Source organism: Paramormyrops kingsleyae, chromosome 4 (assembly GCF_048594095.1).
Source record: "Paramormyrops kingsleyae isolate MSU_618 chromosome 4, PKINGS_0.4, whole genome shotgun sequence".
Classification (NCBI taxonomy): domain Eukaryota; kingdom Metazoa; phylum Chordata; class Actinopteri; order Osteoglossiformes; family Mormyridae; genus Paramormyrops; species Paramormyrops kingsleyae.
This window is the reverse complement of record NC_132800.1, coordinates 8,164,422-8,308,600: the sequence shown is the minus strand read 5'-3', so window position 1 is coordinate 8,308,600 and position 144,179 is coordinate 8,164,422. Positions and strand designations below refer to the sequence as shown.

The following is a 144,179-nucleotide window of genomic DNA, read 5'->3' as shown; positions in this document are numbered from 1 at the left end:
CACGTTTCCATGCAGCTTCCCAGGGTGATGTTGGATCTCAAAGTCAAACTCTGCCATTACCTCCAACCAGTGGACCAGCTGTCCTTCTGAGTGCCAGAAACTTAGAAGCCACCCAAGCGATTTGTGGTCCATCCACAACCCGAACCACTGGCTACAGAGGTATGGATGGAAGTTCTTGCCAGCCTGCTCCACAGATAGCAGCTCCTGTCAAGTTACGTGGTACTTGCACTCCTGCCTGTTTAGCATTTAGCTGAAATATACTACTATCATTCCCAGTAATATGTGAAACAGCGCCCCCTGGAGTCACTCATCATGACAGTCACAAAATATGGTGTTACACTGGCAATGATAAAGGAATTGATAAACTCAGAGGCATATAATTCTGATGCTTTGGAAAATTTGGAACCGGTTTTCAATTCCCATCCGAAGTACCAGGTCCATTAAGCCCCTCCTATAGCAACAGCAATGTTAGCCATAATAAAATACATTCACAGCCTGTGACCCGAAACACTCTGAGGGTACAAGCTGCATGTCAGCACATGCAATGAAAAATAAATTTGGTCCATTCAAAACACTGAAAAGGAGACACTGTCATGGTAATACCCAGAACATTCCCCCATCTCCTTATAAGAACAAGAAATAACATTTAACCCCAAAAGCTGTTTTTTCTTCCCCAACTGACATAAATCGTAATCATTACATAATGAAAAACTTGTATGATTCCTCACGCAAGTAAAACTTCAATGAATACCAATCAAATTGAAGACGACTCCCTTCCTTGAAATTTCTGTGTTCATCTGTTCCACCTTTAGGGTATTTCCAGGCCAAAGATAACAAAGGTCAAGCAAACCATTAAAAACTATGCCAGCTCACTTCATGCTCAACCTGGAAGTTCCCAATAAAGTTTTAAAATATTGAAATGGAATATTTTCTAAAATATTTTCTCCTTTGTCCTTCCTTTCTACCTGAATGTCATGTTACATACTGTGCATCTCATTGGCTACAGTCTGCAGTACAGACATCTTACCCTGAGTGACTGACAGGTAAACCCGTGTTCCCACAGCTGAACCTCTGCTGATCTCCACACCACACCAGTAGTAACCAGAGTCCCAACTTGTCAGATTGTTGATGGTCACAGTGAAAACTTGCTTTGTGTGATCATCCCTGATTGACATTTCACCGCTTATCATTGGTTGATCAGTGCGTACTTTGGGAGAACATGAACTCCAGTCACTCCCTTTGCACCAGTATTTCTCCTGATGTTGATATATGTTGTCATAGGAACATTGGATGGTGACAGATCCTCTGATCGGTACAGTCACTCTGCTCACTGTGGACATACCTGCAGGGACAGTATGAAAATTACCCAGCTGATTAACTCTCACTCCCTCTTACGCCATTTATACACATATTCATAAAGTCAGTGCCAGTCTACTGTAGGTTGCAGTACTTTACTCTGCAGAATATTAAAATTTGTTTTGAATAAATGATGTATTTACTAGCATCGTATTTGCAAAAACAAAACAGTGTAATGAATGAACTACTGATTATTCAGAGTAAAATTAGCTACAAAAACCTGCTTTGTGGGATTATTGTTATTTAATTTTTCAGTTCATATCAGGCTCCTAGAAGCATATTTTTCAACTGTAGGTTACAGTGCTTCATTCAGCAGAATATTACAATTTTCTGGCACAGATACCAGACATGGTGATCGCAGCGATAAGAGTCACAGACGGGTACTGATTTATGCCAGTAATACTCACAACACACAGACACTGCCCACTGTGCAGAGCGTCCCAACTACACATGGTGGCCCACACAACGATAATTACAACAATTAACATTAACACTACACATGACATTAACATACGGCACAATAACAACACAATGATAAATACACAGAGCTATTTACATTATTCACACTATTTACACAGCTGGCACCGGTCCAGCAGGCCACTGCACTGCCTGACAGGAATCCCCAGTGCTACACTGCCCCCCTTCTGGGAGGGTGACCCAACCTCGTACCCCCACAAAGTCCTGGTAGCGCTCCAGATAGCGCTGAGCCCTCTGTTGCCACAGGATCCCAGTTTTCCCACCGTCCTCCTCAGTTCCAGCGGCTGGGAACCTCATCCCAGGTCCTGCTGATGGTCTCTCCAAGTGGGCCAAGGGTTGGTATGGAGCCAGCTGGTCTCGATGTAACACATTTTCTTGGAGCTGGAGTAGATAATCCAGTCCTGGTGTCGCCGGCAGCTCCGGCCCAGGGGGTGAGCCAAACACCAGCTCTACCGGGGTCCACAGCCTTCAGCTCTACATGAGGGAAGCAGGGGTGCAGCCAGTGGCCTCCTGCACGGCTGCATGATAAGTCCACAGAACCAGGAGAAGGTGGGTGTCCCAATCATGCTGGTGCTCACCAATGAGGGTTGCCTGCTGGGGAGCTGGGATGCGATTCAGCCTCTTCACTCCTGCTGATGGGGGGGGGGGTCGTCACAATCCCTAGCAGCCAGCTGACCCCACAGAACACCAACGTCTCGACGTTTCTCCCCCGGACGCTGTACAGCTCCTCTGAAGCCCTGATGCTGCTAGAGCTGTTATTCTGCCATGGTGGTCGCACTCTGCTCTGGAACCATGTAAGGCTCAGCCCACTTTGTGAAGTAGTCCATGACCACAAGTATGTAGTGATTCCTGGCCTCATTGTGGGGAAAGAGGCCCAGGACATCTACCCCCACGTGCTCCACTAGGTACAGCTGGAGGGCAGACTGGGACTGCCAGCTAGGAGTCGAGCATCACTGCAATGCAGGAACATCTCAGTGTCCTGCTGGCAGCCCGGCCAGGTGAAGCGCTGCCACAGCTTCTTCAGCATCTTCTCTACCCCGTACTGCCCGACCCGACGGCTCCGTGCACCGACCTCAGCATGAGAGAGCACAGGTGCAGCGCCCCCTTCAGGCCTTTGCTGGGCCCAAGTTAACGAACACTAGACGGGGGCCCTGAGTTCACCATGGCGTCTGTCTGTAGGCTATATGCTCCCTTCAAAACTAACCCTGGGCAAAAATACATTTGCTGCGGTATTTAACAACTACGCAATATATAATGACGCAGTTAAATTTAAGAACTTTATTGTCACGGCGAGGCACCGGAAAATAAGGAGGACGCGATAGCGGATCAGTCTAAGGGAAAAAATAAGCTTTATTATCTTCCTCGTCGAACCAGGGAGAGAGAGAGCAGTAGGACAGAAATGACAACCCAAAAAGGAAAACGAGGAGATTGAACAGGCAGGGGTCGGTTGATCAGCTCCGGTATCCAGGGACATAGGCAAGACTTGTAATCCGGGGACAGGCAGGGTTCAGGCCATCGGCGTAGGCAGTAAGAGGGCTAGGCTAAGTATCGGAGGTCGAAAAAAAACAGAGGTCAGGGGAATAGGCAGGCAGAGGTGCAGACAGGCAGGAAATAAACGCCCGAAATTCGCACTGAAGGCTGAAGATAAAGGCTCTCCAATCACTCCAACAGGCAGTAGCTGGTAGAGGAGGGAATACGGTAACCAGTCCTGCCGGTTCTCAGGACCGGTGTAGAGAAACCGCTCCGACCGCTGCTCGACTACCGTATAGGGAAACCCCGGGGGCGTGGCAGGGGAGCCCCGCGTGATGTCATAGGGGCTTCCCCTGAGCGATTCATGACATTTATTGCATATATGTTAATATGTACAAGACAAAATATATACAATGTAAACAGTATTTACATTATTTCCCACTCAGAAACCTAAGCCGGCAAATAATTAAAGAACAAATGTATCAAGCCTGACCCGCTGCTCCCTCACTTGTCCTGGAGTCGGGGCAAATGACTCGTCAGACACTCTGTGCTTCACCGCCGTGAATCGAATAGCTCTCTCTCTCTGCTAGCAGATGGACTCTGAAATTTAGTAGCTTCAGCAATAAGCTTGCTGAGAGTGTGGAAGGAAGACCTGCAGTCTTATTTCTTCTCCCGCGTCTCCCACGTTTCCTGTATCTCCTTCTGTCGATCCCACCCCTTTGCGCGGATTTGTGGGATTACTCCCATTGGCAGGTATTAAATGAATAACTCATTAAATTATATTTAACAAGCAAAGAAAAGAACATAAACACAAATGACACAGAGCATGTGTCAGCTCAGTACATCCTCCTCAAAATTATACAAATCAGATTTGTATAATTACATTTAACCAAAACAAAAGAACCAAACATTGGGTCATACAGGCTCCTGGGCACCAGTAGATGCAGCAGCTCCCCAGTTCCATCCAGTGATCACCTGCGGCTTAACAGCAGACCCTCGTGTTCCTCCAGGGTGCCCCACTGGCTGTGGTAGGTCTTGGTCTCTGGGATGGAGGCTGAGATCGCCTCCCAACCCAGTCACCCTCCTTCATCCAGCTACTCCCTCACCCTGGCCAGCAGGGGGTTGCTGTGATGCTCTGTGATGATCTGCTGGCAAATGAAGTCTTGGTGGTGGCCTGGTTGTCCTGCACTGTGAGCTGCTGCAGGGTCGGTGAGACAGAGTGTCCACGTTTCCATGCAGCTTCCCAGGGTGATGTTGGACCTCAAAGTCAAACTCTGCCATTATCTCCAACCAGTGGACCAGCTGTCCTTCTGAGTGCCAGAAACTCAGGAGCTGCCAAAGCGATTTGTGGTCCATCCACAACCCAAACCACTGGCTACAGGGGTATGGATGGAAGTTCTTGCCAGCCTGCTTCACAGATAGCAGCTCCTGTCAAGTTATGTGGTACTTGCACTCCTGCCTGTTTAGCATTTAGCTGAAATAGCACAGCTCCCAGCCCCTTGCTGCTGGCTTCTGCATCCAGAATGAAAAGGAGGGTCTAGGAGGGCTCTAGCATGGGAACATCGGTGAGGGCCACACGGAGCTGGTTAAAAGCCATGGCTCAGGCATCCATCCACACAAAACCACCTCCCTTCTCTGTAAGATGGTGCATTGTGTTTGTCATGCTGGCAAAGTCCTTAACAGAGTGTTGGTAATATGACACTATCCCCAGGAAGCTGTGCAGCTCTGCTACAGTCTGTGCAGGGGGCCAGTCTCACACAGCTGCCGTCTTCTGCGGGTCGGTGGCCACACCCTCCCCCTGATGACGTGGCCCTGGAAGTGCATCATGCATTGGAGGAGGGAGGACTTCCAGGGGTTCAGCCACAACCCTGCACAGAGGATCCCTGCAAACACTGTCTTTAAGATCCACAATGTCCCGGGAAAATCAGTGGTGTAGAGCAGCAGATCATCGATACTGATGATGCACTAGGTCCAGGTGAGCTGGGACATGCTCCCTTAGCCTCTCGAAGGTGGCCAGGCTGTTACACAGGCTGAATGAAATTGACCAGAAGTGTCATAGCCTGTGACCGATGGTGGTCTTGGGGTGGGTTTCTGGGGACAGTTCGACCTGCCAGGAGCCACTCCAGAGGTCTAAGGAGCAGAATCATGTTGACCCAGCATGGAAGCAGATTGGAGTCCTTCCTTGTCACTGCATTCAATTGTTGATAGTTGAAGCAAAAACAACATGACAGTCACTGACACCAGCTGGATGCCCATGGGTTCCTAACCGGCTGGTGCAGCCCCATTGGTGCCTGGCAGTTTGCCCAGACAGATCAGAGTGATGGTGGATCCCGTGTCCACCAGGGCTTGGCAAGGAGTTCCATCCAACAGGCAGTCGACATAGAGGTGTCTAGCCTTGCGTAGGGGTTAGACTGGTGTGCATTGCAGGTGACGCCCCCCTTAAGATGCAACCCACCCAACATTTCCTGGATGTTCAGGGCGACAGCAAGGCGCTGATGCAGGCCAGCTGCGGGCAATGTGTCCCAGCTTTCCACAGCGGAAAAAAACCATGCGGCCGTGGGGCTTCTGGTGAGGCGCAGGAGCAGCACCAGCAGCAGCATGCAGATCTCCAACCAGCTCTGTTCCCTCTGCACTCTCCGCAATGCAGGCTTCACTATGTGGTGGGCGGGGCACTGTGCCCAGAGGACCAACGCTCATCCTGCGCTACCCAGGGGAAGTGAGGGTAGCCCCACCGGGTACAGCTCTCGAGCTCAGCTGCGAATGGCCCCAACCTTTCACTGGTGTACCATCACTAGCTGTCCAGCTGCTCCCTCATCTTCCCCTCTGACTGTTACTGGCCAAACCAGTGTGGTAATTAGTGTCCCACAGTCCTCCTGCTCTTCTGGAGAGAGGCTTAGATGAGCCTTCAGCGCCTCCCCCTCCAGTGACATTGCCAGTTGACCCGCAGTTTTGCTGGGTCACTGGCCACTGAGCCGCGCCGCCAGACGGACCTGGGTCAGGTAGGGCTCCAAGGGGCCTTTTCTGTCATAGCGGGGCAGCTTGAGGAGGGTCTTGATTGCGACCGGCTGTATCCCCGTGCTGCACCACTGTCGCCTGGGCAGGTGGGGGGCGCTGGGGCCATCAGGTTGGTCCAGGAAGGCAAAGCACTCGGTTCCTGGAGGTCTGCTCAAGCTGGCTGCTCCCCTTATGGTGTCAGCTTCTTGGAGCTCCTCTTGCTCCCTCTCAAGCTCCTCATTTATCATCCCCAGCTCTGACACCAATGTAGCGTATCGTATAGCCATGGTGTGGAAACCGTAATAAGCAACTGGAAGCAATGGGATTCAACCGCTAGGTGGCGTTTATTTCACCTGTGCCAGTCACTCTAACAACGCACCCACACTGCCCACCATGCCCATCACCCACTTACTCCCAACCCACATGGTGGGCGCGTATACACATACACATGCACACATACACACACACACACACAGTACTATGTACCACTATTAACATTTAACATTACACATGACACTACAGTACAGCACAAGACATTACGATGCCTGGAAATAACTAAGAACTATGTACAAGGTTGGCGCCAGTCAAATATTCCGCTCTGCCCCACGGTACCTCCAGCGCTACAATATACAGTCTTTTGCAAAAGTTTGGGCACCCCTCGATAAATAACATATTTTGGTCATTTTTTAATTGAAAAGATGTAAACACAGTCTCTGTAGGAAATGGAAAAAATGCACAATATTTTTGCCAAAAATTGATGCATAGTTACTTTTTATTTCATAAATTGAACAAAGATAAAAGAAAAACATTATTGTGGCACTCTGCAAAAGTTTGGACACCCTACATAATCAGTACTTAGTAACACCTCCTCTGGCAGATATAACAGCTTGCAAACGCTTTTTATAGCCAGCTAAAAGTCTTTCAGTTCTTGTACTTGGGATTTTCTCCCATTCTTCCTAGCAAAAGGCTTCTAGTTCTGTAATATTCTTTGGTCGTCTTGCATGCACAGCTCTTTAAAGATCTACCCACAAATTTTCAATGATGTTTAAATCAAGGGACTGTGATGGCCATTCCAAAACCTTCAGCTTGCGTCTCTTGAGGTAGTCCATGGTGGATTTCGAGGCATGTTTAGGGTCATTGTCCTGTTGTAGAAGCCATCCTCTTTTCAGCTTCAGCTTTTTTACAGATGGTGTGATGTTTGCTTCCAGAATTTGCTGGTATTTAGTAGAATCCGTTCTTCCCTCCACCCGTGCAATGTTTCCTGTGCCACAGGCTGCAACACAACCCCAAAGCATGATAGATCCACCCCCATATGCTTAATAGTTGGCAAGGTGTTCTTTTCATGAAATGCTGCTCCTTTTTTTCTCCAAACATGCCTTTGCTGATTGTGGCTAAAGAGTTCTATTTTAACTTCATCAGTCCACAGCACTTGTTTCCAAAATGCATCAGGCTTCTGTAGATGTTCTGTTGCATACTTCCGAAGTTGGATTTTATGATGGGGATGCAGGTAAGGTTTTCTTCTGCTGACTCTTTCATGAAGGTCTTGTGGAACGGTGCACCACCACTCCTGAGTCTGCTAAATGTTCCTGCAGATTTTGTGCAGTCAAATTGGGGTTTTGATTTGTCTTTCTGACCAGCATACGAGAGTTTTCTTGGTCTTCCAGATCTCATCTTGACCTCTACAGTTCCCCTGAACTGCCATCTCTTAATTACATTTCTTACTGTGGAAACTGCAAGCTGACAACGCTTTGCTATCTTCTTGTAGCCTTCTCCTCCATTTTGGGCATCAATAACTTTCATTTTCAAAGTCTTAGACCGCTGCTTAAAGGAACCCATGGTTGTTGAGTGTCCACAAGTGTGTGCACAAGGATTGAAGAGTCAGGGTATTTGTAAAGCTTTGAAATTGGCACCAGCTGACATTTACTAATGACAGCTGTTGCCATGCATCAGATCTAACGAGCTGATTAAGGTCTGAAACCTTGTAAAAATAATCTGAGGCTTTGGAACTCTTAGGGTGTCCAAACTTTTGTAGAGTGCCACAAAAATGTTTTTATTTTTGAATTTATGACATAAAAATGTTTGGTGAAAATATTGTGCATTTTTTCCATTTCCTATAGAGACTGTGTCTCACATCTTTTCCATGAAAAAATGACCAAAATATGTTATTTATTGAGGGGTGCCCAAAGTTTTGCATAAGACTGTATTCATGTATGTAAATGCATATTTCAAATAAATTAATGTGTTTAAACGACATGATAGTTATTCTTTTCAATTTTCTTGTCTTATTTCTGATTTTTTATTTGACGTGTGAATTTATTTTGCAGAAAGGGCTCGTGCACATGAACAGGAACTTTACGTTCATTCCTAGTAATATGTGAAACAGCGCCCCCTGGAGTCACTCATCATGACAGTCACAAAATATGGTGTAACACTGGCATTGATGAAGGAATTGATAAACTCAGAGGCATATAATTCTGATGCTTTGGAAAATTCGGAACTGGTTCTCAATTCCCATCCCTAGTACCAGGTCCATTAAGCCCCTTTACTTTCCAAGATATAAACCTCACAGGATGGCCTCCTATAGCAACAGCCATGTGGCCATAATAAAATACATTCACAGCCTGTGACCCGAAACACTGTGAGGGTACAAGCTGCATGTCAGCACATGCAATGAAAAATAAGTTTGGTCCATTCAAAACACTGAAAAGGAGACACTGTCATGGTAATACCCAGAACATTCCCCCATCTCCTTATAAGAACAAGAAATAACATTTAACCCCAAAAGCTGCATCTTCTTCCCCAACTGACATAAATCGTAATCATTACATAATGAAAAACTTATATGATTCCTCATACAAGTAAAACTTCAATGAACACAAATCATATTGAGGACGACTCCCTTCCTTGAAATATCTGTGTTCATCTGTTCCACCTTTAGGGTATTTCCAGGTCAAAGATAACAAAGGTCAAGCAAACCATTAAAAACTATGCCAGCTCACTTCATGCTCAACCTGGAAGTTCCCAATGAAGTTTTAAAATATTGAAATGGAATATTTTCTAAAATATTTTCTCCTTTGTCCTTCCTTTCTACCTGAATGTCATGTTACATACTGTGCATCTCATTGGCTACAGTCTGCAGTACAGACATCTTACCCTGAGTGACTGACAGGTACACCGGTGTTCCCACAGCTGAACCTCCGCTGATCTCCACACCACACCAGTAGGAACCAGAGTCCTCACTTTTCAGATTGTTGATGGTCACAGTGAAGACTGCCTTTGTTGGATTATCACTGATTGACACATCACCACTTATCTTTGGGTGATCAGTGTGTACTATAGGAGTACATGAACTCCAGTCCCACCCTTTGCACCAGTATTTCTCCTGATGTTGATACGTCTTGTCATAGGAACACAGGATGGTGACAGATCCTCCACTCTGTACAGTCACCCTGCTCACTGTGGACACACCTGCAGGGACAGTATGAAAATTACCCAGCTGATTAACTCTCACTCCCTCTTACACCATTTATACACATATTCATAAAAATGGTAAATGGACTACATTTATATAGCGCTTTTTACTACTCTTACGAGTACCAAAGCGCTTTACAGTTATGCCTCACATTCACCCGTCCACACTCACATTCACACACCGGTGGCGGAGGCTGCCATGCAAGGCGCCAACCAGCTCACCGGGAGCAATTTGGGGTTCAGTGTCTTGCTCAAGGACACTTCGATGGAGTCAGGAGGACCCGGGGCTCGAACCTGCAACCCTCCGGTTGCCGAACGGCAAAGTCAGTGCCAGTCTACTGTAGGCTGCAGTACTTTACTCTGCAGAATATTAAAATTTGTTTTGAATAAATGTTGTATTTACTAGCATCGTATTTGCAAAAACAAAACAGTATAATGAATGAACTGCTTATTATTCAGAGTAAAATTAGCTGCAAAAACCTGCTTTGTGGGATTATTGTTATTTAATTTTTCAGTTCATATCAGGCTCCTAGAAGCATATTTTTCAACTGTAGGTTACAGTGCTTCATTCAGCAGAATATTACAATTTTCTGCACGGACACCAGACATGGTGATCGCAGCGATAAGAGTCACAGACGGGTACTGATTTATGCCAGTAATACTCACAACACACAGACACTGCCCACTGTGCAGAGCGTCCCAACTACACATGGTGGCCCACACAACGATAATTACAACAATTACCATTAACGCTACACATGACATTAACATACGGCACAATAACAACACAATGATAAATACACAGAGCTATTTACATTATTCACACTATTTACACAGCTGGCACCGGTCCAGCAGGCCACTGCGCTGCCTGACAGGAATCCCCAGTGCTACACTGCCCCCCTTCTGGGAGGGTGACCCAACCTGGTACCCCCACAAAGTCCTGGTAGCGCTCCAAATAGCGCTGAGCCCCCTGTGGCCACAGAGCCCCAGGTTCCCCACCGTCCTCCTCAGTTCCAGCTGCTGGGAAACTCATCCCAGGTCCTGCTGATGGTCTCTCCAAGTGGGCCAAGGGTTGGTATGGAGCCAGCTGGTCTCGATGTAACATGACAGCCCTGCTTCGGAGATTCACTTCAGGACCTCCTGGGGATCTCTCCAGTGGCTCTCCAGCTTGGGCAACCCCCCCTTTTTCCTGATGAGGCAGGACATCCAGAGTCCCCAGGCTGGAAGACCTGTCCCCAGCAGCGGACGTCATAGGCTCACCTCTGTCTGGCTCTGACCACGTCCTGATGTTACCTGGCCAGCTCATGCATTGTCTGCACATGGTCTTGGAGATAATCCAGTCCAGGTGTGGCCGGCAGCTCAGGCCCAGGGGGTGAGCCAAACACCAGCTCTACCGGGGTCCACAGCCTACAGCTATACATGAGGGAAGCAGGGGTGCAGCCAGTGCTCTCCTGCACGGCTGCATGATAAGTCCACAGAACCAGGAAAAGGTGGGTGTCCCAATCATGCTGGTGCTCACCAATGAGGGTTGCCTGCTGGGGAGCTGGGATGCGATTCAGCCTCTTCACCAGCCTGTCACTCTGCTGATGGGGGGGGTCTTCACAATCCCTAGCAGCCAGCTGACCTCACAGACCACCAACGTCTCGACGTTTCTCCCCTGGACGCTGTACACCTTCTCTGAAGCCCCGAAGCTCCTAGAGCTGTTATTCTGCCGTGGTGGTCGCACTCTGCTCTGGAACCATGTGAGGCTCAGCCCACTTTGTGAAGTAGTCCATGACCACAAGTATGTAGTGATTCCTGGCCTCAGTGTGGGGAAAGAGGCCCAGGACATCTACCCCCACGTGCTCCACTAGGTACAGCTGGAGGGCAGACTGGGACTGCCAGCTAGGAGCCCTCTGAGTCGAGCATCACTGCAATGCAGGAACATCTCGGTGTCCTGCTGGCAGCCTGGCCAGGTGAAGCGCTGCCACAGCTTCCTCAGCATCTTCTCTACCCCGTACTGCCCGACCCAACGGCTCCATGCACCGACCTCAGCATGAGAGAGCACAGGTGTAGCGCCCCCTTCAGGCCTTTGCTGGGCCCAAGTTAACAAACACTAGACGGGGGCCCTGAGTTCACCATGGCGTCTGTCTGTAGGCTATATGCTCCCTTCAAAACTAACCCAGGCTTACATGCCCACCCTAAATACTTTCACCACCTTATTTAACAACTATGCAATATAAAATGACGCAGTTAAATTTAAGAACTTTACTACATAAATGCTAATATGTACAAAACACAATATATACAGTGTAAACAGTATTTACAATAGCTCCCACTCTGTTATTTCCCACTCAAAAACCTAAGCCAGCAAATAATTAAACCAAAGAAAAATCATAGCAGGCCTGATCTGCCGCTTTCTCTCTCATCCTGGAGTCGGGGCACTCTGTCCTTTGCCACCGTGAATCGAATAGCTCTCTCTCTACTAGCAGATGTACTCTGAAATTTAGTAGCTTTGCTAGTAAGCTTGCCGAGGGTGTGGAAGGAAGACGTTTGGTCATCTTTCTTCTCCCATGTCCAACTCTCTTTTGTCTCTTCTCCTACGTTTCTTTCCCCCGTTACGGGAATTCATGGGATTGCTCTCATTGGCAGATATCAAATGAATAACTCATTAAATTATATTTCACAAACAAAGAAAAGAACATAAAACATAAATTATACGGAACATGTGTCAGCTCAGCACATCCTCCCCAACATTATACAAATCAGATTAATTACATACATTTTACCAAAACAAAAGAACCAGACACTGGGTTATACAGGCTCCTGGGCACCAGCAGCTGCAGTAGCTCCCCAGCGCCATCCAGTGATCACCTGCGGCTTAACAGCAGACCCTCGTGTTCCTCCAGGGTGCCCCACTGGGTGTGGTAGGTCTTGGTCTCTGGGCCAGAGGCTGAGATCGCCTCCCAACCCAGTCACCCTCCTTCATCCAGCTACTCCCTCACCCTGGCCAGCAGGGGGCTGCTGTGCTGCTCTGTGACGATCTGCTGGCAAATGAAGTCTTGGTGGTGGCCTGGTTGTCCTGCACTGTGAGCTGCTGCAGGGTCGGTGAGACAGAGTGTCCACGTTTCCATGCAGCTTCCCAGGGTGATGTTGGATCTCAAAGTCAAACTCTGCCATTACCTCCAACCAGTGGACCAGCTGTCCTTCTGAGTTCTTGCAGGCCTACATCACAGATAGCAGCTCCTGTCAGGTTATCTGAAACTTGCACTCCTACCTATTTAGCATTTTGCTGAAATATGCAACTACGTGCTCCCCTTCAGGTCCTGCCTGTGATAGCACCGCACCCAGCCCCACATTGCTAGCGTCCCGGTTCAGAATGAAAAGGAGATTAGGGTCCAGGTCCCAGAGTGTTGGTAATATGACAGTAGCCCCAGGAAGCTGTGCAGCTCTGCTACAGTCTGTCCAGGGGGCCAGTCTCACACAGCTGCCTCTTCTGTGGGTCGGTGGCCACACCCTCCCCCTGATGACGTGGCCCTGGAAGTGCATCATGCATTGGAGGAGGGAGGACTTCCAGGGGTTCAGCCACAACCCTGCACAGAGGATCCCTGCAAACACTGTCTTTAAGTTCCACAATGTCCTGGGGAAATCAGCGGTGTAGAGCAGCAGATCATCCATACTGATGACGCACTAGGTCCAGGTGAGCTGGGACATGCTCCCTTAGCCTCTCGAAGGTGGCCAGGCTGTTACACAGGCTGAATGAAATTGACCAGAAGTGTCATAGCCTGAGACCGATGGTGGTCTTGGGGTGGGTCTCTGGGGACAGTTCGACCTGCCAGTAGCCACTCCAGAGGTCTAAGGAGCTGAACCTTGTTGACCCAGCATGGAAGCAAAAGGGAGTCATTCCTTGTTACCGCATTCAATCGTGGAGAGTTGAAGTAAAAGCAACATGACCCGTCCTTGTTAGATAACTCCTGTCTCTGCCATTTCTTGGATCTGCTGCTCTGCCACTTGTTGCTTCACCAGAAGTAGTTGGTGCAGATGCAGATGTATGGACAGGGCTGATTGCTGTACAGTCACAGTTGCTGGACAGCCTGCATTGTCTAGGGAGACGGTCCTGCTGCAGTGCTGCTGTTCAGCGGAGTCCAGCTGGAGTTGCAGTCGTGTCCCTGGTGGAGACTTTCCCTCAAGAGCTTCCCCCACTGGGTAGATGACTCACCTCCTCTTTTCCCCCATCGCTAGCGCTGGCCACCACTGGTCGTCGCTCTCATGCTGGAGGACCAGATGCACCACATCTGTACCCAAAGCAGAGGGCTGCCCCCAGCAGATCAATGGCGGCCCCTAGCTGCTGTACTAGTAAGTCCAGTCTGATGACACAGGGGTCAGCAATGCTGGCTAGTCAGACCTCTTCTACCACCGATTGTCCTGTCAGCATGGCTTTTAACTGTCACCCCCCCCCCCCCCCATGGCCATGCACAGGATGGGTGCAGCTGAGCTGTAGGAGTTGGACTGGCATACGCTGGGGTTGGCAGCACCCATCTGGTGTTTCCTGGTTGTTCTTCAGGGTGAGGGTGCGGCGCTGGAGTGTGGCAGTTTTAGGTGATTTGCGCAGGTTTCAGGTAGCAGGGAGTGAGATTGCTGCTGAGGTGTGAAAACAGCGATGTGCAGATCTTAGCTCCACTCTTTCTTGATGCTCTCTGCAGTACAGGCCCAGCTCTGAGTTGGACACGATGTTGTGCCCAGGACTTCATCAGCCTGCTCTGCCTGTTCCCAGTATGGCTGGCTTCAGCAGGCACACACTGGTGCAGCCACTCTGGGGAGAGCACCTACAGGAAAGCATGGAGGACCAGCTCGTCCTGCACAACCCTGGGGAACTTCCAGGTCGGCTGCGAATCCCCCAGATTGTCGGCAGTGTGCTGCTGTCGGTCCCCAAGCTGCTCCCTCATCTTCCCCTCAGACTGTTCCGGGCTGAAGCGCCGCTCCAGCGCGGTGATTAGGGCTCTGCTTCAGAGAGCTGGCAGTACCTCCCCTTCCAGCAACATCACCAGGTGCCCCCCCCCCCCACCGTCTTGGGGACCAGTGATTGAGCCGCACCACCAGCCGGACCTGTATGAGGGAGGGTTCCAGGGGCCATTTCCCATTGTACTGGGGCAGCTATAGGGGGGTCTTCACCGCGGTCGGCCGTGTCCCCACGTCATGCCGCTCCCTGCTGAGCTCTGTCACCTTTATCCTCAGGTCTGACACCAGTGTGGCACAGGTACCAGAGTCACAGATAAGCGCAGGAAGGGAACAAAGATGGGGTTTCCTGAAGTATGCCAGTCATACTCACAACAGACACACAACACAATACATGGTAAATACACAGAGCTATTTACACTATTTACACTGCTGGCACCAGCCCAACATGCTGTCTCGCTGTCCGATGGGCCCCCAGTGCAACAATTTGTTTTGATTAAATGTTGTACTTACTATCACTGTATTTGCAAAAATAAAACAGTGTAATGAATGATTAACTGATTATTTAGTATAGAATTAGCCTGTAATAACCTGTTTTGCTGGCTTACAGCTATTTCTATTTACATACGACAGCCCAACTGAGGCTCTATTACATTATGTTTATTTATATATTTATGCTTTTATGAAGTTATTTAACATTCACTGAAAAGTAAACCAAAGGATGTTACTTCTCATATCTAACCCCCTGAAGTAGCACATTAACTGTTATTTCTCCCAGGTCTCATTTATGGTCCCTCTTATATATTAAAATATTTTCTCCTGTGTTTGTGTTAATGTCCTTCCTTTCTGTCTGAATTACATGTTTCATACTGTGCATCTCATTGGCTACAGTCTGCAGTACAGACATCTTACCCTCAGTGACTGACAGGTAAACCTGTGTTCCCACAGCTGGACCTCCGCTGATCTCCACACCACAGCAGTAGTAACCAGAGTCCCCAGCTGTCAGATTGTTGATGGTCACAGTGAAGACTGACTGGTCAGGATCATCTCTGATTGATACTTCATCCTTCTTCTGTGGATAGTCACTGCGTACTATGGGAGTACATGGATCCGAAGAATAATTTTCTCTGCACCAGTATTTCACATGTGATTTAAAACTGTCTTCATAGGAACATGGGATGGTGACAGATCCTCCTCTCTGTACAGACACCCGTCCCACTGAGGACACACTGTCAGCACCTGTGGGGAAAACAACCAACTGAATTCACATTTTCAGCATCACAGTATCTCTGGTTAATATTATATATTATCAGATTGTGTAACACTTGTACCAGGTGTCATGGCACAGAGAGATGGGTTTAAGAGGACAGTGAGGAGGTAAAACAGCAAGACTGTCATTTTGCCATAAGAACAAGGGAAAGACACAGAAAAACAAAGCAGGTGTGTTGTAGGGGAGGGGCACTCAGCTATCATTCCCATCAGGGGCGCAGAGCCAAGGTCCACATCATTTACTGACCAGGGATGGGGGGGACTGGATTTAATTGGGTTTCAGTCCAGAGTTTGCCATTTGGGCAGCCGTGTTTTAGGGTCTGAGAGGAAACCAGGTCTTTTCTTCCACATGCTTATCTAGTACAGAGTCAGTACAGTACAGGGAGCATGGAGCTGATCTAAGGCACATGGGCACAAGGCAGGGGAACAGCCAGGACAGGATGCCAGTCTGTCACAGGGCACAAGGCAGGGGAACAGCCAGGACAGGATGCCAGTCTGTCACAGGGCACAAGGCAGGGGAACAGCCAGGACAGGATGCCAGTCTGTCACAGGGCACAAGGCAGGGGAACAACCAGGACAGGATGCCAGTCTATCACAGGGCACAAGGCAGGGGAACAACCAGGACAGGATGCCAGTCTGTCACAGGGAACAAGGCAGGGGAACAGCCAGGACAGGATGCCAGTCTGCCACAGGGCACAAGGCAGGGGAACAACCAGGACAGGATGCCAGTTTGTAACAGGGCACAAGGCAGGGGAACAGCCAGGACAGGATGCCAGTCTGCCACAGGGCACAAGGCAGGGGAACAACCAGGACAGGATGCCAGTTTGTAACAGGGCACAAGGCAGGGGAACAGCCAGGACAGGATGCCAGTCTGTAACAGGGCACAAGGCAGGGGAACAACCAGGACAGGATGCCAGTCTGTAACAGGGCACAAGGCAGGGGAACAACCAGGACAGGATGCCAGTCTGTAACAGGGCACAAGGCAGGGGAACAACCAGGACAGGATGTCAGTCTGTAACAGGGCACAAGGCAGGGGAACAACCAGGACAGGATGCCAGTCTGTCACAGGGCACAAGGCAGGGGAAAAACCAGGACAGGATGCCAGTCTGTCACAGGGCACAAGGCAGGGGAAAAACCAGGACAGGATGCCAGTCTGTCACAGGGCACAAGGCAGGGGAACAACCAGGACAGGATGCCAGTCTGTCACAGGGCACAAGGCAGGGGAACAACCAGGACAGGATGCCAGTCTGTCACAGGGCACAAGGCAGGGGAACAACCAGGACAGGATGCCAGTCTGTCACAGGGCACAAGGCAGGGGAACAACCAGGACAGGATGCCAGTCTGTCACAGGGCACAAGGCAGGGGAAAAACCAGGACAGGATGCCAGTCTGTCACAGGGCACAAGGCAGGGGAAAAACCAGGACAGGATGCCAGTCTGTCACAGGGCACAAGGCAGGGGAACAACCAGGACAGGATGCCAGTCTGTCACAGGGCACAAGGCAGGGGAACAACCAGGACAGGATGCCAGTCTGTCACAGGGCACAAGGCAGGGGAAAAACTAGGACAGGATGCCAGTCTGTCACAGGGCACAAGGCAGGGGAACAACCAGGACAGGATGCCAGTCTGTCACAGGGCACAAGGCAGGGGAACAACCAGGACAGGATGCCAGTCTGTCACAGGGCACAAGGCAGGGGAACAACCAGGACAGGATGCCAGTCTGTCACAGGGCACAAGGCAGGGGAACAACCAGGACAGGATGCCAGTCTGTCACAGGGCACAAGGCAGGGGAAAAACCAGGACAGGATGCCAGTCTGTCACAGGGCACAAGGCAGGGGAAAAACCAGGACAGGATGCCAGTCTGTCACAGGGCACAAGGCAGGGGAACAACCAGGACAGGATGCCAGTCTGTCACAGGGCACAAGGCAGGGGAACAACCAGGGCAGGATGCCAGTCTGTCACAGGGCACAAGGCAGGGGAACAACCAGGACAGGATGCCAGTCTGTAACAGGGCACAAGGCAGGGGAACAACCAGGACAGGATGCCAGTCTGTCACAGGGCACAAGGCAGGGGAAAAACCAGGACAGGATGCCAGTCTGTCACAGGGCACAAGGCAGGGGAACAACCAGGACAGGATGCCAGTCTGTCACAGGGCACAAGGCAGGGGAACAACCAGGACAGGATGCCAGTCTGTCACAGGGCACAAGGCAGGGGAACAACCAGGGCATGCCAGTCTGTCACAGGGCACAAGGCAGGGGAACAACCAGGACAGGATGCCAGTCTGTAACAGGGCACAAGGCAGGGGAACAACCAGGACAGGATGCCAGTCTGTCACAGGGCACAAGGCAGGGGAACAACCAGGACAGGCTGCCAGTCTGTAACAGGGCACAAGGCAGGGGATCAACCAGGACAGGATGTCAGTCTGTCACAGGGCACAAGGCAGGGGAACAACCAGGACAGGATGCCAGTCTGTAACAGGGCACAAGGCAGGGGAACAACCAGGACAGGATGCCAGTCTGTCACAGGGCACAAGGCAGGGGAACAACCAGGACAGGCTGCCAGTCTGTAACAGGGCACAAGGCAGGGGATCAACCAGGACAGGATGTCAGTCTGTCACAGGGCACAAGGCAGGGGAACAACCAGGACAGGATGCCAGTCTGTAACACGGCACAAGGCAGGGGACAACCAGGACAGGATGCCAGTCTGTCACAGGCCACAAGGCAGGGGAACAGCCAGGACAGGATGCCATTCTGTCACAGGGCACAAGGCAGGGGATCAGCCAGGACAGGATGCCAGTCTGCCACAGGGCACAAGGCAGGGGAACAACCAGGACAGGATGCCAGTCTGTCACAGGGCACAAGGCAGGGGAACAACCAGGGCATGCCAGTCTGTCACAGCGCACAAGGCAGGGGAACACCCAGGACAGGATGCCAGTCTGTCACAGGGCACAAGGCAGGGGAACAACCAGGACAGGCTGCCAGTCTGTAACAGGGCACAAGGCAGGGGATCAACCAGGACAGGATGTCAGTCTGTCACAGGGCACAAGGCAGGGGAACAACCAGGACAGGATGCCAGTCTGTAACACGGCACAAGGCAGGGGACAACCAGGACAGGATGCCAGTCTGTCACAGGCCACAAGGCAGGGGAACAGCCAGGACAGGATGCCATTCTGTCACAGGGCACAAGGCAGGGGATCAGCCAGGACAGGATGCCAGTCTGCCACAGGGCACAAGGCAGGGGATCAGCCAGGACAGGATACCAGTGTGTCACAGGGCACAAGGCAGGGGAACAGCCAGGACAGGATGCCAGTCTGTCACAGAGCAAACACTCACACACAGTCACTATGGGCACTTTTAGAGGCAGCAATTCACCTGGACCATGTATCTTTAGATGTAAAACCAGAGAGCTCATAGTAAACCAGTATAGGTACAGGAAGAACATGCAAACTCCCCACAGAGAGCTGGGCCAGATACTGAAACCACAAGCCTGGAGGTGTGAGGCCCCCACGCTGCCCCCAGTCTCTACCAGCTAGAGGGTAACTACAGTAGCTCTCCAAACCTGCTTCAGAGTGAAAGACAACCAGGTCTAATCTCAGTCCCTGAAGCCTAATCCATACTTTCCGTTTCTGCATGTGCTTTCGGTCATGCACAGGGTGAGGTGACATAAATTTCATCATCAGGCGCGTGTAGCCCAGATTGACTAGGTGTTTCCAATAGGTGGCAGCACTGACTTTCACAGAGCAGAGATCAACCAAGAAAGAGCAGAGGAAGAAAAATTGTTGCAGGAGGTGTGGAGATATCTGCATATTTAGTTTTTACATTTTTAATGTTTAGATCATTTATACTGTCGAAACATTATACCACGGTATATGGTATTTTCAAAAACAACACTACTCTGCACAAGCCTCAACTAAGAACTTTAAAATTGTTTGCAAAATTCATTTCAAAAGCAGCCTCACTAAAATAACTATTTATGCATGTATTTAGTATTTTTATGTAGGCAGGCATGTGACATTAAGGTTAGTTAAAGTGCAACTTAAAGTGCAAGTGCCTTCGTCAAGGTTCACTGACCATCTCTTACTGTTACTGTTCACCAGTCTGATGGCTTCTGGAACAAACCCAAACTTCCTCCTATTTGTTTTACATACATGGCGTCTGAATCACATTCCTGATGGCAACATCTGACAGTCATCACAGAGGACATGTGTGGGTCATTGATAACCTTATATGCCTTTTAAGGACTTGTTCAGAATTAAACTGCACTAGAGATCTTTGTGTTTGTCCAATAATTTCCAAGCTGAGGTTAACAGCACTTTGCAGTCGATTCTTGTCCTTTTGACAAAGCGATTTAAACCATAAAATAAATGAAAAGTTTAAAGTACTTTCAATGAAAGAATAAAACATTGTCTGTAGTCTTTGATCTACTACAGTACAAAGGAGTTTAATTTACGTAAGCAATATAGTTGCCGCAGGGACTTTTTCACAATTACCTCTGTATTTACGTAAAATCTCAGTCAGTTTTCAAACACAGTATGCAAGCATTTGTAGGTCTGGATGATTTCAACATTAGTTCAATGAATTGCTGTTGCAGCGATGGCAATTTGTTTTACAGAGGTGGAAATTTCAGGTCCAGAGAGTACAAATCCAGACCAGGATTTTGTTTCAACCAACCACAGCCCAAAACCGCACACGGAAAAGTGAAGTATAAACTGGGCTTGAGGCTGATCTTGACCCCTGATAAACAGAAACCTGCTCCAGTAGCACATGAAGCTGGGTGTTTAGACCCCTCTGACTGTACACACAGAAATGACTGATGGCATCCCGGCTGTCTGCTCACAGAACCACCTGTGCTGCTGAAATGACCCCAGGAAGATAATCCTACACCTCACAGAAAATCAAAGCATGCAAAAGACAAGGGCATTTTATCTGCACTAACAGTTCATAGCTTCTGCATTATTCTCTTCTGCACAAGCGTAAAGCACCTAAATCATTATCATGATGCAGAAAATATTCTCAGACAGGCACTTATTCTGAAAAGCAATAATGTCGTCATGCAGTATATGAGGGTGAGACTCTGCAGAAACACTGTGTGCTGTATACAGAGGGTCTGTCCTCAGGCCTTTGGTTCAGCCTTTATTATGTTGTATACAGTTTAAGTACCACTGCAGTAGGTCCTTTTAATCTCTGTGGATCAGTAGGAAACAAGAGGCCTATTAGGAAGGTGTCTCTGTAAGACAGGGGTGGGGGCCGTCCCAGGGGGGGGCAAAGTCAGGTGATGAGCACATTGATTCACTTCACCTGGATCTTATCAGCAGTCCTATCAGACTGAGTGCTGTTTGTGTGTCTCTCAGCCCCCGACAGACACACGCAGACACAGACGCCCAAGTTCACAGCCTGTTTCATTACAGAGATTCTTACAGATAAAATAAACTTATTTGTGTCTCACTGACCTCAGGTCTGTGGAGACTGACACTCACTTCCTGATTCTCCATATAGTCTCTGTTTCTCTGTCTCTGTCTGTGACCCAGGACTCCTGGAGTCCAATGAAAAACCCAGCAGAGGTCATTCATTCATCCATCCATCCATCCTCCAGCTGCTTATCCTGCTCAGGACACCAGTCATCAAGGAGCAATTAGAATTTAAACAAATAAATGTATGAAGAATATTATTCATATTAAATTTTAATTTTCTGTATATTCTGTCTGTTCACCTTAAATATGTAATTGTGATCAAGAGCGGGTACTAGTCTCTAGTCACTATTTTACCCAGCGCCCACATACAATGATCTACTGTACTTTTCATTTTCATAGACTGAACTGCAAAAGTATTTACACTGTTTCACCGCCAGAGGGCTCACATTTTCATTTACTACGTTTACATACAGTGTCCATAGCTTTGCTACCCTCATGTGGCTGTGAACTGTAATTTCAGCCTGTGTTTTTCTTAAAAGTACTCAAGGTAGTAAAAGCTATTTGTCCATTAGACGGACAATATTTTCATTAGCCATGAAATATCAAATATCAACTTAGATAAATCCAAAAGATTTCCCTGATAAACTGTAAGTTATGCATGAAAATCAGCTGACGGACCAAAAAAATGTATATAAAGTCAGTTTCGCATTCAGGATGGCTTTTTATGCACTGATAGTGATAACATGCATTGATGCCAAGAGCTATAGAACTGATAATATATTCATTATTTTGCTGATACTGGAACAATAAAATTTATATAGAAAATAATTAAAAAGATATTTTATTTCCCATATTCTACAACTGCATTGGACAGCTTACTTGTTCAGACATAGTACAAAGAATGACTAACAGTACCCAAATAAATATTAACAGACAATTGATAGACATGCAGCACTACAGAGAAATACCTTTGTGAAACTTCTGACATTACAATTCACAAACTGCACAGGTGCAAATAGTATTATAGCTGGATTTAGCTATTGATGATGAGGATTGTTTGGGGGAAGAAACTGTTCTTGAATCTAAAGCCAAAATTGTGACGCTGTGAAATATCCTATGAGACTCCAGGGTTGAGACCAGTTTGTGGTCGCTGTGGTTTGGGTCCTGTGATGCACTTTGCTGCAGCAGTGGTCAATGTATATCCATGCAATGGATGGAAGTTGTTAGGGGTGATGCTAGATCCCTCAATTTTAAGCAGATTTTGCAGAAAATATGCAAAAATCAAATCTGTGGATTAATGAAAGTTATATTATAAAAGTTAGTTCTGTCTAAATCTGACACAGTCCATATTGCACAGACCCGCATGTTGCACCTGATACTACATGATAGTTTCAAATCCCGTGACCCTTTTGCTGTAAATCTACATCATCTGGGGAATCATATAATCAGATAATCAGATAAGATGAACTTAATTGATCTTGGGGGGAAATTTTTCATGCAGCAGCAAGATACATAAACTGCAAACGCGATCAGAAGGTTGCCAGGTCGAGCCCCAGCCTCAGCAGAATAGTCACATGTCTGTGGGTCCTTGAGAAAAGCCCATAACCCTCAGCTCCAGGGGGCCACACATTGACTGCCCCTGTGCCATCAGCCCAGAGCTATGGAGAGCAAGATGGGGGGAGGCAAGAAGAAGATTCCAATGTACCTGAACTCATACTGTGCAAATGGCAATTAATAAAGGATTAAACATATTCAGTTAATTCATTTTCTATATGCTTATCTAGTACACGGCTGGTACAGTACAGGGAGCTTGGAGCTGATCTGAGGCAGCACAGGGTACAAGGCAGGGGAACAACAAGGACAGGATGCCAGTCTGTCACAGGGCACAAGGCAGGGGAACAACCAGGACAGGATGCCAGTCTGTCACAGGGCACAAGGCAGGGGAACAACCAGGACAGGATGCCAGTCTGTCACAGGGCACAAGGCAGGGGAACAACCAGGACAGGATGCCAGTCTGTCACAGGGCAAACACAAACAGTCACTATGGGCACTTTTAGAGGCACTAATTCACCTGGAACATGTTTCACTAGATGTGAAACCAGAGAGCTCATAGGAAACCAGTATAGATACAGGAAGAACATGCAAACTCTACACAGAGAGCTGGGCCAGATACTGAAACCACAAGCCAGGAGGTGTGAGGCCCCCACGCTGCCCCCAGTCTCTACCAGCTAGAGGGTAACTAGCTCTCCAAACCTGCTGCAGAGTGAAAGACAACCAGGTCTAATCTCAACCCCTGAAAGCAAATTGATACTTTCAATAACAAACAGGGTGAGGTGACATAAATTTCGTCATCAAGGGTTTACGCCAGATGGCTGTGGATGATGCATGTTTAGCCCAGATTTTTTGTTCGGTGGAGATCATGCACATTGGTGCACGTCGACTGCGCTTGTGCAAGATAACTGACTAGGTCTCTCCAGTAGGTGGCAGCACTGACTTTCACAGGGCAAACAAAAAATAGCAGAGGAAGAAGAATTGTTGTAAGAGGTGAGGAGGTATCCGCAAATGTATTTTTATATTTTTATTGTGCAGATAATTTACACTGTCCAGACATTATACAGCTATATATGGTCTTTTCAAAAGCATTCTATTCTGCCCAAGTCTCTACTAAATACTTTAAAACTATTCGTAAAAAGTTTACCCATTTCACTGCACTGCTTTTGTGTTTGTTGCAACATATCTGCTCTCTCTGGGTCTGGTGGGATATCACTGCTGTATGCAGGCACTGACCATGACAATCTGCATCCAGCAATAAATGCAGCATGAACACAAGCTGCTGTGCGCATGACCGTCTGCAGGCTGAAAGTGCAAATGGAAAAGGGAAGAATGAACTGGGCTTGAGGCTGATCTTGACCCCTGATAAACAGAGACCTGCCCCAGTAGCACATGAAGCTGGGTGTTTAGACCCCTCTGTCTGTACACACAGAAATGACTGATGGCATCCCCGCTGTCTGCTCACATAACCACCTGTGCTGCTGAAATGACCCCAGTAAGATAATCCTACACCTCACAGAACATCAAAGCATGCAATGGACAAGGGCATTTTATCTGCACTAACAGTCTTTGTACTGTTCGATTACTAAAGAAAGACATGACAGTATTACACTGAGTATTTAGATATTAAATCTATATTATAAATAACCTGTTACATGCAACATTTTTTTAAATATTATCATAGCAATTACAAATGTTTTGATACAAACACCCAGGGGAGTTTATAGAAATTGAAAAGATCAGGGACTAATTCAAGTTACCAGGGACTTGACTTTTTTCTTTTTTGAAGGAAGATTGGCATCAGAGGTAAAATACTTGGGGCTACAGCCCCAACTGATCTGGCCTAACGACGCCCATGCAAACACTCATAAGAATCCAAAAAATTTTCAAGACAACGTTACACAAAGCAGCTGAATCTTTTCACAACTGACATTTTGCGATTTCTCCTGACCAGATCTCCATCCTGATCTCCAAACTATACCTGACAGAGTGTGGAGGAGCAGGAGAGAGATCTCTACTCAGTTCCACTGTAATGAGTGACACTCACCTGTGAGCCCAGCAATGAGAAGAAACAGGAGCATCAGAGGATCCATACGTGTGTGTGTCACTGAGCCCAGATCTGTGGAGAGTGACAATCACTTCCTCATCCTCTGTACCTTCACTGTCTCTGTCGTTTCTATTCTTACACACAGCAGGCAGAGTGAAGGGGGAGTGGACACCTTAAACAGGAAGTGACAAAACCTCAAAGCTGAATGTTTAGCCCCTCAGGCAGTCAGACCATTATTATTAGTCTGTAGAGAATAAAATAAACTATCAATGCATAGACTCCATTCACAAAATAAAAAATCTGCATGTATAAAGAAGACTTCATGAATTAGAGTTACTGTGTATACATAGATTGTTCTAATAAGACATCAAATATAGTTGGATCTCCCTGTTGTCTCAAAGATTTATCTCTGTTTTATCATAGTTATTTATCATTATCTAGGTCCTAATGCTGGAAACACACAGAGTAAAGTGAGGTAAACCTTCAACAGAACGTCAGTCCATTGCAGGGCACTGGAACCTGGAGAAATGCCATGTGATCAGCGGAAGCCTGCAAAATGCACACAGTCATGGTCACATTCAAAGCCAAGTCAGGAGTGCTGAGATAGCAGGTGTATCAGTCAGATATCTAATATCATGATGAGCTAAAGACACAGAGGGACTTTGAGGAACCACAGCAAGACCAACAGAGGACATGGGCTCCTGACAGTAAGGCCTCAAAATCCACCAGTTCACTGCTGCAGTCCAGTTGCTCTTAGCTGCAATTGCAGCCAAAGAAAAAAAAACTTATATCTTCAACTTCCCTACTTTCCTGTGTTAAACATGTGACTCAAAGCCATTTTCTGCAGCTTCACAAGTAAACAGAAATAAACTGTGAGGTATTAAACAATGATGTCATGGCATGTCAGAGACAAAAAGTACCTGTTTGTCTCATCATTGCTTGTCTGGTGATTAATATCACTTCTCCTGTCAGTCCGTGTCCCTTTTTGTCCAAGCCTTCTCATTCTGATTCCTCTGGTCCTGTTAATTTCCAGTCCCTGTGTGTGTAGTTCAATCAAACCCCCTTTCTGTTTTGCCAGACACCTGCCCTTGAGTCCAGCATGTTGTGACAGAGTGATTGAACTCTGCAATTCAATTCAATTCAATTCAATTCACTTGTATAGTGCATTTTCCCATTACAGTGTCTCTAGGCACTTTAAATTATCCCTGTCCAAAGCCCCCAGTGAACAAGCCAGAGTCGCCTCGCCCATGTCGAGGTCATACAGGCTCACCTCCACTACGAAGAAGACACGCCCACATTGACCCTCCATAGCCCCGCGTCTCCAGGTTGGCTGGTTTGCCACTCTATCCTCTATCCCAGGGTTATTCACTGCTGGTTTTCCAGCCTTCCTTTACCTGTCAGTCAGGTGTGAAGCCTCTGACCAATCAGAATCAGTAATTATTAAACTAACTACCTGGGAGAACTGAAAACAAGGCCTGGATTTGGAATTGAGGTCCAGATTTGAAGAACCCTGCTGTATCCTAAGTCCCGGTGTAGTCAGCGGTATCGCCTGGGGCCCAGAAGAGGGGCTGGCTGAGTCTCCGTCTCCATCAGAGGGAGACAGGGACACACTATCCGGATCCGTCACCCAGACTCTTGTCTGCTGGACGTTATCCCGCCTGATGACACTCCTGCTGCGGCTGAGAAGAGAGGAGCCACAGTGTCCTCCTGCTCCTGCCCTGAGGTTCTCTCAGCAGCCTCCGGCCTCACTGGCCCTCCGAGGCTCTCCGGTCCTCTCAAGAATCATTGTAGCTCAGAGAATAAAAATACATGCAAGAGATTTATTTCTGAACGGTTTGATTTCCTTGTTCTTCACTCATGCATGAGCAGAAAGCAGCTAAATCATGAGCATGATGCAGAAATTATTTTTAGACAGGCACTTATTCTGAAAAGCAGAAATGTCGTCATGCAGTATATGAGGGTGAGACTCTGCAGAAACACTGTGTGCTGCATATGCATACAGAGGGTCTGTCCTCAGGCCTTTGGTTCAGCCTTTATTATGTTGTATACAGTTTAAGTACCACTGCAGTAGGTCCTTTTAATCTCTGTAGCTGCCTCTGTATCAGTAGGAAACAAGAGGCCTATCAGGAAGGTGTCTTTGTAAGACAGGGGTGGGGGGACGTCCGGTGTGGGGGGGGGGGGGTTAAGGCAGGTGATGAAAACAAGCAGGGCAGTGGGGCCTGAGAACCGAATTTGAGAACCACTGGCTTAGTTTATACGGGTTCTGCAGTCTCCTGTTCGGTTTGCATGGGGTGTCGGCCCCTTCTCACCAACTGACCACAAACTTTATCGTCATGCTGCCTTTGCACAGCCCACCTGACCCACATCATCACTTACAGTAATGGCTGACTGTGGCCTGTGTGACCGGGGCTCTACATCAACAGGAAACTGTCTGCAAGACAATAAACTTGCCTTGCAACAGTGACAAAGTATAGCAGCACTGAGATACAGTGACTGATAATTAAGTGAGCTGTCCTCACCCTCCACTTCTACTTCCTGGGGGGGGACTTCCTCCTTTGTTGTGAACATGCTGTCTCTCCTCCCCCCCCCCCCCAGATCACCCAGTGCTGGCTAGTTGGACCAGTGCTGGTGGTGGATCACTGTCATTCTTACAGTCATGCTGCAGCTTTTGGCAAAGTTCTCTTAGGATCCCATTCCTGTTGGATATTCTGTTACTTTAACTATGCAAACCTACATCTGGAAATCTGAATATCTTTTGATTAATTTCCTGGTCAAAACATTGTTTATAATGCTGTCATTGTTGTTTTATGTATGAAATGCACTCCTGCCTAAATCCCTGACACAATTTGGAAGCAGAATTTCATGCTATCAGGGTATATGGATTTATACCAATGCCAGCCTGTACACTGCTGCCCCTAAGTGGACATAAAGAAAACTGCAGTCAACTGTAAAATCACTGTCAGTCTACAATTTAACCTCTGTGCACTACAAACAGGAAGTGACAAAACCACAATAAGTATAATTGTTTTGCATGTAGTGAAAAAAATCATTCAATAAATGTTTAGCTTATTTGTGATTACAGAATACTGAGAGTAATTGATTTTTACAAACATCCATCCTCCAGCTGCTTATTCTGGTCAGGGCACCAGTTTTAATGTTTAGATGGTTGGAACGGAGGATGCAGGAGCAGGAGTCAGGGCAAATCAAGGAAGTTTATTTAAACAAACCAAACAGGAAACAAAACAGGATCACACAGGAACAAAAAGGAAGGCTAAGGCATGGACAACAGGAATGCAGAACATCAGTGATAGAACTGGGGACCAACATAATGTAATGAAATGTTTCTGCTGTCTGTCTCTTCATTTTAACTATGCTATTGTGAACGAGAGTGGCTACAAGTCTCTTTTAATGATTTACGTTCCCCAGTGCACAAATACAATGATCTACAGCAGCGTTTCTCAAACTATGGGCCTGCAGGAACCCTCTCACAGATCGGCACCGGTCCGTGGAGCCTCGCTTCTGCACCAATCAAAATTCAGTCTGATCAGGTCTGATCTCAGCTCTGCTGTCACTGCATGTCCCTCGCCCACTTCACGGCCCGCCCCTTGTTTCAGCATTCTAGAATGTTCAGCGTTCCCGCCTTGTCTTATTCACTCCAAACTTTTCACAGACACATACACGGTATGAGAGCTGTCAATAAATCATGGCGTGTTCAAAGCAAGCGAGTCTGGATTCTTTCTTTCGGAAGCGTCCATCAAATGATGCCGACTTACAGGATGAGCCAGAGGCAAAAAAGCATCGCCCATTTACTAAAAATTACGACATTTCATACATTAAATTCGGTTTAATTTCTAGCGATAGTTCCCCCCCCGAAACCATCCTGTGTCATCTGCCGAGCTATGCTAAGTAACAAGGCTATGAAACCATCAAAATTACGCCGCCATTTGGAAACAAAACATGCACCTCTAAAAGATAAATCAGATGACTTCTTCAAAAGAAAACGCGATGAATTGGCCACGCAAACCAAAGTGCTGAAAGGTAATTTAACAGACAATGAAAAACTTACAAAGGCGTCATACAGTACATTCTGTTCCATCACATAGCCAAATGTCAGGAGCCATTCACGATTGAGGAGAAGCTAGTATTGCTCTCCATTGTCAGTGCTTGCTTGGAGGTGTTGGGTCCGGCTGCTGCAGCAAAGGTAAAGGAGATCTTGCTGTCAAACGACACCGTCTGTCGCCAAATTGATGACATGGCAGCAGACATTGAAATGCAAATCATAGAGAGGGCAAAAACATCTGATTGGTTTGCCATTCAGTTAGACGAGACAAACCTAGCCACGCTTCTGGTGTATATCAGATATGTTCATGAGGGCCGGTTTCATGAGGATTTGTTGTTCTGTAAGGAGCTGCCAGGGACCACAACCGCTGGAGAAATATTTTGTGTGCTGGATGGGTGTATCACTGGGCATGGGTTGCTGTGGGGTCGTTGTGTTGGTGTCTGTATAGATGGGGCAGTGGCTATGACCGGTAGGCACAACGGAGTTGTAGCTTCATTAAAGCCAACCTGACAAATTCACGTCTATTCACTGCTCTGTGTGAGGAGATGGGTGCAGATAATGTTCATCTGCTTTTGCACTCAGAGGTTCGTTGGCTGTCACGGGGTAAAGTGGTGAGCAGAGTATATGAGTTAAGACGTGAGATTGAGGTCTTTTTCACAAATAAACAATCCAGTCTTGCCGATCACCTGCAAGATCAGTCATGGATTATTAAAGTAGCCTATCTCTCTGACATCCGTACCTGCTACATCACCCACCTTGGTGTCGTTTGCAAATTTAACCAGTTGAGCTTTTGTGTCAATATCATTAATGTAAATTAGGAACAATAGTGGTCTAAAAATTTAGCCCTACGGTACCCCTTTATGAACGCAGGCCCACTGTGACATTGTGCCTCTAATAACTACCTGCTGCTTCCTGTCTGTTAACCAATTTTGGTTCCAAGCTGCTACAGCTCCTAAAATCCCTGCAGCTTTGAGCTTAAGCAGGAGCCGTTTGTGGGGGACAACATCAAAGGCCTTCTGGAAATCTAAGTAGATCACGTCGTAGGCCTTTTTGTGATCAATTTCTCTTGTAGCTTCCTCAAAGAACTCAAATAGATTCGGTAAACAGGATCTACCTCTCCTAAATCCATGTTGGCTATCCCTCTGAATGTTATTTGAATCCAGGTAATCTACCATTTTCACTTGGATTATAGCTTCCATTACTTTTCCAGTTATGCAAGTTTAACTGATTAGCCTATAGTTTGATTTATTACTTCTATCCCCTTTTTTGAATATGGACGTTATATTAGCATGATTCCAATCAGAAGGTACCACACCAGTGTGGTAGAAAAATTATAAACCAAGCACTTAGAATAAAAGTCTGGACCTCTTAGTTTGGTGAGTAAAGAAAATCTCTTTTATTCCAGCAAGTTCAGCAAAGCACTCCCATCACACTCTGGCACTTGGTACCAAGTCACCCCCAGCCCACAGAGCAACCAGTAGATAAACCATAACTCCCAGGACTTCTAAGTCCTGATTGGTCACAAAACATCAACAAACTAAGCTGAAATGTATAACAAACACAATTCTCCTGCTCCATTAGTTCACCTTGGTAGCAAGGTAAAGTCCACCCATTATACCGGAATCTGTCTCGGCGTCTAGACTCTACTTGAGATATGTATATAGATATTAATTATATGACATTGAATCACTGTTAATGTTTGGGTGTTCCATTGATTAATGATTAACACATTGACATATTGTCACTGAATCACTGAAAATACATGGTTAACATATGATTAGTATGATTAACATGATGCGATCAATTGCGTAACATATTATATATTGACTACTACAACTACTTTATTAAGCTATAACTCTTTGTGCACCAGTTGGGGCGGCTTCGAGTCTCTTCCTGCAAGTGGTTTCTCCCCCCCTTTGCTCCACTGTCTGCCTCTCCAAGGTCCGAGCTTCTGGGGAGCCAACTGCAGGCAGCTATCAGAAAGCGAGGTCACACAGTATTCAAAACAATCTCTTCTTGCCTAAGGCCTAAAACATAACAGACCCAATATGCCTCCCCTCCCGGGCCTACTAATGTCCAATTTTACTTCCACACCAGCAGATAAGGATTTCGAAAATAGTAAAGTAAAAGATTGGCTAATAAACTGTCTTGTATATATTATAGTGTATGTTTAAAATGAACATGAAAATGTTTTGTTTCAGCATTAGTGTGTCAGCTTTGAAGACAAAGAAATTAAGTCTGGCTATATAAACTGAAAGGAAAATATACTGAAAATGAGTTACTGAAAATATCCTATTGTCATGTTTTACAAACGTAAACGTTCACGGCCGGGGACTGCAGGGCTGGAGTAGGAGGGAGACACGAGAACTGCATCAGGGTGGTTGGCCTGACTGGTGTGTCCTCATCTCCCCCATAGGGAAACAAAGAAATGGCCGGCCCTTTTTATGGATGATTGCTAACTCTGTTGTCCACTCCAGAATTTACGACTGGAGTGAACCAAGCCATGGACAGAGGCAGGAGCCTATACTGTGGGGCTCAGGGCCAGGGGGTCCCATTCCAAGTCCTCAGGAGGGGTATCCCCCAGGTCCTACCCCTCAAGGCTGGGGGTGACTAGGGATGCTGAGGTGAGGCCCAGGGCTACAATGGAAGACGAGGGGGAAGTCTAGGTGATGACAGGAGATGAGGATGGACTTTATCACCAAATAGATGAGTGGGACCTTACGGGCCAGGCTTGGGAAGCTAAGGCAGAGCAGGAGCAGGACCAGGTGGGCCGGACTCAGGAACCTTGGTATGGGTGGCGGCCCCTTCTGGGTCAGGCTCAGGAAATTCAGAAAATCTACACCCAAGTGTACTGTTTCTCTTTCAGGAACTGCTCTCTCCAAACATCCACTAAAACATGGTAAGCAGGTAGATCTTTCAAAACCTTAGCAGACTTTGGGTGAAGCTCATCATAAAGCAATTAACATCTCCAACTAAAATGATCACTCTATCCTTTGAACAGTCAGATACGGCAGTGCTTAGCTTACGGAAAAACTGAACATGTTCTGCACCAACAATAGGGGCATAGATATTAAAAATGGAAAAATAAAAACCATTAGTCTACATCAATGCGCTGCATTTTCCCTGGTACGAGCTCAACAACACCTGCACGGAAGTTAGACCCATGGTTGGCCCTTCCATTCTATCTGCCAATCTGCCTGATTGTGGGGATCTGTGTGTGTTTCCTGCAAAAACAAAACACTACATTGTTTCATTGACGCAAAATCAAAGAGAAGATCATTTATTCTTATCACGCAATGGTGGAATGTAACAAAATATTTGTACTTCGTTACTGTACTTAAGTACATTTTTACGTATCTGTACTTTACTTAAGCAAAAATAATAATGCATACTTTCTATTTTACTCCATTACATTTTGGGGCAATTATCTGTGCTTTCTACTCCACTACATTTCTACAATTTATGCTGTTAGTCGTTACATTTAATGAACACAATCAATCAATGATTTCCTCAAAATCTTGCATGAAAAAATACAGTTAGCCTATTGCGTTCTGGCGTTGTTTGCCATTTCCTACCAATCAGGTGGCTTTATTAGCTCCAATGATGGCAGATGTGTTGAATAGTTTTGTAAGTACATAAATGATTTAAAGATATATCATGTCCTGATTGGTTTATCTTAATGGTACACTCACCTAAAGGATTATTAGGAACACCTGTTCAATTTCTCATTAATGCAATTATCTAATCAAAAATGCCTTGTTGATGCTAGAGGTCAGAGGAGAATGGGCCGACTGATTCAAGCTGATAGAAGAGCAACTTTGACTGAAATAACCACTCGTTACAACCGAGGTATGCAGCAAAGCATTTGTGAAGCCACAACACGCACAACCTTGAGGCGGATGGGCTACAACAGCAGAAGACCCCACCGGGTACCACTCATCTCCACTACAAATAGGAAAAAGAGGCTACAATTTGCACGAGCTCACCAAAATTGGACAGTTGAAGACTAGAAAAATGTTGCCTGGTCTGATGAGTCTCGATTTCTGTTGAGACATTCAAATGGTAGAGTCAGAATTTGACGTAAACAGAATGAGAACATGGATCCATCATGCCTTGTTACCACTGTGCAGGCTGGTGGTGGTGGTGTAATGGTGTGGGGGATGTTTTCTTGGCACACTTTAGGCCCCTTAGTGCCAATTGGGCATCGTTTAAATGCCACGGCCTACTTGAGCATTGTTTCTGACCATGTCCATCCCTTTATGACCACCATGTACCAATCCTCTGATGGCTAATTCCAGCAGGATAATGCACTATGTCACAAAGCTCGAATCATTTCAAATTGGTTTCTTGAACATGACAATGAGTTCACTGTATTAAAATGGCCCCCACAGTCACCAGATCTCAACCCAATAGAGCATCTTTGGGATGTGGTGGAACGGGAGCTTCATGCCCTGGATGTGCATCCCACAAATCTCCATCAACTGCAAGATGCTATCCTATCAATATGGGCCAACATTTCTAAAGAATGCTTTCAGCACCTTGTTAAATCAATGCCACGTAGAATTAAGGCAGTTCTGAAGGCGAAAGGGGGTCAAACACCGTATTAGTATGGTGTTCCTAATAATCCTTTAGGTGAGTGTATATTAGAGGGTAATACCTAAGTTAGGCTACACACAGTATTGCAGAGTGCACGCACAATAAGCACACCAAACTTTCCAATAAACATATACAGTGGCACCTCGGTTCTTGAACTCACTAGAACTCGAATTTCTTGAAAGTCGAACAAACCAGTTTTACCTAGAACTCGATCTGAATATCAGAAGTCGAACCGTGAACGCTGACCTAATATAAATTGTACACGCCAGGAAATGAGTCATACTACAATGCAATTCTTACTTGAATGCCTTCTTCACAGACTGGATGATTAACCAAATAAAGCAGTGCAACATTACAGTAACTAACAATAAATAAACCACTAACTTACGTGAGCATTTATGTCATTTATTTAAACTTTATTTTACCAGGTAAATTAACTGAAAACCAGTTCTCACTGCTTTACGTGATATTCGGGAGAAATAGCAGATTACACATCGGAACTAAACACTTCAGCCAATAAGGACAAAGGTGTGTTGTCACGGAGGCCGTTCCAGTTTGTGCAGCCGGGTGAGAGGTCGTAATGCATCTAACCGTAATGCATTGCGTCAGGATCAGATCATCAGAATGCGTTGCTTTAAGTCAGCGCTGTAAGCAAGTCGAACGCACCCAATGACCGCACTGGGGAAACAAACTGAAATGCGGACAAATGGTGCGTTCGTTTTTCTCTCGGAACTCGGAAATTCCGAGTTGAGTGATATCACGTCTGACAATCTCCCGTTCGAGCTACCCACATCTCAGAACAAACATGGCTGCCTCCATGAACACGTTGCTGTGTGTTGTTGCTTTATATTTTAGCAGATTTTGAGTTTTCCAAATGGAGAAAATGGAGAAATGGAGATTTTACCGAGAGACAAACAAGAAACACGGACCAGTCAAACCACATTAAAAGTTTTATAAAATATTTTAGTACATTCATGGCGATATTCTTTTTTCGATCGGTAAACAAACTGCAAACAAACCAAGTTGCCATGTTGAAATTACGTCACAGGGGCAACTTGGGCAACAAAATCTGGTCCGACTTCAACGTCATAAAAGGGGCGTGTTTCCGACGGGAAGTGACGTTTTTCGTGACGTTTCATGACGTTTTCATCCGAGTTCCGACTTGGAGAGAAATAATCGAATGCACCATTAATACAGAGGACTAATGACAACAACCAGAAACAGCTGATCATATGGGGATCCCACACGAGGTTAACGAGGGGGCGTGGCACACGGAAGGAGCGGACGATCGGGGCAGGACAGGGGTAATGTTGGGATAAGATCTTTATGTATGGAGTGAGATCACTGCCAAATATACAAGAGCGCAGACGCGTAGATAAACCGAGCCTCGCGCTCGATTCACCGTTTTCTGCTCACTTCTGAAATCTCTGCGCACTTCACAATTCTCTGCTCGTTTTGTAATTAAAACAGGAAATGACGTCAGAGATTCAAGGCGTGGTAGCTGATTTCCGAGACTGTCGATTGAAAGCGCACAAAAGGGTATGGCTGCAGAATGATTTTTTTCATTGTTTAGGCAACTACTAGCCAGTTTGCATATGTTGTCTTATCGTAAAGTAAACACATTTCTAGTTTTACAGAGCCTTTCATGGAGTTATCTTGTGAGTGTCTTAGTTTCTAGCATATAGCTTTTAGTTGTTCGTGTGGTCTTGAGGAGAACGTTTCTCGGTCTTATGGCAAGGCAAGAAAAGTTTATTATAATACACAGGGGTTATTTAAAGTGCTTTAAAAAAACAAGATTTAAAAAAGTTAAACAAAGACAAAAAAGGCAAAATGGAAATGAAAAAAGCTTTTTAAAATTGCTTAGAAAACCTAAAAAATCTGATTAAAAGTGCAGTGTCATGCCGCACTCATATGCTCCTCCCGTGTGCCACGCCCCCTCGTTAAACTCCTTTGGAATCCCCATGTTTATCAGCTGTTTCCAGTTTTCATTAGTCCAATGTATTTAAGACCGCGCCAAAGTATGTTTCCCCAGTCCTGTCTTTGATGTGCGTCTTGCGTTTCTTCGATGTTCCTGTTTTGTCTCCCTTCTAATAAACCCTCGTTCACCCGATCTCATGGTGTCTGTGCTGCTTCTCCGCAGGAAGAATTTTAGTAAATGTACAGCTAAAAATCAGGCACAGTTAGAGGTCTTATATTATATCACAATGATTTATTGGTTTGTTTTGTTTAGTTTTTTTATCTCATTTGCAAAAAATAAACATTTGATTCCTGATGTTGTGTCCAGTGTTCTTTTTTTTCCCCTCATCCAGCATTTATTAACAATCACAGTTCTGATATAAGATTATCCATCCATCCATCCATCCATCCATTTACTTCCGCTTATCTGAGGTCTGGTCGTGGGGGCAGCAGTCTCAGCAGGGAAACCCAGACTTCCCTCTCCCCGGCCACTTCCTCTAGCTCCTCTGGGGGAATCCCGAGGCGTTCCCAGGCCAGCCGAGAGACATAGTTCCTCCAGTGTGTCCTGGGTCTTCCCCGGGGCCTCCTCCCAGTGGGACATGCCCGGAATACCTCACCAGGCAGGTGTCCAGGAGGCATCCTAAGCAGATGCCCAAGCCACCTCATCTGACTCCTCTCAATGTGGAGGAGCAGCGGCTCAACTCTGTCCCTCCCGAATGACCGAGCTCCTCACCCTATCTCTAAGGGAGAGCCCAGCCACTCTGTGGAGAAAACTCATTTCGTCTGCTTGAACTCGCAATCTCGTTCTTTCGGGCACTACCCACAACTCGTGACCATAGGTGAGGGTAGGAACGTAGATCGACTGGTAAATCGAGAGCTTTGCCTTTTGGCTCAGCTCCTTCTTTACTATGACAGACCGATGCAGCGCCCGCATCACTGCTGAAGCCGCACCGATCCGCCTGTCGATCTCCCGCTCGTGAACAAGACCCCGAGATACTTAAACTCCTCCACTTGGGGAAGGACCTCCTCCCTAACCCAGAGAGAGCACTCCACCTTTTTCCGGCTGAGGACCATGGTCTCGGATTTGGAGGTGCTGATTTTCATCCCAGCCGCTTCACACTCAGCTGCGAAATGCTCCAGTGAGAGCCGAAGGTCATGGTCTGATGAGGCCAACAGAACCACATCATCTGCAAAAAGCAGAGACCTAATTCTGAGGTCACCAAACCGGACACCCTCAACGCCCTGGCTGCGCCTAGAAATTCTGTCCATAAAGGTTATGAACAGAATCAGTGATAGAGGGCAGCCCTGGCGGTGTCTAACCCTCACGGGGAACGAGTCCGACTTACTGCCGGCAATGCGGACCAAGCTCTCACACTGGTTGTACAGGGACCGAACAGCCCTTATAAGGCAGCCCGGCACCCCATACTACCGGAGCACTCCCCACAGGACTCCCCGAGGGACGCAGTCGAATGCCTTCTCCAAATTCACAAAGCACATGTAGACTGGTTAGGCAAACTCCCACGCACCTTCCAGGACCCTGCTGAGAGTATAGAGCTGGTCCACTGCTCCTCCTGAATCCAAGGTTTGACTATACGACGGACCCTCCTCTCCAGCACCCCTGAATAGATCTTACCAGGGAGGCTGAGGAGTGTAATGCCCCTAGAGTTAGAACACACCCTCCGGTCCCTCTTCTTGAAAAGGGGGACCACCACCCTGGTCTGCCAATCCAGAGGCACTGCCCCCGATGTCCACACGATGCCACAGGTGCGTGTCACCCAAGACAGCCCTGCAACATCCAGAGGCTTGAGGAACTCCGGGCGGATCTCATCCACCTCAGGGGCTCAGCCACCAAGGAGCTTTTTAACCACCTCAGCGACCTCCGCCCCAGAGATAGGGGAGTCCACCCCCACGTCCCCAGACTCTGCTTCCTCATTGGAAGGCGTGTCGGTGGGATTGAGGAGGTCTTTGAATTATTCCTTCCACCGACCCACAACGTACCAAGCTGAGGTCAGCAGCGCTCCATCTCCACCATAAACAGTGTTGATGCTGCACCACTTTCCCACCCTGAGCTGCCAGATGGTGGACCAGAATCTCCTCGAAGCCATCCGGAAGTCGTTCTCCATAGCCTCGCAAACTTCTCCCATACCCAAGTTTTTGCTTCAGCAACCGCCAAAGCCACGTTCTGCTTGGCCCGCCGGTACTCATCAGCTGCCTCCAGAGTCCCACAGCTCCGCCCCTATCCTCACCCGAGTGTCGAATACACGACCACAAAGTCGATCATCAAACTGGGGCCTAGGGTGTCCTGGTGCCAGTTGCCCATATGGACACCCTTATGCTTGAACATGGACAATCCGTGACGAGCACAGAAGTCCAATAACAAAACACCACTCGGGTTCAGAACACGGGGGCCCTTCTTCCCAATCATGCCCATCTAGGTCTCACTGTCATTGCCCACGTGAGCATTGAAGTCCCCCAGCAGAACAAGAGAGTCCCTGGTCGGGCACAGCCCGAAGGAGGCACGTGGGTCCCCCCTCCAATGGGCTCACCACCTGTAGGAGGGGCCAAAGGAGTCGGGGCAAGTGTGAGTTGGGCAGTGGCCGAAGGCGGGGACCTTGGTGGTCCAATCCTCGGCTGCAGAAGCTAGCTCTAGGGACATGGAATGTTTAAACCTACGTTAAGTCTATTGGTGTTTATTATTTTGTTTGATGTGAATCCCTCTTTCTCGACCATCTTATGGGAGTGTTCTTTTTCGCTTGTGTGAGTGGTAGCCAGACCGCTCCGCAGTCCCGGCCACACTGCGTTGTGTTCGGGTACAAGACTCGTCATAAAGTGTCAGAAAGTGGACGCTGACGACGACTTTCTCTTTGGGCCTTTTATTCACAACCTTTGTGAAATGAAGAGAGCACATTCGGAGATTCAATCATCACCATAAGACCAAGCCTCTCCCAGTCAGGTAGAATGCAGACTGGCCTACTTCACGTTAATTCACAAATCATAAAATAAAATACAATGAAATTACACCGTGAAATAAAACTCGCATTAGGATTTTATATTCACCATGTTACATATCATTTCTAAATTATCCGCTTTCCAAATGCTCGACATTAACAAAGTACATCTTAATGGTCAGAAATCCACACACTGGCATTAAGGTGCACTAACTAAAACGCATCTGCATTTCCCAGCGCCAAAAGTTTTCCTCCTTTTTCACATCGTAACTTCATCCAACATAATGAACTTTCGATCTACATATTATTTTTCCAATCGTGGTAATGAGAATATATACCTGTGAAATGAACACAGAGCACATTCGGAGATTCAATCGTCACCGTAAGACCAAGCCTGACATAAGAGAAATCAATTGAGATAATATAGGCTACAAAACAATGTGGCTAGCTATCTTCTGCTCTCAAAGTTCACTTTAGCAATAAAATGTTACACAGAACAACCCTCTTCTCAAGCCCTCATGTCACCCATGTAATAATCAATGTGTACAACTTAAATTACATTTAAGTGTGTGGATGGAAAGCGCAGGATGGGAACTGGAGTATGATGAGGGAAGTATAGGACAGGAACTGGAGAGCGATGAGGAGACTATGGGATGGGAGCTGGAGGACGACGAGGGAACTGCAGGACTGAAGAGTGACGGGGACTGCAGGACAGGAATAGGCGGGAGAGTAGGGAACTGGTTCTGGATGGCTGGCATGAGTGGTCTGTCTCCAGCCTGGACCTGTACTGCTCCTTTGCCTACACCATAGACGGCACAAGAGATTGGGATCTAACCGGCCCAAGCCTCAGGTGGAGGCTGGAGCCTGAGAGTACAGGGGGTCCCATTTCAAGTCCTCTGGAGAGATGTCCTCCAGGTCCATCCCCACTAGGCCGGGGGTGCACTCAGGCCAAGCTGCATGGGCCAGAGTGACCTCAAGCGAGGCTATACAGCCCAGGGCGACCTTGGGTGGAGCTACAGGGGCAAAGTCAGGGTGAGTGGGTGCCTGTGGGCTGGACTTAGGAGGGTCGAATGGAGCAGGAGCAAGACCTCCGGATACTGAGTGAGTGGCGGCCCCTTTGGGGCCAGATTCTGGAATCACAGCAGCGGAAGCTGCAACTTCCCCTGTTCAGGGCTCTGGATTCGCGGCAAGATAACAATGGGGAAAAAACAAAAACTCAAAATGTCCAACAAAGTTGAAGCTGGCCTCTGGAGAGCCTCAAACCCATGATAGGGAAAATGCTTGGTTTTCTGCCAAACATTCAACCCATTCAGCCACACAGCAGCCCAGGTAGCAGTGGAACACACTAGGAGCTGTGAAGCATGAAAGACTAGGGCAGCATAAAGTGGAACGGCCAGTGACACCAGCTGGACAAAGAGGGAAACAGGGACAGATTTTGACAGTTTAGTGTGACATCACTCTCTGACAGGGTTACTGATTGGTGGCTCTGGCATGGAAATGTTACCACAAAAACATTCACTTTAAGTTTGAAAAATTCTTTTTCTTTTAAATCATTTTAATAACCCCAGAAAATACAAAATTCACACTAAACCAAATCTATATCAATCATTTATTAAATCAGAACAAATAATTTAACTTTCACTAATGAGTAAATTATTATGAACCACTTATACAACATTTAAACCAATAGGTGGCAGCAAAGCACTTGTGAAGCAGAGGCCATCAAACATACAATGCACTGGTTCTACTGGTTTCCATCAGATAATACAACTGCAGACCAACCTCTCTGTGTTTAACTGACTCTCATGGTGTGACTGGACAGACTAAGCTGAGCTGTGTGAGAGAGACCTCACTGCAGTTAGCATAACCATTTATTTTCCTGCTCTTCTGATTCATTTTGCTCCACAAAGGTCACCCCCCCCCCCCAACCCCTCCAGAGTCCTCTGTCACAGGAAGATTCATGCATAAAAAATTACTGCAACATAAACAGAACTATATGAAGACAGATTTCATACAAGCACAGCATGACCCTTGTGATGGAGCCTTAAGGTTTGTTTATTTATATGCACTAATAGAGGCTGTATGATGATCATTTTAACACGATAAACAAGCTTGTATATTTAATCAGAATTTCTTAAGACCCGTTTTCGCCCCTCCCTCATCATCTCCTTCTCTCTGATTGGATCCCCTCTTTCTACAGGAGCTCCAGTGCAGCTGAATGGCGATGATGGTGCAAATCAGATACAACACACCAGTCCCAGCTTTCAGTGCAGCATCCAGAACCTGCTCCCACCTGTCAGACATATAATACATCAGTGTGTCTGTCAGTCACACGTATCACATTTAAACCTGAAGAACAATGCAGTGAATCTACTCTGACAGAATTATAACCATCAACAGCAGCACCAATAAGCCCAGTCCTACATACAGAGCCAGCTGGACCAAGGAGCTGAATAAGAGGGTGGATCTGAACAGTAAAGTCTTACATGCTTTATAGTAACATGGTTCAGCCACATCTGTACTATTACACAGGCTGCATGTGAGGAACAGGAGACATTAACAAAGAATATAAAAATAGTTGGAGAATTTTAACTGCCAGATTTACTATGGTAATTTAAAAACGTTATATTATTTTGTAAAATCAATCCATCAATCCATCCATCCATCTTCCAAACTGGCCTGCAGCCTTTGACCAGCAGCATAGGGCACAAAGCAGGGGCTCACCCTGGATGTGATGTCATCACAGGCAAATTATAATTAATGAAAAAAACAATGTTCCCATAAATTAACAGAAATTTCCCATCACTGTGTGATCAGGTAGACGCTCATAGCTGGACACCACACTGCTGTAAGTGCTGCTGAATGCTTACCTCTGTTTTTCATTATTCCCTCCTTCTTCATCATCTGCCAAAAATGGAAACAAGAGAAAGGATTGTTAAATAAAAAATAAACAACCCTGTTCCTGGGGGCCACTAGAGATTTTGGGCCCCATGAAAGCAAAGATTGGGCCCCCAGCTTCCCCCCACAGCATCCCCACCCTGATCTGTCAGCCAGTACGGACTGTCAAAGGTCATTTCTAAAACTGAAAAAAGAAATAAACAAAAATATTCAATAAAATAGCTGTTTGGATGCAGAATAATAAATTAGGGTTGTGACCAAAGTGTCCACATCCCAGGGCACCAATAGTGGGCAGGTGAGATAAATAATGTTATTAATATATCATAATGTATTTATTTCAGAACTGGATCAGTTATTACAGAGTGCAACTGTAACACTGGCCTTTGCTGCAGTTAGAAACTACCTGCAGACAATAACCCAGCCTGTACACCTTTAGTAGCAATTAATCCCTATAACTGTCTGAAACTGAAATCTAAAGAAGAAAAAAGTTTTTGATGTATGACGGTAAAAACCTACATTTTACTTTTTCCAAACTGGATTTGTACACATAATAAATGGCTGTAAGATGAATATGGCTGTATGTCTGTTTCCAGTAATCTGATGCCTGTGATGTTTTATGAAAGACATCTGACTGGGTGTCTGGTTGAGAAAATAGTCAGATCTGTAATATTTATCATATTATACAAATGTATCATAAACTAGAAATATGTGAATCCTGAGGCCTCTGTACAGCTCCCAGGTGTAACATACAAATCAGACACTCATGTATTTGATAAAGAGCAGGACCTGTATCTGATGAGGTCATCAGGCCTGAATTATGGGATGTCTCCTTTAGAGGTAATACTGATATGTATAAGTTAATCGTTCTGTCCATCATACATACACTTGAAATTATAGCCATCAAACATCAAAAACTTGCAGTAAATTACATTTTAAAATGTTGATATTGAAACGTATTTTCTCCTGTGTTTGTGTTAATGTCCTTCCTTTCTGACTGAATGACATGTTACATACTGAGCATCTCATTGGCTACAGTTTGCAGTACAGACATCTTACCCCCAGGGACTGACAGGTAAACCCGTGTTCCCACAGTTGAACCTCTGCTGATCTCCACACCACACCAGTAGTAACCAGAGTCCCCAGATGTCAAATTATTCATGGTTACATTGATGACTTGCTGGTCAGGATCATCTCTGATTGACACATCACCAGTTATATATGGAGCGTCAGTGTGTACTATGGGAGTACATGAACTCCAGTCACTCCCTCTGCACCAATATTTCTCATGTTTTTGATATATGTTGTCATAGAAACATGGGATGGTGACAGATCCTCCTCTCTGTACAGACACCGTGTTCACTGTGGACACACCTGCAAGGACAGTATGAAAATTATCCAGCTGATTAACTCTCACTCCCTCTTACACCATTTATACGCATATTCATAAAGAGTCAGTACCAGTTTACTGTCCGTTAGACTACTTCAATTTGCAGAATATAATTTTTTTTTTTAATTGTTCCATTTACTATCACTGTATTGGTAAAAAACAAAACAGTATAATGAATGATTAACTGAACTAATCATTTAGTATAAAATTAGCCTGCAAAAACCTCATTTGTCGACTTACACATTTAAGTTCACATTTTTAGGTCAAAAATCAGTAACTGAGAGCAATTCCTGGGCATCTTTCAATAGAGTAGGGGTGGTACCTGATGCTCTGGCTAAATTGCCCACTGTGGCCCTTTCAAATCTGGCCTAATAATCATCCCCTATATCTAATTAGTGAATTCTCTCCTGCCCCTTCACCACCTTAGCTACTGTGTGGTGAGTGTACTGGTGTTGCATCTTTCAGGTGGGGGCTACACAGTGGTGGTGGTTGAAGTGGCCCCCCATTGCTTCTGGAAAGTGCTTTGGGTGTCTTGAAAAGTGCTATATAAATGCAACATTCATTGTCATACACTATAGTTATACGATACATGTAAAATAATGCATTGCATTCCCCTTTCAGCATTTATAAGAAGAGTCCCCTCACCCTACGCAAATGGATCTAGGCAGCAGGGGAGGTTCTGGGAGGGGGTGGGGAGTGGTGTACAGCATTCATGGCCACCCCTGTGCCCCCCCTAAATGCAAATGTTACTTGGGTATGAAATAAATGTACTATTATTGGTAAAAAGTGTAAAATGTAACTGCAAAGCATCACATAAATAGCTGATCGGCTTTCAAAAGTGTCTTATGCTCCTTAATGCTGAGAATCTACTGTACGTGATACTTGGTGGACATGAAGGTCAAATGCATCTGTCCCCCCCATCAGAACAACTGCCCGCTGTTAAAATGGTCTAGAACCACCGCTGGTGTTTAACACTGATGTGTTGAAAAATACAAATGTACATTTTCACAGCCAAACCCCAACACGCTTCCAAGGCTCAGATACACATATACCCAACATGTCAGATGGTCCAGAATACACTCACTCACAATGTACTGACCATCCGGTGAGGTAATTAAATTAATGTCCAAAAATGGGGGGGTGGGGGGGCTCCTCCAGTTACAGTCAGAGACCCTCACCCAGTGGGTTGTTCCCTAAGAATCTCAAAGTACGACAGGAAAGGTTCCCATCTGGATTGGAGCTTTTTCACAGACCCCTCAGCCTACATTTAATCTTTTCTAGCTTTAGGAAGTGAGTTATGTCTTCCAGGCAAGCAGCAGCAGATGGAGGAGTGGGAGATTCCCAGGGCAGCCAGATTCTCCTACAGGCCAAAAGCGACGTGAATGCAATGATGGCAGATTGATTTATATTTAAATCAAAGTTGTCATCTGCTACCCTGTTATGGCAGAGCATGGTGAATGAGAGACGATCCACATAGCGGCTCCAACCAACCAGAAAGCAGGAGCAGAAAGCATGTGCTAGACCAGCTGGAGAAAGGGAGCCCCTGTCACAGCCAGCATCCCTCCCAGGATATATGTCAGTAAGCCTGGCTTTGCTAAACTGAACCCTGTGCAAAACTTTAAACTGTGTGAGCCCCAATCTCAGCATGCTACAGTGTTTTAGAGCAGTATTCCGCAGTCAGATCCATACCGAGTTCATCCTCCCACCTAGTTTTAATATTACCTAGGTTTTAACATCAGTTGAGAGTATAATGCAGAGATCAGTCCGACATCCTCAAAGTAAAGAGTGTTTTTCCAGCACCATAGCAGGTGGGAGATCAGAAAAAGAGAGAAATTTTGTGACAAATCTGTAGGTATTTAAAGAAATGATTATGTGGGAGGCCATATTTTCTACACAGGTTATCAATACTATCAAAAGATGTAGTCGGTGTATAAATCCTTAACCCCCTGCGGTCTGAGGCTTCTTTTCCACTTTCGAGATAGTCTGACATGCCTTGACATTTCAAAATATTTCACCTATCTAAAAAACATTTATCCCAAAGTGTTACATTTGCTTTTATTCAGCACAAACTCAGCACCAATAATCTGAGACCTCTTAGAACGTTATTATTCTATTTTTTGTTAAAATCAACTTTAAACATATTCTTTTCAAAAACCTATTTTCAGACATGCTGAGAAATTGTAAAAAAAACACATTATAGACATTTCTAGGTAAGACTTTTGAGCTCTGAAGCTTATAGACACAGGGGTTGGCTACACATAGGTGAAAGTGACATTCTGAAATTTTATGTAGTTTGATTACTAAAGTGTTAGCACTTTAGAGTGACACTCTTTTTCTCAAAGTCAGTGGTCTTCACAATGAATATTGATGAGATAGGTGTCCTCACACCTGTAGTAGTTTGCATACTGTCAATGGCCCATCAGTCTGGAATGTCACTGCACCCCACACCCATCACTTTGGAAAGGCAGTTTGAAACGCAAGAAAAGTAGCAACAATAAAATTCATTTCACAGTTTATTGGTAGATGGAATGAAAAATGAAAAACTGTGACTATTTAAATATAGAAAGCGATAAATATGATTCAGTGACTATTATTGACGCTCTGGTGACGAGGGCATCGTCGACCGCGTATCTTTCTCGTGTATTTCAGTTTATATCTCGCTGAAATCATTATGTAGAATCATGAAAAAAACACTGACTAAATCCGTTATCTGTCTTCTTTTCAAAACTTCCATTGTAGGAAGTATTAAAGTTTTTAAAATTAGGTTAAATAGGCAAAAAAGCAAATCGTGACCTTTCTTTGTTTTACTTGTATCGGGAGCGTGAAGGACCGCTCTCAGCGGAAGATCGCTATTCACGTTCTAAATACGCTGCGTTTGAATCGGCGACCACGTGATTGCAGGCACACAGGCTTAACCCACTGAGCCATGAACACAGGTATGAGCTTCGCTGCTGAAAGTGGCAACACTGGCGCAAAGCTTCAGCGGCAGAGACGTATCCGTGTGCTATATTGTAGCCGATCAGTGTAAACACTACCCAGACATGTGCTCTTGTTTATTTCGGTCACAATGGGCGTATTCACATATTTCTTCACCCAATACTAACTGTCGGATTATCATGTTATTATCATGCGAATAGCGCGATTTGCAAGTGGGTGGGTGATCAGAGCCGCTTCGAGACGCAGACGCTTAAGTCAGTCACTCTTGTTCTTTCTATTCGTATCACGAAGCTGTAAAAATATATTTAGTGTCTACCTATATATATTTGAAAAGTAGACCGTCCAAGGTTTCTGAGGGTATTTTTAAAATGTGTATATGACAAAAACTCGCGGAGTTATTTAAACGGTTTTGCGAAATTTCTGTCAGATCCCGCCGGCGGGACCGCCGACCCCAAGAAATGATTATGTGGGAGGCCATATTTTCTACTGAAGGGTTAATTATTTAAGAAATACAACTAATAATTTTATGACTGTATGGCCTCTAACCCAATGAAGAAAATAGACAAGGGAACTGAGACTAGGATGAGGTGATCTTACCCGTAAATGGGAAAAAGCAGGAACTTACAGCAAGGGAACGGGTCAAGATGACCTTGTTCTAGACACTAAGTGAACAGGAACCCATCTTATTGCTGACACTCATTTTTTACCCTTGTTTGGGAACATGCACACATACTAACTAGAGCAAAAGCTAAAGTATGATGTAGACACGTAGATGGAAAAGTACAGACGAGGGGGGCCACACCCCAAAAGGCCTATAAAGACCTAGAGCCGACCCCTAGAGTTCGAGCGTCTTCTTGTACATGCTGAATGTATGTCGGATGTTTGCTCCCTGATTATAATCAGAATAGCTCCCTGGTTATAATCAGAATAAACTGGTGACTTGCAACCACTCCTCGACTGTGCAGTGAATCTCTTCTCATCAACGGACCCGGCGGAGTTCTGACTCCAACAATTTGGGGGCTCGTCCGGGATGAGCAGGAGATCTGCAAGATTCGGCTAAGTGTTGACGAAGCCCACTTGGACACAGAGAACTGCGGGGCCCGATTAGAAGAGGTAAGCAGAGCCTGTTATATCAAAATCTGCATATTGGTCATGTCAAATTGAGCAGTTTGAAGTGTCCAGTGGCCCGTCTGTAAATTAGCACAGAGAGGGGGTTGCGGGTACCAGGTATATGTGGGGTTGATGTACTGTGTCTTGTGTGGTTTATGCCTTGTGTATAAGGAGTGAGTATGGTAAGTCTGTGAGTGTAGAAAAACCGGAGTTTAAAAAAAAAAAAAAAAAAATATAAGAGATTTAAAAAATAGAAAAAAAGTAATAAGAAGAGATATAAAAAATAAAAAAAAATAATAAGAGATAGCAAAAAAAAAAAAAAAAAAAGAAGAAGGGAATAGAGGGCACGGGACCCTCTCCGGCCGAAAAGTAGGTAAAATGAAAAAAGGTATAGGGACACCTTTTAAGGAAAAGACGGCCCGGACAAATTTTAAGGAACAGAGGGATTAGGACCCCGCATAGTCTTGGGTGTGGCGACCTCCCTATTGGTTGACGAGCTGGTAGGCGAGCTGGGTATTGGGACCCGGGGAATTCAAGACCCCCAAAAGTAAGGTGGGGAGAGGAACTAAGGTCCCTCTCCAAAAGGGCTGGAAGTCCCGAGGCGAGGTGTCTCAAAAATGCTAGGAGGTGTATGAATGTGATGATTTGACTGGGATTAAGAGTATGAGGTATGCCCTACTCCGGGGAATATGAATGAAGAATTATTGTTTGTAAGGCTGTTTTATGTATTGGTGGTGTTTAATAGTAGGACATTACACTACAATAAAAGGTGTAGGAAGTGTAGCTGGGTGAACCCCCACCCAGAGGTAAAAGCGCTGCTAGAAGAAAATAAAGATAAATAAATAAATAATAATAATAGATGATATAATAATTAGAAGAAAAAAAAAGGGATTAAAGCAGAATAGAGGAGTAATATATAATAATAAAAATTAATACTAAATAATAGGAATAAAATAAAGCTAACATAGCTGGCCCAATTACAATGGATCGCGAGTTTGATAGAGAGCCAGATGACGGAGGATGGGCACCTCCTAAAAATACAGTGTGGAAGCCCCTGTTAAGGCAGATTCAGGTGGTGAAGGAAGCAGTGGCAGGGGCAAGTAGGGAGAATAATAAGGAGAAAGAGGTAACAGATGCAGCGCAGCGTATGTGTGAGGCGATTCGGAGCGCTGGGTGTCGAGTGGAGGACAGGTGCTCATTGGGAGAAATATTGTGGGAAGAAGAGAGAGAGCAGGCTAGTCTCAGGGACGAGGCAGCTCAGAAGAGAGTGAGCGTTAATCGGATCAAAAAGGGAAAGCTGAAGAAGGAGATAGAAAAGTATGAGAAGGAAAGGAGAGAGTGGTCGAGGTTGGCTCTGTTCTGGCAGGGGACGAGTCACCTCCATACGGAGGGGAGAGAGGAGTGTGAGTCACCCTCTCCTGCAGAAGGCACACGGACAGGCAGTGAGGATCCTCCTCCGGCATATACAGGCCAGAGAATGTTTCCAACAGCGCCCCCAGCCCACATGTGCCCAATGATTAATGTTACAGGGGGAACCCTCCATATTCGCACACAGGGGACTCGGGAAGTCTCAGTCGGTGCGCGGTCTGAGGAAGTGGAGGAGGAATCAGACGGGGGCTCAGACGTCGAGGCTGAGTCCTCATCTCATGGGACAGAAGACAGGTTAGATTTACAGCACTGTGCACGGGCACCAGACCAGCCAGCGTTCCGTAACAGAATAGCGCGGGAGCAAGTAGAGGAGTTCGGGGAGAATGGCATATTTCAACCCGCCACCCCAGGAAGAGGGCTAAAGTTAAGTGGCAGGAAGCAAAGGCAAGTAGAGGTGGTGGGACAGTTACCAGGGACGTGTGAGGAGACTGAGGAGGACGCACGGTTTGAGGACTGTGAGGAAGAGCCTTTCGGGGAAAACCAGACAGACGCACTTGGTGCACAATACATAGGGGGAGCGCAAGGGTCGTCCGGAAATGGATACGGCTTGCGCTCCACAGGGACAAAGCTAGTCGCACCTTTATTGCGAGGAACAGGCGGAAGAGAAAGATATAAACCTTTCTCAATAGGGGAAGTGCAGGCTTTGGCAGACAAGCTGCCTCCCCCGGCAGAGGGGGGAGGACAGTGGCTGGATGAGTTGGATCAACTCACTCAGGGTCTGACGTTGGCCCTGGGGGATTTCCGGGCAGTGGCAGCCCGATGTATGACTAAGCACGCTCTACAGGATTTAGAGGCCAGAGCAAGGGTTGCAACAGTTGCAAATAGTGTGATTCTGACAGCGGTGATAGTGGACCTGGGTGACGCTATGCGAGAGATATTCCCCGCCCCAAGCGGAGCAGTGATCCCAAAGTTTACATGGGATCCTAAACTCCACCCCAGAGAATATTGGCGACTCCGGTGGGACTCAAACCCACAACCTTTGAAGTAGATAAATAAAATAAGTAAAGAGGATAGGACCCGTTGCACTGGCTGCCATCCAGGGTAGGATGGGGCGCAGCAGGAATGGTTCAGGCGGGCAGTAATGGAGGGAGTCCCAGCGGAAGTGAAGGGGGCTATATTAAACAACCCAGATCTCCAAGAAGCAGAATCTCAGATGTGGGACAGGCATGTCGTCCATCATTTGCAGAGGGCAAAAGAGGAAACACAGAAGGAGGAAGGCGACCTTAAGGAACTGCAGTCGCAGCTGCTGAAGCTGCAGGTGGGTGAAGCCAGAAAAAAGGCGATCCAAGACAAAAAGGCAGGGCAGGGGAAGCAGATGGTGGCGGGGGTTTCCCCAGAGGGACCACCGTCTCAACCACCGGGTCCCTGGAATGGGACACCCACCCACCAACAGGGAGGGTGGGGCCAACAGTGGGGAAGGGCCCGAGGCGGTTGGGGTCGGGGATACAGGGGCCGGGGCTGGAGAAGGGGCGGCCCGCAAAGGGGACCGCCGTCAGGTGTCTGTTTCAGGTGTGGGGCAGAAGACCACTGGGCAAGGGATTGTCCAGTACCCGCTCCTAGCAGTGCACGCGGCAGGGGAGGACCTCCTACAGGCCAGGTGCAGGCACCCAACCCACAGGTGATGGCACCACACCCACAGGCAGTTCCCCCAGCAGGACTCTACCCGGTGATGGAAGGGGGGGAGTGGGACTGGTTTCCCCCTCCCCAGTGACGGTGCCCACGAGTGGCCCGGGAGGCAGGGGAGGCAGACCCTATGCTCTCCCTCCTGGTCATGGATAAGGTACTGCCGTTCTTGGTGGACACGGGAGCCACGTATTCCACTCTTAACGTGGTCCCAGAGAAACATCATTTGTCTGCCTCAACAGTGACCGTGGTGGGCTTCTCGGGAGAAGAACAGAGACTGCCAATAACGAAGCCTGTGAAAGTTGCGGTGGGGAAACAGACCTTCCTCCACCCTTTTGTTGTGTCTTCTTCAGTTCCAGTGAATCTCCTGGGCAGGGACATGCTGGTGAAGTTGGGCGCCTCAATTTTGTGCAGTGCGGATGGACTGGTGGTTACCCTGCCGGAAGGCACTCGCCTGCGTTGTGACGCGCGGAACACGGGGGCGAGACAGTGGTTGGTCCAGCCCATCCAGAATCAGGCCCTGGCAGACATCTATTGGGGCCTGCTGGAGCCCGGCCTGGCTGGCATCCTGGCGGCCTACTCAGCGTGGCGGCCCTGGATCTCGCTCCTAGAGCCCTATGTGCCCCCCTGACCCGCCTCATATGACCCTTTTCTATGATAGGGAAAATACTGAGTGGTATGAGGAACTGTTTACTGAGGGCCTGGAAGGCCGCCAATGGCAAGTTGCCTCTAGGAATATATACGTGGGTCCCGAAGGAGTAGCCTCAGCCACGGTGCTTACCCCAGAACAAGTGACCTGGTACATGATGGGACAGGAGGCTGTCCCACATGTCTCTCTGGCCCTCCATCCTAAAACACCAGGCCAAAGAGTTGGGCCCGATGGTTAAACGGGCCAGAGAATCAAAGGACTGGGTGCAGACCCAGATCCCACAGATCTCCTTTTCACCCTCCTGCAGCACTTATTGCATACAGGTCGCAGCACAGGACACAGCCCTCTTGCAACATGAGCAGATAGCTAGGGATCATGGGCGTGACCAGTTCCAAACCCATATGTTGCCCTGACTAATTTGACCCCACAACAGAAGTGGTTCACTTGTATTGACTTGGCAAATGCTTTTTTCTGTCTCCCTCTAGCAGAGGAGTGCAGAGACATATTCTCCTTCACGTACAAGGGTTGTCAGCTAAGGTACACACGCCTGCCTCAAGGGTTCGCCCTTTCTCCAGGCATTTTTAATCAGGCCTTAAAGCAGGCTTTGCAGGGATGTTCTCTCCCGGAGGGTGTCACCCTCATCCAATACGTTGACGATCTCCTGATTGCTGCCCCAACATCGGAGGAGGCCCTACAAGCCACCCAGTCCGTGCTGCTCAGACTGTCGGAAAAAGGGTTTAAGGTCAGTAAGGATAAATTGCAGATTGCGCGGACAGTTGTGTCCTTTTTAGGTCGCGTGTTGTCCAGCGCAGGGACAGGTCTCTCCCCGGCTCATCGTTCAGCTATCCTGCATCATCCAAAACCCACTACGGTAAAAGACATGTTGTCCTTTTTAGGTCTCACAGGCTACAGTCGCACGTACATTCCAGATTACACGGGGCTCACACAGCCCCTGAGGGCTTTGGTCCGGGAGCACGGCCTACGTCGCCTCAGTGCAGCCCTCAATTGGGACCAGGCGTCGGAGGCGGCTTTCATCATCTTAAAGCAGAAACTAGCCCAGGCCGCAGACCTAGCCCTCCCAGATTACTCTCTCCCGTTCCACTTGGATGTTTCTGAAGCAGGTGACGTTGTTAACGCCATCCTGTTTCAGAAAAAAGGGGGAGAGCGGAGAGTGTTGATGTACGTGAGCGTAAAACTTGATACTACAGAAAAAAGACATCCGGCATGCACAAGACATGCAGCGGGAGTGGCTAAAATTATTCAGAAAACTGCACACATAGTGATGGGACACGTGTTGCATCTCCTGACCTCACACAGCGTGGTGGCCTATGTAAACTCACACACCTTTACCATGACGTCGCTTAGGCAGCAGAGACTTTGCAAAATACTAGAGGCACCCAATTTGAATTTTTCCCACGAAGGGATTAACATGGCCGATCGGATGAGCATGGGAGAACCACATATGTGTGAGTCCAGAGTTCAGAAAGAGGAGAAGGTTAGATTAGATCTAGAAGCCGAAAAAATAGAGGGAACAGAGGATTGGTTCACAGATGGTTGTTGTTTCAGGACGGACACAGGAGGTTTGCAGGCAGGATACGCAGTGGTTGCTAGACAAGAACAGGACTATGTGACCTTGATTGCAGAAAAGCTGGAAGGAGCCAAGTCGGCTCAAAGGGCCGAAGTGATAGCTGTAATTGAAGCGCTAAAACTAGCGGAAGGAAAAGAAGTCACCATATATTCAGATTCAGCCTACGCTGTAGGCGCAGTGCATGTGGAACTCAGCCAATGGCTCAGAGCAGGATTTTTGACTGCGGGAAACAAGCCAATAAAGCATGAAGCAGAGAAGAAACAGCTGGCAGAAGCCCTAATGCTCCCCAAAAAAAGTGGCCGTAGTAAAATGCAGGGGCCCCGAAGGGTCAGGAACCGTGGTAGCAAAGGGAAATCAGGTAGCAGACGAAGAAGCAAAAAGAGCAGCAGGATACCATGTGACCAAACAGATGGTCACGGTGGAAGAGGAACTTAGGCTGAGTGATAGGCTAACCCTGGAAAAGGTCCAGCAAGAACAGGACAAAGCCTCTCCAGAGGAGAAAACTATGTGGATGAGAAAAGGGGGATGCAAGGAGGGGGGCCTGTGGCAGAATAAGGAAGGGAAACCAGCCCTGCCTCCCGGTATTCGCCAGGCAGTTCTAGCAGAGGCTCACGGGGTTGGACATGCAGGGGTGAAACAGATGTTAGAAACCTTGACTGTGTGGTGACATCCGTTTATGAAAGACATGGTGCAGGGACACGTTCGAGATTGTGCGACCTGTACCGTTCATAACTCACGACCCACAGTCAAGCCGGAAAAAGGACAGTTCCCAACATGTACAAGGTCAAGGGAGGAAATCATCATAGATTACACAGACATGATTATTCCAGTGAAGGGGTTCAGATATGTGTTGATGTGTGTGGATGCATTTTCGGGGTGGCCGGAAGCATGGCCCACAAAAAAGGAGGATGGCGCGTCTGTAATAAAGTTTCTGATCAATCAGTACATACCGAGACACGGGTTTCCTAATAGGATCCGGTCCGATAATGGGACTCATTTTAAGAACGAAGACCTCCAGAAAGTGGAAAAAGCGTTGGGGTTAAGACATGCGTTCGGGACTGTCTATCATCCGCAGTCCCAGGGAAAGGTGGAGCGAATGAACCAAACAATAAAACAAAAATTGGCAAAAATCTGTGCACAGACTAAAATGAATTGGGTTGATGCTTTACCGCTGGCACTGATGTCAGTACGGTGTTCTATAAATAGGGGGACTGGGTTCACTCCCTTTGAGCTCCAGACAGGCAGGCAGTTTCCAGGACCCCAGAGAGGGCTATCCTGGACCCCCGATGAAAAGGGGGAGCGAAATCCGAGGTCGTATTATGATGGTTTGCAAGTTCTCGTTGCAGATTTCTCCAAACAGATCCAGGAAACGAGACCTGGGAACCAGCCATCTGAGCCACACACGGCAGAGTGGGTCCTCCTGAAAGTCATCAAACGAAAGTGGTCAGAGCCCCGGTGGACCGGCCCCTTCCGAGTTACCGAGAGGACGTCTCACGCAGTTCGTCTAAAAGGCAAAGGTGACACGTGGTTCCATTGGAGCCAGTGTGCAGCTGCAGAGGAGCCAGGCAGGACCACCACAGACATACAGAGGGACCTCGGAGAAGACACCCAGAGCGTCAGTTCGGCTGAACCAGACGCCACTCAGGTCTCAACAGAAGGGCAGAATAATCCCTTGACCTGAGCAGATCAGCAGGGCAGTCTACCCCTGACTGATTGAAGAAATCAACACATCATCCGTCGCAGATCATCAGGACCAAGATGCAGAGATTCAAGATAAAAAGGGGGCTTGTGGGGGAAACCAATGTATTGTGTGTAATGCTTAAATTGCTGATGATTATATTGCTTTCCATTGTCCAGACGGGAGAAGCCGCTTCGTTCGAGTGCGTGGGGTCAGGGGGAGAGGCCCCTCTGAAGCTTCAGTACCTGAGAGGCACCCCCACCACTTTCGTGTTCGATTTATGTGACGTGATAAATTGCCAGGAGCAGAATGCGTCGTACCGGAGTTATGCGGTGTGGCTTTGTTGGGATTATTATTATCATAATGGGTGCACCACTGGTCGACATTGGGTGAGGCATATGCATGTGGGGTGCGGTAACATGATTGCCTATAATCAGGTTCATTTCCTTATTACTGCCCATAATCACATGCTGCCTATAATCTTAATCAACAGGATCACATATACTACTTAAAATCAGGGTGATCTCCTAGCGGAGATCAAAAGGGGGAATTGAAGGGTTAATTATTTAAGAAATACAACTAATAATTTTATGACTGTATGGCCTCTAACCCAATGAAGAAAATAGACAAGGGAACTGAGACTAGGATGAGGTGATCTTACCCGTAAATGGGAAAAAGCAGGAACTTACAGCAAGGGAACGGGTCAAGATGACCTTGTTCTAGACACTAAGTGAACAGGAACCCATCTTATTGCTGACACTCATTTTTTACCCTTGTTTGGGAACATGCACACATACTAACTAGAGCAAAAGCTAAAGTATGATGTAGACACGTAGATGGAAAAGTACAGACGAGGGGGGCCACACCCCAAAAGGCCTATAAAGACCTAGAGCCGACCCCTAGAGTTCGAGCGTCTTCTTGTACATGCTGAATGTATGTCGGATGTTTGCTCCCTGATTATAATCAGAATAGCTCCCTGGTTATAATCAGAATAAACTGGTGACTTGCAACCACTCCTCGACTGTGCAGTGAATCTCTTCTCATCAACGGACCCGGCGGAGTTCTGACTCCAACACTACACAGGTTATCAATACAATAAAAAGATGTAGTCGGTGTATAAATCCTTAATACACATAAGGCCATTCAAACCTCATTGTCTAAAGGTTGAGGTGAATACAGATGGGGAGACCTGGCTTATGGAGAGTGTGGCAGACTCAGCTCTCCTGCTCCATACTCACTCCATCCACCGCGGAGAACATCAGGGGACACGGTGTCTGCGTGTGTGTAAGCAGATGGTGTGGGGATATGCAGGGTGTGGAAAAGCTGTTCAGCAGACACTGAACTGTTAATGGTAAACTGCAGACACATTTACCTACCAAGGGAGTTTACCGCTGTTTCTGATGGCTGTTTATATTCTGCCACAGGTGGATCACATGACCACACTCGGGATATTACATAACGTCATTAGCATAGGGGAGACTGCACATCCAGATGCTGTGTTCATTGTGGCAGGTGATTTTAACCACTGCAACCTCAGGAATGTCCTCCTCATGTACCAACAACTCGTCTGCTTTCCAGCAGGGGAGAGTAACATTCTTGGCTGATTGTACAGCAACGTGAAGGACGCCTATAAGGCTGTGCCCCAGCCACACTTCAGTCAGTCAGACCACATCTCAGTGCTCCTCTACCCAACCTACAGACAACTCCCCAAGCCAGCTCCCCCAGTAAGTAAAACTATTAAAGTGTGGACTGAAGGATCAGAACTGGTACTTCAAGACTGCTTTGACAGTACAAACTGGGGTGTGTTTAGAACTGCTGCTATGAGGAGGGACTCTACGGTTGACTTAGAGGAGTACACTGCAGCTCTAACTGGCTATATTAGTACATGCACTGAGAACATTATTCCCACAAAACGCTGTAAGACCTCCAATCCCAGTGATAAACCCTGGAGTAACTGGGGAGTGTGGTCTATGCTACATGCTGCATTGCATTTGTATCCGGTGAGGCTGAGGACTGTAAAACAGCCAGACACAACCTGCACAAATCAATCAGGCCAAGAAGCGTTACAGCCTGAAGGTGGAGGGATATTACACCACTGCTGATTCCCGGTTTAACATACAGGGTGTGTGGTTGGCATTAAGGGGACAGCTCTCTCTTGGTTTCACTCTTATTTAATTGATCAATGAACAATGAATCTTCCAAGCCGACCAAAGTCAAATATGGTGTTGCACAGGGATCAGTGCTGAGCCCACTACTGTTCCCTTTATATATGCTACCTCTTGGTAACATAACTAGAAATCACAGTGTTAGGTTCCATTGTCATGCTGATGATACACAGTTTTATATATCTGTTTAACCAGAAGATGCATTGTGGTTGCCCATCAGGATCCTCCCCCAAACTTCAGCAAGTACAAAATGCAGCAACTACAGTTCTCACAAAAACCAAAAAATGTGATCATATTAGTTCTGTTCTGTGCTCTCTTCACTGACTTCCAGTTAAGTCTCAAATTGACTACAAAATATTGCTATTAACTTATAAAGCACTAAATGGTCTTGCACCAGAATACCTTCGAGATCTACTAGCCTCCTACAGCCCTCCCTGCTTGCTTCAGTTTTGATGAGCAGGACGTCTGTTAGTATCTATGGTAGGAAGAACTACGACAGGCAATAGAACATACTCTTATAGAGATCCGCAGCTGTGGAAAGGTCTTCCAGCAGATGTGCGGGATTCAGGCTCACTCTCAATATTCAAGTCTAGATTAAAAACACCCTTGTTTAATCTAATTTATAGGGACTCTAGTTCTAGCTCTAGCTAACTGCTCACTCCCAGATAGACCTATAGTGTGGGATGTAGAGCTGAGTGGGGATCGGTGCCATTGGCTTTGGATGAACTGAACTGCCAGTGCTGTCACTCTAGCTTCACACCCCCTTGTGGAATTGGAGTGCTGACATTTCAGTGACTCCCCATGCCTGTATTCCCACTTGCCTCTCCCTCTCCCTTATGCTGCCATAACCACATCTGCCGGAGGTAACATACTGCACCCACCTAACTGTCTGCACTGCCTCTAATCTCCCCTACTTTGGCCAATTGCACTTTTTATTTCCTCTACCCTTCCTGGAGTGTGCTGGCTAGACACCCCATAATATCAAGATAGTCTGCCTACCCTGTTGCCTGAGACGCCTCTACTACCTGTGGTGTCTCTCCTGCATGCCATGCTGCTGTCCCTCCTGCCATCAGAAGCAGCACCAGCACCTACTCATATCTTATAATATGGACAGTGTGAATTGGGACTTTGCCATCCTGCTCGTTTGACTTCCTCTGGTGCCCCCTGGAGGATGGTCTCCCCCTTTGAGTCTGGTCCCTCCCAAAGCTTCTTCCTTCTAGGGAGTTTTTCCTTGCTACTGTTACTGTTACCTCTGGTGCGACCGTGTAGAGACAAAAATGACAAGCTGTTGAGTAACTAAGATAAATAACATAAGGCTATTTAGTTTGTTTAAGAAAAGGACAACGTATAGGAAAGGTAACCTTAAATGACTTCTGTTGTAATCTGGCGCTATATAGAAAATAAAATTAAAATTAACTTGACCTTCAAGGGGGGGAGGGAGGTGCCGTTGGGGGGGCAGGGCACCCCCCCTTATACAATGGTAGGGGAAACACAGCCTTATGCTTTGCCAGGCCTTTATTGCAGCTGTCTTCAGTTGTTGCTTGTTTGTGGTTGTAGTTTTGTCTTAAGCAAGTGAAATTCATGCTCGGTCAGGCCGAGATCTGGTGATTGACTCGGCCATTGCAGAATATTCCACTTTTTTGCCTTAAATGTAAATTTTGCTTTTGCGGTATGTTTTAGGTCATTGTCCATCTCTGCTGTGAAGCACCATCCAATGAACTTTGCTGCATTTGGCTGAATCTGAGCAGAAAGTATATCCCTATACACTGCAGAATTCATCCAGCTGCTTCTGTCTTCTGTCACATCATCAATAAACACTAGTGACCCAGTGCCACTGGAAGCCATGCATGCCCAAGCCATCACACTGCCTCCACCATGTTTTACAGAAGATGTGCTGTGCTTTGGATCATGAGCCATTCCAAGCCTTCTCCATACTTTCTTCTTCACATAATTCTGGTACAGGTTGATCTTAGTTTCATCTGTCCACAGAATGCTGTTCCGGATCTGGGCTGGCTTCTTTAGATGTGTTTTGCTTGTCCCAGTATGCCCCGTGTGTAAATAGCCCTTGTTTTGAGTTTGTTATGGTTTTTCTGCATTCCCTATTGTCCCCGTGTTTTATGTGCAGCCTGTATGATTCCCGAATATCTCTAGTGTTCTGTAAATTTATTATTTAATAATAATTGATCCCTGTGGAGAAATTCTCTTCATGTCTCATTATGTCTTAATTGAATTAACACTTTTTTGATCCCAGTGGAGAAAATTTACCCGTCTCTGTCTTGCTCACTGAGGGCTTTGGCCAGGGATAATGTAAATTTTATTAACCTTAATTTTACCACAAAGTCCCATTGAGATTAAAATCTGTTTTACAAGAGAGAACTGGTGACGGTAGCAGAAATATGGATGGAAAAACCGCCGCTCCAGTGTGTTAATTAGGGCCCCACTGTCCTCTTGCTCTTCTGGAGAGAGGCTTAGATGAGTCTTCAGTGCCTCCCCCTCCAGTGACATTGCCAGTTGACCCGCAGTTTTGCTGGGTCACTGGCCACTGAGCCGCACCGCCAGCCGGACCTGGGTCAGGTAGGGCTCCAAGGGGCCTTTTCTGTCATAGCGGGGCAGCTTGAGGAGGGTCTTGATTGCGACCAGCTGTATCCCCGTGCTGCACCACTGTCGCCTGGGCAGGTGGGGGGTGCTGGGGCCATCAGGTTGGTCCAGGAAGGCAAAGCACTCGGTTCCTGGAGGTCTGCTCAAGCTGGCTGCTCCCCTTATGGTGTCAGCTTCTTGGAGCTTCTCTTTCTCCCTCTCAAGCTCCTCAATTATCACCCCCAGCTCTGACACCAATGTAGCGTATCGTATATTCCATGGTGTGGAAACCGTAATAAGCAACAGGAGGCGATGGGATTCAACCGCTAGGTGGCGTTTATTTCACCTGTGCCAGTCACTCTAATAACACACCCACACTGCCCACCATGCCCGTCACCCGCTTACTCCTAACCCACACGGTGGGCGCACACACACACACACACACACACACACACACACGCTATGTACCACAGTTAACATTTAATATTACACATGACACTACAGTACAGCACAAGACGATGCCTGGTAATCACTGAGAACTATGTACAAGGTTGGCACCAGCAATATGCCGCTCTGCCCCATGGTACCTACTGCGCTATAATATATTCATGTATGTAAATGCATATTTCAAATAAATTAATGTGTTTAAACGACATGATAGTTATTCTTTTCAATTTTCTTGTCTTATTTCTGATTTTTTATTTGACGTGTGAATTTATTTTGCAGAAAGGGCTCGTGCACATGAACAGGAACTTTACGTTCATTCCCAGTAATATGTGAAACAGCGCCCCCTGGAGTCACTCATCATGACAGTCACAAAATATGGTGTAACACTGGCATTGATAAAGGAATTGATAAGCTCAGAGGCATTTAATTCTGATGGTTTGGAAAATTTGGAACCGGTTCTCAATTCCCATCTCTAGTACCAGGTCCATTAAGCCCCTCTGCTTTCCAAGATATAAACCTCACAGGATGGCCTCCTATAGCAACAGCCATGTGGCCATAATAAAATACATTCACAGCCTGTGACCCGAAACACTCTGAGGGTACAAGCTGCATGTCAGCACATGCAATGAAAAATAAATTTGGTCCATTCATAACACTGAAAAGGAGACGCTGTCATGGTAATACCCAGAACATTCCCCCATCCCCTTATAAGAACAAGAAATAACATTTAACCCCAAAAGCTGTATCTTCTTCCCCAAATGACGTAAATCGTAGTTATTACATAATGAAAAACTTATATGATTCCTCATACAAGTAAAACTTCAATGAATACCAATCAAATTCAGGACGACTCCGTTCCTTGAAATTTCTGTGTTCATCTGTTCCACCTTTAGGGTATTTCCAGGCCAAAGATAACAAAGGTCAAGCAAACCATTAAAAACTATGCCAGCTCACTTCATGCTCAACCTGGAAGTTCCCAATGAAGTTTTTAAATATTGAAATGGAATATTTTCTAAAATATTTTCTCCTTTGTCCTTCCTTTCTACCTGAATGTCATGTTACATACTGTGCATCTCATTGGCTACAGTCTGCAGTACAGACATCTTACCCTGAGTGACTGACAGGTAAACCCGTGTTCCCACAGCTGAACCTCCGCTGATCTCCACACCACACCAGTAGTAACCTGAGTCTCGACTTCTCAGATTGTTGATGGTCACAGTGAAGACTGGCTTTGTGGGATCATCGTTGATTGACATTTCATCGCTTATCTTTGGAGAATTAGTGCGTACTTTGGGAGAACATGAACTCCAGTCCCACCCTTTGCACCAGTATTTCACCTGCTCTTGATACATGTTGTCATAGGAACACAAGATGGTGACAGATCCTCCAATCTGTACTGTCACCCACCTCACTGTGGACACACCTGCAGGGACAGTATGAAAATTACCCAGCTGATTAACTCTCACTCCCTCTTACACCATTTATACACATATTCATAAAGTCAGTACCAGTCTACTGTAGGCTGCAGTACTTTACTCTGCAGAATATTAAAATTTGTTTTTAATACATGTTGTTTTTACTAGCATCATATTTGCAAAAATAGTTGCTTCTTTATGTCAGCAGCCAAAGCACCTGCAGGTCAGACCAGCTAATCCACCTGTAGCCAAGCAGGTTAAGCCCTGGCTAGTACTTGGATAGGAGACCAAGCATAAAAACTAGGTAACTGCTGGATGGTGCCGTCTTTCAGATGTGATGTAACACCCAGGTCCTGTGACTCAGATCTCATAAGCGATTCCTGGGCATCTTTTGAGAGAGTAGGGGTGGTACCCGATGCCCTGGCTAAATTGCCCACTGTGGCCCTTTCAAATCTGGCCTCCTAATCACCTCCTATATCTAATTAGTGAATCCTCTCCTGCTCCTTCACCACCTTAGCTACTGTGTGGTGAGTGTACTGGTGCAGAATGGCTGCCATTGCATCATCCAGGTGGGGGCTACACAGTGGTGGTGTTTGAAGTGGCTCCACATTGCTTACATCAAATGCTTTGGGTGTCTTGAAAAGTGCTAAATAAATGCAACATTCATTTGCATATATTATAGTTATTTAAATTTACATATATAGGTCAAATATCAGTAACTGACAGCAAAACTGACTGTGACAGAATGTTTATTTATAAATTTCATTTTCTACAGGTATATGATTTCTACTTAAAATTCAAACCAGCTGACATTTTTAACATATTTCTTGTCATATTTAACCCCCTACAGTAGCCTATTTACTGTTACTTCTCCCTGGTCTCATTTACGGTGTTGATCAAAACGAAGACTTTGTCCCTGTTATTCATTAAAATATTTTCTCCTGTGTTTGTGGTAATGTCCTTCCTTTCTGACTGAACGGCATGTTACATACTGTGCATCTCATTGCCAACAGTCTGCAGTACAGACATCTTACCCTCAGTGACTGACAGGGAAACCCGTGTTCCCACAGCTGAACCTCTGCTGATCTCCACACCACACCAGTAGTAACCAGAGTCCCCAGCTGTCAGATTGTTGATGGTCACAGTGAAGACTTGCTTTTTGGGATCATCGCTGATTGACATTTCACCACTTTTCTTTGGAGAATTAGTGCGTACTATGGGAGTACATGAACTCCAGTCACTCCCTCTGCACCAGTATTTCACATGTTGTTGATATATGTTGTCATAGAAACATGGGATGGTGACAGATCCTCCACTCTGTACAGTCACCCACCTCACTGTGGACACACCTGCAGGGACAGTATGAAAATTACCCAGCTGATTAACTCTCACTCCCTCTTACACCATTTATACACATATTCATACAGAGTCAGTACCAGTCTACTGTAGGCTGCAGTACTTTACTCTGCAGAATATTAAAATTTGTTTTGAGTAAATGTTGTATTTAATATCACTATATTTGCAAAAATATGAAAACTGATCAGATAAAATAAAATTAGCCTGCAAAAAACCTCCTTTTTCAGCTTATAGTTGCTTCTTTATGTCAGCAGCCAAAGCACCTGCAGGTCAGACCAGCTAATCCACCTGGAGCCAAGCAGGTTAAGCCCTGGCCAGTACTTGGATAGGAGACCAAGTATAAAAACTAGGTAACTGCTGGATGGTGCCGTCTTTCAGATGTGATGTAATACTCAGGTCCTGGAACTCCGATGTCATAAGCGATTCCTGGGCATCTTTCGAGAGAGTAGCGGTGGTACCCGATGCCCTGGCTAAATTGCCCACTGTGGCCCTTTCAATTCTGGCCTCCTAATCATCCCCTATATCTAATTAGTGAATTCTCTCCTGTTCCTTCACCACCTTAGCTACTGTGTGGTGAGCAGAATGGCTGCCATTACATCATCCAGGTGGGGGCGACACAGTGGTGGTGTTTGAAGCGGCTCCCCATTGCTTACATAAAATGCTTTGGGTGTCTTGAAAAGTGCTAAATAAATGCAACATTCATTTGTATATATTATAGTTATTTAAATTTACATATATAGGTCAAATATCAGTAACTGACAGCCAAACTGACTTTTACAGAATGTTTATTTATACATTTCCTTTTCTATAACATTTCTACTTAAAATTCAAACCAGCTGACATTTTTAACATATTTCTTGTCATATTTAACCCCCTAAAGTAGCACATTTACTGTTACTTCTCCCTGGTCTCATTTATGCTGTTGATCAAAACTAAAATTTGGTCCCTGTTATGCATTAAAGTATTTTAAACCATTAAAAACTATGCCAGCTCACTTCATGCTCAACCTGGAAGTTCCCAATGAAGTTTTAAAATATTGAAATGGAAAATTTTCTAAAATATTTTGTCCTTTGTCCTTCCTTTCTACCTGAATGACATGTTACATACTGTGCATCTCATTGCCAACAGTCTGCAGTACAGACATCTTACCCTCAGTGACTGACAGGGAAACCCGTGTTCCCACAGCTGAACCTCTGCTGATCTCCACACCACACCAGTAGTAACCAGAGTCCCCAGATGTCAGATTGTTGATGGTCACAGTGAAGACTGGCTTTGTGGGATCATCTCTGATTGACACTTCACCGCTTTTCTTTGGAGAATCAGTGCGTACTATAGGAGAACATGAACTCCAGTCACTCCCATTGCACCAGTATTTCACCTGCTGTTTATATATGTTGTCATAGGAACACAGGATGGTGACAGATCCTCCACTCTGTACAGTCACCCTGCTCACTGTGGACACACCTGCAGGAACAGTTTGAAAATTACCCAGCTGATTAACTCTCACTCCCTCTTACACCATTTATACACATATTCATAAAGTCAGTGCCAGTCTACTGTAGGCTGCAATACTTTACTCTGCAGAATATTAAAATTTGTTTTGAGTAAATGTTGTATTTAATATCACTATATTTGCAAAAATATGAAAACTGATCAGATAAAATAAAATTAGCCTGCAAAAAAAACTCCTTTTTCAGCTTATAGTTGCTTCTTTACAGCAGCAGCCAAAGCACCTGCAGGTCAGACCAGCTAATCCACCTGGAGCCAAGCAGGTTAAGCCCTGGCCAGTACTTGGATGGGAGACCAAGTAGGAAAACTAGGTAACTGCTGGTAGAGGTGTAGGTGTGGTCAACAGGTTAGTCTGTCCTGTGGTCTGTGTGGGTCCCAATGGCCCAGTGCAGTGATGGGGACACTGTGCTGTAAGAATGATGCCGTCTTTCAGATGTGATGTAACACCCAGGTCCCGTAACTCGGATGTCATAGGCGATTCCTGGGCATCTTTCAATAGAGTAGGGGTGGTACCTGATGCCCTGGCTAAATTGCCCACTGTGGCCCTTTCAATTCTGGCCTCCTTTTCATCCTCTATATCTAATTAGTGAATTCTCTCCTGCCCCTTCACCACCTTAGCTACTGTGTGGTGAGTGTACTGGTGCAGAATGGCTGCCATTACATCATCCAGGTGGGGGTGACACAGTGGTGGTTGAAGCGGCTCCCCATTGCTTCTGGAAAGTGCTTTGTGTGTCTTGAAAAGCGCTATATAAATGCAACATTCATTCTCATACATTATAGTTATTTAAATTTACATATATAGCACAAATATCAGTAAATGACAGCCAAACTGCTATTCTTTTACAGTTTGTTTATTTGTAATTTTCCTTTTATATAAGATATCTACGTAAAATTCAAACCAACTGACATTTTGTAACTTATTTCTTCTCATATTTAACCCCCTGAAGTAGCACATTTACTGTTACTTCTCCCTGGTCTCAGATGCTTGTCAAAACTAAAATTTTGTCCCTGTTATACATTAAAATATTTTCCTCCTATGTTTGTGTTAATGTCCTTCCTTTCTGACTGAATGACATGTTACATACTGAGCATCTCATTGGCTACAGTCTGCAGTACAGACATCTTACCCTGAGTGACTGACAGGTAAACCCGTGTTCCCACAGCTGAACCTCTGCTGATCTCCACACCACACCAGTAGAAACCAGAGTCCCCAGCTGTCAGATTGTTGATGGTCACAGTGAAGACTGGCTTTGTGGGATTATCACTGATTGACACTTCACCACTTATCTTTGGGTGATCAGTGTGTACTATGGGAGTACATGAACTCCAGTCACTCCCTTTGCACCAGTATTTCACACGTTGTTGATATATGTTGTCATAGGAACATATGATGGTGACAGATCCTCCTCTCTGTACAGTCACCCTGCTCACTGTGGACACACCTGCAGGGACAGTATGAAAATTACCCAGCTGATTAACTCTCACTCCCTCTTATACCATTTATACACATTAATAAAAAGACAGTCAAATGTAGGTCACAGTACTTGATTTAGCAGAATATTACAATTTTCTGGCACGGACACCAGACATGGTGATCGCGGCGATAATAAAGAGTCACATGCAGGTCCAGACAGCGCTGAGCCCCTTATGGCCACAGGGCCCCAGGTTCCCCACCGTCCTCCTCAGTTCCAGCTGCTGGGAACCACATCCCAGGTCCTGCTGATGGTTTCTCCAAGTGGGCCAAGGGTTGGTATGGAGCTTAAAACTAAACCAAAGGTTGTTACTTCTCATATCTAACCCCCTGAAGTAGCCCATTAACTGTTATTTCTCCCAGGTGTCATTTATGGTGTTGATCAAAACTAAAATTTAGTCCCTCTAATACATTAAAATATTTTCTCCTGTGTTTGTGTTAATGTCCTTCCTTTCTGACTGAATGACATGTTACATACTGTGCATCTCATTGGCTACAGTCTGCAGTACAGACATCTTACCATCAGTGACTGACAGCTGAATCCATGTTCCAACAGCTGAACCTCCACTGATCTCCACACCACACCAGTAGTAACCAGAGTCCCCATCTGCCAGATTGTTGATGGTCACAGTGAAGACTGACTGATTAGGATCATCTCTGATTGACACTTCATTGTTCGTCTGTGGAAAGTCACTGCGTACTATGGGAGTACATGGACCCGAAGAAAATTTTTCTCTGCACCAATATTTCACATGTGTTTTATAACTGTCTTCATAGGAACATGGGATGGTGACAGATCCTCCTCTCTGTACAGACACCCGTCCCACTGAGGACACACTGTTAGCACAGTGTGGAAAACAACCAACTGAATTCACATTTTCAGCATCATAGTATCTCTGGTTAATATTATATATTATCAGATTGTGTAACACTTGTACCAGGAGTCATGGCACAGAGAGATGGGTTTAAGAGGACAGTGAGGAAGTAAAGCAGCAAGACTGTCATTTTGCCATAAGAACAAGGGAAAGACACAGGAAAACAAAGCAGGTGTGTTCTAGGGGAGGGGCACTCAGCTATCATTCCCATCAGGGGCACAGAGCCAAGGTCCACATCATTTACTGACCAGGGATGGGGAGGACTGGATTTAGTCCAGAGTTTGTCATTTGGGCAGCACTGTTTTAGGGTTGGAGAGGAAAACCAGGACCTTAAGTCACTGGTAATAAATAACAGTGAGGAGAATCATCACTTTGTGGTGATCACACCCCTTTAACACTAGGGCTATATTTGTAAACACATTCAATTCAGTCATTTTTGTATTTTGAATGGCATACAGTAAGTAATGAAATGTATTTTTCGTCCATCTTCTACATGCTTATCCAGTACAGGGTCAGTACAGTACAGGGAGCGTGGAGCTGATCTGAGGCAGTACTGTTGTTAGCATGTAATTCACTCCTACCTAAATCTCTAAGACAAAGTTGGATGCAGAATTCCGTGGTATCAGGGTTAATGAATTTATGCACACAACAACCACAAGAAAGAATAAGACCATTCCTTTATAATACTGCCACATAGTGAACAAAAAGAAGACTGCAGTTAGTTCTGAAATCATCCAGTCAGTCTACATTTAACCTCTGCAGTGCAAACAGGAAGTGACAAAACCATAATAGGTGATCCAGTGTTCTGCATGTAATGAAACCAGAGAGAGTGCTAAGGAGTGTGTGCTAATACAGTGCATTACCTCAGCACCACACTGGCTTGGATGGAGTGGAACAGTGTTCATTTTTTTTTTCCAGTGGCTGGAGGGCCAATCCTGCCACCAACCTACAAATATTCTCTGAATGTTGGAAGATCTGCTTGCAGGGCTGGATGTAGGTTAATGTCATAACCAGGACAAAGCAATTGCAGGTTAAGGGTCTTGCTCAACAGCCCAATGGAGCAGGATCACTCCTGGCATTCAAAGGATTCGAACCAGCAACTTTCGATTTACTGGCAGAGAACCCCATCCTCAGAGCCACCTCTCTGCCCCATAGCCCACCTGACCAACATTATTATTGTTTTTTAAATCATTCAATAAACATCTCTCTGTTCAGCTTATTCATGATTACTGAATAAAAAGAAGATTTGATTTTACAGTAGGGGTAACTGCCCATGACATCATAGCTCCTAGGAACACAGACGCACACAAACCCCTCCACCACGATGAGGAGGCGATTCATGGAGGGGAGGATTCATCCAAGGGTTTGACCTTGGATCTCGGATGAATGATGCAGATTTTGTCTTGCTAATGGAACAGTGAAGCAGCTCTTTACCCTCACAAAAATACTGGAGCGAACATGGGAGTTTGCCAAATATGAAGTAGCTGTGATGAGCATCAGCACCTCTAAGTCGGAGGTCATGGTTCTCAGCCGGATAAAGGTGGACTGCTCCCTCAGGGTGGTGGATGAGTTACTGCTTCAAGTGGAGGAGTTCAAGTATCTTAGGGTCTTGTTTACATGTGAGGGAAGAATGGAGCAGGAGATTGGCAGTCGGATCAGCGTGGCATCAGCAGTAAGGCGTTGTTCTGATTTGTCGTGGTGAAAAGATAGCTGAGCCGCACTCATCCCACATTACTCTCATGCCAAATTATAACTCGAGACAAACCACAGCACAAAGCCAAGACTGCACACCACTGCAGCTCACCCACTGACCGCTCCAACCGGGAGCCTGCACGCCACTGCAGCTCACCCACTGACTGCTCCAACTGGGAGCCTGCACGCCACTGCAGCTCACCCACTGACCGCTCCAACAGGGAGCCTGCACACAACTGCAGCTCACCCACTGATCGCTCCAACCGGGAACCTGCAAGCCACTGCAGCTCACCCACTGACCGCTCCACCCGGGTGTCTGCATGCCACTGCAGCTCACCCACTGACCGCTCCAACCGGGAGCCTACACGCCACTGCAACTCACCCACTGACTGCTCCAAGCGGGAGCCCGCACGCCACTGCAGCTCAGCCACCGACTGCTCCAACCGGGAGTCTGCATGGCACTGCAGCTCAGCCACCGACCGCTCCAGCTGGGAGCCTGCACGCCACTGCAGCTCACCCACTGACCAGGAGCCTGCACGCCACTGCAGCTCACCCACCGACCGCTCCAGCTGGGAGCCTGCATTCCAGGAGACCTGGATCAGTCATCCAGATATTCAGTGTCCCTTGAAGGCTAAGTGCAAGAGGTGTGGGAGAAAGCACCTTGACGTCCTGCATGAGGTTAACACTCGTGGTGAAGGCAAGGCAAGTAGTAACAGCTCCACCATGCCAGAGTAGACGTGTCCCAGTACCTCCATAGCTGAGACATTTTATGTAGACAGGCCTACAGTACATAGGAATTTAATACTATAGGTAAGCCAGGTTGTGCTACACCATGGAGAGAATACCCTAGACTAGTATGCTCTCCTGGTTATGGCTGGATGATCTTGCTGCTTGAAGCCGCTCAGAAACTAGGCCTCCAGGGAAGACCAGATGACTTGACACTTCACACAGTTAGGCATGACCTATGACCTATCAAGGGGGCCATGGTGTCTTTCTCGGTGTCGCCTGGGAGCCATGCTGGTTAGACCTTCGATATACACAATACTTTCACTGCTAAGGAGCTGTTGTATGTCTTGCCCCACATACTTACCCGGTGGTAGCTCTTCAGAGGAAGCATAAACACCAGAAACACCTCCCTCTCGCTCCAATTAAGGATCCGTATCCACTCCTGCTATCTGGGTTGGACTGTCTCCATCTGATAACCCCGATAAAGCCAGTGAGACTAGGAGCCCCTGGTGTACCAGCAGCTATAAAGACCCACCTAGGCTGGACCCTACAGGATCCATCACACTTGCTGGCCACCAGTCTCAAGACTATTCATCGTCTCCTGACACATGCTGCCCCTCCAGCCTCTGATCTGTAGAGAGGCTTTGGCAGTTTGACACCTTACCGTATCACAGTGAGAGGCTCATCACACAGTACAGACAGGATACTGAGGCAGTTAAGAGACTCAAGGACTGTACAGTTTACAAAGTTTCAGTCAAAGACGTTGACTGATATGTGACTCCACTTCTTGGAAAACCAGTCGTCCTCCTTTAGCTGCCCCTATGGAAGCTACTCTTGCTCATCTTAGAGGAACTGAGAAGCATCTAGCTAGAGCCCCTGATACAGCTGCAGTTTATTGTAGGAAATTCACTAAATTATTTGAAGCTGACTACTGTATGTGTGTAAGGTTCCACCAGACACCACTGAGGGCAGTCCTGGGTGGTACATCCCACCCCACTTAGTTCAGCATAATGGCAAGAACGGACATGTCTTTAATTGCTCTTTCACCTACAGGGGTATGAGCCTAAATTAATATCTTCCCAGGCCATCACCAGGCGTGAATGATTAAGGAGGACCAGACCTTTCTCAGCTTCCTGTGGCACAATCTGAACAGGAAAACTCCTACCTGATGCTTATCAGTGGCAGGTTCTATGCTTTGGGTCCGCCTGCAGTACCTGCTGCGCCACTTTCACATTTCAGAAGCATGTGATGGACCAGAGTGAGCCAGGAGAAGATAAACGTTCCTCAGTTGAATATTGTTTTTATGTAGACAACTGCCTTCAGAGCCTAGCTACTCCGGGGGAGGCTAAGGAACTCTACAGTAAGTTGCGACACCTTCTAGCTGTAGGAGGATTTAGCTAATGTCAATGGGCCTGCAACTACCCAGAGGTCACCCAAAATCTCCATCTAGAGTCCAAAGCAGAGAGCTAAGGTCTGGCTCATGCAGCCAAGCTCTGACCCACAGGAGCACATCCTCAGGTTACGCTGGCAGTGCTTATCTTGGGATGCAAATACAGCCAGGTAGAGAGAGCTGAACCTAGAACGTGGGGGATTTACCAAGTCCTCGCCAGCCAGTATGACCCACTCGCGTTCATAGTCCCATATACCACCTGAAACAAGGTCCTGGTTTAGAAACTCTAGACCAAGTAAAGGGAGTGGGATGACCCCAACTTACCTAGTGAGCTTATCCAAGAATGGTTTAATTGGGAGAGAGAATTTACCCAGTGACCCAAAATTAATTTACTCAGATGTTTGAATAGTGATGGTTTGTGTCCACTGGCTACCAGGAGCAGAGCAGGCCTATGGTGCTGAAGCATACCTGCGTAGCAAAGGTGTGGATGGAACAGTAGAGACTGGCTTATTAGCTCCGAGGTCCAGAGTTGCATCAAAGCCAAGCAGTCAATCTGTAGACTAGACTCTGTGCAGCTCTGACTGGAGTCCAGTTAGTGGCAGTACTACAGAAGGAGCGTACTGTAGAGATCCATGACGTCAGCTACTGGATGGACTCTATGACTGTTCTAACTTGGCATCAGTCCGAATCTTGTCATTTTAAAGTATTTGTAGGGACTAGGATTGTAGAGATACAGTAGCTGACAGATTGTCAGTCATGGCGATATGTCGCTGATGACAAGCCAGCTGATGACATCACCAGGGGACTGACACTATCTCAGATAGCTGGAATCAGCAGGTGGAGCCGAGGTCCTGAGTTTCTACAGAGGCCTCAGACACACTGGCCCCCAGGACCCACGGTGTGTCAGGTGTAGGCCTGGACGATATGGCAAAAATTTATATCACGATATATTTTTTAATTTTGGTCGATACGATATAATTCCGATATCGATATGGACAATATTAAAAAGCCTCAGGAAAAAACTGCCGAGGACACACACAATGGTTGTCTGCAAACTGAATTTGCAAAGTCTATAATACCTCCAGGCTCCTCCTATTAAAATTATATAATTTTTTTTTTAAATAAAAACAGTACAAAAAAAAAGGTTCACTTTTTATTTGTATTTAGCCTTTACAAAAAAGAAATGTGAAATAAACTAATAAATAAAACTCTCAGACTCAGCTTATTAACAATAATATATTTCCATTTAAACTAGAACAGGCTGATTATTCATATACAGTCGAACCCGGTTATGCCGCCGGCCTAGGGGGTTGCCAAAAAGCGTCGAGATAACCGAAAACCAATATGGCAGCAATATATTAGCATGTGCTTGAAATGTATTTATGTGCGTTAATAACTGAGAATGTACATGCACGGGTTTTTGGCATTGCCGCGATTTGTTTGACGCGATCGGCATGCTATAAATATGTACATACATCGGGGCCGGTTCTAGACATGCATATATGAGGGGGCAGACAGAAATGTGAAGGGGGCACATGGTGGCGACAAAGGTGGGAAAGGGGTGGGGTGGTGCTCTGGATAACTGTTTTTGTCATGTAATTGGATTGCACTTTGTCAGGCCTCTGCCCTAAGACCTGTCCAACTTGGGTGTCCCACCTGAAGGCTAAGCTTCTGCTGGTGTAGCTCTTAGGGTCACTGAGGCACGCAAAGCCCCTGACCACAGTAAGGTGGCAATCCCTCAGGGGGAAAACTGAAAAGTAAAACAAAAAATAAAATAAAATATTCCTCATCAGATTAAAAACAAGACATTTACCTTAATTGGATGGCCTATATCAAACATATCTGAACCCAACAAAACACTTTTCACTATTGCCAATATTACCAAAACTAAAAAGGGTAGGCTAAGTTATGAAAAAGAAAAAATCAATTCACCGAGTCTTGAAATATAAAACTGAAAAATAGGATCGGTCAGGGTTCATTTCACTACATGTTGTACTTGTTATAACTATGTATGTGACGAATAAAGAATCTTGAAATCACAACGAACAAGTCGCTCAATGAGAATGAATGACGTAACCGACTGGCTAAGCTGCTTCTAGCGCCAAGGTGGTTCAAATGGTACGATCCACACTAGGGGTGTCTAAAATCGTTTTACATAAAATTTTCCTACAAGGTGAGGTTCTTTCTTAAAAAAAAAAAAAACAACAAGAAAAATGTTAATACCCCCCCTCCCCAAACTGCTATTTTTGTCTATTTGGGGGGGGTCTTGATCGGGGGGTACTGTACCCCCCAGTACCCCCCGATCAAGACCCCCCCCAAATAGACAAAAATAATTCGAACCATGATCTCACTAGTCACTATGATTTTGACGAGAGAGATTGCTGTTTCCTCCAAACCTTCCGCAATCACGCAGCTCATTTCGCTTTGCCCTGCCTACTGAGAAACTGGCTCATTTGCATACTAACAGTGATTGGATGTTTAGCTGGGGGGAGGGTGAGTGGGGGATCTGCCGAGTGCTGCGTGAGCCCGCGCACAAACAGAACGCGGAGGGAAAGAGCGAACAAGAAGTGAAACTTATCATCTCGTTTGTGCCTTTTTCAGTGGATTTTTCAGCTACTGTAGTAAATCTTGTCCATATTCAGTTTGTGGGTAATTATTATTTTCTTCCTCAACTTCTAAAAATTTGATTTAAGGGGGCAGGACGTTTGCTTAAGGGGGCGTTGCCCCAGCGTAGAGCCGGCCCCGACATACATGTTGGCTAACAAAAGGCATACCACCAACTAACAGCAGAGATTTACCAGTATACAATAAAAAACACCGTCGTTTCTTGATACAAACCTTTAATTATATTCTCCAACATTGAAAACACAAAGATCGCTCACAAAATCACAAAAAACCTGCGGGGTGTACTGTAGTTCGTTTTCACAAAAAGCTAACCAGTGTCAAAATTAAATTCAAGAGTCATTTCCCTCTGACGCAGCTCTGAAAAGTATCATACACGTGGTTACTATGGTTTCTTTACAAAGTCTAAAATGCTTTGTTGCTTTTGCTTTTAACAGTCTGCTTGAAAACAAATGCTTCAATATTATTTATGCTGTCTAAAAAAGTTTTACCTGGATCACGTTTCACAGCTGCGTTGTTGAGCAAATTACCATGCGAATGCGATTTGAATACGCGCTGTTTAGCACTTGTGATACATTTTTAAAAGCCGGTGAATATATATAATATTCAAATGTATATCGAAATATCGGAAATATGTTTAAAAATCGTATCACCGTTATCGAAAAAAATTATATCGCGATATATATTGATATCGAATTATTGTCCAGCCCTAGTCAGGTGGATGACTGAGGAGCATAAAGGGTCACCTTCTGCGGTTTAGCGTCAGCAGGGTTGAACAGCGAGGTTCCAGATATCAGTCTTTAACAATCCTTCACTGACCCGGTGAAATCAGTTGCTCAGCAGTCTGACAGGGCAGCCAGCGTGGGCTGCAACCCCATGGCTGATGATTTTAGAGCAGCTGAACTGAAACTCCTCTGACGTGCAGAGATTGAGAGTTTCCCTGAAGATTACGCATGTCTTGAAGCTGTGCCTGTCAACAGTAGGTTGGTGTAGCTCGCACCCGAGTTTGACACAAGCCTAATCAGGGTAGGAAGCCACCTACGCACTTGCTATGGCATAGCCCAGGACGCAGCATAACCTGGTGCTAGATCCGATCCATAGTATCACCTCCTTGCTGATTAAGTGTTATGATGAGCAGCTGCATCTTCGAGAACCAGAGTATGAGACACAGAGTAGGTGCTGTTGGGTTCTCTGGGGAAGAGCAACAGTCTGGAGAAACAGTTTGCATGTATGTTGTGTCACAGATAACGTGGTAAATCCCTCAGATGGATTTGCCCCCCTCTACTTTTACAATGCAGTGTCCAGCATTTTACTCCACAGGTGTGAACTGATTTGGTCCTTTCTTAGTGAAGATCGGTAGGAGACAGGAGAAACACTGAGGTATCATTTATAACTGTGCCGCTACAATAGCATTGTACCTAGAGCTCATGCTTAGCCTTGACACAGACTCATTCCTCATCATTACGTAACTGTACTGCATGGAGAGGGAAGCCAGGGCACCAATTTTAAGGGAGCTGGTACTGAGCTGAGAGGCCCTTAATGCTTCAGGATCCTCTATAAAGGAGCAACTGGCAGCCCAGCCAATCACCTCCCGCTTTAATCCGCATAGTGCTCTGCAGGCTAAGTGAAGGCAGCCTTGTACACCACCCTAGGCCCACATACTGTGGACTGTGCTGGTTGAGGTAGAAGGGATTTTAAATTGGAAGCCCCTGGGTTAAGTGTCCTTGGATGTAGCTGATCCTGATCCCATGACACCCAATACTCTCCTGATGGGGCGGCCAGATTCAGCCCTTCCTCAGGTGATCTACCCCACATCAGAGGGACTCAGCCAAAGGAGATGGAGGCATAGCCAGGAGCTGGCTGACCAGCTTTGGAGGAGCTTCATCAGGGATTATCCACTAACCCTCCAGACCAGGCAGAAGTGGCAGATGGACGCAGCTAAACTGGATGTTGGGACTGAGGTTATGATTGTGGACCCTCAAACACCAAGGTCAGTGTGGTTAACATGGTTAACATCCACCTGTGTGCTCTAATCAGGGCTCTGCTGAGATCATCTCTGAGAATAAATCAGCATCTCCAGTATCTAAATCTTTCTCCTCTCTTTACATTTGGTTTGACTTATTTCTCAGTTCATGGGAATGTGTCTGTGTATAATATACATTTTTTTTGCAAATTCCAGCCTGGCTCTTCCCTGTTTCTCATTAATGAAAGGCCTCTTACTTGCTTTATTCCTTGCTTCAGTCCTGCTTCTAGCAGCCTGTTATGAACTGTCCTAGCAGAACTTCACACCATTTCATGTTCTTTAAGGTCAGATGAGGTCATCCTCTGATTTATGAGGCACAGCCGTATAAGTTGACAGTCATCTCTGGCATTAAAATGTTGCTTCTGCCCTCTACATGGCTGGTTTCTGGATATTCCCAGTGTCTCCTGCTTTATTATGTTCTTGTATACTGCTGTCTTAGAAACTTTGAGCCTGGAAGCAGCCTGAACTGCAGTGTAGCCTCTGCTAGCAGAACCAGGATTAAACCAGGATTTAAAAAAGCTGATTGGTTTAAAAATATAGAGTGATATCTTAATTTTTTTCCAGAGCTGTATAATATAGAGCCTTGTGCTGACTGGGTGCCAGACAGCGGTTGGATCATCCCTGGTAATACCCTGGAAAACACCCCCCCCCCCCCAAATATCCCACAAAACACACAGACTGCCTTCATGAGTAAAACTGTTGGGCTCATTTAATTTTTATCTAAGCAGATAGATAAGTAGAATTTAGGTCAATACTTACGTTCAGCGCTGGTTGTGGTTGCAGTTCTCAGATTGACAGTAATATGAACTGGGATCTGCTGGTATCCATTATCATCACACCAATACCAGCCTGTGTCCTTCCTCTCCAGTCCCCTCATTGTCACAATGAAGACTTTCTTTACTGTGTCAACCCTGATCAGGACAGGCCTCCCATCGAAACCCGAAGACCTTGTTATACAGGAGCCCCCCATCCTACACCATGACAATTCCCTGTAATAGAATTTATACCGACACTGAACACTGACGCTGTCTCCTTCCACACCTGTCATCTCCTGTTTGTCCACAGACAGCTCTGGGGAACCTGAACACACAAATTAGGAAAAAACACTGTGATATTTACATAACAATAAAATAGTCATGAATATGAGCCAGTTATATTAATATTATACATATATATTTCATACCACTATGAAGCGAAACCAAAGGACATTTATTAACATATTATCATATTTAACCCCCTGCAGTGGCCTATTAAAACTCACACTGTTACTTCTCCCAGGTCTCATTTATGGTGTTGATCATTATATTTATGCTTTTATGAATTTATTTAAATTCTCTTAAAACTAAACCAAAGAATGTTACTTCTCAAATCTAACCCCCTGAAGTAGCCCATTAACTGTTTTTCCTCCCAGGTCTCATTTATGGGTGTTGATCAAAACTGAAATTTGGTCCCTCTTATACAGTTGAAACCAGAAGTTTACATACACTTCAGAAAAAAACACAAAAACTTTTTTTCTCACTGCTGAACATTAAATCAGAGTAAACTTTTTCTGTTTCAGTTAGTTAGGATCACCATTTTTTTTTGTATTTGTTAAATGTCAGAATATATAGAGAGAGAATTTTATTTTTAATTTTTATTGCTTTCATCAAAGGCAGAAGTTTACATATACTTCCATACTATTTGGTAGCATTGCCTTGAAACTCTTTCACTTGGGCCAAACGTTTTGGGTTTCCTCCTCAAACTTCTCACAATAGTTTGCTGGAATTTTGGCCCATTCCTCTTGACAGAACTGGTGTAACTGGATCAGGTTTGTAGGCCTTCTTGCTCACACTCCCCTTTTCAGTACCGCCCACAAATTTTCTATAGCATTGAGGTCAGGGCTGTGTGACGGCCACTCCAATACATTGACTTAGTAACTAATTTGTAGGGACGCTTGGGGTCATTGACCCTTTGGAAGACCCATTTGCACCCAAGCTTCAACTTCCTGGCTGATGCCTTCAGATGTTGCTTCAATACATCCACATAAGTTTCTTTTCTCATGACGCCATCTATTTTGTGAAGTGCACCAGCCCCCCCTGCAGCAAAGCAGTCCCACATGATGCTGCCACCCCCATACCTCACAGGTGGGATGCTGTTCTGAGGCCTGCAAGCTTCCCCCTATTTCCTCCAAATATACTGTTGATCATTATGGCCAAACAGCTCAATTTTAGTTTCATCAGAGCACAGGACATGTCTCCAAAAATTAAGATCTTTCTGCAGTGTGGCAGAGTGTAGTATAGCCATCTGTAAATGGAAGAAAGGGTAGGTAGGTTGGTTCTTATTGTACTCCGTCCCTGTAGAGGGAGCTGGTTCACCTGGAGGTGAGCTGAATTACTTCCGTTGGGGTATAGGTGGGATGGATGGCAGGGGCGGGGACTGAAACGGAAATAAAAGCGGGAAGGACAAATTGTTTGGCGAGTCCAGTTGGTAAGGGAGAAAGCTAGTCTGAACGCTGAGTCAATTGTGTGACGAGTTGGATAAAAAAATTTAATACGACTGGTGAAACTTTTACTCTCCATAGCTAGCCCAGGACGTGACAGGCGTGGTGAGTGCCGTTTAATTATGCTAACTGATGGAGGGTATTTGGGTGTATATTGGTGGATGGATGGTAGGTAGTTGTGGTTTGCGGGTTGAACGACAGGCTATCTGCGGGGGGGAGGGGGTTACTAGCGTAATAAGAACATAAGAACATAAGAACATAAGAACTATACAAACGAGAGGAGGCCATTCGGCCCATCGAGCTCGCTTGGGGAGAACTTAACTAATAGCTCAGAGTTGTTAAAATCTTATCTAGCTCTGATTTAAAGGAACCCAAGGATTCAGCTTGCACTACGTTATCAGGAAGACTATTCCATACTCTGACTACACGCTGTGTAAAGAAGTGCTTCCTTAAATCCAGTTTGAAATGTTCTCCCGCTAATTTCCACCTATGGCCACGAGTTCTTGTATTTGAACTAATGCTGAAGTAACTATTCGGTTGAACAGCATCCAAACCTGTTAGAATCTTATAGACCTGGATCATGTCCCCCCTCAGTCTCCTTTGCTTGAGGCTGAACAGATTTAGCTCAAATAACCTTTCCTCGTATGACATTCCTCTAAGACCAGGAATCATTCTTGTGGCCCTACGCTGCACCTTTTCTAAGGCCGCTATGTCCTTTTTAAGATATGGTGACCAAACCTGTACACAATATTCTAGGTGAGGTCTCACCAAGGAATTGTATAATCTTAGCATTACCTCCCTTGACTTAAACTCCACACACCTGGAGATGTACCCCAACATCCTATTGGCCTTTTTTATTGCTTCCCCACACTGGCGAGAATGAGACATGGAAGCATCAACATACACACCAAGGTCTTTCTCATAATCAGCTACCTTTATTTCAGTAGGTCCCATAAAATACCTGTACTTTATATTTCTGCTCCCTACATGGAGTACCTTACATTTGTCTATGTTAAATTTCATCTGCCAGGTGTCAGCCCAGTCACTAATTAAATTAAGATCCCGCTGTAGCTGCTGAGCCGCTAGTTCAGTATCTGCTACACCACCCACCTTGGTGTCATCTGCAAATTTCACCAGTTTACTGTATATATTGGTGTCTATATCATTTATGTAAATTAGGAACAAAAGTGGTCCTAAAATTGAACCCTGCGGTACCCCACTATGAACGCAGGCCCACTGTGACATCGAGCCTCTTATAACTACTCGCTGCTTCCTATCCGTTAACCAGTTATCAATCCAAGTCGCTACAGTTCCTAAAATACCTGTCGCTTTGAGTTTAAGTGAGAGCCTCTTGTGGGGAACAACATCAAAAGCCTTTTGGAAATCTAAATAGATGACATCATAGGCCTTCTTATCATCAACTTCCTGAGTAGCTTCCTCAAAAAACTCCAACAGATTTGTTAAACAGGATCTACCTCTCCTAAATCCATGCTGGCTATCCCTCAAAATGTTATTTGAGTCCAGGTAATCTACCATTTTCTCTTTGATTATAGCCTCCATAACTTTACCAGTTATACAAGTTAGACTGATTGGCCTATAGTTTGACAAATTACTTCTATCCCCTTTTTTGAAAATGGGCGTTATGTTGGCATGCTTCCAATCAGAAGGTACCACACCTTCAGATAAGGATTTTTGAAACAGTAATGTTAAGGGTCGGCAAATAATATCCCTCATCTCTTTTAACACTATAGGTAAGATGCCATCAGGGCCCTGTGATTTATTTATTTTGAGCTTAGCTAGGCTTTGCAAAACATCAGCTTCAGTTATATATATATTAGTTATAGACGATGTTGAATTAGTAATAAGAACTGGTAAGTTACTAGTGTCCTCGACAGTGAATACCCGTGCAAAACTATCATTGAACTCATTTACTATGTCAATGTCGTTTTCAATTATAAGACCCTTACTATCCTGCAGATTAGTAATTTCAGCTTTTAGAGCTCTTTTAGAGTTAAAATACTGGAAGAAACTTTTAACGTCATCCTTAGCCTCCAATGCGATCTTCCTTTCGACATTCCTTTTAGCTCGTCTAATGTCATTTTTTAATTCAGCCTGTAGATTTAGATACTCTTGCTTTATTATGTCATCATCAGTTATTTTCCATCTCTGGAACAAAGCCCTTTTCCTCCTTACTTTATACTTTATGTCCCTATTAAACCACCTAGGTTGCAATTTCCTAGATTTATTCTTGCTAGAAACAGGTATGAAGTCCTCTTGTACTTGCAATAATGTGCTTTTAAAAAATTCCCATGCCTCTTCAACAGTTTTGTTATTTAACTCCATCCAGTTCACGGTTTCTAGTTTTAATCTCATACAATTGAAGTTAGCCTTCCTAACATTATATATTTTTGATTTGGACTTTGCTCTTCGGGCACTAAACTTAACCTCAAATTTAACCATGTTATGATCGCTACTGTCAAGTGGTTCTAAAACATCTAATTTACCAATCCTGTCCTGGTTATTAGACAAAACAAGATCAAGAATGGCATCTCCCCTGGTAGGGGTGTTAACAAACTGAGTAAAAAAACAATCCTGTACTAATTCCACCATCTCAAGTTCATTTTCAGAAGAGCCAGCAACAATGTCCCACTGTATCCCCGGTAGATTAAAATCACCCATAACTACCACATCATTTTTATTGCTCATAATCCTAATATCACTGTATAACAATCTGCTTTCCTCAGCAGCTACATTGGGTGCTCTGTAACAAACACCGACAATTAGGCTATTTGAGTTTGTAGCATCTAATTTTACCCATATAGCTTCCGTACTTTTACTTATATCAGTAAGCTCCCTTGCCTGCAAGATTTCCTTTACATATACTGCAACACCACCTCCCTTCTTACCTATACGGTCTTTACGGAACAATGTGTAACCATCCATATTATATTCTTGTCCATCCTTATCACTCAACCACGTTTCAGTTATTGCTATAATATCATAAGAGTCCGATGAGATAAGAGCCTCTAAATCATGAATTTTATTCCTAATACTCCTGGCGTTTAAATACAGACAACAAAGGGTAGGCTTATTACAGTGCCTACTTATAATATGATTTTTTTGGGCTTTCCGTTTCCCCCCAGTTACATACTTAACTAACCTCCCTGCCCCCCCAGTCCCTAGTTTAAACATTCCTCAACTACTCTACAAATACGCCTTCCCAGTACACTGGTTCCCCTCCGGTTCAGATGCAACCCATCCGGCTTGAACAGGTCCCACCTGTTCCAGAAGGTCCTCCAGTGCCCCATAAACCTAAACCCCTCTTTCCTACACCATCCTTTTAGCCACGCATTTAATCTCCTTATCTCAGCTAACTTAGCCTCACTTGCGCGTGGCACGGGGAGTATTTCGGAAAATACCACCATGGACGTTCTGCTTCTAAGCTTATTGGCGACTTCTATAAATTTATCCTGCAGAACAGCCCTTCTACCCTTGCCTATGTCGTTGGTGCCAACATGCACCACAACAACTGGATCCACCCCAGCTGGGGCCAAAAGCTTGTCCACACGATCTGGAAGGTCTCCTACCTGGGCACCAGGCAGGCAAGACACCGTACGGGACCCTCTATCACGCGTGCACACATAACTGTCTACTCCCCTAATAATTGAATCCCCCACTACCACAACCTCCCTCTTTCTGGGGGGAGGGGGCTCCTCAGTGCCCAAGGGCCCACCTGCTTCCCCAGTCCCTTCCGGCTCTAAAGCTGGAAGCACCTGAAACCTGTTAGACACAGACACCTCAGGTGATGCCGCCTCTGTAACGTGTGTACGCCTTTTCCTGCGTCTACGACCTACGGTCACCCAGCTCTCTCGACCTCTCTGCTCTTCATTCTCCCTCCCCCCCGTTAGTGGCGTACACACCGTCTCCCTAAACGGCGTATCAACTAGCTCATCTAACTCACTGTTGCATTGGATGCGAGCCAGTTGCTCCTCAAGGTCGCGAACCTTGACCATGAGTGAGTCCACTAGCTTACATCGCTCGCAGATGAAGTCCGACTGGACACTAACGTCCAGAAGGGCAAACATCTTGCAAACGCAACACTGAGCTGGCCCCATAATTAACTAACTCACTATGACCCCGTACTCCCAGCCCAGTAAATTTATATAGTGTATTTAACTATAAAGATTAATTTGCGTAACAATAAATGCAGTAACGTGCGGAGTACACTAAAATAAGTTATTACTTGTGTTAAAACGGAACTTTATTATTATTTTATTAAAAATTTTAAACCTGATAAACTTACTACTACTTACCAGAAGAACTTCTGCCTGAACCAAGTATGAACTAAAAACAAGGCGAAATCGAAGTTGCTCTTGGGAGGTCGAAAAACCACAAAAACCCCCTCACAGCAGGCTACTGCCGGAGCGGGAAAAAAGTGGAAAATGTCCTCCCGGCCCCGACTGGCGACCGAGCAAAGCTCAGGAGCAACTGTCCTTTTCCGACGCTTGGTAGCGATACCGACGTTAGATGTTATTAGTTATAATCGCCCCGCGGGTGTTTGTTACGGAGTTTAAACGCGGACAGAAAAACGCCGCGCACGCGACACCCGCAGCTCTTCTGTCGGTAATAATCGCGCTGTTGATTAACAGACAGGACAGACAAGCACTCACGCTGACCGAAATAAGAACAATAAATAGAAATAAACAGCCACCCACGTAAACAGGTAAAGCACACAAACACTCAAAACACTCCAAAAAAACAATCCCAAACAATCGCTGCAGCTCAACACCACTCTCTCGCAGCAATCGCAGCAATCCCAGCAATCCTCGCAGCAATCCCAGCAATCCCTGCGCCTCTATCGAGGTGGGATAGAAATGCCGGAGCGGGAAAAAAGTGGAAAATTTGTAACCGATTTGTAATCGGTTGAGCTGTAGTGTAACTGGGGGATATCGCTTTGTCTTAGCCATGTTCTGGAGCGGCAGTAATTGGAGCTATTACAGCGTTCTATGGGAGTTCGTAGTGTAAGGTAGCCATGTTTAAAGTTATGTCTACTTGGTTACATTATGAAGTGATGTCGGTAAAAAGAAAGAGATGGAATGTCTGTGCTGATATATGGTTGTGATTTATTGCAGAAGACTTCAGAGTGGTTGTGCCGCTTTTTCCCTGTTCTTTTTACTTTGTTAACCTATCCCCTACTGTATGTTATTGGGAATTGTTGGTTTGTATTTTGTTTATTGTTTCGTTTCTTTTTGTTGGGGGAGGGGGATAGTCTTTGTAAGGGCATAGATAATTAGATGTTGTCCATTAACATTGTCTAATCTAACCGAATGCTGTGGATTTGTGTGTGGTATTTTTTTTGGGATTATATTGTGCTGTGTTGTGGATGTTTGTATTTGTGTATTGACTAATAGAAGTTGTTTTGATGTAAACTAACTGTGTGTGATACTGAGGCCTGGCTGTGGGATAATGGTGGGTCAGCAGGCAGTGTATCTTCTGTCAATGCTCTTTTAGTGGGGGTTTATGTTTGAATAAATTCTTATTTTTATTTGTTTGTACCAGCCTTCTTTGGGTGTCCGTTAAGAATCCTGTTGTTGGGCATTAGTGGGGTGGGAGTACTCCATAATGTTACAGCACAAACTGTTGTCTCTCTTTTTTATGGTGGTTTTGAAGCAATGGCTTCTCCTCGCTGAGTGGCCTTTCAGCTCATGTCGGTACAGGACTCGTTTTACTGTGGATAATGATACTATCTTACCAGTTTCAGGCAGCATTTTCACAAGGTCTTTTGCTGTTGTCCTGGGTTTGATTTGCACATTTTGCCCCAAAAACGTTCATCTCTGCGACTCAGAATCCGTCTCCTTCCTGAGCAGTACAATGGCTGTATACTCCCATGGCTTTTATACTTGTGCATTATTGTGTGAACGGATGAACATGGGACCTTCAGGCATCTGGAAATTGTACCTAAGGATGAGCCAGACTTGTGGAGGTCCATGATTCTTTTCCTGATGTGTTGGTTGATTTCTCTTGATTTTCCCATGATGTCACAGAATGAGGCTCTGTGTTTGAGGTGATCCTTAAAATACATCCACAGCTATGTCACCAGTTAACTCACATGGTGTCAATTAACCTATCAGAAGCTTCTGGAGCTCAGACTGGAATCATCTGGAATTTTCTAGGTTGTTTAAAGACATAATAAACTTAGTTTATGTAAACTTCTGACTTTGATGAAAGTAATTAAAATAAAAAATAAAATTCTCTCTCTTTATTCTGACATTTAACAAAAAAAATTTAAAAATTGGTGATCCTAAATGACCTAAAACAGAAAAAGTTTACTCTGATTTAATGTTTGACAGTGAGAAAAAAAAATGTTTTTTGTGTCTTTCTCTGAAGTGTATGTAAACTTCAGGTTTCAACTGTATCGGTGTCCTGCTGGCAGCCCGGCCAGGTGAAACGCTGCCACAGCTTCCTCAGCATCTTCTCTACCCCGTACTGCCCGACCCGACGGCTCCGTGCACCAACCTCAGCATGAGAGAGCACAGGTGTAGCGCCCCCTTCAGGCCTTTGCTGGGCCCAAGTTAACGAGCACTAGACGGGGGCCCTGAGTTCACCATGGCGTCTGTCTGCAGGCCTTCAAAACTAACCCAGGGCTAACATGCCCACCCTAAATACTTTCACCACCTTATTTAACAACTACACAATATAAAATGACGCAGATAAATTTAAGAACTTTACTACATAAATGCTAATATGTACAAGACACAATATATACAATGTAAATAGTATTTACAATAGCTCCCACTCTGTTATTTCCCACTCAAAAACCTAAGCCAGCAAATAATTAAACCAAAGAAAAATCATAGCAGGCCTTATCTGCCACTTTCTCACTCATCCTGGAGTCGGGGCACTCTGTCCTTTGCCACCGTGAATCGAATAGCTCTCTCTCTACTAGCAGATGTACTCTGAAATTTAGTAGCTTTGCTAGTAAGTTTGCCGAGGGTGTGGAAGGAAGACGTTTGGTCATCTTTCTTCTCCCATGTCCAACTCTCTTTTGTCTCTTCTCCTACGTTTCTTTCCCCCGTTAAGGGAATTCATGGAATTGCTCTCGTTGGCCGATATCAAATGCTGCCAATTAAATTATATTTAACAAACAAAGAAAAGAACATTAAACCTGCGGCTTTACAGCAGACCCTCTTGTTCTTCCCGGGTGCCCCACTGGGTGTGGTAGGCCTTGGTCTCTGGGCTGGAGGCTGAGATCGCCTCCCAACCCAGTCACCCTCCTTCATCCAGCTACTCCCTCACCCTGGCCAGCAGGGGGCTGCTGTGCTGCTCTGTGACGATCTGCTGGCAAATGAAGTCTTGGTGGTGGCCTGGTTGTCCTGCACTGTGAGCTGCTGCAGGGTCGGTGAGACAGAGTGTCCACGTTTCCATTCATCTTCCCAGGGTGATGTTGGACCACAAAGTCAAACTCTGTCATTACCTCCAACCAGTGGACCAACTGTCCTTCTGAGTTCTTGCAGGCCTGCATCACAGATAACAGCTCCTGTCAGGTTATCTGAAACTTGCACTCCTACCAATTTAGCATTTTGCTGAAATATGCAACTACATGCTCCCCTTCGGGTCCTGCCTGTGCTAGCACAGCACCCAGCCCCTCATTTCTAGCGTCCCGGTTCAGAATGAAAAGGAGATTAGGGTCCAGGTCCTTAACAGAGTGTTGTAATATGACGGTAGCCCCAGGAAGCTGTGCAGCTCTGCTACAGTCTGTCCAGGGGTCCAGTCTCACACAGCTGCCTCTTCTGCGGGTCGGTGGCCACACCCTCCCCCTGATGACGTGGCCCTGGAAGTGCATCATGCATTGGAGGAGGGAGAACTTCCAGGGGTTCAGCCAAAACCCTGCACAGAGGATCCCTGCAAACACTGTCTTTAAGTTCCACAATGTCCCGGGAAAATCAGCGGTGTAGAGCAGCAGATCATCAATACTGATGATGCACTAAGTCCAGGTGAGCTGGGACATGCTCCCTTAGCCTCTCGAAGGTGGCCAGGCTGTTACACAGGCTGAATGAAATTGATCAGAAGTGTCATAGCCTGTAACCGATGGTGGTCTTGGGGTGGGTTTCTGGGGACAGTTCGACCTGCCAGTAGCCACTCCAGAGGTCTAAGGGGCTGAACCTTGTTGACCCAGTGATGCATGGAAGCAATAGGGAGTCATTCCTTGTTACTGCATTCAATCGTGGAGAGTTGAAGTAAAAGCAACGTGACCTGTCCTTGTTAGATGACTCCTGTCTCTGCCTCTTCTTGGATCTGCTGCTCTGCCACTTGTTGCTTCACCAGAAGCAGTTGGAGCAGATGCAGATGGGTGGACAGGGCTGATTGCCTGCACTGTCTAGGGCAGCGGTCACTAACAGGCGGACCACGGTCCGGGTCCGGACCCAGAAGCTGTCCCATACGGACCCGGACCGACAGCCAAAACATTTAGTTATTATTTAAAACCTTTTATTTTAACCGGCGCAGCGTTTGTAGTTTTTTCGGTAGTGGTTTAGCAGTAGATCCGCCGTTTCCCACGCCAATGAACGTCAAACGCCTTTGACCGCCAAGCAAGACGTATAGTTAGGCGTATGCAGCCTTTGTCTGCGCTAATGTGCCTTTCATGTTAATAGCAGCAGCGAAGCTAACACAAGCAAACAAAAAGCGTAATGTTCCTAACAGAGTGGCTGCGCTCTCCTGAAATTGTAAATCTGAAAAGTTTTCAAATACAATATGTATTATATAACACGTTGGATAAACAGACGTAGTTTATTGTTGATTTCATGTTCGTTGAAGATTCTGCATTTTAACATATGTATAAAGTAATGTTATCTGTTTTATAAATTAGCTCATGTGAAACAAAAAATGTATGTTTTCAGGGTTGCCAAATCTCAAGCATCTGGAATGACACTTATGTTTTCAGACTCATGCTGGAAATCTTACGGCAAATCTATATTATTCCATTATAAAACCTAAAATTAGCTACGTCAAAAGTGTATTTACACAGTTAAATACAAAAGCAGATTATTTACAAGGTAAGAACTTACATGTGTGCAGACTTCTCGAATTGAAAATCTCACTCCAGCCAGCTGGCATAAGTTCTATGTCACGTGACAATAAAAAATGTCAAAACGTTTTTGAATTGTACTGAATTAATTTGATTGACAGTCAGGTACTGATTACATACAATGTTGATGCAACTAATAGGCTACTTAAATATATATCACACTATTAAATAGTTAGACATTATGATCTTCCGGACCTTTGCTTCAAGAATTTTTCTCTAACTGGACCTCTTTAAATTTTAGTTGAATACCCCTGGTCTAGGGAGACGGTCCTGCTGCGGTGCTGCTGTTCAGCGGAGTCCAGCTGGAGTTGCAGTCGTGTCCCTGGCGGAGACTTTCCCTCAAGAGCTTCCCCCACTGGGTAGATGACTCACCTCCTCTTTTCCCCCATCGTTAGCGCTGGCCACCACTGGTCGCCGCTCTCATGCTGGAGGACCAGATGCACCACATCTGTACCCAAAGCAGAGGGCTGCCCCCAGCAGATCAATGGCGGCCCCTAGCTGCTGTACTAGTAAGTCCAGTCTGATGACACAGGGGTCAGCAATGCTGACTAGTCAGACCTCTTCTACCACCGATTGTCCTGTCAGCATGACTTTTAGCTGCCCCCCCCTCCATGGCCATGCATTACGATGGGTGCAGCTGAGCTGTAGGGGTTGGACTGGCAAACCCATCTGGCATTTCCTGGTTGTTCTTCAGGGTGAGGGTGCGGCGCTGGAGTGTGGCAGTTTCAGGCGATTTGCGTGGGCTTCAGGTAGCAGGGAGAGAGAGTGCGGCACCGGGGGCGAGATTGCTGGTGAGGTTCGGAAACAGCGATGTGCAGATCTTAGCTCCACTCTTTCTTGATGCTCTCTGCAGTACAGGCCCAGCTCTGAGTTGGACACGGTGTTGTGCCCAGGACTTCATCAGCCTGCTCTGCCTGTTCCCAGTATGGCTGGCTTCAGCAGGCACACATGCTCTCTGGGGAGAGCACCTACAGGAAAGCATGGAGGACCAGCTCGTCCTGCACCACCCTGGGGAACTGAGGGTAGCCCCAGTGCACAGTCTTCCAGGTCGGCTGCGAATCCCCCAGATTGTCGGCAGTGTGCTGCTGTCGGTCCCCAAGCTGCTCCCTCATCTTCCCCTCAGACTGTTCCGGGCCGAAGTGCCGCTCCAGCGCGGTGATTAGGGCTCTGCTTCAGAGAGCTGGCTGTACCTCCCCTTCCAGAAACATCACCAAGTGCCCCCCCATCTTGGGGACCAGTGATTGAGCCGCACCACCAGCCGGACCAGTATGAGGGAGGGTTCCAGGGGCCATTTCCCATTGTACTGGGGCAACTATAGGGGGGTCTTCACCGCGGTCGGCCGTGTCCCCACGTCATGCCGCTCCCTGCTGAGCTCTCACCTTTATCCTCAGGTCTGACACCAGTGTGGCACAGGTACCAGAGTCACAGATAAGCGCAGGAAGGGTACAAAGATGGGGTTTCCTGAAGTATGCCAGTCATACTCACAACAGACACACAACACAATACATGGTAAATACACAGAGCTATTTACACTATTTACACTGCTGGCACCAGCCCAACATGCTGCCTCGCTGTCCGATGGGCCCCCAGTGCAACAATTTGTTTTGATTAAATGTTGTCTTACTATCACTGTATTTGCAAAAATAAAACAGTGTAATGAATGATTAACTGATTATTTAGTATAGAATTAGCCTGTAATAACCTGCTTTGCTGGCTTACAGTTATTTCTATTTATATACGACAGCCCAACTGAGGCTCTATTACATTATGTTTATTTATATATTTATGCTTTTATGAAGTTATTTAACATTCAATTAAAAGTAAACCAAAGGATGTTACTTCTCATATCTAACCCCCAGAAGTAGCACATTAACTGTTATTTCTCCCAGGTGTCATTTATGCTGTTGATCAAAACTAAAATTTGGTCCCTCTAATACATTAAAATATTTTCTCCTTTGTTTGTGTTAATGTCCTTCCTTTCTGACTGAATGTCATGTTACATACTGTGCATCTCATTGGCTACAGTCTGCAGTACAGACATCTTACCCTCAGTGACTGACAGGTAAATCCATGTTCCCACAGCTGAACCTCTGCTGATCTCCACACCACACCAGTAGCAACCAGAGTCCCCAGTTTTCAGATTGTTCATGGTCACAGTGAAGACTGACTGGTCAGGATCATCTCTGATTGATACTTCATCCTTCTTCTGTGGATAGTCACTGCGTACTATGGGAGTACATGGATCCAAAGAATAATTTTCTCTGCACCAGTATTTCACATGTGTTTTATAACTGTCTTCATAGGAACATGGGATGGTGACAGATCCTCCTCTCTGTACAGACACCCGTCCCACTGAGGACACACTGTCAGCACCTGTGGGGAAAACAACCAACTGAATTCACATTTTCAGCATCACAGTATCTCTGGTTAATATTATATATTATCAGTTTGTGTAACACTTGTACCAGGTGTCATGGCACAGAGAGATGGGTTTAAGAGGACAGTGAGGAACTAAAACAGCAAGACTGTCATTTTGCCATAAGAACAAGGGAAAGACACAGGAGAACAAAGCAGGTGTGTTGTAGGGGAGGGGCACTCAGCTATCATTCCCATCAGGGGCACAGAGCCAAGGTCCACATCATTTACTGACCAGGGATGGGGGGGGCTGGATTTAATTGTGTTTCAGTCCAGAGTTTGCCATTTGGGCAGCCGTGTTTTAGGGACTGAGAGGAAAACCAGAACCTTAAGTCACTGGTAATAAGGCACAGTGAGGAGAATGAATGGGCTCATCACTTTAACACTCAGGCTGTGTTTGTAAACATATTAAATTCAGTCATTTTTGTCTTTTGAATGGCATACAGTAAGTACTGAACTGTATTTTAGCTCAGTTATCCATCTGCCACATGCTTATTCAGTTCAGAGTTCACAAAGGCAGGGGGACACCCAGGACAGGATGCCAGTCCGTCACAAAGGCAGGGGGACACCCAGGACAGGATGCCAGTCCGTCACAAAGGCAGGGGGACACCCAGGACAGGATGCCAGTCCCTCACAAAGTACTCTTAGGAACCCATTCCTGTCAGATTTCCTTTTCCTTTAACTACGCATCGCTATATCTGCAAATCTGAATATTTTTAACATTCTGGTCAAAGTATTGTATATAATATAATTCTGACATACTGTTGTTAATATGTAATTCACTCCTACCTAAATCCCTAAGAGAAAGTTGGATGCAGAATTCCATGCTATGAATTTATACACACAAGCCACAAGACAGAATATGACCATTCCTTTATACTACTGCCACATAGTGGACAAAAAGAAGACTGCAGTCAGTTCTGAAATCATGTCAGTCTACATTTAACCTCTGCAGTGCAAGCAATAAGTGACACAACCATAGTAAGTGATCCAGTGTTCTGCATGTAATGAAACCAGAGAGAGTGGTAAGGAGTGTGTGCTAATACAGTGCATTACCTCAGCACCACACTGGCTTGGATGGAGTGGAACAGTGTTAAGCTTTTTTTCCCAGTGGCTGGAGGGCCAATCCTGCGACCAACCTACAAATATTCGCCGAATGTTGGATGACCTGCTTGCAGGACTGGATGTAGGTTAATGTCATAACCAGGACAAAGCAATTGCAGGTTAAGGGTCTTGCTCAACTGCCCAATGGAGCAGGATCACTCCTGGCATTCAAAGGATTCGAACCAGCAACTTTCTATTTACTGGCAGAGAACCCCAGCCTCAGAGCCACCTCTCTGCCTCACAGCCCCCCCTGAACAACATTATGATTACGGAATATAAAGAATATAAAGAAGATTTGATATTACAGTAGAGTCATTCATTTATCCATCCATCCATCCTTCCTCCAGCTGCTTATTCTGGTCAGGGCACCAGTCATCAAGAATAGTCTCTTGTCACAATTTTATTTTACATTTCGTAACTGATGTAGGATCACACATGCACATATCACAGGGCCTAAATTCCAGGTGGCCTGAGACAAGGCCGAGCCTGGTACGAGAGGCACCAAAGGGGGGTTACACACATAAACACACACACACAGATATCAAGGGAGGCCAGCACTCCAACTTTTATTGCCCTTGACTTGGCACACAACCCCCCTCCACATACACTCTGCCTTACATCTCATTCACCCAACAGACAAACACCCTAAAGGAAATTTCATTTAAGTTTGGCTTTTGTATACCCTGTATATTGATTTACTCACGACTACTAGTCTCAATATACAGATAGGTTATGTTTGTATGTGTCCTTAGACAATCTTAGTGTTTTGTGTGCCACCCTTATAACCATGTTCACGGAGTATCACCTATTTTACCCCTTTACACTTGAACACTTATATAAATTTGAATAAATAAATAGGTATAGCTACCACTGCATATATATTTTCATGGTTATAACAGAAGAATCTGGAAATTAGTGTAACCAGTGTGTCCCAACTTTTAGAGAGTCTTCCTTGTTTACAGTAACAACCCCCCTTCTCTTCCAACATTCCTTTGTGGTCCTTATCTGATCTTGGTGGACCGTTGCCAAGTTTCTTTGTTCTACCATGCTGTATTAAAAAGAACTGAATTAAGGTGTACATTATCCATTTTAGAGAAGATCAATTAGAATAAGCCACACCAACCAAGATATGTTGTGTCCAGATGTGTAACTTATATTGATATTACCACAAACTAAGGGTCACGCCTATCTATGGATAAGATGTGCTGTTTGTAATATGAATATTTGATGTAATGTCTGCACAAAGTGTAACATCTGTTGAGGTGCAACCCAAAACACCTGTATCCCATACTGATGTGAATCAGTCACATAGATAAAATAATTAAGTGTTTAATCAATTAATGCAGATGGTATGAGGTATGTACCTGTGAAGCTGGTATGGCATGTTTGGTATCAAACCGATTGTTAATCACCCCTGATTCCAAATCTGGTCAGGGATTACCATAAAAGTGGATGTATCAAAAGTTATAGCAGCTTAATGAAAATCATCAGTAAAGGGAGAATCAGTCGGGCCGTAAATCTCAAAAGGACTGATACAGACCCCCTTCCGAAAGCCCGCCAAATGGATGGCCAGCCATTGGGCCAGGAGTCGAATTCCTGGTCATCCCTATTCATGAACTTTAGACCATAAAAACCTGGACCTCAGAACAAAGGAGCGTAGAGAACAACCAGCAGCAGTGCAAGAAAGACCATCAGCCCGGGAAAAGAGAAGCCCACAAGAAGCCCTCCGGTGAAGGCCCAGCTGAACAGAGAACAGCACCCAAGACAAAGCTTCACCAGGAGAGAGAATCCAAAGGGGCTCCACTCCACTGCTCCAAACGCCGCGCCTTCCTGAGTGCCATCAGCTCAGCAGCTCTGCCATCAACTGCCAAGACCCCCCCCCCCCCACCCCCACTCTTCAACCAAGTAAACCAACTTCCTTTCATTCTAACCACTTAAGCTGTTCTGTTAACCTGCTATAAGACTTTAGGGTAGTGTTTCCACAAACTGTGCTTGCTTTGCAGAACAGTATTTCCCATTTAAGGTTACTCATTTAAATCTGGTCGTTGCATTTTCATAATTACATCGTTTGTTTTATTCCGTTATTTCGTGTTTGTTGTTTGTGTTAAGTGTAATGTCTGTCTTATGTTAGTTGTAGTGTTAGCTAGGAATAAATGCATGTCTTTTACATAACTTTAGCCTCCGTCATTGAGTGTTCCACAATAAGTTCCTGCCTTTGTGCGATCTTGCTACACGCTCTGAACCTCAAACTCGCCTGAAACATCGCGAGACTCTCTCTCATCGGCCGTGAGGGGAGCTTCGCTACCAATCTTTTACATTACCTGGTGACGCAGCTCGGTGGACGAGCCTTCTAACCCAGGTTACTAAGTGATATTGGTAATTAGTGAATCCCATTTAAGTCTCACATTAACAGACTCACGGGGATACCGCAATCAAGTTTGGAGGAGCCGACCATTCGGCATAACAGTTGGTTAATAATCAGCATTAAACAATAATTAATTAAACCTTAATTAATTTCAAACATATTGGTGGAGAATATTAAAATTTATTTGAGCTAATAATTCCTACACTGACATATACAATGATCTTCTATTTTCATTTTACAAAGATACATCATAAACTAGAGGCTTCTGTACAGGTCCCAGGTGTAACATGTAGATCAGACACTCATGTATCTGATAATGAGCAGGACCTGTATCTGATGAGGTCATCAGGCCTATTATGGGATGTCTCCCTTAGAGATAATGTTGATATGTAACTTAACCTTTCAGTACATTCATACAGATACATAAAACTACAGCCATCCACCCATCTATCTTCTAATCACTCATCCTGATCAGGGATTTGGGGCCTGGAGCTGATCCCAGGCAGGACAGGGCACAGGGATGGAGTACATCCTGGACGGGATGCCAGTCAGTCACAGGGCACATAGACACACTCTCTCTATTAGAGACACCAATTAGCCTGACTGCATGTCTTTGGACTGTGGGAGGAAACCCATACAGCACATGGAGAACATGCAAACTCCATAAAGGCAGAGAATTAGTGAGATTCAAACCCATAAACATGGAGGTGTGTAGCAGCAGCACCATCTACTGGGCAACTGGGCCACCCACATAGAAACTATTGTCTCAATGAATTACCCTACTCAACAACAGCTGAAAAATTGGGGAGTTTAAAGAATTTCCAAGAGATTTATTGAGATATTTAAAAAGGCTCATAATAATATTTAAATTCAGAGTCTTTGTCTTTGCTGTGGCATCACTTTATTCAGCCTGGTGCTTGTTGGTAATACCCAGGGCCAGATTAAGTCATCAAATAACACTAAGGAGACAATATTTTTTGCCCCCATCCCCCCATTATCTGTCTGCATATAAACATTTAAATGTGCTGAATACGTTTATATTTTTATATTATATTTAGTTTTGTATATTAAGTATAAGTTACACATATGAATATTCAGTAACTGGGGATTGGTCTGCCGAGGCCCCTGCCTTCGACTGCTGCCTGACTCATACAGCACTGGACCCCCACAGCCCCCCCTGCAGGTAAAGGGCCCACAGGCTGGCAGACCCATGTAACTCTTTTGGGCTGTGCCTGGCCAGGCCCCATGGATAGAGACCCGACCACCACCAGCTCATTTGCCTGCTCCCCCCAGGCCTGGGTCTGGGGAGAGGACCCAGTCTCCCTAATCTAGGTGAGGTAACATGATCCTTGTTATTTAACATCACGCCCTGTCTGGCTGCTCACTTAGGACCAATTTGCCTTAGGGAGACCTGGCCAGGGGTAACTGCCCATGACATCATAGCTCCTAGGACCACAGAGGGACACAAACTCCTCCACCATGATGAGGAGGCGATTCATGGAGGGGAGGATTCACCCAAGGGTTTGACCTTGGATCTCGGATGAATGATGCAGATTTTGTCTTGCTAATGGAACAGTGAAGCAGCTCTTTACCCTCACAAGGATTCTGGAGGGAACATGGGAGTTTGCCAAATGTGAAGTAGCTGTGATGAGGATCAGCACCTCTAAGTCGGAGGTCATGGTTCTCAGCCAGATAAAGGTGGACTGCTCCCTCAGGGTGGTGGATGAGTTACTGCTTCAAGTGGAGGAGTTCAAGTATCTTAGGGTCTTGTTTACATGTGAGGGAAGAATGGAGCAGGAGATTGGCAGTCGGATCAGTGTGGCATCAGCAGTTAGGCGTTGTTCTGATTTGTCGTGGTGAAAAGATAGCTGAGCTGCACTCATCCCACATTAATCTCATGCCACATTATAACTTGAGACAAACCACAGCACAAAGCCAAGACTGCACGCCACTGCAGCTCACCCACTGACCACTCCAACCGGGAGCCTGCACGCCACTGCAGCTCACCCACTGACTGCTCCAACCGGGAGCCCGCATGCCACTGCAGCTCACCCACTGACCGCTCCAACTGGAAGCATGCATGCCACTGCAGCTCACCCACTGACCGCTCCAACTGGGAGCATACATGCCACTGCAGCTCACCCACTGACCGCTCCAACTGGAAGCATGCATGCCACTGCAGCTCACCCACTGACCGCTCCAACTGGGAGCATGCATGCCTCCGCAGCTCACTAACCGACTGCTCCAAGCGGGAGCCCACACGCCACTGCAGCTCACCCACTGACCAGGAGTCTGCACGCCACTGCAGCTTGTCTACTGACCGCTCCAACCGGGAGCCTGCACGCCACTGCAGCTCACCCACCGACCGCTCCAGCTGGGAGCCTGCACGCCAGGAGACCTGGATCAGTCATCCAGATATTCAGTGTCCCTTGAAGGCTAAGTGCAAGAGGTGTGGGAGAAAGCACCTTGACGTCCTGCATGAGGTTAACACTCGTGGTGAAGGCAAGGCAAGTAGTAACAGCTCCGCCATGCCAGAGTAGACGTGTCCCAGTACCTCCATAGCTGAGACATTTTATGTAGACAGGCCTACAGTACATAGGAATTTAATACTGTAGGTAAGCCAGGTTGTGCTACACCATGGAGAGAATACCCTAGACTGGTATGCTCTCCTGTTTATGGCTGGATGATCTTGCTGCTTGAAGCCGCTCAGAAACTAGGCCTCCAGGGAAGACCAGAAGACTTGACACTTCACACAATTAGGCATGACCTATGACCTATCAAGGGGGCCATGGTGTCTTTCTCAGTGTCGCCTAGGAGCCATGCTGGTTAGACCTTCCATATACGCAATACTTTCACTGCTAAGGAGCTGTTGTATGTCTTGCCCCACATACTTACCCAGTGGTAGCTCTTCAGAGGAAGCATAAACACCTGAAACACCTCCCTCTTACTCCAATTAAGGATCCGTATCCACTCCTGCTATCTGGGTTGGACTGTCTCCATCTGATAACCCCGATAAAAGCAGTGAGACTAGGAGCCCCTGGTGGACCAGCAGCTATAAAGACCCACCTAGGCTGGACCCTACAGGATCCATCACACTTGCTGGCCACCAGTCTCAAGACTATTCATCGTCTCCTGACACATGCTGCCCCTCCAGCCTCTGATCTGTAGAGAGGCTTTGGCAGTTTGACACCTTACCGTATCACAATGAGAGGCTCATCACACAGTACAGACAGGATACTGAGGCATTTAAGAGACTCGAGGACTTTACAGTTAACATTTCAGTCAAAGGCGTTGACTGATATGCGGCTCCACTTCTTGGAAAACCAGTCGTCCTCCTTTAGCTGCCCCTATGGAAGCTACTCTTGCTCATCTTAGAGGAACTGAGAAGCATCTAGCTAGAGACCCTGATACAGCTGCAGTTTATTGTAGTAAATTCACTAAATTATTTGAAGCTGACTATGTGTTTTAGGTTCCACCAGACACCACTGAGGGCAGTCCTGGGTGGTACATCCCACCCCACTTAGTTCAGCAAAATGGCAAGAACGGACATGTCTTTAATTGCTCTTTCACCTACAGGGGTATGAGCCTAAATTAATATCTTCCCAGGCCATCACCAGGCGTGAATGCTTAAGGAGTGTTAGGCTGGAGGCCTTGCAGGCCCCGTCAGTCTGAGCTCTGGCAAGCCTGTAATGCTCCACCCAGTGTCCTGAAGCAAAGGTCCACCGGCTCCGACAAGACTGGACCCAAATCACCTGATCACCACATCAAAAGGGACATCTCACCCCCACTGGGCGGCCAAAACCCCGCAGCCAAATTCCAGCGACAAGGCCTGGCTGCGTCAAGACACAGATGCATCCTACACTCGCTAACTCACACCAATACAGGAGGTATTACCCCAGACTAACATTAGGGACACATACACCCATGTTTGGTCTCGTTTGAATGGTCACAGTACCACGAGCACAATACTCTCAACCTTAAAGCGGCATGTTTTCACATAAGAGAAATATAGAAAATAAGACTAAACCCACCAAAGTGGAGGATCTTATCATCTGGTAGAACAAAGGAATTGTCACATTCCTCCTAAAGCAATTTGATTGGCTGAGGGTCTGAGAATTGATAAGATCAACAGTTCTCCAGGACACACACACAAGATCAGAGCAGGCCCTAAAATAATCAATCACAACCTTTGATACAGTCTGTCACTTGGTTTGGAATACTTAAGGAAGAGCTCCAGAGTAGCACGGGGAGTCACTCTGTAATCAGAGCTCACACATAGTGCTGTATGAATCTTCATCTGTAAACAGATATTTTCTGCAGTTACTATGTGTCCACTCAGATGAGGTATGGAATTGTTGTTTACTTTCAATTGGATTATATAGTTTAGGAATTGTGGCCACATGTTAGAATTACTATTATGTTATATTTGATTAAATTGATGTGATATATATTAATTGTGAATAAACTGTGTTTTGATTACTTCTTGGCTGTCTGACTTTGCTAAACCTCTGCATGTTCCTCAGAGACTGGGGTTATTCTAACACTCTCTTGCAGCCTCTGACTCGACCCCGTTTCTCCGAGACCCAATGCGGCTGCCCAAGTTGAGTTACAGTGAATGCCGGCCCAGCCTCTGAGGTGCGCACACGCTGGGTTACGGTAAAAGACCAGCTCAGCCTCTGAGGCGCGCACACGCTGGGTTACGGCAGGTCCAGCCCAGCCTCTGAGGCGCGCACACGCTGAGTTACGGCACAAAGTCCGGCTCAGCCTCTGAGGTACACACACGCTGAGTTACGGTAATAGACCGGCCCAGCCTCTGAGGCGTGCACACGCTGAGTTACAGCACCAAATCCGGCCCAGCCTCTGAGGCGTGCACATGCTGAGTTACGGCAGACATCGGCTTAACCTCTGTGGCCCTCACTAGCTCAGATTCGACGATTGTCAGCTGAGCCTCTGTGGCGTTATGGGCCGCCGGGTCATGACGGGTATCTAGGCTGGCACTGTATTACATTGTAGTGGTTGCCTAACTTCTAAACCTACATAGCAGATCTACGGATCGCCTTATCGGCCGAGGCGAATCCGATGCGCCCCATCGTCCGGGATTAGTGGGAGTTCAGCAATAGAAGGCACAGCCCAGAAGTAATCTAAATAACAGAAATGTCATGACTAAAATTGCCATAAAGATCTTTAATTAAATTGGAGTCAGATATAATTTGGTCTTTACCTAAAACGGGTAAATAACTTTACAGAAGCGCTCGGAAGGATCCACACGCATTTCAAGCCTTCGGCTGTCAAATTAGATTCCGCCATTGGACCAGTGGACGGTTCCCCTACAGGAGGACCAGACCTTTCTCAGGTTCCTGTTGCACAATCTGAACAGGAAAACTACTACCTGATGTTTATCAGTGGCAGGTTCAACGCTTTGGGTCCACCTGCAGTACCTGTTGCGCCACTTTCACATTTCAGAAGCATGTGATGGACCAGAGTGAGCCAGGAGAAGATAAACGTTCCTCAGTTGAATATTGTTTTTATGTGGACAACTGCCTTCAGAGCCTAGCTACTCCGGGGGAGGCTAAGGAACTCTACAGTAAGTTGCGACACCTTCTAGCTGTGGGAGGATTTAGCTAATGCCAATGGGCATGCAACTACCCAGAGGTCACCCAAAATCTCCATCTAGAGTCCAAAGCAGAGAGCTAAGGTCTGGCTCATGCAGCCAAGCTCTGACCCACAGGAGCACATCCTCAGGTTACGCTGGCAGTGCTTATCTTGGGATGCAAATACAGCCAGGTAGAGAGAGCTGAACCTAGAACGTGGGGGATTTACCAAGTCCTCGCCAGCCAGTATGACCCACTCGCGTTCATAGTCCCATATACCACCTGAAACAAGGTCCTGGTATAGAATCTCTAGACCAAGAAAAGGGAGTGGGATGACCCCAACTTACCTAGTGAGCTTATACAAGAATGGTTTAATTGGGAGAGAGAATTTACCCAGTGACCCCAAATTAATTTACTCAGATGTTTGAATAGTGATGGTTTGTGTCCACTGGCTACCAGGAGCAGAGCAGGCCTATGGTGCTGTAGCATAGCTGCGTAGGAAAGGTGTGGATGGAACAATAGAGACTGGCTTCTTAGCTCCGAGGTCCAGAGTTGCATCAAAGCCAAGCAGGCAATCTGTAGACTGGAGCTCTGTGCAGCTCTGACTGGAGTCCAGTTAGTGGCAGTACTACAGAAGGAGCGTACTGTAGAGATCCATGACGTCAGCTACTGGATGGACTCTATGACTGTTCTTACTAGGCATCAGTCCGAATCCTGTCATTTTAAAGTATTTGTAGGGACTAGGATTGTGGAGATACAGTAGCTGACAGATTGTCAGTCATGGCGATATGTCGCTGATGACAAGCCAGCTGATGACATCACAGGGGACTGACACTATCTCAGATAGCTGGAATCAGCAGGTGGAGCCGAGGTCCTGAGTTTCTACAGAGGCCTCAGACACACTGGCCCCCAGGACCCACGGTGTTTCAGGTGGAGGACTGAGGAGCATAAAGGGTCACCTTCTGCGGTTTAGCGTCAGCAGGGTTGAACAGCGAGGTTCCTGATATCAGTCTTTAACAATCCTTCACTGACCCGGTGAAATCAGTTGCTCAACTGTCTGACAGGGCTGTCCCTGAAGACTACGCTTGTCTTGAAGCTGTGCCTGTCAACAGTAGGTTGGTGTAGCTCGCACCCAAGTTTGACACAAGCCTAATAAGGGTAGGAAGCCACCTACGCACATGCTATGGCATAGCCCAGGATGCAGCATAACCTGGTGCTAGATCCGATCCATAGTATCACCTCCTTGCTGATTAAGTGTTATGATGAGCAGCTGCATCTTCGAGGACCAGAGTATGAGACACAGAGTAGGTGCTGTTGGGTTCTCTGGGGACGGGCAACAGTCTGGAGAAACAGTTTGCATGTATGTTGTGTCACAGATAACGTGGTAAATCCCTCAGATGGATTTGCCCCCCTCTACTTTTACAATGCATTGTCCAGCATTTTACTCCACAGGTGTGAACTGATTTGGTCCTTTCTTAGTGAAGATCGGTAGAAGACAGGAGAAACACTGAGGTATCATTTATAACTGTGCCGCTACAATAGCATTGTAGCTAGAGCTCATGCTTAGCCTTGACACAGACTCATTCCTCATCATTACGTAACTGTACTGCATGGAGAGGGAAGCCAGGGCACCAATTTTAAGGGAGCTGGTACTGAGCTGAGAGGCCCTTAATGCTTCAGGATCCTCTATAAAGGAACAACTGGCAGCCCAGCCAATCACCTCCCGCTTTAATCCGCATAGTGCTCTGCAGGCTAAGTGAAGGCAGCCTTGTACACCACCCTAGGCCCACATACTGTGAACTGTGCTGGTTGAGGTAGAAGGGATTTTAAATTGGAAGCCCCTGGGTTAAGTGTCCTTGGATGTAGCTGATCCTGATCCCATCACACCCAATACCTGATGGGGCGGCCAGATTCAGCCCTTCCTCAGGTGATCTACCCCACATCAGAGGGACTCAGCCAAAGGAGATGGAGGCATAGCCAGGAGCTGGCTGACCATCTTTGGAGGAGCTTCATCAGGGATTATCCACTAACCCTCCAGACCAGGCAGAAGTGGCAGATGGACGCAGCTAAACTGGCGAATGGGACTGAGGTTATGATTATGGACCCTCAAACACCAAGGTCAGTGTGGTTAACATGGTTAACATCCACCTGTGTTCTCTAATCAGGGCTCTGCTGAGATCATCTCTGAGAATAAATCAGCATCTCCAGTATCTAAATCCTTCTCCTCTCTTTACATTTGGTTTGACTTATTTCTCAGTTTATGGGAATGTGTCTGTGTATTATTTACATTTTTTTGCAAACTCCAGCCTGGCTCTTCCCTGTTTCTCATTGATGAAAGGCCTCTTACTTGCTTTATTCCTTGCTTCAGTCCTGCTTCTAGGAGCCTGTTATGAACTGTCCTAGCAAAACTTCACACCATTTCATGTTCTTTAAGGTCAGATGAGGTCATCCTCTGATTTATGAGGCACAGCCGTATAAGTTTACAGTCATCTCTGGCATTAAAATGTTGCTTCTGCCCTCTATATGGCTGATTTCTGGATATTCCCAGTGTCTCCTGCTTTATTTTGTTCTTGTATACTGCTGTCTTAGAAACTTTGCGCCTGGAAGCAGCCTGAACTGCAGTGTAGCCTCTGCTAGCAGAACCAGGATTAAACCAGGATTTAAAAAAGCTGATTGGTTTAAAAATATAGAGTGATATCTTAATTTTTTCTTGTGCTGATTGGGTGCCAGTCAGCGGTTGGATCATCCCTGGTAATACCCTGGAAACTCCCCCCCCTCCCCCAATTATCCCACAAAACACACAGACTGCCTTCATGAGTAAAACTGTTGGGCTCATTTAGTATTTATCTAAGCAGATAGATAAGTAGAGTTTAGGTCAATACTTACGTTCAGCGCTGGTTGTGGTTGCAGTTCTCAGATTGACAGTAATATGAACTGGGATCTGCTGGTATCCATTATCACACCAATACCAGCCTGTGTCCTTCCTCTTCAGTCCCCTCATTGTCACACTGAAGACATTCTTTTCTGTGTCATCCGTGATCAGGACAGGCCTCCCATCCAAACCCGAAGACCTTGTTATACAGGAGCCCCCCATCCTACACCATGACAGACTGTATTCAGAGTGACACTGAACACTAACACTGTCTCCTTCCACACCTGTCATCTCCTGTTTGTCCACAGACAGCTCTGGGGAACCTGAACACACAGATTAGAAAAAAACACTGTGATATTTACATAACAATAAAATAGTCATGAATATGAGCCAGTTATGTTAATATTATACACATATATTTCATACCCCTATGAAGCGAAACCAAAGGACATTTATTAACATATTATCATATTTAACCCTCTGCAGTGGCCTATTAAAACTCACACTGTTACTTCTCCAAGGTCTCATTTATGGTGTTGATCATTATATTTATGCTTTTATGAATTTATTTAAATTCTCTTAAAACTAAACCAAAGAATGTTACTTCTCATATCTAACCCCCTGAAGTAGCCCATTAACTGCTTTTTCTCCCAGGTGTCATTTATGGTGTTGATCAAAAGTAAAATTTGGTCCCTCTTATACAGTTGAAACCAGAAGTTTACATACACTTCAGAAAAAAACACAAAAACTTTTTTTTCTCACTGCTGAACATTAAATCAGAGTAGACTTTTTCTGTTTCAGTTAGTTAGTGTCACGATCGGGCTCGGGCGATGCAGGTAAGCAGGCGATCCGAGCCAGGTAGTCAGGGAAACGGGGTTTATTTGAATACAGACGGACAGGTACGGACATCGACGGACACTACAATGACAAGTCTGGGGAAGACTGACTCAGACAAGGACTAAATACAAAAGACAAGCTAGACTTAACAGGACACAGGTGATCACAATTAGGGCTGAACACGAGGTAACGAGGTGGGCGTGGCACACATCGGGAGCGGATCGTGACATAACCCCCCCCCAAAGGCGCGCACACCGGGCGCGCCCGAGAGGAGGCGACGGACGGGACGAGACCGGGGGAACAGGACCTGGAAGACAAAAACCAAAAACCATCAACGAAAACCAGGGAACAAGACAGAGACACAAAACAGGAACAGGGACGAGACGAAGGACCGAACCCGACAAAGAACAGGGAAAGCGGATAGACAGACCTGGAAGGGAGACACAGAAGGGGAGAAAGGCGGAACAAAATGGCCAGGAGTGAACGGAGGAGGAACAAAGGGACGAGGAGCAGAGACAGGCGGGACAAAGGGAAAGGGAGGAGGAAAAAGGGGAGCACGAGGGAGCCCAGGCGGGCGACGGGCAGCGGCCGGAGGGGCCGCAGGGGAGAGGGAGGAGGGAGCAGGAGGGGACCACCCAGGGGCCAAGGGAACGGGACGAGGGAGTGACGGAGGGGACACGGAGGGAGCAGGAGGGAACACTAGTGAAGGCAGGCAGGAGGGGGAAGCCGTGGCAGGCGGAGGCGCAGCCGAAGCCGGGGAAGGCGCCGTCCGACGCCCAGCCGGAGCAGGGGGGCCCGGAGGCGACCGACATGGACCCGGAGGCGGGACCGAGGACCGGCACCGAGGATCCAGGGGGGGACCCGGCGGCGACCGCCGACGCCGAGCCGGAGGACCCGTAGGCAGCAACCGAGCCACAGCCAGGGGCCGAACAGGCGAGCCAGGGGGCAGGGAGGGCGGGACCCGGGCCCTACGCCTATGTCCCCGTCCCTTGCTGGAGACGGAGAGGCGGGGTCCTGGGGGGCGTCGGCCTTGCCGGGGTAATGGCGAGGGAGTCAGGGCCTCAGGCGGGGCAGCCAGAGCCGCGGGCGTGGCCGCAGGCGGGGCAGCCAGAGTCGCGGGCGTGGCCGCAGGCGGGGCCGCGGGCAGGACAGGAGAGGCGGCCTCAGGCAGGGCCGTGGGCAGGACGGGAGAGGCGGCCTCAGGCAGGGCCGCGGGCATGACGGGAGAGGCGGCCTCAGGTAGGGCCGCGGGCAGGACAGGAGAGGCGGCCTCAGGCAGGGCCGCGGGCATGTGTCCAGCAGGGGGCGCCTCGGTGGGCGCCGCCATCCCTTGGCCAGCCGGGGGCGCCTTGGCAGGCACCTCGGGCAGAGCGGCATCATTCGCTGCAGGCGGGGCCGCGAGCTGAACCGGCAGGGCCGACAAGCAGGGCAGGACAGGCGAGACGGGCAAAACAGGCAAGACGGGCTTGGGCGTGCGGCCAGCAGGAGGGGCCGCAGGCAGAGCAGGCACCTCGGCGGGCGTGGGTGCAGGCGGAGGCGGCACCGGGACCTCAGACGCAGCTGCAGGCACCACCAGCACGTGGCCAACAGGGGGCGCCGCAGCAGGCACCACCAGCACGTGGCCAACAGGGGGCGCCGCAGCAGGCACCACCAGCACGTGGCCAGCAGGGGGCGCCGCGGCGGGCGCCGCCATCACGCGGCCAGCAGGGGGCGCAACCGCGGTCACCTCGGGCGCCGGCAGGACCAGCGAGACGGGCAGTTCAGGAGCCGGCAGGACAGGCGAGACAGGCAGTTCAGGAGCCGGCAGGACAGGCGAGACAGGCAGGTCAAGAGCCGGCAGGATGGGCGCCGCCATCACGCGGCCAGCAGGGGGCGTCGCAGCGGGTGCCGCAGCCAGAGTGGTGGCAGCTGTAGGGACTGCAGGAAGAGCAGGCGGGTCAGGTGGTGCCGCTGGCAAAGCGGCGGAAGCTGCAGCAGGCGGTGCCGCGGGCAGAGCGGCGGCAGCTGCAGCAGGCAGGACAAGCGGGTCAGGCTGGACTGGTGGGTCAGGCTGGACAGGCGGGTCAGGCTGTGCCGCGGGCAGTGTGGCGGCAGCTGCAGCAGGCGGTGCCGCGGACAGAGAGGCGGCAGCTGCAGCAGGCGGTGCCGCGGGCAGATCGGCGGCAGCTGCAACCGGCGGTGCCGCGGGCAGATCGGCGGCAGCTGCAGGCAGCGCAGCCGCGGGCAGATCGGCGGCAGCTGCAGGCAGCGCAGCCGCGGGCAGATCGGCGGAGGCAGCAGGCAGCGCAGCCGCGGGCAGATCGGCGGAGGCAGCAGGCAGCGCAGCCGCGGGCAGATCGGCGGCAGTCGCAACAGGCAGTGCTGCAGGCAGGTCGGCGGCAGCAGCGGGCGGTGCCGCGGGCAAAGCGGCGGCAGCAGATGGCTGTGCCGCGGGCGGAGAGGCGGTAGCAGCAGCAGCCGGCGGTGCCGCGGGCAGGTCCGGAGCCAGCAGGAGGGATGCCGAGCACGTCGGCGCTGTCCCTTTAAGGGCTATTGGAATGCGGGGAATAGCGTCCCTCACGGCGCGTATTCCTCCGTGGCCCAGGCACGCCAGCCGGAAGCCTTAAGCCTCGAACGGAGGTGGCTTTTCCTCAACGTGAGGCATACCGGCATCAGCGTCTTCCCCAGCGGGCGTAAGGGAGCAGGCTCCTAGAAAGAGCGCTGCCTCTTCCTCACGCCGCGCTCGGCGTTGCTTACGCCGGTTCCTTCTGGAGCTGGGGGGTTGAGCGGAGCCTTCTGGGACCCAGGGCAGCTCCCCGCAGCGGGGAAGCAGAGCGGCCGTAGCCGCGTGAAGCTCAGGGTTGCGCGTCTTCTTGCCAGCCCTTTTTGTGACTGGGAAGGGGGCTGGTAGCGAGTCGGGGGGCGGTTCCCGGGCGGCATACCCCAGGTGTGGTAGCCAAACCGCCGCTCGCACCCTCAGCTGCCGCAGGTGTTCATCCACCTGCTCGAGCAGCTGTTCCTCGCCGGTGTGGAACCTCCTGTCGAGGAGCTCCCAGCATCCTTCTACTAGCCGGCGGGCTTCAGAATCCGGGTGGTGATCAAGCTGGTTCGTCCAGGCGATCACCTCGTCTTCCATAGGGAGGACCTCCCCGGTCGCGCTGAGCTTGTTTCGGAGACTTGTCATTTTGTCACGATCGGGCTCGGGCGATGCAGGTAAGCAGGCGATCCGAGCCAGGTAGTCAGGGAAACGGGGTTTATTTGAATACAGACGGACAGGTACGGACATCGACGGACACTACAATGACAAGTCTAGGGAAGACTGACTCAGACAAGGACTAAATACAAAAAACAAGCTAGACTTAACAGGACACAGGCGATCACAATTAGGGCTGAACACGAGGTAACGAGGTGGGCGTGGCACACATCGGGAGCGGACGGAGCGGATCGTGACAGTTAGGATCACCATTTTTAATGTCAGAATATAACTAAGGAAATCATGGATTTGATCAACTGGTCTCTCAACGCAATTGACACCATCTTCTCGACGAGATGCCCAGGTTCAGGGGAACCTGACTGTCCTGCAGGAACGCACGCAGCTGGCTACACGATGGACGGATGGGAGAAGTGGAGGGTCGTGTGTCTGGCAGCTCTTTCCGTGGAGGACATCGAAGATATCTACCTATTCGGAACCTTGATAACAGGTCTTGATAACAGGTCTCTGATTGGATTAGACATCGCCCTGGTTTATCGAAAATTGAAGAAAACTGTGACAGCCGCTCATAGCCCCACTAGGCTGGCCGGGGTGATTGACGGAGTTGGCATAGCTGTCGGCACTCAGACTTTGGCTCTAGATCGCAAATTGGATACCATCATTGTGACTATGGACCGCGGACTTGATAACATCACGGAGAAGCTTTAGGCTCTGCAAAGGATGGATGGCGGAGACCAGTGTGGACATTAGAGAAGCTACAAAATTTCAGCTTCTCTCCCGAAAACCCAAACAACCTAATTACCTGTTTCGAGCTCCCCCTTAATCAGCACGGGCCTTGGCCAAGGCCGCTGCTGAATTCAACAACTCCCCCAGAAGGACAAGGCAGCGTGACTCTCTTGCATCCCTTTCCCCCGACCCCAAGGACACCCTCCCCCCATCCAACGCCTTCGCCGCTTGACACCCCCAGCGTGAACAGGCGGGTCGATGACCAGGGCATCTGGCTGCAGGGCCGGATGGCTGTTTGTTCTATGCTGGACTACCTCCACTTCCCCATTCCCTTCCCTGTGGCATGTCCCGATTTTATATTGTGTAGTGGCTATGTGCTTATGTTGCTGAGGTGTTTTTTTCTGTTCCTACATTATACTCCCTAATGGAGTACAGTCTAGGGGCTGTATTTTTTATTCGCCTCTCTCACCTCATGTAATCCTGTTTTCTCTGTTCTTCCTATGACCGGGTCACTGCTCATGCGGTCGACCGGTTGGCTTGTAGAGCGGCTGTCTCCTGACCTGTCTTCCCCTACTGTTTGTATATGTATGGTCGGGTTGATCTTAACACTGCTCTATGTGCCCTTAAATTGCCCCTCGGGGACAAATAAAGTGTTTGATTGATTGATTGATATAGAGAGATAATTTTATTTTTTATTTTTATTACTTTCATCAAAGGCAGAAGTTTACATATACTTCCATACTATTTGGTAGCATTGCCTTGAAACTCTTTCACTTGGGCCAAACGTTTTAGGTTTCCTCCTCAAACTTCTCACAATAGTTTGCTGGAATTTTGGCCCATTCCTCTTGACAGAACTGGTGTAACTGGATCAGGTTTGTAGGCCTTCTTGCTCACACTCCCCTTTTCAGTACCGCCCACAGATTTTCTATAGCATTGAGGTCAGGGCTTTGTGACGGCCACTCCAATACATTGACTTAGTAACTAATTTGGAGGGATGCTTGGGGTCATTGACCCTTTGGAAGACCCATTTGCACCCAAGCTTCAACTTCCTGGCTGATGTCTTCAGATGTTGCTTCAATACATCCACATAAGTTTCTTTTCTCATGACGCCATCTATTTTGTGAAGTGCACCAGCCCCCCCTGCAGCAAAGCAGCCCCACATGATGCTGCCACCCCCATACCTCACAGGTGGGATGCTGTTCTGAGGCCTGCAAGCTTCCCCCTATTTCCTCCAAATATACTGTTGATCATTATGGCCAAACAGCTCAATTTTAGTTTCATCAGAGCACAGGACATGTCTCCAAAAATGAAGATCTTTGTGCACAAACTGTTGTCTCTCTTTTTATGGTGGTTTTGAAGCAATGGCTTCTCCTTGCTGAGTGGCCTTTCAGCTCATGTCGGTACAGGACTCGTTTTACTGTGGATAATGATACTATCTTACCAGTTTCAGGCAGCATTTTCACAAGGTCTTTTGCTGTTGTCCTGGGTTTGATTTGCACATTTTGCCCCAAAAACGTTCTTCTCTGCGACTCAGAATCCGTCTCCTTCCTGAGCAGTACAATGGCTGTATACTCCCATGGCTTTTATACTTGTGCATTATTGTGTGAACGGATGAACATGGGACCTTCAGGCATCTGGAAATTGTACCTAAGGATGAGCCAGACTTGTGGAGGTCCACGATTCTTTTCCTGATGTGTTGGTTGATTTCTCTTGATTTTCCCATGATGTCACAGAATGAGGCTCTGTGTTTGAGGTGATCCTTAACCCCCTGGGACCGGCGATCCCGCCGGCGGGATCTGACAGAATTCTCGCGAGACCGTTTAAATAACTCCGCGAGTTTTTGTCATATACACATTTTAAAAATACTCTCAGAAACTTTGGACGGTCTACTTTTCAAATATATATAGGTAGAAACTAAATATATTTTTACAGCTTCGTGATACGAATAGAAAGAACAAGAGTGACTGACTTAAGCGTCTGCGTCTCGAAGCGGCTCTGATCACCCACCCACTTGCAAATCGCGCTATTCGCATGATAATAACATGATAATCCGACAGTTAGTATTGGGTGAAGAAATATGTGAATACGCCCATTGTGACCGAAATAAACAAGAGCACATGTCTGGGTAGTGTTTACACTGATCGGCTACAATATAGCACACGGATACGTCTCTGCCGCTGAAGCTTTGCGCCAGTGTTGCCACTTTCAGCAGCGAAGCTCATACCTGCGTTCATGGCTCAGTGGGCTAAGCCTGTGTGCCTGCAATCACGTGGTCGTCGATTCAAACGCAGCGTATTTAGAACGTGAATAGCGATCTTCCGCTGAGAGCGGTCCTACACGCTCCCGACGCAAGTAAAACAAAGAAAGGTGACACGATTTGCTTTTTTGCCTATTTAACCTAATTTTAAAAACCTTAATACTTCTGACAATGGAAGTTTTGAAAAGAAGACAGATAACGGATTTAGTCAGTGTTTTTTTCATGATTCTACATAATGATTTCAGCGAGATATAAACTGAAATACACGAGAAAGATACGCGGTCGATGATGCCCTCGTCCCCAGAGCGTCAATTATAGTCACTGCATCATATTTATCGCTTTCTATATTTATATAGTTACAGTTTTTCATTTTTCATTCCATCTATCAATAAACTGTGAAAGGGATTTTATTGTTGCTACTTTTCTTGCGTTTCAAACTGCCTTTCCAAAGTGATGGGTGTGGGGTGCAGTGACATTCCAGACTGATGGGTCATTGACAGTATGCAAACTACTACAGGTGTGAGGACACCTATCTCATCAATATTCATTGTGAAGACCACTGACTTTGAGAAAAAGAGTGTCACTCCAAAGTTCTAACACTTTAGTAATCAAACCATATAAAATTTCTGAATGTCACTTTCACCTATGTGTAGCCAACCCCTGTGTCTATAAGCTTCAGAGCTCAAAAGTCTTACCTAGAAATGTCTATAATGTGATTTTTTACAATTTCTCAGCATGTCTGAAAATAGGTTTTTGAAAAGTATATGTTTAAAGTTGATTTTAACAAAAAATAGAATAATAACATTCTAAGAGGTCTCAGATTATTGGTGCTGAGTTTGTGCTGAATAAAAGCAAATGTATCACTTTGGGATAAGTGTTTTTTAGATAGGTGAAATATTTTAAAATGTCAATGTTACGATCCGCTCCGTTCGATCCCGATGTGTGCCACGCCCCCTCATTATCCACGTGTGCTTTCCCAATCGTGCCCAGCTGTTCCTTGTTATTTCGACTTGTCTTTTGTATTTAGTCCATGTCTGAGTCAGTCTTCCCCAGATCCGTCATTAATGTTTAATGGTGTCTTGGTCCCGTCCTGTCCGAAATAAACCCTTTTGCTTTCATTTTCGGCTTGCCTCGCTTGCTTCCCGGCTCGCTCGATCACCCAGCCTGACAGAATGACAGATCTCGTCAACGTGCCTCCGCGGATCGAGGACCAACGCCTCGATCTGCTCCAGGAGGTAATTTACTGGCTGTCCCAACCAGAGATCCAGGAGGATCCTGTGGCACGGGACTTAGCCAGCCGGAGCGGGACCCTCCTGGAGGAGGTCACCCCGCTCACGGAAGCGCACGTTTTCGCAGACGTACGCGACAACCTCCGGCAGGTGTACGAGCGGATAACGGAGAGGCGGCTCCAGCCGCTCACCCTCTCCGCGACAGCTTCGACTCGACCTACCAAGCCAAGCCGGAGGAGGCGCAAGGGGAGAAAGCAGGCAGAAGAACCGGCGATCTTTCTGAGGGCTTGCTCTCTCTCCGCTGCCGTCACCCCAAGCGTCATCACCGCTTCCAGTTTGCCGGTACCCCTCGCCAGCCCCGCCGATGAGATGCCGCCACCCTTGGCGGCTTATGACTTTCGGGCAGCACGCCTGTTTAATAGGGGGGCCAGGGCCGTTTGGGACGCCATTCCCCGGATCCCCAAGGCCCTAAAAGGGGCAGCGCCTGCACTCCCGGCGCCAACCCTGGCGCCTGTTATGGACCTGCCGGCAGTGCCTGCTGCTCCTGCCGCCGCTCTGCCCGCGGCAGCGCCTGCTGCTCCTGCCGCCGCTCTGCCCGCGGCAGCGCCTGCTGCTCCTGCCGCCGCTCTGCCCGCGGCACCGCCTGCTGCTGCTGCCGCCGCTCTGCCCGCGGCACCGCCCGTTACAGCCTCCGCCGCTCTGCCCGCGGCACCGCCTGCAGCACCAGCCGCTGAGGCCGCTGCTCTGCCCGAGGTGCCTACTGCGGGGCCCCCTGCTGGCCACGTGACGGTGGCGCCCGCCGAGGTGGCCCCTGCTGGCCGCACGCCTGAGGTACCTGCTGAGGTGCCCCCTGCTGGCCACGAGTCGGCGTTGCCCGCTGCCGCCACCACGCCGGCCTCACCGGTCTCGTCTGCCCTGTCCGCCTCACCAGCAACCCCTGCTGGCTATGAGGTGACAGTGCCCGCAGTCACCGCTACGCCTGCTGCAGCTGAAGCGACCCGCTTGTCTGCTGCTACCGCCGCCCTGCCCGCGGCACCGCCTGCAGCACCAGCTGCTGCTGCCGCCGCTCTGCCCGCGGCACCGCCTGCTGCTGCTGCCGCCGCTCTGCCAGCGGCACCGCCTGCTGCTGCTGCCGCTGCGATGCCCGCGGCACCGCCTGCTGCTGCTGATGCAGCTGCTGCCGCTTGGCCAGCGGCACTGCCTGTCTCGCCTGTCCTGCCTGTCCTGCCTGACCCGCCTGTCCTGCCTGTCTTGCCCGTTTCTGAACTGCCTGTTTCGCCTGTCCTGCCAGCTCCTGAACTGCCTGTATCGCCGGCTCCTGTCCTGCCTGTCTCGCCGGTCCTGCCGGCGCCTGACCCTCCTGAGGTGGCCACGGTTACGTCCGAAGCCCGTCTGCCCGCCGCTTCTCTGCCTGAGCCAGCCGCCGGCCCCTTCTTCGGGACGCGCCTGGCCCTTAAAGGGGCAAGGTCCATTAGGGACGCTGTCCCGCTAGTTCTGCGATTTCGGACGCGGGCAAAGCCCCCCGTGGTTCCTGAGGCGCCTGCAGCTCCCCCCGAGGTTCCTGTGTTGCCTGCTCCAGCTGTACTACCCCCCACTGGTCGCACGCCCGAGGCGCCTGCCGAGGTGCCCCCTGCTGGCCATGTGAGGGCGGTGCCCGCCAAGGCGCCCCCGGCTGGCTGCACGCCTGAGGTGCCTGCGGAGGTGCCCCCTGCTGGCTGCGTGACGGAGGCGCATGCCGAGGCACCCCCTGCTGGACTCACGCCCCAGGTGTCTGCTGAAGCGCCCCCTGCAGCTGCTGGCCGCACGCTCGAGGACGCCGCTGCGTCCGCAGCGCCCCCTGCGGCTGCTGGCCGCACGCCCACGACGCCCTCTGCTGCTGAGGGCCACACGCCCGCTCTGCCCGCGGCCCTGCCCGAGGCCGCCTTTCCTGTCCTGCCCGCGGCCCCGCCTGAGGCCGCTGTTCCTGTCCAGCCTGCGGCCCTGCCTGAGGTCGCCGCTCTGCCCGCGGCCCTGCCTGAAGCCGCCGGTCTGCCCGTCCTGCCCTGCTCGCCTGACCTGCCCGTCCTGCCCTGCTCGCCTGACCTGCCCGTCCTGCCCTGCTCGCCTGACCTGCCCGTCCTGCCCTGCTCGCCTGACCTGCCCATCCGGTCCTGCTCACCAGCAGCCACGCCCGCAGCTTCCCCTGCTGATGCTGCCGCGCTGCTTACGGCGGCCCCTGCGGACCGCTCGCCGGCCCTGCCTGTCTCACCGGTCCAGCCCGGCTCGCCTGTCGGCACTGCAGCCACGCCCGCGACTGCCGTCGCCGCTCTGCCTGCAGCACAGCCTACAGCTGGCTGCTTGCCCGAGGTGCCCACGGAGGCGCTCCCTGCTGGCCGCGTGATGGCGGCGGCCCCTGCTGGCCGCGTGATGGCGGCGGCCCCTGCTGGCCGCGTGATGACGGCGGCCCCTGCTGGCCGCGTGATGGCGGCGCCCCCTGTTGGCCACGTGATGGTGGTGCCTGTGGCTGCGTCTGCGGTTCCGGTGCTGCCTCCGCCTGCACCCACGCCCGCCGAGGTGCCTGCTCTGCCTGCGGCACCTCCTGCTGGCCACACACCCAAGCCCGTCTCGCCTGACCTGCCTGTCCTGTCTGGCCAGCCCTGCTCGCCGGTCCTGCCCGTCTCGCCTGTCCTGTCCGGCCAGCCCTGCACGCCCGCAGCGCCCCTGGCTGACCACTCTCCTGTCCTGCCCGTCTCGCCTGTCCAGCCGGCCCCGCCCTGCTCGTCTGTCCAGCCGGCCGCACCCGCGGCTCCACCCGCTGCTACGGCCATGCCCGCGGCCCCGCCTGAGGCCGCCGCTCTGCCCGCGGCCCCGCCTGAGGCCACCGCTCTGCCCGCGGCCCCGCCTGAGGCCGCCGCTCTGCCCGCGGCCCCGCCTGAGACCGCGGCTCTGGCTGCCCCGCCTGCGGCCACGCCCGCGGCTCTGGCTGCCCCGCCTGCGGCCACGCCCGCGGCTCTGGCTGCCCCGCCTGCGACCACGCCCGCGGCTCCGGCTGCCCTGCCTGTTGCCTCTTTAGAGGCCTTGACTTCTGTCCGCCCGGCACAGACCTCCCTCTTGTCTCCCTTACCTCAGCGAGGCCGACAGACCCCGGGACCCCGCCTGTCCGTTTCCCGTAAGGGACGGGGACACAGGCGTCGGGTCCTGGTCCCACCTGCCCTAACCCCTGGCTCGCCCGTGCGCCCCCTGGCCGTGGCTCGGTGGCTGCCTGCGGGTCCAGCGGCTCCGGCCCGGCTGCCGCCTCCGGGCCCCCCTGCTTCGGCTGGTCGTCGGTTGGCGCCTTCCCTGGCTCCGGCTGCGCCTCCGCCTGCTGCGGCTTCCCCCTCCTGCCTGCCTGCACCAGTGTTCCCTCCTGCTCCTTCCTTGTTTCCTTTGTTGGTCCCTACGTCTGTCTCCTTGTCCCCTGTGTGGTCCCCTCCTGCTCCGGCCTCCCTTCCGCCTGTGGCCCCTGCGGCTGCCTTCCCTCGCCCGCCTGGGTTCCCTCGAGCTCGCCCTGTTCTTCCTCCTCCCTTTGTTCCGTCTCCTCGTCCCTTTGTTCCTCCTGTCTCGGTTCCTCGTCCCTCTGTGTCTTCTCCGTCCCCTCCTGGTCCCTTTGTCCCTCCGGTTTTTGCTGCTCGTCCCTCTGTGCCTCCCGTGTTCACTCCCGGCCCTTTTGTTCCTCCATTTTCTGTCCCCTCTCTGTCTCCTTTCTTTGTCTGCCTGTCCGCGTTCCCTGTCCTCTGTCAGGTTTTGTCGTTTTTCTGGTCCTTGTTCCTGTTCTGTGTCTCTGTCCTGTTTCCGGTGTCTCGTTAATGTTTTGCTTTTGTCTTCCAGATCCTGTTCCCCGGTCTCGTCCGTCGCCTCCTCTCAGGCGCGCCCGGTGTGCGCGCCTTTGGGGGGGGGTTCTGTTACGATCCGCTCCGTTCGATCCCGATGTGTGCCACGCCCCCTCATTATCCACGTGTGCTTTCCCAATCGTGCCCAGCTGTTCCTTGTTATTTCGACTTGTCTTTTGTATTTAGTCCATGTCTGAGTCAGTCTTCCCCAGATCCGTCATTAATGTTTAATGGTGTCTTGGTCCCGTCCTGTCCGAAATAAACCCTTTTGCTTTCATTTTCGGCTTGCCTCGCTTGCTTCCCGGCTCGCTCGATCACCCAGCCTGACAGTCAAGGCATGTCAGACTACTTCGAAAGTGGAAAAAAGGCCTCAGGCCCCAGGGGGTTAAAATACATCCACAGCTATGTCACCAGTTAACTCACATGGTGTCAATTAACCTATCAGAAGCTTCTGGAGCTCAGACTGGAATCATCTGGAATTTTCTATGTTGTTTAAAGACATAATAAACTTAGTGTATGTAAACTTCTGACTTTGATGAAAATAATTAAAATAAAAAATAAAATTCTCTCTCTCTTTATTTTGACATTTAACAAAAAAAATTTCAAAATTGGTGATCCTAAATGACCTAAAACAGAAAATGTTTACTCTGATTTAATGTTCGACAGTGAGAAAAAAAAACGTTTTTTGTGTCTTTCTCTGAAATGTATGTAAACTTCAGGTTTCAACTGTATCGGTGTCCTGCTGGCAGCCCGGCCAGGTGAAGCGCTGCCACAGCTTCCTCAGCATCTTCTCTACCCCGTACTGCCCGACCCGACGGCTCCATGCACCGACCTCAGCATGAGAGAGCACAGGTATAGGTAAGGTTGTAGTTCGTCAGTTGTCTACTTTCCTACAAAAAAATAATAATAATGAATTATATCAGTCTGGCTTTAGACCAAACCATAGCACAGAAACTGCTCTAGTCAAAGTAATGAATGATTTACTTATGGCTTCTGACCGTGGCTTGATATCGCTGTTGGTATTACTGGATTTAACTGCAGCATTTGATACTGTGGACCATAATATCCTCTTGGACCGGTTAGAAGGTGTAGTTGGCATTACAGGGACAGCACTCTCTTGGTTCCGCTCATATTTTACTGATCGCTATCAGTATGCACATGTGAACAACGAATCATCCAAGGCCACCAAAGTCACATACGGTGTCCCACAGGGATCAGTACTGGGCCCACTACTGTTTACACTATACATGCTACCGCTTGGTAACATTATTAGAAAACATGGTGTTGGGTTTCATTGTTATGCAGATGATACACAGTTATATATATCTGTTAACCCTGATGATACATCACTCCTATCTCGGTTAGAAGATTGTCTGTTAGATATTCGGTGCTGGATGGCAAAAAATTTTCTAATGTTAAACACAGAAAAAACAGAAGTACTGGTGATTGGTCCCAAGGCTGCAAGAAATAAGTTTCACCACCTCAGCATTAGTGGCCTTCCTACACAACCTAACACAGTGGTTAGAAATCTTGGTCTTCTAGTAGATTCAGATCTATGTTTTGATGCTCACATAAGAAGTATTACTAGAACTGCGTTTTATCATCTACGAAACATAGCCAAGCTTCGTAAGATGCTCTCACTTCGTGATGCAGAAAAATTAATACATGCCTTAGTAACTACCAGACTAGACTACTGTAATGCCCTCCTTTCTGGTTGCCCGTCTGGTTCCTTAAATAAACTTCAGCTGGTACAAAATGCGGCAGCCAGAGTTCTCACAAACACTAAAAAATTTGATCACATCACACCAGTCTTATCCTCCCTTCATTGGTTACCAGTTAAGTCTCGGATTGACTATAAAATACTGCTGTTAACCTATAAAGCACTGAATGGCCTTGCACCAGACTACCTTAATAATCTGCTGACCACATACAATCCCCCACGCTTGCTTCGATCTCAAGGTGCGGGATATCTGTTAGTACCTAGGGTAGAAAGATCTACGGCAGGCTGCAGAGCTTTCTCCTATAGAGCTCCTCAGCTGTGGAACGGTCTTCCACCGGATGTGCGGGTTTCAGGCTCACTTTCAATATTCAAGTCTAGACTAAAAACACACCTATTTAGTGTAGCTTATAGGGACACTAGTTCTAGCTCTAGCTAGCTTCTCACTCCCAGTTAAACCTATAGTGTGAGATGTAGAGCTGGGTGGGGATCGGTGCCATTGGCTTTGGATAAACTGAATTGACAGTGCTGTCACTCTAGCTTCACAATCGCTTGTGGGATTGGAGTGCTGACATTTCAGGGACTCCCCATGCCTGCATTCCCACCTGCCTCTCCCTCCTACTTATGCTGCCATAGCCATATCTGCCGGAGCATTGCACTTCATATTGCACTCATCTAACTTTTAGCACTGCCTATAGTCTCCCTTACTTTGACTAATTGCATTTATTTCCACCACCTTCTCCTGGGTGGTGCTACCTGGAGCTTTCAATCTATCAAGATGTCCAGCACACCCTGCAACATGTGACGTCGCCACTACCAATGACGTCCGTGCATCCAGCTCGCCGTTCTGCCAGTGTCATCTTCCTTGTATGACCCGCTCCCTGCCTTCTGGCTGCCTGGAGATTGGAGGAAGTGTTGGCACCGGCTTGTCATCTCCCCCCTGCTCCCCGTTTGTGTTTCAGACTAAACTGTATTTGACTCTCCCTGCCGGCCCCTGGAGGATGGGCTCCCCCTTTGAGTCTGGTCCCTCTCAAGGTTTCTTCCTTCTAGGGAGTTTTTCCTTGCCACTGTCGCCTATGGCTTACTCACTGGGGGCTTTGGGTGGGGATGCTGTAAAGCGCTTTGGGACAATGTAATGTTGTGATAATGCGCTATACAAAAATAAATTTGTTGTTGTTGTTGTTGTATAGCGCCCCCTTCAGGCCATTGCTGGGCCCAAGTTAATGAACACTAGACGGGGGCCCTGAGTTCACTATGGCGTCTGTCTGTAGGCTATATGCTCCCTTCAAAACTAACCCACCCTAAATACATTCACCACCTTATTTAACAACTGTGCAATATAAAATGACGCAGTTAAATTTAAGAACTCTACTACATAAATGCTAATATGTACAAGACACAATATATACAGTGTAAACAGTATTTACAATAGCTCCCACTCTGTTATTTCCCACTCAGAAACCTAAGCCAGCAAATAATTAAACCAAAGAAGAATCATAGCAGGCCTGATCTGCCGCTTTCTCACTCGTCCTGGAGTCGGGGCAAATGACTCGTCGGACACTCTGTCCTTTGCCACCGTGAATCGAATAGCTCTCTCTCTACTAGCAGATGGACTCTGAAATTTAGTAGCTTTGCTAGTAAGCTTGCCGAGGGTGTGGAAAGAAGACATTTGGTCATCTTTCTTCTCCCATGTCCAACTCTCTTTTGTCTCTTCTCCTTCGTTTCTTTCCCCCGTTACGGGAATTCATGGGATTGCTCTCATTGGCAGATATCAAATGAATAACTCATTAAATTATATTTAACAAATAACAAACAAAGAAAAGAACATAAAACATAAATTATACGGAACATGTGTCAGCACAACACATCCTCCCCAACATTATACAAATCAGACTAATCACAATTTACCAAAACAATAGAACCAGACACTGGGTTATACAGGCTCCTGGGCACCAGCAGCTGCAGCAGCTCCCCAGCGCCATCCAGTGATCACCTGCAGCTTAACAGCAGACCCTCGTGTTCCTCCAGGGTGCCCCACTGGGTGTGGTAGGTCTTGGTCTCTGGGCTGGAGGCTGAGATCCCCTCCCAACCCAGTCACCCTCCTGAGCTACTCCCTCACCCTGGCCAGCATGGGGTTGCTGTGCTGCTCTGTGACGATCTGCTGGCAAATGAAGTCTTGGTGGTGGCCTGGTTGTCCTGCACTGTGAGCTGCTGCAGGGTCGGTGAGACAGAGTGTCCACGTATCCATGCAGCTTCCCAGGGTGATGTTGGATCTCAAAGTCAAACTCTGTCATTACCTCCAACCAGTGGACCAGCTGTCCTTCTGAGTGCCAGAAACTCAGGAGCCACCCAAGCAATTTGTGGTCCTTCCACAACCCAAACCACTGGCTACAGAGGTATGGATGGAAGTTCTTGCCAGCCTGCTCCACAGATAGCAGCTCCTGTCAAGTTACAGTACATGGTACTGGCACTCCTGCCTGTTTAGCATTTACCTGAAATATACTACTACACATTCCCCTTCGGGTCCTGCCTGTACTAGCACAGTACCCAGCCCCTTGTTGCTGGCTTCTGCATCCAGAATGAAAAGGAGGGTCTAGATCCTCTAGCATGGGAACATCGGTGAGCGCCACGCGGAACTGGTTAAAAGCCATGGCTCAGGCATCCATCAACGCAAAACCACCTCCCTTCTCTGTAAGATGGTGCATTGTGTTTGTCATGCTGGCAAAGTCCTTAACAGAATGTTTGTAATATGACAGTAGCCCCAGGAAGCTGTGCAGCTCTGCTACAGTCTGTGCAGGGGGCCAGTCTCACACAGCTGCCGTCTTCTGCGGGTCGGTGGCCACACCCTCCCCCTGATGACGTGGCCCTGGAAGTACATCATGCATTGGAGGAGGGAGGACTTCCAGGGGTTCAGCCACAACCCTGCCCAGAGGATCCCTGCAAACACTGTCTTTAAGTCCCACAATGCCCCGGGAAAATCAGCGGTGTACAGCAGCAGATCATCAATACTGATGACGCACTAGGTCCAGGTGAGCTGGGACATGCTCCCTTAGCCTCTCGCAGGTGGCCAGGCTGTTTCACAGGCTGAATGAAATTGACCAGAAGTGTCATAGCCTGTGACCGTTGGTGGTCTTGGGGTGGGTTTCTGGGGACAGTTCGACCTGCCAGTAGTCACTCCAGAGGTCTAAGGAGCAGAATCATGTTGACCCAGCATGGAAGCAAATAGGAGTCCTTCCTTGTCACTGCATTCAATTGTTGATAGTTGAAGCAAAAGCAACATGACAGTCACTGACACCAGCTGGATGCCCATGGGTTCCTAACCGGCTGGCGCAGCCCCATTGGTGCCTGGCAGTTTGCCCAGACAGATCAGAGTGATGGTGGATCCCGTGTCCACCAGGGCTTGGCAAGGAGTTCCATCCAACAGGCAGTCGACATAGAGGTGTCTAGCCTTGCGTAGGGGTTAGACTGGTGTGCATTGCAGGTGACGCCCCCCTTAAGATGCAACCCGCCCAACATTTCCTGGATGTTCAGGGCGACAGCAAGGCGCTGATGCAGGCCAGCTGCGGGCAATGTGTCCCAGCTCTCCACAGCGGAAAAAAACCATGCGGCGGTGGGGCTTCAGGTGAGGCGCAGGAGCAGCACCAGCAGCAGCAGCATGCAGATCTCCAACCAGCTCTGTTCCCTCTGCACTCTCCGCAATGCAGGCGTCACTATGTGGTGGGCGGGGCACTGTGCCCAGAGGACCAACGCTCATCCTGCGCTACCCAGGGGAAGTGAGGGTAGCCCCACTGGGTACAGCTCTCGAGCTCAGCTGCGAATGGCCCCAACCTTTCACTGGTGTACCATCACTGGCTGTCCAGCTGCTCCCTCATCTCCCCTCTGACTGTTACTGGCCAAACCAGTGTGGTAATTAGTGTCCCACAGTCCTCCTGCTCTTCTGGAGAGAGGCTTAGATGAGCCTTCAGCGCCTCCCCCTCCAGTGACATTGCCAGTTGACTCGCAGTTTTGCTGGGTCACTGGCCACTGAGCCGCGCCGCCAGCCGGACCTGGGTCAGGTAGGGCTCCAAGGGGCCTTTTCTGTCATAGCGGGGCAGCTTGAGGAGGGTCTTGATTGCGACCGGCTGTATCCCCATGCTGCACCACTGTCACCTGGACAGGTGGGGGGCACTGGGGCCATCAGGTTGGTCCAGGAAGGCAAAGCACTTGGTTCCTGGAGGTCTGCTCAAGCTGGCTGCTCCCCTTATGGTGTCAGCTTCTTGGAGCTCCTCTTGCTCCCTCTCAAGCTACTCAATTATCATCCCCAGCTCTGACACCAATGTAGCGTATCGTATAGCCATGGTGTGGAAACCATAATAAGCAACTGGAAGCAATGGGATTCAACTGTTAGGTGGTGTTTATTTCACCTGTGCCAGTCACTCTAACAACACACCCACACTGCCCACCATGCCCATCACCCACTTACTCCCAACCCACACGTTGGGCGCGTATACACACACACACACACACAAACACACACACAGTACTATGTACCACTATTAATTAACATTTAACATTACACATGACACTACAGTACAGCACAAGACATTACGATGCCTGGAAATCACTAAGAACTATGTACAAGGTTGGCGCCAGTCAAATATTCCGCTCTGACCCACGGTTCAGCGCTACAATATACAGTCTTTTGCAAAAGCTTGGGCACCCCTCGATAAATAACATATTTTGGTCATTTTTTAATTGAAAAGATGTAAATACAGTCTCTGTAGGAAATGGAAAAAATGCACAATATTTTCGCCAGAAATTGATGCATAGTTACTTTTTATTTCATAAATTGAACAAAGACAAAAAATAAAAACATTATTGTGGCACTCTGCAAAAGTTTGGACACCCTACATAATCAGTACTTAGTAACACCTCTTCTGGCAGATATAACAGCTTGCAAACGCTTTTTATAGCCAGCTAAAGGTCTTTCAGTTCTCGTACTTGGGATTTTCTCCCATTCTTCCTTGCAAAAGGCTTCTAGTTCTGTAATATTCTTTGGTCGACTTGTATGCACAGCTCTTTAAAGATCTACCCACAAATTTTCAATGATGTTTAAATCAAGGGACTGTGATGGCCATTCCAAAACCTTCAGCTTGCGTCTCTTGAGGTAGTTCATGGTGGATTTCGAGGTATGTTTAGGGTCATTGTCCTGTTGTAGAAGCCATCCTTTTTTCAGCTTCAGCTTTTTTACAGACGGTGTGATGTTTGCTTCCAGAATTTGCTGGTATTTAGTGGAATCCGTTCTTCCCTCCACCCGTGCAATGTTTCCTGTGCCACTGGCTGCAACACAACCCCAAAGCATGATAGATCCACCCCCATATGCTTAATAGTTGCCAAGGTGTTCTTTTCATGAAATGTTACTCCTTTTTTTCTCCAAACATGCCTTTGCTGATTGTGGCCAAACAGTTCTATTTTAACTTCATCAGTCCACAGCACTTGTTTCAAAAATGCATCAGGCTTCTGTAGATGTTCTGTTGCATACTTCTGACGTTGGATTGTATGATGGGGATGCAGGTAAGATTTTCTTCTGCTGACTCTTTCATGAAGGTCTTGTGGAACGGTGCACCACCACTCCTGAGTCTGCTAAATGTTCCTGCAGATTTTTTGCAGTCAAATTGGGGTTTTGATTTGTCTTTCTGACCAGCATACGAGTAGTTCTCTCCGAGAGTTTTCTTGGTCTTCTAGATCTCATCTTGACCTCTACAGTTCTTCTGAACTGCCATCTCTTAATTACATTTCTTACTGTAGAAACTGCAAGCTGACAACGCTTTGCTATCTTTTTGTAGCCTTCTCCTCCATTGTGGGCATCAATAACTTTCATTTTCAGAGTCTTAGACCGCTGCTTAGAGGAACCCATGGTTGTTGAGTGTCCACAAGTGTGTGCACAAGGTTTAAAGAGTCAGGGTATTTGTAAAGCTTTGAAATTGGCACCAGCTGACATTTACTAATGACAGCTGTTGCCATGCATCAGATCTAACGAGCTGATTAAGGTCTGAAACCTTGTAAAAAGAATCTGAGGCTTTGGAACTCTTAGGGTGTCCAAACTTTTGTAGAGTGCCACAAAAATGTTTTTATTTTTCATCTTTGTTGAATTTATGACATAAAAAGTAACTATAGATCAATGTTTGGTGAAAATATTGTGCATTTTTTCCATTTCCTATAGAGACTGTGTTTACATCTTTTCCATGAAAAAATGACCAAAATATGTTATTTATTGAGGGGTGCCCAAAGTTTTGCATAAGACTGTATTCATGTATGTAAATGCATATTTCAAATAAATTAATTTGTTAAAACGACATGATAGTTATTCTTTTCAATTTTCTTGTCTTATTTCTGATTTTTTATTTGACGTGTTAATTTATTTTGCACAAAGGGCTCGTGCACATGAGCAGGAACCTTGTGTTCATTCCCAGTAATATGTGAAACAGCGCCCCCTGGAGTCACTCATCATGACAGTCACAAAATATGGTGTAACACTGGCATTGATGAAGGAATTGATAAACTCAGAGGCATATAATTCTGATGCTTTGGAAAATTCGGAACTTGTTCTCAATTCCCATCCCTAGTACCAGGTCCATTAAGCCCCTCTGCTTTCCAAGATATAAACCTCACAGGATGGCCTCCTATAGCAACAGCCATGTTAGCCATAATAAAATACATTCACAGCCTGTGACCTGAAACACTGTGAGGGTACAAGCTGCATGTCAGCACATGCAATGAAAAATAAGTTTGGTCCATTCAAAACACTGAAAAGGAGACGCTGTCATGGTAATACCCAGAACATTCCCCCATCTCCTTATAAGAACAAGAAAAAACATTTAACCCCAAAAGCTGTATTTTCTTCCCCAATTGATGTAAATCGTAGTCATTACATAATGAAAAAGTTGTATGATTCCTCATACAAGTAAAACTTCAATGGATACCAATCAAATTGAGGACGACTCCCTGCCTTGAAATTTCTGTGTTCATCTGTTCCACCTTTAGGGTATTTCCAGGCCAAAGATAACAAAAGTCAAGCAAACCATTAAACTATGCCAGCTCACTTCATGCTCAACCTGGAAGTACCCAATGAAGTTTTAAAATATTGAAATGGAATATTTTCTAAAATATTTTCTCCTTTGTCCTTCCTTTCTGACTGAATGACATGTTACATACTGTGCATCTCATTGGCTACAGTCTGCAGTACAGACATCTTACCATCAGTGACTGACAGCTGAATCCATGTTCCCACAGCTGAACCTCCGCTGATCTCCACACCACACCAGTAGTAACCAGAGTCCTCACTTTTCAGATTGTTGATGGTCACAGTGAAGACTGGCTTTGTGGGATTATCACTGATTGACATTTCATTGCTTATCTTTGGAGAGACAGTGCGTACTTTGGGAGAACATGAACTCCAGTCCCTCCCTCTGCACCAGTATTTCACCTGCTGTTGATATGTCTTGTCATAGGAACACGGGATGGTGACAGATCCTCCACTCTGTACAGTCACCCTGCTCACTGTGGACACACCTGCAGGGACAGTATGAAAATTACCCAGCTGATTAACACTCACTCCCTTTTACTCCATTTATACACATATTCATAAAGTCAGTGCCAGTCTACTGTAGGCTGCAGTACTTTACTCTGCAGAATATTAAAATTTGTTTTGAATAAATGTTGTATTTACTAGCATCATATATGCAAAAACAAAACAGTGTAATGAATGAACTGCTGATTCTTCAGAGTAAAATTAGCTGCAAAAACCTGCTTGGTGGGATTATTGTAATTTAATTTTTCAGTTCATATCAGGCTCCTAGAAGCATATTTTTCAACTGTAGGTTACAGTACTTCATTCAGCAGAATATTACAATTTTCTGGCACGGACACCAGACATGGTGATCGCAGCGATAAGAGTCACAGACGGGTACTGATTTATGCCAGTAATACTCACAAGACACAGACACTGCCCACTGTGCAGAGCGTCCCAACTACACATGGTGGCCCACACAACGATAATTACAACAATTAACATTAACACTACGCATGACATTAACATACGGCACAATAACAACACAATGATAAATACACAGAGCTATTTACATTATTCATGCTATTTACACAGCTTGCACCGGTCCAGCAGGCCACTGCACTGCCTGACAGGAATCCCCAGTGCTACACTGCCCCCCTTCTGGGGGGGTGACCCAACCTGGTACCCCCACAAAGTCCTGGTAGCGCTCCAGATAGCGCTGAGCCCTCTATGGCCACAGGGCCCCAGGTTCCCCACCGTTCTCCTCAGTTCCAGCGGCTGGGAAACTCATCCCAGGTCCTGCTGATGGTCTCTCCAAGTGGGCCAATGGTTGGTATAGAGCCAGCTGGTCTCGATGTAACATGACAGCCCTGCTTCGGAGATTCACTTCAGGACCTCCTGGGGGTCTCTCCAGTGGCTCTCCAGCTTGGGCAACCCCCCCTTTTTCCTGATGAGGCAGGACATCCAGAGTCCCCAGGCTGGAAGACCTGTCCACAGCAGCGGACGTCATAGGCTCACCTCTGTCTGGCTCTGACCACGTCCTGATGTTACTTGGCCAGCTCATGCATTGTCTGCACATGGTCTTGGAGCTGGAGCAGATAATCCAGTCCAGGTGTCGCCGGCAGCTCCGGTCCAGGGGGTGAGCCAAACAGCAGCTCTACCGGGGTCCACAGCCTACAGCTATACATCTCCTGCACGGCTGCATGATAAGTCCACAGATCCAGGTGAAGGTGGGTGTCCCAATCATGCTGGTGCTCACCAATGAGGGTTGCCTGCTGGGGAGCTGGGATGCGATTCAGCTTCTTCACCAGCCTGTCACTCTGCTGATGGGGGGGGGGGGGGGGTCTTCACAATCCCTAGCAGCCAGCTGACCTCACAGAACACCAACGCCTCGACGTTTCTCCCCTGGATGCTGTACAGCTCCTCTGAAGCCCCGAAGCTCCTAGAGCTGTTATTCTGCCATGGTGGTCGCACTCTGCTCTGGAACCATGTAAGCCTCAGCCCACTTTGTGAAATAGTCCATGACCACAAGTATGTACTGATTCCTGGCCTCAGTGTGGGGAAAGAGGCCCAGGACATCTACCCCCACGTGCTCCACTAGGTACAGCTGGAGGGCAGACTGGGACAGCCAGCTAGGAGCCCTCTGAGTCCAGCATCACTGCAATGCAGGAACATCTCAGTGTCCTGCTGGCAGCCCGGCCAGGTGAAGCACTGCCACAGCTTCCTCAGCATCTTCTCTACCCCGTACTGCCCGACCCGACGGCTCCGTGCACCGACCTCAGCATGAGAGAGCACAGGTGTAGCGCCCCCTTCAGGCCTTTGCTGGGCCCAAGTTAACGAACACTAGACGGGGGCCCTGAGTTCACCATGGCGTCTGTCTGTAGGCTATATGCTCCCTTCAAAAATAACCCAGGGCTAACATGCCCACCCTAAATACATTCACCACCTTATTTAACAACTATGCAATATAAAATGACGCAGTTAAATTTAAGAACTTTACTACATAAATGCTAATATGTACAAGACACAATATATACAGTGTAAACAGTATTTACAATAGCTCCCACTCTGTTATTTCCCACTCAGGAACCTAAGCCGGCAAATAATTAAACCAAAGAAAAATCAAAGTAGGCCTGATCCGCTGCTTTCTCACTCGTCCTGGAGTCGGGGCACTCTGTCCTTTACCACCGTGAATCGAATAGCTCTCTCTCTACTAGCAGATGGACTCTGAAATTTAGTAGCTTTGCTAGTAAGCTTGCCGAGGGTGTGGAAGGAAGATGTTTGGTCATCTTTCTTCTCTCATGTCCAACTCTCTTTTGTCTCTTCTCCTACGTTTCTTTCCCCCATTACGGGAATCCATGGGATTGCTCTCATTGGCAGATATCAAATGAATAACTCATTAAATTATATTTAACAAACAAAGAAAAGAACATAAAACATAAATTATACGGAACATGGGTCAGCTCAGCACATCCTCCCCAACATTATACAAATCAGATTAATCACATTTTACCAAAACAAAAGAACCAGACATTGGGTTATACAGGCTCCTGGGCACCAGCAGCTGCAGCAGCTCCCCTGCGCCATCCAGTGATCACCTGCGGCTTAACAGCAGACCCTCGTGTTCCTCCAGGGTGCCCCACTGGGTGTGGTAGGCCTTGGTCTCTGGGCCAGAGGCCAAGATCGCCTCCCAACCCAGTCACCCTCCTTCATCCAGCTACTCCCTCACCCTGGCCAGCAGGGGGCTGCTGTGCTGCTCTGTGATGATCTGCTGGCAAATGAAGTCTTGGTGGTGGCCTGGTTGTCCTGCACTGTGAGCTGCTGCAGGGTCAGTGAGACAGAGTGTCCACGTTTCCATGCAGCTTCCCAGGGTGATGTTGGATCTCAAAGTCAAACTCTGCCATTACCTCCAACCAGTGGACCAGCTGTCCTTCTGAGTTCTTGCAGGCCTGCATCACAGATAGCAGCTCCTGTCAGGTTATCTGAAACTTGCACTCCTACCTATTTAGCATTTTGCTGAAATATGCAACTACGTGCTCCCCTTCGGGTCCTGCCTGTGATAGCACAGCACCCAGCCCCTCATTGCTAGCGTCCCGGTTCAGAATGAAAAGGAGATTAGGGTCCAGGTCCTTAACAGAGTGTTGGTAATATGACACTATCCCCAGGAAGCTGTGCAGCTCTGCTACAGTCTGTGCAGGGGGCCAGTCTCACACAGCTGCCTCTTCTGCGGGTCGGTGGCCACACCCTCCCCCTGATGACGTGGCCCTGGAAGTGCATCATGCATTGGAGGAGGGAGAACTTCCAGGGGTTCAGCCACAACCCTCCCAGAGGATCCCTGCAAACACTGTCTTTAAGTTCCACAATGTCCCGGGAAAATCAGCGGTGTAGAGCAGCAGATCATCCATACTGATGATGCACTAGGTCCAGGTGAGCTGGGACATGCTCCCTTAGCCTCTCGCAGGTGGCCAGGCTGTTACACAGGCTGAATGAAATTGACCAGAAGTGTCATAGCCTGTGACCGATGGTGGTCTTGGGGTGGGTTTCTGGGGACAGTTTGACCTGCCAGTAGCCACTCCAGAGGTCTAAGGGGCTGAACTTTGTTGACCCAGTGATGCATGGAAGCAAAAGGGAGTCATTCCTTGTCATCACATTCAAAGGTGGAGAGTTGAAGTAAAAGCAACATGACCCGTCCTTGTTAGATGACTCCTGTCTCTGCCATTTCTTGGATCTGCTGCTCTGCCACTTGTTACTTCACCAGAAGTAGTTGGTGCAGATGCAGATGGATGGACAGGGCTGATTGCTGTACTGCTACAGTTGCTGGACAGCCTGCACTGTCTAGGGAGACGGTCCTGCTGCAGTGCTGCCGTTCAGCACAGTCTGGGCTGGAGTTATCGTCATATCGCTGCTGGAGACTTTCCCTCAGGAGCTGTGGGCAGCTCTCTTCCCCCACTGGGTGGATGACTCACCTCCTCTCTTCCCCCACTGGGTGGATGACTCACCTCCTCTCTTCCCCCACTGGGTGGATGACTCACCTCCTCTCTTCCCCCATCGCTAGCGCTGGCTGCCGCTGGTCGCCGCTCTCATGCTGGAGGACCAGATGCACCACATCTGTACCCAAAGCAGAGGGCTGCCCCCAGCAGATCAATGGCGGCCCCTAGCTGCTGTACTAGTAAGTCCAGTCTGATGACACAGGGGTCAGCAATGCTGGCTAGTCAGACCTCTTCTACCACCGATTGTCCTGTCAGCATGACTTCTAGCTGCCCCCCCCCCTCCATGGCCATGCACACGATGGGTGCAGCTGAGCTGTAGGGGTTGGACTGGCATACGCTGGGGGTGGCACCTCCCATCTGGTGTTTCCTGGTTGTTCTTCAGGGTGAGGGTGCGGCGCTGGAGTGTGGCAGTTTCAGGTGATTTACGCGGGCTTCAGGTAGCAGGGAGAGAGAGTGCGGCACCGGGGGCGAGATTGCTGGCGAGGTGCGGAAACAGCGATGTGCAGATCTTAGCTCCACTCTTTCTTGATGCTCTCTGCAGTACAGGCCCAGCTCTGAGTTGGACACGGTGTTGTGCCCAGGACTTCATCAGCCTGCTCTGCCTGTTCCCAGTATGGCTGGCTTCATCAGGCACACACTGGTGCAGCCACTCTGGGGAGAGCACCTACAGGAAAGCATGGAGGACCAGCTCGTCCTGCACCACCCTGGGGAAGTGAGGGTAGCCCCAGTGCACAGTCTTCCAGGTCGGCTGCGAATCCCCCAGATTGTCGGCAGTGTGCTGCTGTCGGTCCCCAAGCTGCTCCCTCAACTTCCCCTCAGACTGTTCCGGGCCGAAACGCCGCTCCAGCGCGGTGATTAGGGCTCTGCTTCAGAGAGCTGGCAGTACCTCCCCTTCCAGCAACATCACCAGGTGCCCCCCTGTCTTGGGGACCAGTGATTGAGCCACACCACCAGCCGGACCTGTACGAGGGAGGGTTCCAGGGGCCATTTCCCATTGTACTGGGGCAGCTATAGGGGGGTCTTCACCGCGGTCGGCCGTGTCCCCATGTCATGCCGCTCCCTGCTGAGCTCTGTCACCTTTATCCTCAGGTCTGACACCAGTGTGGCACAGGTACCAGAGTCACAGATAAGCGCAGGAAGGGTACAAAGATGGGGTTTCCTGAAGTATGCCAGTCATACTCACAACAGACACACAACACAATACATGGTAAATACACAGAGCTATTTACACTATTTACACTGCTGGCACCAGCCCAACATGCTGCCTCGCTGTCCGATGGGCCCCCAGTGCAACAATTTGTTTTGATTAAATGTTGTCTTACTATCACTGTATTTGCAAAAATAAAATTGTGTAATGAATGATTAACTGATTATTTAGTATAGAATTAGCCTGTAATAACCTGCTTTGCTGGCTTACAGCTATTTCTATTTACATACGACAGCCCAACTGAGGCTCTATTACATTATGTTTATTTATATATTTATGCTTTTATGAAGTTATTTAACATTCACTTAAAAGTAAACCAAAGGATGTTACTTCTCATATCTAACCCCCTGAAGTAGCACATTAACTGTTATTTCTCCCAGGTGTCATTTATGGTGTTGATCAAAAGTAAAATTTGGTCCATCTTATATATTAAAATATTTTCTCCTGTGTTTGTGTTAATGTCCTTCCTTTCTAAGTGAATGACATGTTACATACTGAGCATCTCATTGGCTACAGTCTGCAGTACAGACATCTTACCCTCAGTGACTGACAGGTAAACCCGTGTTCCCACAGGTGAACCTCCACTGATCTCCACACCACACCAGTAGGATCCAGAGTCCCAGGCTGTCAGACTGTTCATAGTCACAGTGAAGACTCGCTGGTCAGGATCATCACTGATTGACACATAACCATTTATTTGTGGATAGTCACTGCGTACTATGGGAGTACATGGACCCGAAGAATAATTTTCTCTGCACCAGTATTTCACATGTGATTTATAACTGTCTTCATAGGAACATGGGATGGTGACAGATCCTCCTCTCTGTACAGACACCCGTCCCACTGAGGACACACTGTCAGCACCTGTGGGGAAAACAACCAACTGAATTCACATTTTCAGCATCACAGTATCTCTGGTTAATATTATATATTATCAGTTTGTGTAACACTTGTACCAGGAGTCATGGCACAGAGAGATGGGTTTAAGAGGACAGTGAGGAGGTAAAACAGCAAGACTGTCATTTTGCCATAAGAACAAGGGAAAGACACAGGAAAACAAAGCAGGTGTGTTGTAGGGGAGGGACACTCAGCTATCATTCCCATCAGGGGCACAGAGCCAAGGTCCACATCATTTACTGACCAGGGATGGGGGGGACTGGATTGAATTGTGTTTCAGTCCAGAGTTTGCCATTTGGGCAGCTGTGTTTTAGGGACTGAGAGGAAAACCAGAACCTTAAGTCACTGGTAATAAGGCACAGTGAGGAGAATGAATGGGCTCATCACCTTGTGGTGATCACACCCCTTTAACACTCAGGCTGTATTAGTAAACATATTAAATTCAGTCATTTTTGTCTTTTGAATGGCATACAGTAAGTACTGAACTGTATTTCAGCTCAGTCATCCATCTGCCACATGCTTAATCAGTTCAGAGTTCACAAAGGCAGGGGGACACCCAGGACAGGATGCCAGTCTGTCAGAAAGGCAGGGGAACAACCAGGACAGGATGCCAGTCTGTCACAGGGCACAAGGCAGGGGAACAAGCAGGACAGGATGCCAGTCTGTCACAGAGCACAAGGCAGGGGAACAGCCGGGACAGGATGCCAGTCTGTCACAGGGCACAAGGCAGGGGAACAGCCGGGACAGGATGCCAGTCTGTCACAGGGCACAAGGCAGGGGAACAGCCGGGACAGGATGCCAGTCTGTCACAGGGCACAAGGCAGGGGAACAGCCGGGACAGGATGCCAGTCTGTCACAGGGCACAAGGCAGGGGAACAACCTGGACAGGATGCCAGTCTGTCACAGGGCACAAGGCAGGGGAACAACCAGGACAGGATGCCAGTCTGTCACAGGGCACAAGGCAGGGGAACAACCGGGACAGAATGCCAGTCTGTCACAGGGCACAAGGCAGGGGAACAACCAGGACAGGATGCCACAGGGCACAAGGCAGGGGAACAACCAGGACAGGATGCCAGTCTGTCACAGGGCACAAGGCAGGGGATCAGCCAGGACAGGATGCCAGTCTGTCACAGGGCACAAGGCAGGGGAACAACCGGGACAGAATGCCAGTCTGTCACAGGGCACAAGGCAGGGGAACAACCGGGACAGGATGCCAGTCTGTCACAGGGCACAAGGCAGGGGAACAGCCGGGACAGAATGCCAGTCTGTCACAGGGCACAAGGCAGTGGAACAACCGGGACAGGATGCCAGTCTGTCACAGGGCACAAGGCAGGGGAACAGCCGGGACAGGATGCCAGTCTGTCACAGGGCACAAGGCAGGGGAACAGCCGGGACAGGATGCCAGTCTGTCACAGGGCACAAGGCAGGGGAACAACCTGGACAGGATGCCAGTGTGTCACAGGGCACAAGGCAGGGGAACAGCCGGGACAGGATGCCAGTCTGTCACAGGGCACAAGGCAGGGGAACAGCCGGGACAGGATGCCAGTCTGTCACAGGGCACAAGGCAGGGGAACAACCAGGACAGGATGCCAGTCTGTCACAGGCCCCAAGGCAGGGGAACAACCGGGACAGGATGCCAGTCTGTCACAGGGCACAAGGCAGGGGAACAACCGGGACAGGATGCCAGTCTGTCACAGGGCACAAGGCAGGGGAACAGCCGGGACAGGATGCCAGTCTGTCACAGGGCACAAGGCAGGGGAACAGCCGGGACAGGATGCCAGTCTGTCACAGGGCACAAGGCAGGGGAACAGCCGGGACAGGATGCCAGTCTGTCACAGGGCACAAGGCAGGGGAACAACCTGGACAGGATGCCAGTGTGTCACAGGGCACAAGGCAGGGGAACAGCCGGGACAGGATGCCAGTCTGTCACAGGGCACAAGGCAGGGGAACAGCCGGGACAGGATGCCAGTCTGTCACAGGGCACAAGGCAGGGGAACAACCGGGACAGGATGCCAGTCTGTCACAGGGCACAAGGCAGGGGAACAACCGGGACAGGATGCCAGTCTGTCACAGGGCACAAGGCAGGGGAACAACCGGGACAGGATGCCAGTCTGTCACAGGGCACAAGGCAGGGGAACAGCCAGGACAGGATGCCAGTCTGTCACAGGCCCCAAGGCAGGGGAACAACCAGGACAGGATGCCAGTCTGTCACAGGGCACAAGGCAGGGGAACGACCAGGACAGGATGCCAGTGTGTCACAGGGCACAAGGCAGGGGAACAACCAGGACAGGATGCCAGTCTGTCACAGGGCACAAGGCAGGGGAACAACCAGGACAGGATGCCAGTCTGTCACAGGCCCCAAGGCAGGGGAACAACCAGGACAGGATGCCAGTCTGTCACAGGGCACAAGGCAGGGGAACAACCAGGACAGGATGCCAGTCTGTCACAGGCCCCAAGGCAGGGGAACAACCAGGACAGGATGCCAGTCTGTCACAGGGCACAAGGCAGGGGAACAGCCAGGACAGGATGCCAGTCTGTCACAGGGCAAACACTCACACAGTCACTATGGGCACTTTTAGAGGCAGCAATTCACCTGGAACATGTTTCACTAGATGTGAAACCAGAGAGCTCATATGAAACCAGTATAGATACAGGAAGAACATGCAAACTCTACACAGAGAGCTGGGCCAGATACTGAAACCACAAGCCTGGAGGTGTGAGGCCCCCACGCTGCCCCCAGTCTCTACCAGCTAGAGGTTAACTAGCTCTCCAAACCTGCTGCAGAGTGAAAGACAACCAGGTCTAATCACAAGTCCTGAAAGCCAATTCATACTTTCAGTAACAAACAGGGTGAGGTGACATAAATTTTGTCATCAAAGGTTCACACCAGATGGCTGTGGATGATGCATGTTTAGCCCAGATTTTTTGTTCGGTGGAGATCATGCACATTGGTGCACGTCGACTGCGCTTGTGCAAGATAACTGACTAGGTCTCTCCAGTAGGTGGCAGCACTGACTTTCACAGGGCAAACAAAAAATAGCAGAGGAAGAAGAATTGTTGTAAGAGGTGAGGAGGTATTTTTACATTTTTACTATGCAGATAATTTATACTGTCCAGACATTATACAGCTATATATGGTCTTTTCAAAAGCATTCTATTCTGCCCAAATCTCTACTAAAAACTATTCATAAAAAGTTTGCCCATTTCACTACACTGCTTTTGTGTTTGTTGCAACATATCTGTTCTCTCTGGGTCTGGTGGGATATCACTGCTGCATGCAGGCACTGACCATGACAATCTGCATCCAGCAATAAATGCAGCATGAACACAAGCTGCTGTGCGCATGACTGTCTGCAGGCTGAAAGTGCAAATGGAAAAGGGAAGAATGAACTGGGCTTGAGGCTGATCTTGACCCCTGATAAACAGAGACCTGCCCCAGTAGCACATGAAGCTCGGTGTTTAGACCCCTCTGTCTGTACACACAGAAATGACTGATGGCATCCCGGCTGTCTGCTCACATAACCACCTGTGCTGCTGAAATGACCCCAGTAAGATAATCCTACACCTCACAGAACATCAAAGCATGCAAAAGACAAGGGCATTTTATCTGCACTAACACTCTTTGTACTGTTCGATTACTAAAGAAAGACATGACAGTATTACACTGAGTATTTAGATATTAAATCTATATTATCAATAACCTGTTATATGCAACATTGTTTAAAATCTTATCATAGCAATTACAAATGTTTTGATACAAACACCCAGGGGAGTTTATAGAAGTTGAAAAGATCAGGGACTAATTCAAGTTACCAGGGACTTGACTTTTTTCGTTTTTGAAGGAAGATTGGCATCAGGGGTAAAATACTTGGGGCTACAGCCCCAACTGATCTGGCCTAACGACGCCCATGCAAACACTCGTAAGAATCGAAAAAATATTCACAATTTTCAAGACAACGTTACACAAAGCAGCTGAATCTTTTCACAACTGACATTTTGCGATTTCTTCCGATCAGATCTCCATCCTGATCTCCAAACTGTACCTGACAGTGTGTGGAGGAGCAGGAGAGAGATCTCTACTCAGTTCCACTGTAATGAGTGACACTCACCTGTGAGCCCAGCAATGAGAAGAAACAGGAGCATCAGAGGATCCATTCGTGTGTGTGTCACTGAGCCCAGATCTGTGGAGGGTGACAATCACTTCCTCATTCTCTGTACCTTCACTGTTTCTGTCGTTTCTATTCTTACACGCAGCAGGTAGAGTGAAGGGGGAGTGGAAACTTTAAACAGGACGTGACAAAACCTCAAGGCTGAATGTTTAGCACTTCAGAAAGTCAGACCATTATTATTAGTCTGTAGAGAATAAAATAAACTATCAATGCATAGACTCCATTCACAAAATAGAAAATCTGCATGTATAAAGAAGACTTCATGAATTAGAGTTACTCTATATATATATATATATAGGATGTTCTAATAAGACATAAAATATAGTTGGATCTCCCTGTTGCCTCAAAGATTTATCTCTGTTTTATCATAGTTATTTATCAGTAATACAATTATGTAGGTCCTAATGCTGAAAGCACACAGAGTAAAGTGAGGTAAACCTTCAACTGCACGTCAGTCCATTGCAGGGCACTGGAACCTGGAGAAATGCCATGTGATCAGAGGAAGCCTGCAAACTGCACACAGACACAGTCATGGTCACATTCAAAGCCAACAGTCAGGAGTGCTGAGATAGCAGGTGTATCAGTCAGATATCTAATATCATAATAAACTAAAGTCACAGAGGGTCTTTGAGGAACCACAGCAAGACCAACAGAGGACATGGGCTCCTTACAGTAAGGCCTCAAAATCCATCAGTTTACTGCTGAAGTCCAGTTGCTCTTAGTTGCAATTGCAGCCAAAGAATAAAAATCTTCAGCTTGCCTACTTTCCTGTGTTAAACATGTGACTCACAGCTATTTTCTGTGGTTTCACAAGTAAACTGAAATGAACTGCGAGGTAGAAAACAGTGATGTCACCTCCTGCCTGCCATGTCTGCCTGACCCTCCTGTCTCCTCCCTCACGTGGCCATGATGGGCCACAGCTGATGCTCGTTAGTCTATTTATACAAGTACTTGTTTATCTCGTCATTGCTAGTCTGATGATTAACATCACTTCTCCTGTCAGCCTGTGTCCCTCTTTGTCCAAACCATCTCATTCTGATCCCTCCAGTCCTGTTAATTTCCAGTCCATGTTTGTTTAGTTTAGTACAATCCCCTTGGTGTCCCACCAAATGCCTGCCCTCAAGTCATTTTGTCCCGTATGTTGTGACAGAATGTCTGCACTGGACTGGACTATTCTATTCTATTCTATTTGCATATCACATCTTCACATTACAGTGTCTCAAGGTGCTTTGCATTATCCCTGCCCAAAGCCCCCAGTGACCAAACCTTTTGAGGAACCAGAATGAAAAGGGTAGAGGAAATCAAATGAGCAAGATAACAGGTATCCCTGGGAGCCTCTTTTGCTTCCCATCTCCACCTGCACACTTTCCCCTGCGTCTGACTTCCTTCTGGTGTCTGAGCCTCACTTGCAACGATGGTTCGTGGACAATCCCCTCATCGACCCACTGAGCGAGAGCGACCTCAAGGTCCCTGAGGAGTCTCTTGAAGTGTGGGTCAACCCATCCATGTGGAGATCTTACTGGGCTCAGCTCCAGTACAAAGAGGACATGCCTGCATTGACCCTCCAGAGCTCCACGTCTCCAAGGTGGGCTGATTTGCCACTTTCCTGCTGCCTGAAGCCGCTCAGTCCGCCGCCTCTCTGCCACATGAAGTTGATCAGCCCATTGACTCCTCAGTCACCGCCAGGCCAGGTTGGGTCGACCCTGATGATGCGCAGCCGGAGGAGTTGAGGCGGGAGCCTAACATTCACACTGACTCTATCCTAGTCCTGGAGCAGTCAGCGGTATCGGCTGGGGCCCAGAGGGGCTGGCTGAGTCTCCGTCTCCAACAGAGGGAGATGGGGGACACACTGTCAGAGGCAGGCCCCCAGACTCTTGTCTGCTCGACGTTGTATGGCCTGAAGACACTCCTGCTGCGGCTGAGAGTAGAAGACCCACAGCCCCCTCCTGGTCCGGCCTGTGGATCTCTCTGCACCCTCTGGCCTCACTGACTTTCTGAGGCCCTCAGGTCTTGCGGACCATACAGGCCGGTGAACAGGCCCAGGAGGGTCCATATCCCAGGATTATAATTTTACAAAAATACCAGATTTGACAGTTGTAAAAAAAGTAACAGATTTGACAGTGACCCACTTATGGAAAAGTGTAGGGTCATACCACTCGTGCATCATAGGGTTAAATGCTATCTTGATATGTACATATATTCTAAGTACATGTTATTTTTTGTCACCCAGCATGATACAACAATACACATTTTCTTTCTTTTTTATATCTTTATTCTGGAGTTTTTAGAAATATAGTATGTTCATAAATGCTTTTTGTACGTCTTGTTTGTTCTTTGTTTTGTAAATGCTGGAGCCAAGTCGTCTCATCTGTCTCTCTGTATACCTGTTGTGCAATATTGTAGCAGCAGTGTAGAGGACTACAATTAATGCAATGACGGCAATTAGACCAAAATTATATAGCAAAGGGTAGTGGTAAGAATACCATTTGAATCATGGGATCATTCAGCTCCCATTCACATTGGAAGAGATGCTGAGGAGAGAGTCCATGGGGTGACCCTTAGTGCCAGAGCCATAAGTCAGCTGGGTGTTACGTGCCGTAAGTTCTAGGAGGAGCCCTGCCGACTCTCCGGACCTCCCGCCTCTGCCCCATTCGTCGACTGCGAGTTGGCCCCGCCCCCCCTCGTCTCGACTCCGCCTACGTCTCCTGCGATGCGTCAGGCATCACTTCCGGTCCGGATACTGAAGAGCCGGCCGGCGACGAATCCCAGGAGCTCTGCTCATTGCTTGTTTATTGGATTGTTTGTTGGATATTTGGATTACTGTGTATGACTGCTTTCTTTCTTGACTACGGCTTTCGCTTTTTCCCCTTCTCGGTACTGTCGCTTTGGTTTATTGATTTACTGGTTTTGATCTCTCGCCCGGCTCTCGACTATTCTCCTTTGCTCGCCCCCTCGGATACCGTGATTTCTTGTCCTTGTGTATTGGCTGTTTGTTTGTCTCATCTTGGTGCGTAAGGAGTGATTGCCTTTTGTTTTGCGGATCGTGGTTATCGTGTGTTTTTGGTTAGGGAGTCAGGCGTAGTATTTGTCATTTGTTTACTTGTTTTCACTTAGATATTAGCTTAGTTGGGACGTGTTCGTTTAGCTGTTTTTGTTTGTTGTTTTGGCATAGATCACTCCCGAAGTTCGTTGCACCTCGTGTTTGTGAACGTGTTGTGAAAAATAAAAAAAAAACATAAAAAAAGAACCTCTTGTGTCCCTTGTTCCCGTTCCCTTATTCCCTGGTTGTCTTGTCTTCCCCTTTCCCTATCCCTTACCTTTCTGGCGGTCCCTGACCCTAGACCGGGGATCGTAACAGAAATTGGGGATAGGGAAAGACGAGGGGGGGCGGGGCCAACTCGCAGTCGACGAATGGGGCAGAGGCGGGAGGTCCGGAGAGTCGGCAGGGCTCCTCCTAGAACTTACGGCACGTAACATGGGCATGCAACAGCCGTCACTAAAAAGGCACAGCAACGACTGCACTTCCTCAGGCATATAAAGACAGCTGGGATGTAGTTGCTCAGAAATGCATTGAGACCCATATAGAATGGAGTGTTGGTGCCACATTTAGGAGGTGATTATTGAAAAATGCTACAGTAAAAATTCACCAAAATAAGTCCACTTACACTCTGTTATACTTACTATAAGATGGCAATGGCAGATTTTTGGGACATTTTGAAATGAAGGAGCAGGGGCCTGTAAAAATACATGAAAAATAGAAGCATTTAAGGTGGACCGGAAAAATTCGAATAAGTAGCTGCGAATAAGTAGCCAACTTCTGCCTCGTTGGGTCTTGTGCCGTTTGTGCTTAAAATACGGTGTTTGCTCTTTTTCGTTCGGGCCATGTCTATACTTGTTTAAAAGTTAAATTCTTTAAATATTTCGGTTAAATATAATGAGCTTATGTGCATTTTCTTTTAAAATACAACGTATATGCGCTAGCTCACATTCAGTCTACTATACGCTTTATTATTCTTTAAAACGTAATTAATAAATGCAACCATTGTTTTAATACAAGCTTTACTAAAAATTTTAGCTAGGTTGTGGGGGAACGGGGGGGTGGGGGGGTATGCAGCTGGACCTGTCAATCATCAGTGATGACGTCATAGACGAGGGGGGGCTTTAAGCCCCGCCCAAACTGCCACCAACCTTTTTTTCAAGTCCCATAAAAACTTTGAAGCGACGACAACGAAAATGAAAGCTGATTAGATACATTTCCAAAAGGTGGTTTTGAAGTGTGCAGGATACTTTGAGGGATACTTCTATCCATACAATTAAAGTCCCTATTCCTAATTTGCATTTCTTTTCTTTTTCTTTTATTATGTCTGCAAATTTCTCCTTGAATGCTAAACTTTTCTGTGTTGAAGAAAATAAGTAACAACTAAAGTGTATTAGTGCTTTAATAATGTTGGAATATACTGCCTGTAACAGGCTTCAGCCCCAAAAAAAAAAAAAGTGGTTCAAAGATGGATGGATGGTGTGTTTGGTTATATTTCCTAAGTCATATATTTTTTGTTTATAGATTTGTTTTACCCAAATTTTCGCTTGGACCATATAGCACCCCCTAGTGTTTGTTCCTGAATTTCTTTAGTTGCTGTCCATGGTCCTGAGGCGCTGTCCACTCAAACCTTACTAAAGTAACATTTTAAAGTGTATAATTCAACAATTGGGCGTCACTGGACCTTTCATTACAGCAGCTAAATTTGGTAGATATTCACTGCGGGGGAAAATAGCTGTCGCCTTGCCATTTACGGTCAGGGGTTTTTTTTCCAATTGAAACAAATATGCTCATTTTACGTGTGCTCTAAAAAGATTCCTAAAAAGACACCTCTGTCCACGTAACATGTATAGACAAGAGAAAATTAACCTGCAGCATGAACAAGAAAAACAGCACAGGATGGATGTTTAGGAGAGTCAAAATCCTCTGTGTATCTGTGTGGAGACATGCTGGTTGTGAAAACGTCAGTGGACGGGATATCTGCAAATATTGTGGTGTGGGAATTGGGCAGCTGGTTACAGGTGTACTGGGAGAATGGATTTTTCTTTTTTGGGGAAATGGGAATCAAGCAGGGACGGAGACAAAACGACACAAAGTAAGAGTGAAAAATAAATATGTTTTCAGCAGGTAAGGCCAGAATAAGCAGGGACATGTGAGTCTGGGAAACGACAGAACACAGAAGCATGGGTCTCAGGACGGTGTCGGGATTTGAGTTACTGGGGCTTAAAAACAACAGAACAAATCAAGAAACATCTACACGGGGAACCAGGGGCAAGTGAACCAGATTAGCAAAGGTCTATTCCGCAATGTCAGCAGTGTTTTACATCCTGCTATGCATGCTCAGTCCTACCATGTAATCAATACAGACTTGAGTGACTAAAACTATAAAACTTGCAACTTCTTTCCAAGTGCAATAGTAAATCTTACATGAGCATTTTTACGTAATATTAACTACCAATCAATTATTATGCCAGGCTGTTCATTTTACTGCCCATTCGTATCACAGGTCTATAAAAAAACATAATCTTCCTCCCAGTTTGTGTTTATTATGTAGTATTTCAGTGAATATTAGCAGGGAAGCATAATTACATGGCTGGGTGGCTGCAGAGACTTTTGGGCGTTCTTGTATGACTGCAGAGAGGCCTTTGTGCAACAGGGCCAGTATGTAGACAGAGCAGCACAGTGTGTGACACGTGGCTAATTCCCCCTTTCCGTACCACTCTGAGCCTTACTCATCATTACCCTCCATGGGCACCGGGCCCAGACTATAGTCATGAGCTAGTTTCACTACAACCGCTTTCCAGTGTCATTTATTTGGTTTACAAGAAATGCTTTTTCATGCAACTTGCTTTTTACATTAAAACTAAAATGTGACCTTCTTCATAAGACGTTTTCATCTCGAGTGATTTGCCGTTTAATAGTTGAGCATGTTTACAGTACAAACCTTGCCAGTGAAATATGAGGGAAAAACCAAAAACAGAATAATCATTCATTAATTGAAATTGAGGTAAATTTTTCAGTTAATCGTGATATTATTTTGAGGTCATATTGACCGGCACTAAGACAAGGCGCCCAGATAGAGTCTTAATCTGAGTCTCATAATACGCTCATTGAAAGGAGTGACATCAGGCACCATTGGGAGGAGTCAATCCAGCAAAGCAACATCTGCTCCCTGAGTATGGCAGCCATCAGACCGACCAGACCAGTAATAGGTGAACCTACCGGTCCGTGTACCTCAGAGGGCGGCTCTACTGAAACGCGGGGTTTACGAAGCTCCCCGAAAGCAGAGGAAGAGGATCGTCCTGCCAGAGAGACGAGACATTCCACACACCTACCCAACTGGGCCGCCTCAGGTTAGGACCCAAGTGTCGCCGTTCAGCGGGCGATGACTCAGCACCACACCAGTTCCGATCCCCAACAGGCCTGAACCCAGTGTCTTGTCTGCCTGGTCGGAGTTTTTACAGTGGCTGGAGTGTCAGTACTGCCACCAACCCCCAGGTGTTTTACCCTGCAAGTTGGAGGACTGCTTGCAGGGCTGGATGCAGTTTAACATCATAACCAGACATACTGTATATTTCAGCTAGTATGTATGTGGGAGATGTAGTGGAAATTATACATTTAGACATATTGGACATTTTTACTTAGAGAATATTTGCTAGGATCACAAAGTACCGTCTGTCTGTGTGAAAGGCGAGGGCCACTTAGCAGCCGACCAGGAGGACGGTCACACCGGTAATTACAGAGCTGGTTCGGACCGGTTCTGTTTGGTTGGACACAGAGAAGACAGTAACTGCGAACCTTCGTTCTTATCTCATCGAATGATAAACATGAGACTGAAGTAAGAAAAGAATTGTGGACACTTGTATGCAGACATAGTGTCTCGGTTTATTTGATCCATCAAATAACCTAATAATAAAACTTTGCTGCCTTCATACCATGTATTTGACTGTTTTTCCAGCACAGAGGAAACCAGAAAACCTACAAATGCCAGATGAAGAGCCAGGGGAAGAATTCAAACCCAAAGCCCTGAAAGTATGAGGCATCCATGTTACATGAGGCATCCATGAGACACCACTGCAGGCTTAATGAAGAGCATCTTTATTAACATTATGTATGGTGAGTCACACAGTCTGTGGTCTGCATTTTCAATAATACTCCATATATCAATAAGCAAAAGCCTAACATTCTGTGGAAACCTAAAAGTAAAGCTTTTATCCTGAAATGTGATATGATGGTAACAGGGCAGCTTTTAATCCCACAGTCAGAGGAGAGCAGGGAGGCAGTGAAACAGTGAAGCTGTGCAGCAGGGGGCAGTGAAGTGTGCAAGAAGAGAGTAAAATTAAAGCCAGAGTACATAGACCTCAGTAAACCCCCACTGGTACATACTGTATATACACAAGAGACAAACAGACACTGGGAAATACATCAAAATAATGTATATTGCAGTAACAGTCATTTTATATTATACAAATCAACTAGGATAACTGCTGATATTTTTCCATAATTATGAATGAAAAGTGACAGTTCACAGACAACCAAGATAATACCTCACATTTACATTTATTCCATTTGATTCAAAGCAACAAACAAGTGAGGTAAACAGCACATTGATCACTGTTCAAATACACAATAGCCATGAATGTGTTTCACACCAGCTGATTCTTACTGTCACACTGGAATGTGACAGTGCTGCATGCCATTTAAATACAGCTGACATCACTGTAAGATGCTCCTCTCTGGTGATTATCCCTCCCCATCACTGCAGTATCTGTGTGTCCCTCACAGCTGTCATCCTGAGCAGCAGCTCTCCACATGTAGAGGAGCCTCTCTGTGTTGCTGCCCCCTACTGGACAAGGAACAGATAAGTATTAACATCTGCTGCTGGATTCATCATTTCAGCTTCTGAGGCACCAACACTTTCCTTAGCATTTCAGGCAGTGTGGTGTGTTAATGTTACTGCTACAGGAAATCAGACTGATAGATTAATTTGGAAACCCTCTTTAGTTCTCTTTTCATTTCATTTTCATCACTTAAATATTAAAGCCAAATAATCATCTTGAATCATGTTGTAATAATGGCTGTATATGGTGTCAAAGGAAACATACGACACATATGAAGCATCACGGACTAAACTTATCACAGTTCATATTAGAGCAGATTGTCCAAACTGACCTCTCTGTGCTTCAGGGTGACTGAGCTGTAGACCACATCGCTGGCTGGGGTTACAGCAGGTCGGTGTGAAGAACATCTAGAGGACACCTGCTGAGAGCATTTAGCTGCTTACAGTGGAGGTACAAGACCAACCTTTGTGCAGAGACCACAAATCCATAAACTCCCAAACCTCCCATGTGAATCACTGTGAAATATCAGGGTATCATGGTACTTCTTGGTATATTACAGCTAATTCTGATACACATGGATCTGACAGATCAGCTGAGTGTAGATGTACCTGCCCAGTGAGGACATTGCTGATATACGTCTTACTCTCATTGTGATACTCATGCTGGATACTGATTTACATAAAACCATCTTACCTGTGGATCTGGCAGGAGAATGGAGCTGTAGGTGACATCAGCACCAGGTTCCACAGAGGCCTGAGAGAGGATCACATTATGACCATGTATCTCTACAGAACCACCTGTCCATTCTTTAACTGACAGCCATCAAATGTCATTGAGAATTTGGTGATATTCTGACATACCAGTTAATAATTTGTACTTTTACAAATTTTGTCCAATATTAATTCTTTTTAATTGCCATTTAGAAAATATTTTAACTGCAAATAAACTAAACTGGCTTATGAAAATGTGCCCCACAAAATGCAGTTTCTTCACACACTAATAACATTATATGTTTAGAGACAGGAGCTACACTCACAAATACCATCATATGTATGTTATTTCTGTGCTTTAACTGCTCTGCCGGGTCTCCCTTGATGATGCCAGTTCTGTCTATGACGTCGTATTCATGGTCTGGGTTCAACTAGAACAAAGTCACAACTCAGCATTCAACACAATCACTCCTAACATCAGCTTAATTCACAGAGATAAACTTCTCAATGAGTTACTGGCTGTTAACAGACTTTAGTTTCTGTTTTTATTCTTTTATAAAAGACAAAACCTTGCAGAATTTTCTACAGTTTCTCCCCATATTAAACACGAACTCACTGTTAATTCTGTGCTTCCTGGATTTTGGTTCATTGCCATTTTTTTCTCTTCAAGGAAAGAAATGAGAAATAAAGTCAAAGAAATTTATTATGATCACATCACTCACTTTCAACTGATACTGTTAATTTGTTGTACAACAAACACATGGTCATTTCCTCTTAGTTATCATGTACATATCAGAGCATGTGAGCGGAGCGGAGCGGGCGGAATTTGATCAGAGCTCGGAGCGGTTTTTTTAATTAAGGCTGGAGCGGTCGCTTTGTCTCGCTCCAATTTCGCTCCGATACCGCTCACACTACAATTCTGAGGCGTGCCCAAATCTACCCAGAATTCATCTGTACAATTATCAAGACTGTTACACAAATTGGCCGAGATGGAATTCGCAAAGTATTATAAGGAAACTGATAAATCATACAAGTGTAGTATTCTTATCAAACGTATAGATGACAAGAATGTACAGCAAGAACAACAATGTGGTGAAACTGTTTCAGTGAGTAAAGATTCACTTTGGAATCACTTTTCTCAGAAACATGAGTGTGCTACGCGAACAAGCGGAAGCCAGAGCAAAACGCGTGCAAGTTTTATATGGTTTTAGCATATCGAGTCTATAAAGTAAATTAAAGTATAAAAGCCTATAAAGTAAATATTGGTAATCAAATAAATTCGTTTTGTCATTCAAAGTAGGTCTAATAAGATTTTTTTTAATTTCACGTAACGTAAAATTTTATTTTAGAGACGTGCTGCATCAACAGAATAAACTTTGAGGAATTTAAAACGTGTCTGTATATTGTTTAGGCTATTAAGCCCACTGATTCCTTTATTTTTAAGCCTATTTTTGTGTGAAATGCCATTTCCAAACCTGTCCGTTGTTGCCTATAGGTTGCTTAAAAATAAATATTTTCTGTTCTGACTGGCAATGTTGCCGTTGCTCATATTTCTTTATGACATAAGGCTTCGGATTAAGGTGACATTTGTTAGGCATGCAGATTATTTGCCCCTCTTTTAAATTGGAGCGAGCGTGGAGCGATTTGACTGGAGCGGGAGGACATTTTCGTGGAGCGAGGAGCGATGTTGAGCGGAGCGAGTTAGAGCGGAGGAGCGGGCGGAGCCAACAGCCGCGTGAGCGAGGAGCGGAAATTCTCACCGCTCCGCTCCGCTCACATGCTCTGGTACATATGTGTGTAAATGTTACCCAGTCTAATAATTGTATAAAACTACACAAATATTTATGAGCCATTGGCAACTCAGGTGAAATCTGATTATCAACCTACACTTACAGGTAACCCAGTTAATGATGCCCAGCCGGGCCTGGTTGGAATAACTAACTTGTTTAGGGTTTTATAAGCTCAGCTGGGTGGACACAGACTCTGAGGGTAAGAGGAAAGTCTGCAGGATCATGGAGAAAGGATCCTTCAGGGCTGCTGTGCTCTGATGTCCTGTTTGCTCCACAGCGGTTTTTAGCTCTGCACTGTTTTTAGTCTGTGTTCCCAAAGGGACTGTGACCATGTTCTGTGTTTTAATGTTACTGTATAACATGTGTGTCTGAATGCTGCTGTCTGTGTCTCTGTCCAGCCGTCTTTGGAAAAGGATAAAAGCATGAAGTTGTAGCTGCAGCTTACAGGAGTGCAGAGGGACAAGCATCACTGCTCAGACAGTCAGGTCACTTATACACCATCTGCATCAGCAGATACTCACTGTGTTTGTCCCAAACTTTCCATGCGATGATGATGATGATGATGATGATCAACAGCAGCACCAATAAGCCCAGTCCTACATACAGAAACAAGCTGGACCAGAGAGCTGAATGAGAGGGTGGATTTGAACAGTAAAGTCTCACATGCAACATTGGAAGGGAGTGGGGGAGGAGAGCACATGCGCTGGGGAGGAATGTTCAAACCACTGCGGGGAGTCCGGTTACAACTCTGATGTAAGTGCAAGCAGGATCCGGGTCACCAGTACTTCTCTGATAAAAGACGCCTTTATCTGATTGTACTGTAAGTCTACCATAGGGTAGTATGCCGAAAATAGAGGAATATATGGTATGTATAGGTATGTGTGGTCTGTAAATATTGTAGCGTGTTACAGAGATTGCTGGGAGGGATATTTTCTGTGAGCATGCACCCATCCAGGGGAGAGTGTGTGGGAGGAGCCAGAGGAGGCGGGAGGGCTGAGAGACTGACGGGAAGAAAGAAGAACGATCTAGAATAAGTAGAGAGGGTGTAGTGCAGGACTGTTCTGCGACTGTTTCTTTTAGGAATATAAAATGTGTATGGTGTGGCTGTGGCCCACAACAGGCAAATAAAGTTAGTTTTCGGCCACTTGCCTCCTTATTCCCATAGTGGGAACTTTACAGTGGTGTCATAAGTAAAACTGCCATTGCGAACAAGCCGGGTTTCGCTGCTGTAAGGAGATGGATCCTGCAGTCCATATAAAGGTTGAGGAGGACGACCGCGGGTATGCCTACGCTGCTGTGGCGCACATGTCCGCAGCGGTGAAGAGGGAGCCGTGTTTGTGGACTGTCCCTGGCCCTGAAGTTAGCCACCATTTCGTGCCTCGTCCGGGGGGCATGTCACCAGCCGGAGGGGGAGGTTCAACGCACCGGCGAAGACGTAAATAATGATGGCTGCGCCCGTGGAGTGCATAATGTAGCTGGAGTAAAAACGCCGAAGTATTCCCGTAAATCGGACTGGGAAGCTTTCCATGCGCAGTTTAAACTGTTAGCCCAGGCGAGCGGCTGTACACTGGAACAGAAAGCTCTCCAGCTCGCCCTTTGTTTAAGCGACGATGCGCTGTCCTGCTTGCTGTTGCTGGACCCGAGTGAGAGGGCTAATTATAATAATAATAATAATAATAATAATAGATTTAATTTATAACGCACTTTACATTTAAAATAAATCTCAAAGTGCCACAAAATGAGTCATCCTAAAAAAGTGAAAAAAACACATATTAAAACAACAATTAAAACAAGCAAGTCAAACAATAATTAAGAAACCTATAAAATTTATTAAAATCCATAAGTTCTATTAAAAAGAAATGTCTTCAGTCCTTTTTTAAAATTTCCAATAGTCTGTGGGGCCCTCAAATGGTCTGGGAGGGTGTTCCATAGACGCGGGGCGGCAGAACAGAAGGCCCGATCACCCATGGTGCTGAGTTTGGTCCTGGGAAGTAGGAGACGATTTGCATTTGTAGATCGTCGAGACCGTGTTAATGTTAGGGGGGTAAGTAGTTCTTTTAAGTAAAGGGGGGCATTTCCATGGATGCATTGGTGAGTGATAAGGGAAACCTTGTATTCAATCCTTGCAGAAACGGGAAGCCAGTGCAGAGATTGAAGAATGGGTGTAATGTG

General features: G+C 47.2%; 3 protein-coding genes and 1 long non-coding RNA gene across 4 annotated transcripts in view; all 4 read right to left on the bottom strand.

Annotated features, from left to right (window-relative positions):
- Window positions 1-15,903, bottom strand: part of LOC111841101 (polymeric immunoglobulin receptor-like) — a 23,647-nt gene extending 7,744 nt beyond the window's left edge. The window contains exons 1-3 of the mRNA XM_072710574.1: window positions 15,616-15,903; window positions 9,451-9,765; window positions 1,028-1,342 (exon numbers count right to left, since the gene is read on the bottom strand). Coding sequence (XP_072566675.1) covers window positions 1,028-1,340 — 313 coding nt within the window. The 5' untranslated portion in view covers window positions 1,341-1,342; window positions 9,451-9,765; window positions 15,616-15,903. The remainder of the gene's footprint in view (window positions 1-1,027; window positions 1,343-9,450; window positions 9,766-15,615) is intronic.
- A 24,206-nt stretch (window positions 15,904-40,109) lies between these two features.
- Window positions 40,110-61,763, bottom strand: LOC111841100 (polymeric immunoglobulin receptor-like). The gene is made up of 5 exons (XM_072711675.1): window positions 61,474-61,763; window positions 60,133-60,447; window positions 42,492-42,806; window positions 41,408-41,441; window positions 40,110-40,830 (listed from the first exon to the last, which is right to left on the bottom strand). Exons 1-5 carry the CDS (start codon window positions 61,619-61,621, stop codon window positions 40,662-40,664), a joined length of 981 nt encoding a protein of 326 aa, XP_072567776.1. The 5' UTR covers window positions 61,622-61,763; the 3' UTR covers window positions 40,110-40,661.
- A 13,088-nt stretch (window positions 61,764-74,851) lies between these two features.
- LOC140588975 (polymeric immunoglobulin receptor-like) lies at window positions 74,852-88,142 on the bottom strand. The gene is made up of 3 exons (XM_072711632.1): window positions 88,133-88,142; window positions 87,714-88,040; window positions 74,852-75,183 (listed from the first exon to the last, which is right to left on the bottom strand). The coding sequence occupies exons 1-3, from the start codon at window positions 88,140-88,142 to the stop codon at window positions 74,852-74,854; spliced, it is 669 nt and encodes a 222-aa protein (XP_072567733.1).
- Window positions 88,143-138,802: 50,660 nt separating this feature from the next.
- LOC140588699 (uncharacterized) lies at window positions 138,803-140,269 on the bottom strand. Its single transcript, XR_011989876.1, has 3 exons — window positions 140,201-140,269; window positions 139,839-139,925; window positions 138,803-139,512 (listed from the first exon to the last, which is right to left on the bottom strand). It is a non-coding gene; the product is annotated as an uncharacterized lncRNA (long non-coding RNA).
- Between the last annotated feature and the right edge of the window lie 3,910 nt (window positions 140,270-144,179).

Excerpts from the sequence above, each read along its gene's own strand:
- LOC111841100 (XM_072711675.1), bottom strand. The coding sequence starts at position 61,621 with ATGTCAATCAGCGATGATCCCAAAAAGCAAGTCTTCACTGTGACCATC. Across the intron at positions 42,807-60,132 it reads TTACCTGTCAGTCACTCAGG|GTGTGTCCACAGTGAACACG; the intron begins GTAAGATGTCTG and ends CTGTCCTTGCAG. Across the intron at positions 40,831-41,407 it reads GGGAATAATGAAAAACAGAG|GTGGGAGCAGGTTCTGGATG; the intron begins GTAAGCATTCAG and ends TATGTCTGACAG.
- LOC140588975 (XM_072711632.1), bottom strand. Across the intron at positions 75,184-87,713 it reads TTACCTGTCAGTCACTGAGG|GTTCCCCAGAGCTGTCTGTG; the intron begins GTAAGATGTCTG and ends TTGTGTGTTCAG.